The sequence below is a fragment of the Hemicordylus capensis genome, chromosome 2, assembly GCF_027244095.1.
Source record: "Hemicordylus capensis ecotype Gifberg chromosome 2, rHemCap1.1.pri, whole genome shotgun sequence".
NCBI classification, from domain to species: Eukaryota; Metazoa; Chordata; class Lepidosauria; order Squamata; family Cordylidae; genus Hemicordylus; species Hemicordylus capensis.
The window spans coordinates 234,475,922-234,619,050 of NC_069658.1; the positions used below are offsets into that span (position 1 = coordinate 234,475,922).

Genomic DNA, 143,129 nt, shown 5'->3' on the forward strand with positions numbered 1-143,129 from the left:
TATTTTTCCATTTGGAAAAAGAAAGAGTTTTTCTGGAATTTCGCCCACACCAGGGAGGGATTAAGCCCTGTTAAAAAGTGGGCATGGTGGCAGTGATACCAGAGGGACAGTCTTTGTTGAGCAAACATGAAGGGAATTTATCAGCAATTTTCTTTCCCTCACGTGGACTTGCTCTGAGACAAAGGCTGGGCTTAAATCCCAAAGAAAGGTCTATGCCGGATTCTAAATCTTTGGCTGTCAGCATTGTTCCTTTATAACGAATTTGAAGTGAGAAGGGAAAGCAAAATCTATGAGGGATATTAGCTGCTATTAATGCTTCCATTACAGGGAGCATTGTTCTTCTTCATTTTTTTCTGGAGATAGGTCTGGAAAAGTTATAGGTTTTTTGTATAAGTTTATTCAAACATTGAAAGGATCCACATCTTCTGGCTTCTTGCAATATTTTATTTTTTGTATTCAAATCCAGAAATTTAGCAAATTTAACAACTATGTCCCTTGGCAGTTGTGCTGCATTTATTGGTGGAGAACCCATTCAATATGTGTTTATTATAGTCGGGTAGATCCCAGCTTCCAATTACAACTCTTTATTTAGCAACGTATAGATAAAAGAGATAATATCCCTGCCTTCTACCCTTTCTTAAAAACCTCTAAATCAGATTGAGTCCCCTTTAAACTGTTTTCCAAGATTTTCAACGCGAGTAAGATAGTCTACTACATTTTTCTGCATTATGTATATTTCAGCATGTAAGGTTATACTTACTTCCATAGTTGTTTCTGCTGACTGGGCAATACCAGAAGTTTTTTTTTTTTAACTCAAGTTCTCCCATTCCTTGCTGTAGAGGTTGCAGTAATGATTGCATTTGTGATAGAATGTCTGCTTTGATTTTCTGCAACTCATCTGGTAGCAGCTGATTGTCATCTGTTGATTCTGTGTCAACAGAATCTCTCCCAGCGGTTTCATGCAGATGTTAAACAACACTGGAGACATTATGGAGCCCTGGGGAACACCATACGAAAGTTCAGATTTTGAAGAACAATAGTCTCCAAGAGACACCATCTGGAATCTGCCCGTGAGGTAAGAGTGGAACCACTGCAAAGCAGTGTCTCCTACTCCCAATCCCCTCAGACATTCCAGAAGGATACTATGGTCAATGGTATCAAAAGCCACCAAGAGATCCAAACGGACCAACAATGTCACATTCCCTCTGTCAATTCCCAAGTGGAGATCATCCATCACACCGACCAAGGCAGTCTCCACCCCAAAGCCTGCCTGAAAGCCAGTTTGAAATGGGTCTAGATAATCAGTTTCCTCCAAGACCACCTGGAGCTGGGAGGCCACCACCTTCTCAATCACCTTGCCCAGCCATGGGAGTTTGGAAACAGGCCTATAATTGCTCAACTCTGAGGGATCTAATGCAGGCTTCTTTAGAAGGGTCTAATGATTGCCTCCTTAAGACAAGGAGGCATCCTGCCCTCCCTCAGAGAAGCATTTATAATCTCTACCAGGCCCTCTACAACAGCCTCCCTGCCAGATAGTATAAGTCATGTCAGTGAAGGATCAATAGTATGCCACACTATTTCAAGCAACTTGTCCACATCTCAGGAGTCACAAAGTGAAACTGATCCAGGGTCATCATATAAGAGGAGCTGCTGGACACCTCGGCATCAGACTCTGTAACAAATGTGGAGTTTGAATCTAAGTCAGCCCTACTACAAGAGATTTTGTCCACAAGGAACTCATTAAAAATGTCACAGCAAGTAACTGTTGTTTCTAAGTACTGATTCAAGGGGGAAGGGGCACACATTAGCCTCTTCACAAACCTGAACAACTACACCGGACATGAACTTGCAAAAATGATACGGGAGGAAAAGAATCGCTTCTTTGCTGCAAGTATTGCCTGAGCATAGATCTTGAATTACGCTCTATGTAATAATCTGCCGGATTCAAGTTGAGTCTTCCTCCACTTGCGCTCTAGTCATCTACCTTGCCACTTCAGCTCCCATAGTTCTTCCATATACCAAAGCGTATACCAATTTTAAATGTTTGGCATTTATTGGGAGATCTTCCCAGATGTGAGAAGTTACCAAAGTTTGCTTACAAACTGAGAAAGAACATAATAAAGGATTTCTTGGTATATAGCAAAATGAATAATCCATCTGAACTGAGGGCCGGCAATAACCATGGGGATATGCCAGTAGGCCAATTTTGTTATGGGAATAGTAGCATTTGTTAGAACTGTGTCCATTCATTTGAGCATCCATCCAGTGCACAAGAATATAAACTTGGGGAATTTTTCACTTGTCAGACCAAAGGAGTTGTGTATGTGATTAGATGCCCCTTTCCACTGTTTTATGTGGGCAAAACCATCAAAACAAGAATCATAAAGCATAAAAGTTGCATTAGGAGGAAGAACATGCAAGCACCACTAGGAAAACACTTTTGGGCACATGGTCATAGGCCAGATGATATACAGTTCTGGTGTATTGAAAAGGCTGAATTCATGAATAAAATTTTTAACAACTGGCTACTGGTGGCGTGCACAGAACCGGTCTGGCACTGGGGAAGTGGGGTGTTCTTTAAGGGTGGGGGAGGGTGTACTTACCCCTCCCGCCGCTTTCCCCTCTCCAGCACTCCCCGTTTTGTAAGCATTTGGGGCGGCAGGGTACCTTCCTGCCACCCTTACCCCCGCTCCTCATCAAAAGGCTTCAAAAGTCTCACGACGTGTGCGCACGACCAACATGCACACACGCATGCATGCAACACAAGACATGACATGCATGCGTAATGTGTGCACGCGCAGTGAGGCTTTTGAAGCCTTTTGATAAGGGACGGGGAACAGGGGTAGGGGCAGCAGGAAGGTACCGTGCCGCCCCAAATGCTTACAAAACGGGGAGCGCTGGAGGGGGGAAGTGGCGGGAGGGGTAAGTACACACTCCCCTGCTCTTAAAGATCCACCTCCGCCCCCCAGCATTGAACCGCTGAACCGGCCCGAGGTCCAGACCAGTCCAGAGGCTCTTAGAATGGGCTATGGACCGGTCCGTGCACATCCCTACTGGCTATTAAGGAGATAACATTTCTGGATATACACATTAAAAACTTGAGCCCCCTAAGGATTAAATGAAGACAGCAATGGGGGGGGGTTGTTGTTATTATTTTTTAATTTATTTTTTTAAATTTAAAACTTGTTTTAATAACTTTTATTCTATTCTTTTTATTGTTGTGTATTTTAATTTGTGAATTGTAAATATTTTCAGTTTTGTACACCTCCTAGAGAAGTACATATCAGGCGGTACAGAAATATGATGAATAAATAAATTTGCATCTCTTGGTTTTTTTGTTTTTAACAGTATAACATTGATGATTATACTGGGATAGGCTTGTAGAATTCCCCATACAGGTAGTTTGGGATCCATTCTACCCTTGAGTCAAAATACCCATGAGGTGATTAAGTGAAACCAGAATTAGTCCCTAAGAAAAGCATTTCATTGGATGAAGACCTCTGAGCTATAAGAGAGGCTACAACCAACTCCCTAGTATTCAAACCTCTTTCTACCAAGATGGTATTACTCCACTAAGAATAGTCAACACAAGCTAGAACAATTAAGAACATTTTTTTAATACCGCCCTTCCAAAATGGCTCAGGGCAGTTTACAAATAAAACAAAACTGTTAAAATCAACCAACAATTCAAACAAAGATTTTAAAATACCATAAAACAGTTAAACAATAAAAACAGTTTAAAAACTCTGAAAAACCAGGTACATTAAAACCCATTACAACAATTTAAAAACTGTGGAAGGCCAGGCCAAACAAAAGCCAATAAAGAGTTCAGATTGCAGATTTCTGCAGGGAGTGCATTCCACAGTCCAGGAGGGGCTATAAAGAAGGCCCACCTCCGAGTCGCCACCAGATGTACCGGTGGTAACTGGAGACGGACGTCTTCAGATGGCCTTAGCGTGCGGTGGGGATCATACAGAAGAAGGCGCTCTCTAAGGTAATCTGGACCTAAGTCGTTCAGGGACTTAAAGGTAATAACCAGCACTTTGTATTTTGTTGTGTGAGGCTTTAAAGGTCAAAACCAACACTTTAAATCTAGCCCAGAAGCAAACTTGTAGCCAGTAAAGCTGCCGCAGGATAGGTATGATACTCATGAAGTAACTAGTGCCCATGAGCATCCTTGAGGCAGCAAGGATACATAGAAAGTTACGTTCGACTAAGTCAAATCTTTAGTTCATCAAAGCTCAAAACTGCCTATGCACAGGTGTAGCAGCTCTCCAGAGTTTCAGATGGGGGGTCTTTCCTGGAGATACTGCCAGGGATTGAACCAGGGACTTTCTATATGCAAACCAGGCACTCTACCACTGAACTATAATACTTCTCCAATTATCCAGGCTCCTTTTATCTACAAAAAACAGCACACCCTCTGGAACTCCTTGCCACTTGAGTAAATGAGGTGCCTGAAACACTTCTATGACAAGGATTTTCAAACTAGGGCCTCCAGATGTTGTTGTACTACAAGTGTCATCATCCCCAGCCAAAACAGCTTTTGCCCATTTGGCTGGAGATGATGGGAGTTGTAGTCCAAAATCATCAGGGAATCCTAGTTTGAAAACCCATTCTTTGTTATAAAATGCATGGAATGGTGGGATTATTTCAAATGTGGTGGGAAATAATTGAAATAATGCTGATGGGCAGGTTCCAAGATTGGTGAGGTTTCCTTCCTTTACAATGGGAGTTGTACACACATCCTGTTCCCATGGCAGTGGGAACAAACACAGTACTTGGGAGGCACGCTTTTAGTCATTCAAAGCAGGGGTCTCAAACTACATCCCACCAGCACATGTCAGACTACAACTCCCATCATCCATGGCTACTGGCTTTTGTGACTGAGGATGATGGGAGCTGTAGTCTGACAACAGCTGAAGGTGCCAATTTTGAGACTGTGGCAAATTGGTATAGTGGAAAATTTTCCTTTCCTGACTCAGGCTGGGTTAATGATTACTCTCCCTGACCAGTCTAAACCAGTTTACAGCAGTTTCCTCAGTTACCTAGCTCACGAGGGGCTCTTATCAGCTGAGCCATTCGTCAGAGCTCCGAAAAGCTGCTTAGCTGTTAAAAATCTTTAACTTTCCTCAACCCAGAAAGAAAAAAAAATATTCTGGTAAACCCAGAAGTTCTGGTAGGTTCATCTTGCTGCCACCAAGCACTCTAATGCTTTCCGAGGTCCTACTGTTGGACTAGAGTGCTCTAGTCCAGAGTCTCTCTGTAACTGGGTATTGGGCAAATACCAAAATATATCTACTCCCCCTAGCTACCAGGCAAGAATAAAACCAATTGTTCTCCCAGGCATCTGCCTGCACATGGAGTTAATTGTTTATTTGGCCAAGCTGTCTTTGATACGTGTTTGCATCAGTGGTTTTGTTTTCCCCTCCCTGCTCCTACTGGGTTAATAATCAATCCTCTGAGATTTGTAAAAAGAATGGGGGGGGGATCTTTTATTCAGTTACTACAGACTAGTCCCATCTGAGGCTTTTAGCTTTTTAGAACCACTTAAAAATAATTAGTCAGTCACAAGAATACTTCAAAAGTGCCCAAATGATTTTGCTCTGGGGTGGCACACTTTAAAATCTTAGTTACTTAGTTGCAAAGAACAGATATTTAGGAAAATGCAAAGCACACACACAAAAGCAAAATAAATTCCTGACACACAGTCTGATTAAGCAAACTGTTCCCTATGCTGAAATTCCCAAAGCCACAGCCTTGGCTTCTTCCCCTTGAACTCACCAAATTCCCAATCAGAATTAAGACCCCCACAATCCTGTCTCTCAAGGATACACAGTCATCCTGCTGCAGCAAAACTCCATTGCCGCATGACCTCCTCCATGCTCCCAGCACAGACACCAGGCTAGTTCATACTCTCTGTGATGACTTCCTTTCTTTTACCCAGAATCGCTCCCCCCCCCATGAAGCTCACATGTTGCACCCACCTGGTCAACTGATTGGTTGAGCCCTGGAGTTCACCAGCCTGTCAGTCAAGACAAGTGTTCACTTTCTGTTAACCCTATAGAGGGAGGAAAGGCTGGTCACTAAAGAGACCCTTGACTTAACTGATTGGGTGGGAAGCGGGGAGCCAAACTACTTTAGTCAGAGGCTGGCTAAAAAGGATGGCTCCAGCTGAAGTTGCCTGTCAACACTCACTGGTTTTCTTCTCTTTTTTAAAAAAATGTATAGGCTATCTTTGTTTGTGTGTGTGTGGGCGGGGGGGAGACTGGTCCAAAAGCACCTTTCAACAATTAAAGGGTGGCGGAGAGATCAATATAGAAACAATTAAAACACTTGTGTGTTTTATGCATACAAATGCATGTACAGTACAGTTTGCACTTGGTCTTTTTGGAACATTTTGAGTATTTATGTGGTTTCTCCTTTAAGAGGATGCTCTTTGTGTTGTTAAGGACTGACTGGTGAGCAAAATGCCAGTGTAATTCCTTATACTGCACACATGTGAAACACTGATGTGAAGACTTGCAGGATCTGCTCCAAGTTAGTTCCACAATCCAAGCATTTCTATGACTCAGAAGCATCTTCCAGCACATACTCGGATGATTAGCAGTGGGCCACTGTGGGAATCAGGATGCTAGACTGGATGGGCCTTGGGCCTGACCTAGCAGGTCTGTTCTTATTACTAGTATGGTTTATCAGCTGGCTGAAGCTGCTTCCCCAATCTGAGCATTTGCAGAATCATAGAACTGTAGAGCTGGAAGGGACTTTAAAGGTCCTCTAGCCCACCCACTACTCAGTGCAGGCAACTGCTACAGCATCCCTGTCAGTTGGCCACCCAGCCTTTCTTTTGAAATCTTCTAGTGAAAGCGAGCCCACCACTGTCTGAGATAGATTATACCATTGCCGGGCAGCTCTTACAGTTGAGTAGTTCTTCCTAATGGCCAGCCTAAATCTGCTTCCTTGTCATTTCAACCCACTGGCTCTAGTCCAGCCCTCAGAAGCTCTAGAGAACAAGTCTGCTTCTTCTTATGTGTCCTATGAGTCCTCTGCAGTGTGGGTTTGTTGATGTTCATTAAGGTGTGAACTCTGGCTGAAGCTCTTCCCACACTCCATGCACTGGTATAGCTTCTCCCTTGTGTGCACTCGCTGATGCCTAGTAAGGTTTATCTTCTGACTATAGCACTTGCCACACTCTAAGCATTTAAATGGTTTCTCCCCGGTGTGGATTTTTTGATGTTCATTAAGGTTTGAACTCTGGCTGAAGCACTTTCCACACGCTAAGCATTTAAAGGGCTTCTGCCCTCTGTGAATTCTTTGATGATTAGTAAGATGAGTCTTGTGGCCAAAGCTCTTTCCACAATCTAAGCATTTATATGGTTTCTCTCCCATATTGATATTTTTTTGTTGAGAAGGGTCTGTGCTCACACTGAAATGCTTTCCACACCCTAGACGTTTGTGTTGTTCCTGAATTGTGTGGATTCTTTGATGTTCATTCAGGCTTGAACTCCGGGTGAAGTGTTTTCCACACTCAGAGCATTCATAGGGTTTCTCGCCTGTGTGGATTCTTTGATGATCATTAAGGCTCGACCTGTGACTGAAGCTCCTTCCACACTCCAAGCACGTATATGGTTTCTCCCCTGTGTGCACTCTTTGATGCCTGGTAAGGTTTATCTTCTGACTGAAGCTCTTTCCACACTCCAAGCATGTATATGGTTTCTCCCCTGTGTGCACTCTTTGATGGAAACTAAGACTTGAGCTGTGGCTGAAGCTCTTCCCACACTTTGAACACTGATATGGTTTCTCTCCTCTATGTGCTCTTTGATGTCTAGTAAGATTAGTGTTGCGACTGAAGCTCTTTCCACACTCTGAGCAAATGAATGGTTTCTCTCCTTTGTGCATTCTTTGGTGTGTGGCTAGGTTTGATCTACTAAAGATTTTTACACACAGAGGGAACATATTCCCTTTTTTCTCTTTGCAGTATTCTTCATGGATTGCAGCTGCATGGAACTCTGACCCTTCAGACACAGTGGATTTCTTCCTCCATGTCTGTTGTGTTTCAGTTTTTCTTCTCTGCTGTTCACCCTCTTTGTCCTCCCCCACATCACCTGCAGAAGTACAGAGAGAAATAAGTTGAAATCAGACTAACAGAGATCTGGTTGGCGGGGACTAGAAAAGGCATTTTTGGTTGTGGCCCCTCAGCTTCCCGGAAGAGCTTCACCATGCTCCTTCCCCTTCAGTGTTTTTAAAATACAATTAAAAACACATCTTTTAAAATAAGTTTTTAATGTTTCATCTGCTGTGTATATCTGGTAGGTTCTGTAGTTTTCATAGCTCCCAGTTTTTCACTTTTAAAATAACTTAATTTGAATAAGATGGTATATTGGCGATGAAATACACATTCTCCAAAGGAACACAAGCTTTTAAAAAGACTATTAATGTGCCAGTAAAAAAGAATAAAACAGATGTTAAAAATAGCAAATGGTTCAATGTTACACATCCGCTTCAATGCTATGCAGTGGTGGCTGAAACGTGCTCTTAAAAACCCAAAACTCAAAAATCATGACTCAGCAAAGCTTTTAACTTGAATTTTTTTTAAAAAATGTAATTTTAATAGTGGTTTTAGCCTGGTCTTTTTAACTTGTTTAACTTAATTTAGTTAACTTTATTAGTCTAATTTTGCATTGTATCTATTATATTAATGTTGTGAGCTACCCCAAGCAGTAGCGTACTGGACGGGCAGGAAATAAATAAATAAAATAAAATATGAAGAAGTGAAAATTCAAATCATGAAAGAAGCTCAATCAATTAATCGAGTCGGACTAGATTATTCAATTAATCTAGTATGAGGGCTATAGGCCACCTCCAGCCTCAAAGGCAGGATGCCTCTGAGTACCAGTTGCAGAGGAGTGACAGCAAGAGAGAGGGCATGCCCTCAACTCCTGCCTGTGGCTTCTCGGAGGCATCTGGTGGGCCACTGTGTGAAACAGGATGCTGGACTAGATGGGCCATGGGCCTGATCCAGCAGGGCTGTTCTTATGTTCTTAATTGCTGTGTGTATAACAGAAAATGCTTAGTGGGGAGACAGATCCTGCCGCAAGTTAATGAGCTTCTGTGGACTGGCAGCCAATGTGGTGCATAGTCTAGAAAGGGATTCTCAACGTTGGGTCTCCAGATGTTATTGGACTTAAACTTCCATAATCCTCAACCAAAGGCCATTGGGGCCTGGGATTATGGGAGTTTAAGTCCAATAACATCTGGGGACTCATCATTGAGAATCCCTGGTCTAGAGCAGAGGTTCCAAACCTTGAGTCCCAAGATGTTGATGGGCTATATTTCCCATTATCTCCAGCCACAATGGCTGGGGATGATGGGAGCTGTAGTTCAACCAAGGGTCTGAATATTTGGATGATCTGTATGCATCCAGTCCCTGACTCCGTCCTTGGCATCTTGACCTGAAGGAACACTGAGAATTTTTTGCGTGGGGCGGGGGGCTTTGCCATCAGAGCAGATTATACTGGACAAGATGGACCAATGACAGCACTGTAGGTTGGCATGTTTTATGAGACCTGGTTTTGCCCAGACATTTCCCCTGATAATTAAACGTTCCCTTGTTATCATCTCTTCCCCAACCGACGGTCCCTGCAGCTGTTCCCTGGCTGTTTGCCCCAAGAGATTCCTCAAGGGTCCAAAGAGTGAAATAATGAAATCTCAGAGCTGAAAGGGACCTTGAAGCTCTTCTAGTCCAACCCCTTGCCCAGTTTAGGAATCTGCTGCAGCATCCCTGACAGATGGTTAGCCAGTCTCTCTCTCCACCAAAGGAGAGGCCACTATTCCATGAGGCAGACTGTTCCACTGCTGAATGGCTCCTACAGTTTTTTTCTTTGTTCCCCCCCCCCATATTGAATTTTTATTGATTTTAACAGTCATAATATTCATTCATAAGAAACATAATAAACAGAAGTGGACTTCCCGCGCATCTCTCTTCGTGAAACATCAGCTATAAAATTTACCCTTGCTATAATAATAATTCAAAACATAAATTTAAACCCTTACAAACACAATTAGTCTACCCAATCTGCATTTCTTTTCTTTTTTTTCCTTTTTCTTTTCTCTCTAAATTTCAAATCCAGCTGTAAGGTCCATAGTAGGAAAATAGTTTTTTAGATACACCAAAAATGGTTTCCAATCTTCTCTGAAACATTCTAAGTTTTGGTCTCTTATCAGTGTTGTAAGTTTTGCCATCTCCGCATATTCCAAAATTTTTATCAACCAATCTTCTTCTGAAGGCAGTTCATTACTCTTCCATTTTTGTGCGTATATTATTCTGGCCGCCATAGAAGCATACATGAAGAATGTTAAATTATTTGTAGAAATTAAACCTTGTGTTATTCCTAGTAGAAAGGATTCTGGCTTCTTAGGAAATGTCATTTTAAATATTTTCTTTAACTCATTATATATCATATCCCAATAGGCCTTAGCCTTCCCACAGGTCCACCACATATGAAAAAAGGACCTTCAGAATGTCCACACTTCCAACATTTGTTTGAAACATTTTTATACATTAATGCCAGTTTTTTTGGTGTCAAGTACCATCTGTACATCATTTTATAATAATTTTCTTTTAAAACATAGCATGCAGTAAATTTTAAATCAGTTTTCCATAACTTTTCCCAGGCTGCCATTTCTATATTATGCCCCACATCTTGAGCCCACTTTATCATGGTCATTTTAACCACTTCCTCTCTAGTCTCCTCCAGAAGTAACAGTTTATACATTTTAGAAACTAATTTTTCATCATTTTGACATAATTCCTTCTCAAAACTTGAAATCTGATCCTCAAATCCAACATTAAAGTCTTTTTTATATATATCATTTAACTGATGATACTGAAACCAATCTCTAACCAAATTTTGTATTTCAGTTAAACTTTTTAACTTACAATCCTTGTCTTGAAAATGTAACAAATCCGTATAAATGGCTCCTACAGTTAAGAAATTCTTCCTAATGTCTAGTTTGAATCCACTTCCTTCAATTTCCACCCATTGGTTCTAGTCCTGTCCTCAGGAGCAACAGAACACAAGATCAGCCCTGCTGGATCAGGCCCAAGGCCCAACCAGTCCAGCATCATGTTTCACACAGTGGCCCACAAGATGCCCCTGGGAAGCCCAGAGGAAAGAAGAACTGAGGGCATGCCCTCTTTTCTGCTGTTGCTCCTTTCCTGAAACTAGTATTTAGAAGAAGCATCTTGCCTCTGAGGCTGGAGGTGATCTATAGCCACCAGACTAGTAGCCATTGATAGACCTGTCCTCTGTTAATTTATCTAAACCCTTTCTTAAAGCCATCCAGGCTGTTGGCTGTCACCACATGTTGCGGCAGAGAATTCCATAGGTTAATTATGTGTTGTGTGAAGAAGTACTTCCTTTTCTTGGTCTTAAATTTCTTGGCAATCAGTTTCTTGGCATCCCAAATTTCTTGGGATGACCTCTGGTTCTAGTCTTATGACAGAGGGAGAAAAATTTCTCACTATCAACCTTTCTCCACACCGTGCATTATTTTATAGACCTCTATCTGGTCTATCAACAGAGTCTTGAACAGATCTGAAGTCTGCTCCTTCATCTATGGGGCAGCCCACAAGATCCCATATCTCCACGCAGTCTTCTCTTCTCCAAGATAAACATACCCAGCTTCTTCAATTGCTCCTCATGGTTTCCAGATCCCTCACTATCTTTGTAGCCCTCCCCTAGGCTGACGTTTCAGTCAAGTGGGTGACATTTAGCCATAAGAAGCCTCTGCCAGGAAAATTCACAGTGATATGGAAGACAAAGGGTTTCCGCTACAAACGAAGCAGGTACCTGCTGAGCTTTCTTCATCCTCGGAAACCACGATGAATGAATCTTCTTCTTGTTTCAGCCAGCAGGTGAGTTCTGGTTTGGAAACGGGAAAAAAAAATATTTAATTAAAAAAAAATTATTATTTTTTATTTTTATTTTTGAGAAAACCAAGAGACTAGTCACTTCGAACACTTCCAACAGTTAGGGATGTGCATAAATAGGTTCATGCACTCCCGGGAGGTGTGTGTGGGGGTTACCTTTAAGGAGCAGGGAGGGTGCCCATCCCCTCCACCCCTGCCTCTTTCCTTCTGCTGGCGCTGTCTCCAAAAACACTGGTGCAGGGCTGCTGCGTACCTCCTTGCAGCCCCGGTCAGTGTCGTACCGGAAGTGGCCGGTGCGTGTGTGTGTGTCATACTGCCGAACTGGTTCGTACCCATCCCTAACCAACTATAACAAATCGATTGCAAGCCAGCTTGACTGCATTTCCCTTTCCCACCTTCACTCTGAAAAGGTCAAAGGAGGAATGGCAAGGTCTTTTCGTTTCTGCCAGAGGATATGTGGTTGAAAATTTCCCATGGGGAACTTCTCCATACTTAATTCTTCCATTTGTATAGATCAATTGTTGAATAAAGTTCATTAGTGACCACGAATGGATGCCAAAGCAATAGCAGGCAGATGTGGAAATTTCAACCACACATCTTTGGATGTCCGCACCTTCTGGGCTCCAACTGGAATAGCAAAGCCCTCCCCCCGCCTTTTTTTTAAAAAAAGGAAAAATAAGTAGATAGTGAAGGAGTGGTGAAGCAGCATTCCATGATGCATGCAGCTTTTTAGACTTGCAAGTGTGGCTCTCTGGCTGAGACTAACCAAATACTGGAGCGATTCGGATGGTACTTTCCCCCCAGAACTGGCCCACACATTTAAGAAGCAGGATGCATGGAGAGCATGCCTCTTCTGACGTCTTTCCTGGATGACCTGACATCCTCCCAGGACATCCCTTTATTGCATGGAGCAGCAGCTCTACACATGGCCCTTGTATTTGATGTGCTCTAAAGGGAATCATCAAGAGGCTGGGCATGCTCTTGGCACATCCCTTCTAACAGCATTAAGATCAGTCTCTTAAACTCTGCTCTCTGGCCTGCTGCGATCCCATGTTTATTTGGCTTGCGGGGTGGGGGAGTATAATTCGAATTGGCCCTAATCTGGCCTGACACCTCCTTTTCTACTCTCCCTGAACTGAACAATAGCACAAAAAGGAGATATAAACCCTCCTCTGCCGAGACCTGTCCAACCTGTGTCTTCTTCTCCTAACACTGAAAGGCAACACGGTAACCCAAAAGTCTCACAAGTGTGAAATGAGATATTTGCTGAGCCCACAACCCTCAAACGAGACATATGGGGGGAGGTGTGTGTGTGTGTGTGTGTGTGTGTGTGTGTGTGTGTGTGTGCAGCAACCATGCCCCATGTGGCTCTTTCTCACTGCACATTCTTTTTTCTCGGCTCTTGTTCTTTGAAAGGTTGCCATCCCTGAAAAAGAGCACCCACAGCTCTCTGAAGAGAGCTGGTCTTGTGGAAGCAAGCATGACTTGGACCTTAGCTAAGCACAGTCTACCCTGGTTGCCTATAAAAGGGGGACTAGAAATGTGAGCACTGTAAGATATTCCCCTCAGGGGATGAAGCCACTCTGGGAAGAGCATCTAGGTTTCAAGTTCCTTCCCTGGCATCTCCAAGATAGTGCTGAGAGAGACTCCTGCCTGCTACCTTGGAGAAGCCACTGCCAGTCTGTGTAGACAATACTGAGCAAGATGGACCAATGGTCTGACTCAGTAGATGGCAGCTTCCTATATTCCTAACATGGGCCAGCCGGTTATCCCCACAGGGCATTGATATAGCCCAGAGACAGCAATTCCTGCTTTCCACATCCATCAGCCAAAGGAAAGAGGGAGCCTTACCCATTGAGGCCAGATGCCCAGAAGTCTCCTCCATGACTCCCCTGCTCTGTGGTGAAATGCACAACTTGCCTTGCCAGATCCTGAAAGAAATGGAAAAACATTTTCTCCTTGCAAGTGGTATCACAGTCCAAGACGCTAAGAGTGAGGTGGCTGGGAGCCCCCCTGAAGGATCCAAAGCCCAATCTGTTACATGTAGGGTCTTCAGGGAAAGACAAAGGCTCTTTCAGGTCCAGGGGACACAAGAAGCCAAGCTGTCCTCTGTATCTCTCTCCAGTTGGATCAGGTGTTCTTCTCATGCCTGATCCAGCTGGTATGTCTTAGATAGCTTAAGGACTTTCTGCACTCCCATAAGCCTGCTCAGGCATTACGATCAGTCCCTTAAACCCTGCTCTCCAGCCTGCTGCTATCCCATGTTCATTTGGTAGTGATCAGAGACAGGGCATTTCCAGTGGTGGTGTTGCCATTATGGAATGCCCTCTGTGAACAACTCAAAGAGTTGGAAGGGACCTTGGTGATCTTCTAGTACAACTCCCTGATCTGTGTAAGAAATGGCTACTTTTGTAGCAGGAGAGCTGGCCCTGTGGTAGCAAGCATGACTTGTCCCCTTTGCTAAGCAGGGTCTGCCTTAGTTGCATATGAATCCCTTAAATGGGGCTGTTCTGGGAAGAGCACCTGCCTGCTTGCATGCAGAAGGTTCCAAGTTCCTGGTCTGGCATCTCCAAAACAGGGCTGAGAGAGAGAAATCTTGGAGAAGCTGCTGCCAGTCTGTGTAGACAATACTAAGCTAGATGGACCAGTGTTCTGACTCAGTATATGGCAGCTTCCAATGTTCCTATTCCTCACAGATGCCTGTCTAGCCTCTGTTTGAAAACCTCCAGCGAAAGAGAGCCCATCACTGCACAAGGCTCCACCCTCAAACAGCTCTTACAGTGAGGAAGTGCTTCCTAATGTTTAGCCCAAATCTGCTTCCTTGTCATTTCAACTCATTGGTTCAAGTTGAAATTTAAAGGCAGCTGTTGCATATGTATACCAATGCACAGGACAAACACACCCTGTTGATTTGATGTATTTAATTGGCCCCAGAGATTGGATTACTCAGTTAAAGCTTTTTTATTTAACCAGTGTGTTCCAAATTTAATTAGAAATGGCAAGTTTTCAGTGGCTACACCACGAATCTATATGTCCTTATACTACACAGCAACCAACTCAGGATTGCCACCAGGCATACACTCAGCAGGGAACTCTAAATAATCCCAGCTCTGTTTCCTCCCACACAGGTTCAAGAGGAATATTTATGCAGGTTTCAAGCATACCCCAGGGAGGGAGATCAAGTTGAAACACACCCCATTCATTCTTACCCAGTGAGGCGGTACCTCTGTCACCCTCCTGCAGAATGCACCTGAACAGAGGACTCTGCCTGGAATCTGATGGAGTCTTCTCTGCCTCAGGAAAATCAGTGCCAGCTTCTTCTGACTGTCCCTGCACTTGAAGAGTAATGTGGATCTCAGGAAGGAAACAGGGAAAAGCATCAGTGTTCCCTCTTAAGGCGTGAGCATGTGTGCACGCTCACAACTTTTTTGATGTCCACTCAGTTAATTTTAGATCCCGCTCAGGTTTAATCTGGAAGGCCGCATTCTGAATGCATTGTGCACACATACTGTCTTGATGCTGCCACTCAGAACAAAATTCAGTCCACACACAGATGGAAAAAATTAGAGAGAACACTGAAAAGAATGAGGAAATATTTCAAGGACTGTGATAATCTGTAATTTTTCAGTATTGGTTGCTCAGAACGGTATCGATGTATTTTTATGAATATGTAGTCGTGTTATCTTTTTTAATGCAATGGAAGCATGTGCAGGAGGTAAAAGGCTGAAGGAGGTTTGAGTGACAAGGAGAGATTGCAGTAGTGGGACCCCTGCAGGTCGTTGGGGAAACCCTGTATGGAATGGTGGGAAGGAGATGATGGTTGACAGGCTTGTCACGAGAACATAGGAAGAGAACATAGGAAGCTGCCGTATACGGAGTCAGACCATTGGTCCATGTAGCTCAGTATTGTCTACACAGACTAGCTGCGGCCTTTCCAAGGTTACAGGCAGGAATCTCTCTCAGCCCTGTCTTGGAGATGCCAGGGAAGGAACCTGGAACCTAGATGCTCTTCCCAGAGCAGCTCCATCCCCTAAGGGGAATATCTTACAGTGCTCACACATCACGTCTCCCATTCATAGTGCAGCGAGGACAGACCTGCTTAGCTAAGGGGACAAGTCATGCTTGCTACCACAAGACTAGCTCTCCTCTCCCCTACCTTTCATTTCCATCCCACCCTCCACTCCTGCCCCGGCACTCCTTCCACACCAAATAGCCTCACCAGATGGCACATAGGGAAAGCCAAATGCTACCAGTAGGATGGGGGTGGGCAGGAACTTACTGATTTGATGCGCTCCCCATTTTTTTGTTTGTTTTGAACTTCCCCTCCCAGCCTCCCCACTTTCCGCCGCCGGACCCCCGCACCTCACACGCCCTTTCAGCTTACCAGATCTCCAGCCAGAGATACTGCAGATGGAATTTGGAAAAGGCAAAACCACTTTTCCCACGGGAGGAGGAGAGGCCGGAAGTGAGGATTCCCTTTCAAAGTTTTTTTCTGGTTGCCTCTCTAGGAGTCCTCTCCTCCCTCTCTCTTTTTAACCCTTGGACTGAACATTGACAGAAATCTGCCCCGTGTGTCGCTTGCCCTGCAGACGGCAGAGCGCTCGCGCACGCACACACACACACACTCACGCACGCCCCACTACACTGCTGCTGTCATGCAAACCTCAAGGACAAGGTGATCTAACTGGATTACTTTATGGAAGAGACGGAGACGGTCAAATCTAATATTTAAATTATTATTTAAACAGATTCAAAAGTTAAGCCTGGGCATGACAGCAGATACCTTGTGAAATCCCTCATAAGAATCGTGATTAAATAAGCTACCAGAAGCACAGTCAGAGTCAGATTGGGGAGAGTTCTGACATTTGGTTTGGAAGAGGAGTTTTTTGAGGAGGTATTTCAGTACTGCACTACACAATAATATTCTAAAAAAGCTTAGGTGAAATTGAAAAAGCTGTGAACACTCTCTTTTTTTGAATAGGAGCAGAATTCTTCTCTATTCTTAGTATCAAGGATCACACACCACCTTTAGTTTTTATTATTAGGTGTTCCTTTGTGCGCAGATCAGACCTCAATATAATCATGTAGCATTAGGGGATAAAGATGAAATCCAGTAATCCAGCACTGGAGGCCAAAATAGAGAAGACCTGCACAGCTACCATGTATCTTCCCTTCGGAAATCAGTCCTCCTGTCGATTTTTAAGATTTTTTTAAAAAAGCTTTATTTTTCAAAAAAAGTTCATTAAAATCCACAGGTGGGTTAAATATTCTTTAAATATTCACACATTTAATCTTACAACCATGCAGGAACACCATGGGAAATTTTAGAGCTTTCCACACAGCCATTCAGGAGTTATTAATATTTTTTAGTTTCTCAATGGTTACTGTGGGGAAATTATGATTGAAGTTGAAAATTTGGGCACATCACCCCCTAGTGGTAGCCCATGTTCATTGTATACATTTGTTCAATTTTAGATCCACTTTGTTATAGGGCCTGGGCCACAAAATGTCTTCTGGGTTAATGTGAATTTGGTGTCACTTGATGTTCATCTCTTTACTCTCACAATTATTACTTTATGACTGATTGGGGGAAAGTACTCAAAGTCACCTGACAGCTTCCAAATGTCACTCAGTGTCTGTCGGAGGAAGAATTTAAAAACTTCCTCAGGAAAGGGTGAAATTAGAATGGCAGTGAAAACACCAGCATTTAGAAAGTGAAAACATTTGGGATCTCACTTGTGTCTCTGCTCTCCTATGACTTGGAGTCGAGGTACATCTTGTCTGGATTCATTTATTAGTAAAAATATATTAGTAAATAATATTTTCCCCAGACCGCCCCCCCCCCCCCGATGAGATCGTTTTATGGCCAGTAATAATTCTGTGGCTCTGGTACGTATGTCCCTTCTTAGGTATATTTTGCATTAGCATTTGCATTTGAGGGGAGAGCTGGTCTTGTGGTAGCGAGCATGACGTCCCCTTAGCTAAGCAGGGTCCGCTCTGGTGGCATATGAATGGGAGACTTGATGTGGGAGCACTGTAAGATATTCCCCTCAAGGGATGGAGCCGCTCTGAGAAGAACATCTAGTTTCCAAGTTCCCTCCCTGGCAGCATCTCCAAGATAGGGCTGAGAGAGATTCCTGCCTGCAACCTTGGAGAAGCCGCTGCCAGTCTGGGTAGACAATACTGAGCTAGATGGACCAATGGTCTGACTCAGTATATGGCAGCTTCCTGTTCCACTTCCCACAGGAAAACCTGGATGCAGCAGTATCTGCAAGAGTATCATTCCGAGTCTGCCCCAACAGTCACTTCTCTTTGGATTGCTCTCTATAACATAACTAAATCAATTCCCTTTGGATTGCTGTCTATAATATAACTAAATCAGAAAATAGCAAAACCTTCTTGCAATGTCAAGGTGGCAGTGAGTTTTCTAACACAGCTGGAGCTCAGCCAGGGCTTGAGAGCCAAAAGGGACTGTTTTAAACCTCCCACCAGAAGAGTCCCTGCCTGACCTAAATCTCAGCCCAAACTCTCAGTATCTTGGGAGACTTTTACGAACAAACTCCCCCAAGCTTCTTACTTAAGTGCATCAGCTTTCTCTTAATTCTGACCCTTTTGCTATGGGCCTCTTCGGCAACATTGTGGCTGGCGGGGGGTGGGGAATCCCTTGAGCTTTGGAAAGCAGAAATCACCATGGGTCTTGATATAATTATAAGGGGGGGAAACACCTTGACAATGCTATGGACTTGCAGGCTGGGCGGGGACGGCGGAGGGGCTCTGTGCCAAGCTGCACCGCTGCAGAAAAACATGTTTTCGAGAAGTCATGGATCTCCCTGCCCCAGGAGAGCTGCCTTCCCGCCTCCACCATTGAAAACAACTTTTAATCTTCAGCGACGGCCTTGAACTGAGCTATCTCTGTTGTTTTTTCATTCTGTCTTGCTTTCCCACCAGGCTCTGTTTTGCTGCTTGTTGCAATAGCGTGGTTTGGGCTTTCAGTCAATCGCTATCCCCATCCTTAAGCCCAGTCAGAAAAACCGACTATAACTACTTTAAATAAATACATAAATAACAAAAAGGCAGAGGGGAACATGACAAGGCAGCAGAACTTAGCCTGATCTTGGCTGAAGAGACTCCAGGCGCATTCGCACGATGAGAACTGGGGTAGGACCAGCATCCATCCTATCCAAGTTTGGAAGCTGTTGTGTCCTCCCCTTTTGTGATCATGTGTGATGGGAAAAGGTAGGAGGTGCCAGCAGTGATCATCAGCTAGCCACCTGCTGGATAGGAAGGCGCTGGCCTACCCAACAGCTGCGCCTGGCCACTAATAGGAGGAAATCCCCCCTACCTGGCAGGAAGCTAGCTGATGATCACTGCTATCTCCTACCTTCTCCCCCCCCCTCTCGCACACAATCACAAAACAGGAGCACGCACAGCTCCTGAACTTGGGTCAGACCCTTGTCCTACTCATCGTGTGAACGAACCTATTGTCCTACCAGCCAGGACCAAGAAACCTTTCCTCCCATGTGATCGGATCCAGAGTAAAATCCGGGCAACGCATTTGAAATCCATGCAAATCCAGGTGGAATTTAGCAGCTGGGGGGAGGAGCCAAAATCTAGGGGCTACCCTAAATTCTGGGGGACATGGCAACCCTAATCTAACTCTGTATTGTTTATTCTGATTGGCAGTGGCTCTCCAGGGTTTCAGAGAGGGATCTTTCCCACCACTACCTGGAGATGCCAGGGATCAAACCAGTAGCAGCTAGTGCAGTGGTGGTGGTGGGGCGGTGAGAGGCACCTTTAAGAGTAAATTAGTAGGTGCTTACCTCCGCTACCGCTGCCTGAAAGCTGCTCAGAGCAGCGCTGGGCCACCCAGCACCTTCTGTGGCCAGGGATCGGCTCTGCCACTCACCTGTCCTCCGCATATGTGTGGAGGCCATTTGCTGGCCACACAAGTGGCCCCTCATATGCTATAGCAGGGGTTCCCAAGCTGTGGTACTCCAAATGCTGCTGAACTACAATTCCCATCATCCCCAGCTGCAATAAATTGTAGCTGGGGATGATGGGGGTTGTAGTTCAGCAACATCTGGAGTATCACAGCTTGGGAACCCCTGTCCTATGGGAAAATAGGTTCCAAGTTAAGATATTTTAGGAAGCAGCTGCGTTGTAAGAGGCAGCAGCAGTGGGAGCATCTCGGAGAAGCGAGTCACCACTAGTGGTGTGCACAGAACTGGCGACTGCTGGTTCGAAGGTGGAGGGGGGATAGCTTAAGGATGGGGGGGAGTGCTCTTAAACACACACACCCGGCTGTGTTTCCCCCACCAGCGCTGCATGTAAAATCGGTCCTGCAGGGCGGTAGTGCACCTTCTTGCCGCCCCGGGGTGTTGCAGACCAGAAGTGGCCCATTTTATACAGTGCCAGCGGGGGAAACGGTGGGTGGGTAAGAGCACCCTCCCCAGTCCTTAAAGGTACCCCCTCCACCTTCGAATCGGCGGACCGCTGGACTTTCGACCCAGTTCAGAGGTCCGTAAAAGGGCCTCCAAACCGGTTCCGTGCGCATCCCTAGTCACCACCTCCAGTCTCAGAAGCAACAGCAGCTCCTGCCAAAACTGCTGGTCTCCATGACAACGTGGCCCCGAGCTGCCATTGCTGACCTCTAGCCCAGAGGTTCCCAACCTGTGGGACTCCAGATGTTGCCGAACTACAACTCCCATCAGCCCCAGCACGGCAATTTGTTGTAGCTGGGGATCATGGGAGTTGTAGTCCAGCAACATCTGGAGTACCACAGGTCGGGAACCTCTGGGCTAGCCCACACACCAGCACCTGTCGCGCTGAGCCCCTCTTCTGACCAGTGCCCTGAAGTTGAAACCAAGTGGCAGTTTACAAGCAACTTGTGCTATTTGTCTTAACTTGAAGGGCCCTAATTTAAGGACTGCCTGTATTGTAAACACCAGGCAAGAAGTGGGGAGTACACAGCTACCAGAAGCATGGCCCCAAATACGATTTCCATTTCTTGAAGAGAGTTTGGACACAGTGGTGAGGAGTGGGTCATTTTTACCTTTATTGTAAGTTTTGATCGAGATGTCCAAGTTGCTTTCCTACCCATAAAAGGCCCTCAGTGTGAATACAATCATATCAAAAATAAAATTTAAAGCAAAATGACAATACAACTAACAACTAACATTAAATAAGAATACAGCTAAAAAAAGAGAACATTACAAAGTTGACAAAAAATCTTAACGACAGAATACCTTAAAAAAAAAGATATTCTCTTTATTTAACAGGAGAGCAACTGGCCCTATCCATCCTGAGCACAGCATCCCTCCGGTGGCTGTTGCTGGGGTCTATCTTATGTTTCTTTTTTAGATTGTGAGCCCTTTAAGGACAGGGAGTCATTTTTATTTATATCTATGAAAACCGCTTTGGGAACTTTTGTTGAAAAGCAGTATATAAATATCCGTCGTATTAGTAGTGGGGAGACAACTGATACTGAAGACAGGTCAGTTTTCAGATATTGCAAGGCCAATTATTAATTATATATTGAAAATAATAATAATAATAATAATATACAAAAATATTTATGTGCCACATTTTTTAAAAAGTGTTCTCAAAGTGGGTGAAATAGCAAAATGAATGAGAAAGGTGTCAGATGAACCTCCCAGGGAGGAAGTTCTACAGTCCGGAGCCACCACCAAAAGGTCCCTGTTCAACTGTCTTGTGTCCCCAACAGCTGCATCTCTGGGGATGGTTGGTTAGATCAGGGGTTCCCAACCTCAAGGTCCCCAATACTGTTGGACTGCAGCTCCCATTATCACCAGGCACAATGACATTTTGGAGTTGTACTCCAATATCTGGGGTTCCCAAGTTTGAGAACCCCTGGGTTAGACGATAGTGAAACTTCAGTGCCTGGCTTTGCACCAAGCTCGATATGCATGAAATGAACACCACTAATGCACAGACTCAACTATCAGCATGAGCACCCATGAATCAGAATTGATTAAGAAAAAAGGAACGAACACTGTTAACCAAGGACTGTCTTACTTATACTTTATTACGGTCATAGACCAGTTGTGAAGCACTTCCCATGCTCTGAACAATTTCATGGTTTCTTCTTACATGGATACTCTGATGTGGTCCAAGCTGTGAGCGGTGACTGAAGCTCTTTCCACACTCTGGACATTTAAATGGCTTCCATTTTGTGTGGATTCTCTGATGATTCTTAAGGTGATCATGGCGCCGGAAGCTGCTTCCACATTCACAGCAAGTATACGGCTTCTCTCCCGTGTGGAGTCTTTGATGGACAGTAAGGTTACCTTTGCTACGGAAGCTCTTCCCACACTCTGAGCACATATATCGTTTGTCTCCTGTGTGAGTGCTTTGGTGGATAGCAAAGATACATTTGTTATAGAAGCTCTTCCCACACTCTGAGCATGCATATGGTTTCTCTTCCGTGTGGGTTCTTTGACGCCTAGTGAATGGATGGCTTTTACAGACATTCCCCTCATGCTCTAAGCATTTTGGCAGTTTCTCTGCAGTGTAAGCGCTTTGACATATGCCCCAGCTTGACTGATGAGTTAAAATTTTCGCAATCAGAAGGAAGTTGCATGCTCTGTAACATTTGATTGGGATCCTGTGGAAGTTAGTCTCTTTCAAAGCAATAGATTCTCCCTTCCACTTTTGGCTGGCTTCCGTTTTCTCTCTGTGTTGTTCACCCTCTTTCTCGTTCTCCCTCCCATCTTCTGCAAGAATAAAAAGAGACAATTAATGAGGGAGAAATTGAGCTTCAAATTGGGGAACAAACCCAATTGACTGCTGTATGAATGATGAAGCAAAACACTTTAGTGGGGAGGAAGATCCTGCCTGCCACATGCCCACCTTCCCAGTAGTCTTTCCCAACACGGAAAGACCAATGTGTCCTGAGAGGAAGGTGAGAAAGGAGGCGCCCAGGCCAGGAGAGAGCATAACATCGGCCCCCATAGAGACCAGCTCTGGCCTGTGAGGACTGTTGGGGTTACCACATGGTTAGGAGCATAGGAAGCTGCCTTCTACTGAGTCAGATCGTTGGTCCATTTAGCTCAAAATTGTCTGCACAGACTGGCAGTGGTTTCTCCAAAGCTGCCGGCAGGAGTCTCTCTTAGCATTATTTTGGAGATGCCAGGGAGGGGACTTGGGACCCTTTGCACACAAGCATGCAGGTGCTCTTTCCCAGAGCGGCCCCAAAGGGGGATATCTTACAGTGCTCACATTTGTAGTCTCCCCTTCAAATTCAAAGCAGGGCACACCCTGCTTAGCAAAGAGGACAATTCATGCTTGCTCCCACAAGACCAGCTCTCCTCCCATAAATTAAAGGTTAAAATTAAACCTTATCCTAAACATGCGACATCTACACTTGCACTCTCTTAGAAATGAATAAATAGCTCTCGCACACCCCCTGAGTTCTCTAGCGATCAGACAGGGACTTTCATCTCATCTCATGGAAACAGCTCTGGTCTGCGCCCAGCGCTGTCCAGTAAATATCAACCTTTGCTTCTGGAAATTTCTGGGTTTTCCACATCTGCTTCTAAGACGATTAAAATCACATGTGCAAAGACATAGCCTGGACAATAGGATTGTTCTTTGTGTGTGGGGGGTGGGTGGGCCAAAGCAGAGGAGTTATTTAAGTCAGAGGCAATGGGCTTGTCTTCACGACCATATGAGGGTGGGCTGGAGGAACGGCATGCTCTGACCTCGTGCCTCCCAGGCTCCTTTGGACTCTGCCGCTCGCGTATCCACATGAATGCTGCTGCAGCGTTCTCCATTGCTGAAATGTGGAGCTTTCCCACAATAAATTGCTGGGGCAACAGAGAGGCAGCCCTCAGCACTGCAGCAGTTCACCTCTCCCAGGCCCTGCTTTCTACAGATCTCTTTAGTTAAGCAGCCCAGGAACAGTTTAAAATGTGCCGGTTCTGCAGACGACCCCAAGAAAAAGGAAGCATGGCTTTCTTGGTGTCCTACCTCACTTTTAACCTGGGTGGCAGACCTGGGCTACCCAGGTTCAGAATTGCTGGGTTGGGAGGACTCCCAGTGACACAGACGACAACAGATTCCTGGGTTAACCCCTGCCTACACCAGAAACTGGGGTCGTGAGAACAACCCTAGTGGCTCACATGCTGTGCAGGGTAACATGGGCAGTTCCCAACAGCCTGTGCCGCTTCCAGGCTCTCAAACAATGCCCCTGATGTTGCAGAACATAGGAACAAAGGAGGCTGCCATATATTGAGTCAGACCATTGGTCTATCTAGCTCAGTATTGTCTACCCAGACTGGTAGCAGCTTCTCCAAGGTTGCAGGCAGGAGTCTCTCTCAGCCCTATCTTGGATATGCTTCTAGGGAGGGAACTTGGAATCTTCTGCTCTTCCCAGAGAGGCTCCATCCCATGAGGGGAATATTTTACAGTGCTCACACATCATGTCTCCCATTCATATGCCACCAGGGCAGACCCTGCTTAGCTAAGGGGACAAGTCATGCTTGCTACCACAAAACCTGCTCTCCTCAAGAGCAGGGCTGGTGCACTATGGCATCTGCTTGCTTGCATGTAGAAGGTTCCAAGTTCCCTCCCTGGTAGCATCTCCAAGATAGGGCTGAGAGAGACTCCTGCCTGCAGCCTTGGAGAAGCCGCTGCCAGTCTGTGTAGACAATACTGAGCTAGATGGACCAATGGTCTGACTCAGTATAGGGCAGCTTCCCACGTCCCTATGTCTTATAACTGTGCTAGTGCCGTTGGGCAATGTTACGTCCATTATTCCTAACCTTAAGTTAGAACCTACCCTTTATCACAACACTGTGGGCATTGCTTTTGATGCCGAAAGCAGGTTGGGCAGTTCAGAACTGTTGACATTACCTTGCAGACCATGCGAGCCAATACAGGAGAGACAGGAAAGTAGTAACAGTGGAAAGAAAAATGGAAGGCACTACAATGTGAAATACTTGTGTAACATTTTAAGATGATTTAGATTAACAAAATCGTTGCTACTAGCCAACCCCGCACAGAGCATCTGTGCGCTCTTTGGGGCCAACGGTTACCTCTTTCCCCACCACCTTCTCCCCCAGTCTCCGCTTCCAGGCCCAGCTGCCTCTCCTCCCCGCCTCCACTTCTGCCTCTGCACTTTCTTTTCCCCCTCCTGGGCCTTGCCTCCATTGGCGGGCTGGGCCTGCCACCGCCTCTGGCCTTCATGACCAGGCCCGCCACAGCGGCGACCAATACTCCTGGGTGCGCCTCAGCCAATCAGGCACGTCCGCTGCCCAGCCAATCAGCGGGGGGCTGGGACGCACATTCCAAGGCACACCCAGGAGAATTAATATAATAGATTGTGTTTGTGTGATTTACTTCTTGCCACTTCTACTGTCCTGCTACTGCCTTCTACTGCTTGGCACAGATAATTACCTGCTTTTTTAGTGAACCGCTACCCGCACTGCTGGTGGGTGCACGGATGGCTTGTGCACATCCCTAATGAGTATCAATTATCTAAAAAGCCAGGTAGTTTTATGTACTATTTCCTAAGTTAGTAAAAATCAAAATTGTCTAAAACACACACACCCTCCTAGATGTTGTAAACACTCAACTGAGTTGTAAAGTAAAATGTTTCAGTGATCAGATTTGCACCATTGTTTAAGATGTTTTAATTGTGTCATTTTTATAGTCTTGTTCTTAATTTTTGTGTGAACCACCTTGGTATTGTTTTTATGAAAGGAGGTATACAAATTTAACAATAAAGAAATAAAATAAATAAAAATAAATATCTGTGAAAAAGCATCAGTGAAAAACTTGGTTTAAATCACTGGATTCCCACAATCATTTGAATTCAGGTTTAAGGTCAGTAACCAACCTTAGTGTGTCTGTGTGAACCCATGCCAAGATTACTGATGTCAATTTGTGCTGCAAGATGAATCTGAGATTCCCATCTCGGTGTGGGTTTGCATGATCATGCTGATGTCAGTTACCGACTTCAAACCTAGATTCAGTTGATTGTGTGAACCAAAGCCAAAGATTTTAATACTTTTTCTTTCCTCAATCCATCCTGCTGTTACCCCTTGACAGATCTTTATGTCGGTGGCATTTAGCCAGAACAAATGCCTTCCAGAAGAAGTCATGGCTTCGTATGCATGGCAAAAGTTCCCATCACGCAAGTGAGCAGCTACCTGGTGACTTCTCTCCTTCTTCCGAACTTTTTACAAATGGATCTTCAGCTTCTTCCAGCCTGAGGATAAGGTCAGTCTTGGGACCCAAAAGTCCTTCTGTGGAGGGAGGAAACAGGCCTGTTATTTCTAGTGCTTTCAGTTATAGGAAATATTCAGGGACTCCGTCGTCTAAGCCTCTCCATGCCATCTACCAAAAAAGGAAGAGGAGAAAATAGTCCATGAGGCAGGCTCACACATTTTGCCTGTTGGTACCATCTCAAGTTACCATCCCTCCAGGGGCTGTTGCTGGTGTCTTATCTTCTGTTTCTTTTTAGATTGTGAGCCCTTTGGGGACAGGGAGTCATCTTCATTTATTTTTATCTCCCTAGGTAAACTGCTCTGGGAACCTTTGTTGACGTCGTCGTCAAGGGAGGGACACACACTTATAGAGCCCTTTCTCACGATCGGTGAGAAGGGCTCTAAGGGGCAAGGGGAGGAAACCTCAAAAAGCTGACCTCCCCGACAGATGACCCTCTTCTTGTTGCTGGGCAGCTGGATCGGCCGTCTAGACAACTGCCGGCTTCTGCTGGTATCTAGGAGGGTCGGGGTGCCAGAACGGGTCGCCCCGCCCAACGGAACTTCCATAATGCACCGCGTGAGTGTGCAGTGCATTATGGGGATCCCCCCTCCCCTCCCTGAAGCCAGCTGGGAGCCCCACAATCTGCCAGCCGCAGCAAGGGCTAGCAGAGGATCCGTAAAACAGGATTAGGAGAGCGCTCACTCCTGATCCCATTTAAGAGGGTGGGCTTGCTGCTGAGGCACTGCCGAAATCAGGCATGATCCCGGCTTCCTGAGCCTGGTTTTGCCTGCACGTGTGAATAGCTTCATAGTGATTTTTGGCACTGTTTACCCCCCCGAGTTGGACAAAGAGCGCTCACATTATTGCCCTTGCAGTTTTCTCTGTGTGATCACTCCTTCTTTATCCCTGCCCACTAACCATTAAGGGAAAATTGCAGTCGTGTTTACACAGAGGAAAGGGTTAGGGTCAGAGTAACAGTGAACAAATAGTTGCACCCTCTCCATGGAGTAACCTTTGGAGGACATGCCTGCCAATTTTCATTTACATTCCTCTGGCAACATCAATAAAACTTTATAGTAGTATTTGTGTTTTTAAAATGTTTAAAACCGATGGTCAGGGCAAGAAAAGCATGATAACATGTGGAAGCATTGCACTGCGATCATATTTCTCTAAGGGTATAGACCTTGTCCCCTACAAGTGGTCCCAACCATTGAGCTGGCTCATGTACTAAATGGCAACATCTTCTAATTCATGCACTTAGGAATAGAACCAGCAGCATCACTCCCTGGTTAGAATGTGGCAAGTGCCTGCCACCACATGCTTTACATTTGCATTGTTAAGGCATTGTTATTTGCGTTGTACTGCTCAGCAACAATACAGAGAAGGGACACCCCCAACCAACCTAGAGAGAAATCCCCTCTTGTTGAAATTCCCTCAGTTGTTCCCCTCTTGTTGAAATTCCCTCAGTTGTCCCCTGCTAACTGAGCAAAGAGGCACCTTTTAAAAGCGGTGATTTGAGCAGAGGGAGAGCAACTGGCCCTATCCATCCCCAGTACAGCATCCCTTCAGTGCTGGTGTCTATCTTATGTTTCTTTTTTAGATTGTAAGCCCTTTGGGGACAGGGAGCCATTTTATTTGTTTGTTTGATTGTTTATATCTATGTTCTTTGGGAACTTTTGTTGAAAAGCGGTATATAAATATTCGTCATCCTCGTCTCTTGGTCCACAATTCCTCCAAAAGAAAGAGCAGCTTCTGACAACTAAGTTTTGAAGCGGCTTCTTGGTTGTTTGCTTTCTTTCTAGTTATGCAGGCCATGGCTCCCTCTACCTGCATAACTAGAAGTGTCTTGACATCCTTAATAATTGAATAGTTCCATGGTGTCAATGAAGGGAGAGAAGTCCAAAATTGAATCTGAAGAATTGCCTTCGGCATATATGGCTGCTCAAGCTCTGCTTAACCAAGCACACAGTCTCCAGCACAGTGCCAAGCAACCAGAACAATCCCTGGTCTACCTGAGCATCCATTGGGGGTGGGGGATGCAGCACCTAGTCAAAATGGAGAAAAGGGGAGGGGAAAGCAGAGCTTCAAACAGCTCCTCAGGACAGAAGATTGTGATTAATTGGTGCATAAATTGGACCCACTAAGCCCCTCCTCTCTTGCCTTTAAAAGGCTAACAACTTTGGAAAACACACCTGTTTTATCAGGCTTTCCATTTATGATGTCTTAAAAGTTTTATATAAGTATTATTGTTCTATTATCTTTAGGATTTTAGCTATGTCACTTTGTGGACCCTTTGACAGAATTGTGACTAATACATATTCTTAAAAACCAACCAAAGCACCCCAGGAAAAATGGACTGACAATAGCAGCTATTCCTGCTTTCCACACCCATCAGCCAAGGGAAAGAGGGAGCCTTACCTAGCCAGGCCAGATGTGCAGAAGTCTCTGCCACAACTTCCTTGTGCAGAGCCCTTTGGCCTGGATCCAGCAGGGTCCACTCCTCCTCCGAGAAACACACAGCTACCTCCTCCAAGGTCACTGGACTCTGAAAGACAAAGAAAGCATTTTCTCTGCATAGGCATTGTGAGCAAAATGGTGGCAGGATCCGGTGGTGTTCAGAACATTCCTTGTGAGCAGCTTTGACAGAAACAAAAGGAAAGAGGCAGATTAAAGCTTAGGTGGTGAAAACAGGGGATTAGATACATTCTAGTCTCTCAATGGCTACTAGGCATAATGGCTGTTCGCTACCTCAGTTGCATGGGGCAATGGCAGGAGAGGAGGCATGCCTTCCTCTCCTGCTTGTGGGCTTCCCAGAAGCATCTGGTGGGTCATTGAGAGGAAACAGGATGCTGGAGTAGGTAGGCCTTGAGCCTGATCCAGCAGGACTCCTCTTAGGTTCTTACATGCTTATTCTGTTATGCCCAGGAAGATGCTCGGGGGCATTCAAGGATGCCCACGACCCACCTCTCCCATAATTTTCTTACCTGGTCCAATTGTACAGCAACCTCTTCCACTCCACTGTGAAGAGGTGAAGATCTGGGATCCAATACCACTGTCATTTCATCACCTGTTGGGGGACAAGAGTTGGGGAGATGTTTTACTTTTCCAAAAAGGCGTTCAGAATAGGGTTGGAATGTTCCGTCTCGGAATGGGTCGTTCCGTTCCGAGCTCGGAACAGGCCCCCTTCTTTAGGGGTGTTCTGTTCCAATCTCAGTACACTCAAAATGGCTCCTTTTGAGGTGGAACGTTCCAACCTTGCAACATTCTGCACACCCCTAGAAAGAGGAGGTAAAGGCCCCACTCCTTCACACTCTGCATGCAACTGTCAAAAGGGGCAAGTCAAAAGCAGAGAGCTTGAAATCACTGAGCTGGAATTGCTGCAGCATAGGAGAGGCAGAAACTACTTGGTGGTAGTAGTGAAAGAACCTGGCCTTCTGCAAGGGATAGGAGAGTGCTTTGGGAGAAGCTGTCCTTCGCACTACTTTTGAGACAGTTGCTGAACCTAGTTTGTATAGGCTATTGGTCTTGATTGTTCTTTGCTTTTCTTTTACTTTTGCTCTACCCGAAACCTTTTATTTATTTTTACTTAATGTTACTGAACTGTTTTGAAATGAAGATTTTGAACCAAATCAACTTAGAAACATAGGAAACTGCCATATACCGAGTCAGACCATAGGTCCATCAAGCTCAGTATTGTCTACACAGACTGGCAGCGGCTTCTCCAAGGTTGCAGGCAGGAATCTCTCTCAGCCCTCTCTTGGAGATGCCAGAGAGGGAACTTGGAACCTTCTGTTCTTCCCAGAGCAGCTCCATCCCCTGAGGGGAATATCTTGCAGTGCTCACACATCAAGTCACCCATTCATATGCAACCAGGGCAGACCCTGCTTAGCTAAGGGGACAAGTCATGGTTGCTACCACAAGATCAGCTCTCCTCACTTGTTTTTTGAACTCAATTATTTTGTCAACTATTTTCCCCCACCCCACGCCTACTTGTCTAAATTACCACTCTAGCTTTTTGTCAAGCTGATAGACAGAGGGTCCAGTGACTGGATAGGAGAACCAGTGAAAAAAAACCTCTACCTGGTGGCAGCGAGGTGTTTTAAGTGCGGGGCCTGCTAAGGCGGTACCCTCCGCACAGAGAGTCTCAGGGTCATTTCCCCATCTTCCCCAGGCAGGGGTGAGAGAGACTCTTGCCTGTAACCTTGGAAAGCCACTGCCAGTCAGTGCAAACAATACTGAGCTAGATGGATCAATGGTCTGACTCGGTATAAGGCAGCTTCCTATGCTCCTATAATTTTCAGAAAAGTGTTGAGCAACTGGTGGGGATTTTTAGGATAACCTTGTTCACGTTTTCTGCCCTTTGGGAGCTACTGAGAAAGAATCCTCTCACCTGCTGTTCCTGTTTTTTCTCTGGTTAGCTCAGGAGATTCTGCCTGGCTCAGGAGGAAACCTTCTGCCAGGGCCACCGCCTGGGAACTGGTCTCCACTCCACATTCTCTCACCCAGCTCTCCATCTCCGGGGGCAGGATGGTCAGGAACTGCTCCAGGATCACCAAGTCCAGGATCTGAGCTTTTGTGTGTTTTTCGGGCTTCAGCCACTGACAGCAAAGGTTGTGGAGTTGGCTGCAAACCTCTCGGGGCCCCTTGGCCTCCAGGTAGTGGAATTGTTTGAAACGCTGGCACTGTGCATCTGGTCTGGTGGTGTCCTCACCCAGCATCCTTTGCATGGTTCTTTCCCAGAATTCCATGCTGTTCCCAGTTTGGATGGCATCAGGGCCAGCTGCGCATTGGTCCCTCATCTTTGGTCCACACTTGAAGGGACCCTCCAGACAAAAAAACTGGCCAAGCAGGTGTTTCTACTAACTCCTGCAAAGCCAAGATGTTACTCTTGTGGGTGAGGTCTTCAGTTCTGGAGGCAAGAAGATACTTAAAAGCAGAAGGCAATGACTGTCTAGTGACTGTGATTCCTCCCTGTCAGAAAGGCACACAAATGATAAAAATTTCAGGGAGAAACTAGGGTGGAGGAAGGTTCCTTCATGTGAGGGCTGCAGACTGCAACCCTGCATTAGGCTGAGGGTCACACAATTCATTCTTTCTCTAACTGATCTGTCCATAACCACTCCCTCCACCTATATACATTCTGGGAACGCTGTTTCTGTGCTTAGTCGATGCCTGGAAGCTGTTATGGTCTGGATGAATCAAAATAAGCTCATACTGAATCCCACTAAGACTGAACTACTTTTACTCAGCCCTTGTACCGGCCAACAGCTGGATGTGAACCTTGTTTTCGATGGGGTGGCGCTGCCCCCAAAGGAGCTTGTTAGTGATTTGGGGGTCCTTTTGGACTCGCACCTCCTGCTTGAACAGCAGGTGGAGGCTGTGACCAGAAGTGCTTTTGCCCAGGTTCATCTGGTTCACCAATTACGCCTCATTCTTGATCGGCAGGCATGAATGACAGTGACCCATGCCCTTGTTATCTCCTGCTTAGATTATTGTAACACTCTCTATATAGGGTTACCTTTGAGGACGATCGGGAAGCTGCAATGGGTCCAGAATGCAGCGGCTTGCCTACTCATGGGTGCCAGAAAATATGACAGGGTAATACCTCTCCTGCAGTCGTTGTACTGGTTGCCTATTCACTTTCGAGTTCAATTTAAGGTCCTGGTTTTGACCTTCAAAGCCTTGTGGGGTTTGGTACCTGTCTACCTACAGACCCACCTCTCCCATCCAGTTACATCCCATCCGGTCAGATAATCTCAGATGGCCCTTTTGTCAGTCCCTGATTTCCGAGAGGTTCGAGGTGCTAGGACCCGTGAAAGGGCCTTTTCGGTTGCTGCCCCACTTCTCTGGAACTCCCTTCCCCTTCAGATTCGTTTAGCCCCTTCCTTACTGATTTTTAAATCTCTATTGAAGAGTTTTCTTTTTCGCCAGGCTTTTTCCCTGTAGTTTACCTATTTGTTTTTTTTTCTTTTTTGTTGGTTACTTTAGTTTTTAATTTAGAATGTAATTTTAATGTTGTTTTGCTTTGCATGTTTTTGTACACTGCCCAGAGTCTTCGGAGTGGGCAGTATATTAAATGTTTCTAATAAATAAATAAATACACAGATACATACTAGTTCTGTTCACATGTTCTGCTCACCATCTATGCACACATGCTGATTATTTAGAATATTTATTATTATTATTCATAACTTTATTTACATCGTTATACATATGTAACAATAATTAGGGGTGAAGAAATGTTGGCTCAGTTTATCAGCCAGACAAAATATTTTACTCGTCAAGCTATGTTGGTACATTGCTCATCAGGACTTTTTTCACTCGTCAGGCATCATTTTTCACTCATCACAGGCTAGTAGACTAATGGATTTCTGCAGCCCAGACAATAACATTTGTTCACAACTGTGCCACATAACAATTGTTCTCAGGGCAGCTCACAAAGTAAAACAATAAAACAAAAATAGAATAAAACATGCAATTAAAAACATTTTAAAACTAACAAAGGCAACAGTAAAACACAAACAAGAAACCAAAAACATGTTTTAACAATAGCAATAATAATGTTCTCTTTTGGAACTGCTCATTATTATTTCAACTACACATTTTGGGTTTGATTGCACACTAAAAGCGGGAGGGGGGAAGCCCTGCTTCCCTTGAGCCCCTCTCCCACAACTGCCGGGTCCCCCCTTTCTCCTCCTCCTACACTGCGCCTCTCTCCCCCTGAGCTCTCCAAAAGCCCCCTTCTTGGCAGGAATTAGCAAACCTGGTTCCCCAGATGTTGGACTACAACTCCCATCATCTTCAACCACAATGGGGCAAGGCCATTATGGCTAGGGATGATGGGAGTTGTAGTCCAGCCATATCTGGGTCCCAGTTTGAGAATTCCTGACATAGGAAGGTGCCTCATACTGAGTCCACCCCCTGGACAATCTAGCTCAGTCTAGCTCTACTCTTGACTGGCAGCCAGGGGCATAACTATAATAGGGCAAGGGGAGACAGTTGTCTGGGTGCCCACTGCCTTGCCCCCCCTCCCGAGGCAAGTCACATGACTGACTCCCCCAGCCACGCACCCGCCCGGGCTTCCTTCAGTTGTATTCATCCTCCAAAACTGATGTGAGTGTTAAGACCTGGAGCTACCAGAACAGCATGTCTTTCTCTAGTACCATTAAATGACTTGCAGCATCCACAATTTACAAAACCATTTAAAAAAATTTAGAATGATGCTCTATTGTGGTACACACACGCGCACACACACACTTCAGTGAGGAGGGGCCATTTTAAAGTCTTGTCTCTGGGCCCACTCCAACCTTGCTATGCCCCTGCTGGCAGCACCACCTCAGGGTATCATACAGAGGTTGTTCACAGCAATACCTGGGGCTTTAAGGTTACCAATTCTGCTGGAAATGTCCTCTCTCTTTCTCTCTCAATATTTGCCCTAATATTTCCCCCCCCATATGATCAAGTCATCAAAATCTCCAAGATCGCTTCCGAGAGTCTCTTGGAGATGGGTACCAATTCCTGGAGACCCTAGGCCAATCCCAGAGGGTTGGCTGCCCAGCCAGCCTTACATTCCCCCCTCCAGTCTCTGGAACTCTCTGCACCCAGATACGTTTTGCACTCACCAGCTCCCCTGGAGGGCTGCGGATATTCTAAACCACTAACGTTTTGCACGCGGGGAAAGAAAAGGTGGGGGGAATCGAAGGCTCCTTTTCCATTGTTAGGGGGCAGGGGGCGGGAGCTGGACAGGAAGTGGGCGCTCCAATGCACAATGCCACCTCTTCTGAGCCGCTTCTCTAGAAATCTTCACTCTTCTCTCCCTTTAACCCTTAAGCTTCCACCTCCTCACAAACAACACACACACACACAAAACACACACCCCAAACCAAGGGACGTCCGTCCCTCTTCCTCTTTCGTCGCGCAAAAACCAGAGAGGAAGCAGCGCAGGGTGGAGCATCGTGTTTGCTTTGTTTGACAGTAGCAGATGCGAAAGCGGGGCTCTGTGTCCCGGGAGGCTGCAGCTGCGAGAGTGGGCTGCGCATCTGCCTTGAGGATCGCGCGCATCCGATCTGCCTCTGTCTCTGGGTGCTCCCGGCTTCTTCTCCTGCGTCTGGCCCAAGAAGACGCCTCGTCGCTGCCGCTTTTGGAGAAGGTGGCTCTCCACGGGTTAACTCCACATCCTGCCTTCCTAAATAAACCTCTTGGGGGGCGGGGAGAAGAGCTGCGATCTGGGGCAGTCACTTCCTTCTCCCCTCCCATTCATTCCTTGGAAGGATCCGGTGAGTTGGATGTGCAGCTGGGGGTGGGGGCACTTAGGGGGACAAAGGGAGGGTGGGTGGCAAAAAAAAAAAAAAAATCAGGAGCGGCGGAGGAAAGCGCGTGCGTGTGTGGCGTAGTTGTGCGCTTAAGCACATGGCTTGCATTGCCTGCCCAGAAGACTGCCAACTCAGTCTCTGACCGAATCCATCCCTGGAGATTTCGCCGCCCCCCCCCCGCCCCCAGCCCGCGCTGGATATATTGCCCAGTATATTTCCTAAGGTCATGTCATTAGCGTCTCCAGGCTTGCTGTCAATGCTTTCCTGGGGATGAATGCCCATTCCTGGAGACGCCAGGCCGATCTTACGTGATCTTACGTGAAGGAGGTCGGCTGCAAGCCCTGACAGCAAAAAGCATCTCGGGCGCTAGGAGAGATCTCCCTCTCTGCATTTCTGGAGACCCGCTGCCAGACAGAGCAGGCCACACGGAACTAAGCAGGCTAACGGCCTGACGCAGCGTAGTGGCACTTCCTTCCCTATGTTCATATGCAACCGCTGTGTGGACGTTTTGGGGAGGGGCCATAGTGCGGAGGCACAGCACATGTCCGGCGCGCACACAAGGTCCCAGGTTCAGGCTCTGACATCTCCTCTTAGGACGGCCTCAGAAGCTTGCGGGGACCCAGCTCTGCCTGAAACCTTGCCAGCTGAGGTAGACGGCAGATGGGGCTGTCACTCAGTGGCAGAGCATCTGCCTTGCATGCAGGCCTCTGGGTTGGATACTTGGCAGCATCTCCAGGTAGGGCTGGATAGAGATAGAGAGAAATTCTTCTCCCTCTCACATAACACTAGAACCAGGGGTCATCCCATGAAATTGATTGCCGGGAAATTTAGGACCAGCAAACGGAAGTATTTTTTCACACGACGCATAATCAACTTGTGGAATTCTCTGCCACAAGGTGTGGTGACAGCCAACAACCTGGATGGCTTTAAGAGGGGTTTGGATAACTCCATGGAGGAGAGGTCTATCAACGGCTACTAGTCGGAGAGCTGTGGGCCACCTCCAGCCTCAAAGGCAGGATGCCTCTCAGTACCAGTTGCAGGGGAGTAAGAGCAGGAGAGAGGGCCTGCCCTCAACTCCTGTCTGTGGCTTCCAGCGGCATCTGGTGGGCCACTGTGCGAAATAGGATGCTGGACTAGATGGGCCTCCTTGGGTCTGATCCAGCAGGGCTGTTCTTGTGTTCTAATGTTAGGACTGGAAAAGGCTTCTGTCTGAAACCCTGGAGAGCTGCTGCCAGTCAGAGCAGACAATTCTCAGCCAGATTGGCCAAGGGTTTGACTCAGGACTAGGTTGCTGTGTTGGTGCGAACATGTAAAGAGTCCCCTCCCCCCCAATCACTGAGTAATCTCAACTGAGCATCCACACAGGGGTGAGGGCCGCCAGGCAGATTTGTTTCCTAGTTCCTCCTTTTTTAGAAATGTAACCACTGTCTAGCTCTACCAGATCCCCTCAGGTTAGTGTAGCGTCATGGGGAGCATCCATAGCTTGGTGGCAGAGCATCTGCTTTCCATGCAAAAGGCCCCAGGTTCAGTCCCTGGCTGGCAGCAACTCCTGACAGTGCTGGGAAAGACTCCTGTCGAAAACTGTGGAGAGCTGCTGCCAGTCAGAGTAGCCTGGTGTTTCTCAACCCTTTAAGCAGCAATTACCCACTAGCTTCTGGAAAACTTAAGTAGTACTTAAAAATTTCCAGTGGTTTTTATTTTTAAAATAATATGAGCGATGTGTTGGGAAAAGGGCCATGATATGATAGATTTGTGTGTAGGAACATAGGAAGCTGCCATCTACTGAGTCAGACCATTGGTCTATCTAGCTCAGTGTTGTCTTCACAGACTGGCAGCGGCTTCTCCAAGGTTGCAGGCAGGAATCTCTCTCAGCCCTATCTTGGAGAAGCCAGGGAGGGAACTTGAAACCTTCTGCTCTTCCCAGAGCGGCTCCATCCCCTGAGGGAAATATCTTGCAGTGCTCACACATCAAGTCTCCCATTCATATGCAACTAGGGTGGACCCTGCTTAGCTAAGAGGACAAGACATGCTTGCTACCACCTGCTGTCCTCTCTTTTACACCAGGCGTGCACAACTTGCTTATGTAGCATGGGAAGCTGCCTGATATAGAATCAGACCATTGGTCCATCTAGTTCAGCATTGTCTACATCAGGCCTGCTCAACCTAGCCCCCCCCCATCTGTTTTTGGACTACAACTCCCACAATCCCCAGCCACAGTGGCCCATTGACAGGGATTATGGAAGCTGTTGCCCAACATCTTCAGGAGGGCCGAAGTTGAGTAGTCCTGGTGTACACTGACTGGCAGTGGCTATCCAGGCAAGAATCTTTCCCAGCCCTACCTGGAGAGGCCGTCTGGACCTGAACTGGGAGCCATCGGCATGCAAAGCAGATGCTTGACCGCTAAGCTATGGCCCCATCCCCAAGCCTGAAGCACCTGGTATTCCAAGGCTGTCTCCCAACCAAGTAGTAACCAGGCCTGACCCTGCTTAGCTTCCAAGATCGGAGGCGATTCAGGGCAGTGTGGCCATAGAAATCTTACCCTGACATAAACCTGGGCTAGAGGTGATGTTGGCAGAACAAGGATGAATGAAAGATAGAGTGGGGGAGAGAGAATAATTCTAGGCACTAAGCAGCAGCAAAGACCAGGCAGCAAAGGCAAGAAGCCACTCTTCTCTCCATCCTCCCTGCTGAGCATACATAGGAACATAGGAAGCTGCAATCTACTGAGTCAGACCATTGGTCTATCTAGCTCAGTATTGTCTACACAGACTGGCAGCGGCTTCTCCAAGGATGCAGACAGGCAGGAATCTCTCTCTGAGCCCTGTCTTGGAGAAGCCAGGGAGGGAGCTTGAAACCTTCTGCTCTTCCCAGAGCGGCTCCATCCCCTGAGGGGAATATTTTAGAGTGCTCACACATCAAGTCTCCCTTTCATATGCAACCAGGTTGGACCCTGCTTAGCTAAGGGGACAAGTCATGCTTGCTACCACAAGACCAGCTCTCTTCTTTCCAGACCAGCTCTCTTCTTTTCCCTTTCTCCCTCACCTCTTAGCCCCTGCCTGTGTCTCACATACTGAGAAACTATGGAGTAGACAATACTGAGCTAGATGGACCAAAACGGTCTTACTCGGCATAAGGCAGTGTTCCATGTATTATGTACATCACAGGGCCATAGATCAGCGATACATCTCCCAGCATCTCCTTTGCATGCAGAAGGCCTCAGGTGCAGTCCCTGGCATCTCCCAAGTAGGACTGGGAAAGATTCCTGCTTGAAACCGTGGAAAGCTGCTGCCAGTCAGTGTAGGCAATACTGACCTAGATGGACCAATGATCTGACTCAGTATAAGGCAGTGTCCCATATATTATGTACATCAAAGGGGCCATAGCTCAGTGCTGGAGCATCTCCTTTGCATGCACAACGCCCCCGTTTCAATGCCTGGCATCTCCTGGTAGGGCTGGGGAAAATTCCTGCCTGCTGCCAGTCAGAGTTGGCAGTACTGAACCAGATGGACCAATAGCAGCTTTCTATGTCAAGGTGTGCCTATATTATTTATTAATTATTATTTATTTATCATATTTTTACACCGCCCAGAACTTACGTCTCTGGGCGGTTTACAACAAGATTAAAAGTAAAACATTAATTAAAAACAAAAAACAAAAAAATTTAAAAGCAAGAAATTTAATACACAGTTTAAAATTTTAAAACAATATTCTAAAAAAACCATTAAAACAATCAAAACAATATCAGTGAAAAGTCTGGGTGAAGAAATGCGTCTTTAGAGACTTTTAGAAAGATGTCAGAGATGGGGAGGCTCTTATTTCAGCAGGAAGTGTGTTCCAGAGCCTCGGGGCAGCAACGGAGAAGGCCCATCCCCCAGTAGCCACCAGACGAGCCGGTGGCAACTGCAGACAAACCTCTCCAGATGATCTCAATGGGCGGTGTGGTTCATAACGAAGAAGACGTTCTCTTAAAACGTCTTATATTGTCTCTTGGTATCACACAGTTCCCTAGGTTTGTGTGTAATCTGTATTTTAAAAGATATGGGGAGGGGACCATGTTCAGTGGTGGAGCATCAACTATGTGTTCCCAAAGTCCCAGGTTTGATTCCAGGCATTGGGCATCGCCAGTTAAAGGGTCTTGGGTAGCAAGAAAACGACTCTGTTTAGGACCCTAGAAAGTGACTGCCAGTGAGAGAGAGCAAAGAGGCAGCTTTTATAAGTGGTGATTCCCTTTATTTAGCAGGGGGAGAGCAACTGACCCTATCCACCCCCGGCACAGCATCCCTCCAGTGGCTGTTGCTGGTATCTATCTTATGTTTCTTTTTAAGATTGTGAGCCCTTTTGGGGCATTGAGCCATTTTATTTATTTATTTATATCTATGTAAACTGCTTTGGGAACTTTTGTTGAAAAGCAGTATATAAATATTTGACGTATTTGTATTTAGTTCTTTATTTTTTAAAAAAATTCTGTTCTGGTCCTCCAGCACACTGCAGCTCAAAATAGCTTACAATCAAAACAGAATAAAACTATCTATCTATCTATCTATCTATCTATCTATCTATCTATCATAAAAAAGCAGAAAAACAAACCAACAGCATGATAAAATGGCAGATAGGACAAAAACTGATTATAACCAGAAACCCAATTAGAACTAATTTGTAAAATGCTGACTCAGTAAAGGAGGGTTTTCAGATTCTTTTAAAAACTAATCAAGGAGGAAGGAGACAGATGGACTTATAATTTGACTCTGTATAAGGAATCTTTCTCACTTGGGTTCAATGGCTGTCCACAAGGCAATGTGTGAGCTTTTGTCTTATACAGAACTCTTCTTCAGGCTAGTTTTTGGGGTGAGGGAAGAGTGAAGGCATGGGGAAAGTGCTGGTCAGTGTTTCTAAGTGAGGGCATTGGGTGGGTGGGTCATTGTTTCTGAGTTAGGCATGTGGGTGGTGGTTAGTGTTTCTGAGTGAGGGCATGGGAACTGGTGGTCAGTGTTTCTGAGTGAGGGCATGGGGGTTGGTGGTCAGTGTTTCTGAGTGAGGGCATGGAAGGTGATGTTTCCCAGTGAGGGGCACAGGGGACCTTTGTTTTGTGGCACTCATTCTTGTGTGTTTGTTTTTCCTTGACAGGGAGAAGCTCAGATTAATTGCTAGAAAACATTCAGTTTGGCTTATCAAGTATCCAGCTGTCTGGAGACTACAGTAGCTTACAACCACTTTGAGAACTTATTTTGTTATAGCTGGAAAACAGTATATAACGATTTGTAATAATATTAGCATGACAAACAAAGAGTCTGGGCCTGGTGAGGCTGCTAAGCAGTGGTCTCTTCCTACAGTTCTTGCTCAGGAGAAAAACATGGAGCAAGGAGACCCTTTGACCCTGTTGGGATCTGCACTTGAGCATGGGGAGAAAATGGATGCACAAGACCCAGTGGTCAAAGAATCAGGAAATGAAGAAGGAAAGGGCCCTGATGCCATGCAGGCTGAGAGCAGTGTTGGATTCTGGGAAGAAACTGTGCAGAAGATCCTGGATGAAGAAAGCCCTGGTTTGGATGCAAAGCGCCAGTGCTTCAGGCAGTTCTGCTATCAGGAGGCCACGGGGCCCCGTGAGACTTGCAACCAACTTCGTGATCTTTGCCATCAGTGGCTGAAGCCGGAAACACACACAAAGATGCAGATCCTGGACCAGGTGATCCTGGAGCAGTTTCTGACCATCTTGCCCACGGAGATAGAGAACTGGGTGAGAGAATGTGGTCCGGAGACCAGTTCCCAGGCGGTGGCCCTGGCAGAAGGTTTCCTTCTGAGCCAGGTGGAGGAGATGAAGGAGGATGAGCAGGTGAGAGGGTTTTATCCAGAATGTGTGACAAATTTACAGGGGAGCAACAGTAGGAGAGAAGGTTGCCCTCATCCCCTGCCTGTGGGCTTCTCGGAGGCATCTGGTGGGCCACTGTGTGAAACAGTATGCTGGACCAGGTAGGCCTTAGGCCTGATCCAGGAGGGCTTATGTTCTTAAATACCAGCCACAGCCCACCTGGATATTAATCTAGGAGAGGAGGTAGAATCCAGAACAACCACTTCAGTTTCAAACAATTTTTCTCAAAATAAACAAAAGAATAGCAGTAAATTAAAACAACAAAAACCATACCCTGAAACTTTCCCTATAGAGTACAATAGTCATCTTCCCTTCCTTTCCAATATGCCGCAAAAGTCCTGATAGTGGCCACGATGTTGCCCAGGAGGCCCAACGAGTCGACAATCCCATGAAGTACATCAGCGCTGCAGATTGCCGGATCCCCTTCTCCTCACTGCCGTTCTGTCCCACCACTTGCAAGTCCTCTCATAGCATACAAGTTCTCTCAGCCTTAAGAATGTGAAGACAGCCTTGCTGGATGAGGCCTATCTGGTCCAGCACCCTGTTTCACACCGTGGCCCAGCAGATGCCTTGGGAAGCCACACAGCCAGGGGAGAAAGGCATGCTCCCCTCTCCTGCTGTTGTTGCTCTGTAACTGCTATTTGGAGACAAGAGTCAAGAAATGCTGGCTCGGTTCACCAGCCAGGCAACATATTGTACTCGTCAGCTGGTTCCCCGAGCTATGTTTGTCCATTACTTGTTTGGACTTCTTTCACTTGTCCTAGACTAGTAGATTTCCTGAGCCCTGTTTGGAGGCATCCTGTCTCTGAACGTGGAGGTAGCCTACAGCCATCAGGACTAGTAGCCACGGATAGACTTGTCCTCCGTGAATTTGTCTAGGCCCCGCTTAAAGCCATCCAAGCTGGTGACCATCACACTTTATGGCAGAGAATTCTTTCATTTTCATCCTGCCTTCTCCTTGCCTCTCCTGACAATACACAGTGGCCTCCACTTGCCAAGTCTCAATCCCCCCTGTTGCTTCTTCTTCACTCTCTTTTTATCCCCTTTCCTCCTGTCTAACTGTCCTCCCCTCCTCAACTGCTGCTCCCCAACATTCTCATCTCCCTAGCAACCGTTGCCAGGAGCACCTTCCATTCTCTTGACCCCTCCCCTTCCTACCTTGCTCCCACACAACCAAAAATTGGGAGCACACTCAGCTCCCAAAGCTGGGTAGAAAACAGTGAGCCCTTTCTCATGATCATGGAGAAAGGGCTCCGTGCTGTAGGGGAGGAAGCCTTAAAATGCTTACTTCCCCTGCAGACAATCCTGGTCTTCTTGCTGGGTGATTGGATTGCTTGGCCAGATGTTCGTCAGCTGCTACCGACAGCCAGGAGGTTGGAGGGCCGGGAGGCCCCCGAAACTCCCATAATGCACCGCGTGAATGCGGCGTGCCTTATGGGGAGCCTCCCAATGCTGGCCAGAAGCCCCGCAGTCTCCCAAGTGTCATAGAAGGAGTAGGTTAATAGTGAGGCGAGTCTCACAATCAGTGAGACTTGCCGAAATGAGGTCTGCGGGGGGAGAGGGTTTAGCCCGCTCTCCCCACAGATGATTGCCCTGGGTGGCCAGCAGGGGCTGCCGGGATCAGGGGCTGCGTGGCCCCCGGAAGTTCCAGGATGCCAAATGCACGCAGGGCATCCCGGAGAGACCTCCAAGCCTGGGAGGCTGTAAGCAGCCTCCCGGTCAGGGCTCTACTCGTGTGTCACCACGCACCGTGGCAACACACGAACAGAACGCCGAGGTTAACCGAGTGCTCGCTCAGTTAAGCTTGACTAAGGGGAGGGGTAGTATTGGCGGTTTGCTGCCGGGAGCTGTGTGGCTCCCGTGGCAGCACACGATCGCCAAAAAGCGGGCTAGGCTCCCTTAGCCTGCTTTTTGGCGATCGTGAGAACCGCCTCAATGTGTATTGTTAAAGGTGCTCCATTCATGTAAATATTATAAAGCATTAATCTTTTTGGTGTAGCATGAACTAATATTTTAATGTGGACTGAATGTATATAATATAATATAATATAATATAATATAATATAATATAATATAATATAATATAATATAATATAATATAATATATATTGTTGCCAGCCCCAGCAAGCAGACAGGCTGGCAGACAATTGGCAAAATCCTGGAGGCTCTTACTCTCTTAACCTCGTTTAAGAGGGTGGCTGGCTTGGCGGGCTTGCCGCTGAGGCGTCTCCAGGATTGGGCATGATCCTTGGCTTTGTTAGCCTGGTCTTGCCTGTGTGTGAGAACAGCCTCAGTTTTTGATTGTCTGAATGACCTCACTGTATTACTAAATGCCTCTCTAGCAGTCATTTCTAGAAATCGTTCAAGGAGAAGGGTTCACTGCAGTGTTTCCTGTAATTGGGTTTCCCAGACGTTGTTGACTACAACTCCCACCATCCCCAGCTGCAATGGCCTTTGGCTGGGAATTATGGGAGCTGTAGTCAACATCATGAGGGAATTCCTGTTACAGGGAACACTGGCTCCGTGGCTGGCATCCTGACTAAGTTTACGAGAGAAAGTGGTTTTGAAATTTAGTAGTCCTTTAGAGAAACTCCTGAGAAGCACTATTGAGTTATTTAATCAAGATGTCAGCCACAGCTTCTGTTGGAAAATTGTTCCATTGGTCACCTGCTGAATGTGGCATTTGGGTTCATTCCTGTCTCTTCCAGAGAATTATCCAGGATGTGGGGGGATCCTAAGCTTCATTCACACCCTATGAGGAAGGAGTTGTGGGAGAAGGGGACAATCCATCCCTTTGCCAGTTGATTTATTTAATAGATTTATATCACGTCATTCCTGACACATGTCACATCAAGAGGTCATACACACAATCAAAAACTGTGTTCTACCCAGGTTTGGGAGCTGTGTGTGCTTCCAATTTTCGGTTGTGTGGAAGTAAGGTGGGATGGAAACCTGGGTTGAAGTGATTGTTTGGAAGCAAGGCAGGAGGAAAACCTGGGTAGCTTTTCCTCCCACCTTGCTTCCACACAACCGAAAACTGGAATCACACACAGCTCCCATACCTGGGCAGAACACAGTTTTTGATTGTATGAATGAGCTCCGAGGCAGCTTGTAGCATTGTCCTAACTGGAGTGGCCAAGCCGAGACACTCCGGCTGTGATTGGACCACAGTTCTCACCATCCCCAGCATTGCAGCGGAGGATGATGGGAGTTGTAGGCCAACAACAGCGGGAGAGCCCCAGCTTGGCTACCTCTGCTCCAAGACCTATTCCATACACAATATCTTTGCCACTCTTTCAGGTGCCGTGGCCATGTGCGGAGGTGGCTGTTGATTCCCCCAGGTCACAGGAGGCTCCATTAGACACCTCTCAGAAGCTGCTCTTCGGCAGGATACCACAGGAGAGTCGAACTCGGGACACCTCACTTGGTAAGAAAATATTCCTTCTGCCTGAGTTCTGGAGTGCTGTGATGTTCCCAGGAGAAATCCCAAACCTTTCTCCACTCCGTGTGTCCCACACTACCATGTCCCTATGTAGAGGAGAGGCATTTGTGTATAGCATCTCATAGAATGCTAGGGGAGGAGAGCTGGTGAAGCATGGATTGTCCCCTTTGCTAAGCAGGCTCTGCCCTGGTTTGCATTTGAATGGGAGACTACATGTGCGGGCACTGTAAGATCTTCCCCTCAGGGGATGAGGGTACTCTGGGAAGAGCATCTACATGCTTGCATGCAGAAGGTTCCAAGTTCCCTCCCTGAGATCTCCAAGATAGGGCTGAGAGAGACTCCTGCCTGCATCCTTGGAGAAGCTGCTGCCAGTTTGTGTAGACAATACTGAGCTAGATGGACCAATGGTCTGACTCGGTATAAGGTCGCTTCCTATGTTCCTAGAATCATAGCATTTTAGAGCTGGAGAAGACATTAGAGATCTTCTAGTCCAACCCGCTCTGAGACCTTTGGGCATAGGGCGGGCTAGAAATGCAAATAAATAAATAAATAAATAATCCCCCTGCTCAGGGAAACTGCTACAGCATCCCGGAAAGGTGCTTGTCCAGTCCCTGTTTGAAAACCTCCAGCGAAGGAGAGCTCACCACTGCATGAGACAGACAGTATCAGTGTCAAACAGCTCTTAGGAACATAGGAAGCTGCCATATACTGAGTCAGGACATTGGTCCATCTAGCTCAGTATTGTCTACACAGATTGGCAGCGGCTTCTCCAAGGATGCAGGCAGGAGTCTCTCTCATCTGTATCTTGGAGATGCCAGGGAGGGAACTTGGAACTTTCTTGCTCTTCCCAGAGCGGCTCCATCACTTAAGGGGAATATATATTAGGAAGAATGTCCTAACTGCAAGGAGAGCTGGTCTTGTGGTAGCAAGCACGACTTGTCTCCTTGGCTAAGCAGGATCTGCCCTGGTTTGCATCTGAATGGGAGACTACACGTGTGAGCACTGTAAGATATTCCCCTTAAGTGATGGAGCCGCTCTGGGAAGAGCAAGAAAGTTCCAAGTTCCCTCCCTGGCACCTCTGCTTCCTTGCAATTTCAAGGCATTGGTTCTAATCCTGCTCTTAGGGGCAACAGAGCACAAGCCTGATCCTCCATTTGTGTGGCAGCCCTTCAGATCAGTTTTGTTTTGTTTTTTAACTATGGGACCAGACACAGAACGTGTTGTCCCCCCTACCCCGCCACAAAGTGCAGTTCTTCAAAAACATGTGTGCAGTTCAAAACTTCAAGTTCTTGGGAAAGTTGTATTAGGTTAGATCGGGGATTCCCAACCAGTGGTACTCCAGATGTTGCTGATAATCCCCAGGCACAATCTGAACGGGCTAATCATCGCTGGGGGTGATGGGAGTTGTAGTTCAGCAACATCTGGTGTACCACCATTTGGGAACTCCTGTGCGAGATCATGTAAAAGGTGACTGGTAAGAGTGAGAACAATCCAGCGAGTAGTCCAGGCTCATCCAGAGAGCCTAGCCCCTAATCGAGTGTCCCCTTTTCTCTTTGCCCCACCAAAGAGGCTTCCCACAGAATCCATTGCTTCTTCCCACAGAATTTCCCCCACTCTTCTAAAGTGTGCCGTCAAGTCGATTTCGACTCATGGCGCCCACAGAGCCCTGTGGTTGTCTTTGGTAGAATACAGGAGGGGTTTACCATTGCCTCCTCCCGCGCAGTATGAGATGATGCCTTCAGCATCTTCCTATATTGCTGCTGCCCTATATAGTACCAGCGGGGATTCGAACCGGCAGCCTTCTGTTTGTTAGTCAAGCATTTCCCCGCTGCGCCACTTAAGGTGGTTCCACTCTTCTACTACTATGGATATTTATATACCCGCTCTTCAACCAAAGTTCCCAAAGCAGTTCACAGAAAAAAATAAATAATACATAAATAAGATGGTCTCCTGTCCCCAAAGGGCTCACATTCTAAAGAGAAACATAAGGCAGATATGAGCAACAACCACTGGAAGGATGCTGTGCTGGGGCTGGATAGGGCCAGTTGCTCTCCCTTTGCTAAATGTAAGAGAATCACCACTTAGAAAGGTGTCTCTTTGCTCAGTTAGCAGGTCTTCTGCGGTGATCTTCAGGGTGGCAGAAAATCCTCAATGTGGACGCTATTTCCCACTGTGCTGACCTCTGCACAGTACTGTGCTTTCCTCAGTGCTGAAAGGGACCTCTCGGAAAGACGGAGCCCTTTTGTGAGAGCTCTGTGGGGAAAGTGCTGGGAAAGGCTATAACCCGCTGCACCCTGTGCACACCTTCCATGACAGTCCGAGGGCTCCAGGGGGCGCCATTGCCTTTAAAGTAGCCCCATCGGCACTGGGTAAAACACAACAGCACTTCCGTCATGAACCCTTCCACCTATTAAGATCATCTGGGGACAGGGGCATAACTATAATAAGGCAAGGGGAGACAGTTGTTTGGGGGCCCACTACCTGGGGGCCCCGCCTGAGGCAAGTCACATGACTGACTCCCCCAGCCACGCACCCGCCCGGGCTTCCTTCAGTTGTATCCATCCTCCAAAATTGATGTGAGTGTTAAGACCTGGAGCTACCAGAACAGCATGTCTTTCTCTGGTGTGTGTGTTTTACTATGCTGTTTGTTACCACTATTCAGCCTCATTTAAGATTTCTTTACTTCATGAGCTGAGCTTCAGTGAGGGGAGGCCCCATTTTAAAATCTTGTCTCTGGGTCCACTCCAACCTTGCTACGCCCCTATCTGGGGAGGTATGGTTATGGCTACCACTGACTCATTTGGTGGCTACTCGGGACCGGGCCTTCTTTGTGGGTGCCCTGGGGCTTTGGAATTCACTCTCTATTAATATCAGGGTTTTTCCATCTCTGGTTGTTTTTAAAAAGACTCTTAAGGCGCACCTGTTTTCTCAGGCTTTTAATTCATCTTAATTGGTTTTCTATCATAATTGTTTTAATCATTTTATCCTGTGTTTATATATGTTGTATTATGTATACTGCTTAGGGATGGACATGTCAGGCGGTATAGAGATATGATAGATGAATAAACAAGCACTGCACGGTCAAAATGGTTGCCTTGGCTTGGTACATTGGAAGCTGCCGGATACCAAGTCAGACCATTGGTCCATCTAGCTCAATATTGTCTACACAGACTGGCAGCAGCTTCTTCAAGATTGCAGGCAGGAATCTCTCTTTCTCAGCCCTATCTTGGAAATGCCAGGGAGGGAACTTGGAACCTGTTCTGCATGCAAGCATGAAGAAGCTCTTCCCAGAGCAGCCCTATCCCCTGAGGGGAATATCTTATAGTGCTCACATATAGTTTCCCACTCAAATGAAAACCATGGTGGGCCCTGCTTAGCAAGGAGAACAATTCATGCTATTAATTAATTAATGAATTGAAATATTTATACCCTGCCCCTCCAGTACACTTCTGCTTGGGGAAGTTGGCAACATTTTTTTTTGAGCTCAATTTTTATTGATTTTAACAATAGCAATATTATCATTCATTAAAAATACACACACACAAAAGGGGGGTGGACTTCCCGCTCACATTTCTTCGTGAATCAACAACTATAAAATTTACCCTTGCTGGAAGTTGGCAACATTAATAGAATAAATACAGTGTAAAATAAATGACTAATACAGTTAAACAAGTTAAGAGCAGGTTAAAACCACATTTAAAATTACATTTTTTAAAAAAAGAATTCAAATTAAAAATTATTAATAAAAAGCTAAAAGTTGAGAACTATAAAAACCAAAGAACTTATCCGATATAAGCAGCAGGTAGAACTCTTTAAAAAGGTGTGTTTTTAAACACAAAAGACCAGCTCTCTTCCAGTGGGTATCAGGGGGACCGTGCTGAGTATTCATTTTTGGCTGTAACTTCACACAGGCTCAGTAAACAGTTAGGGGGCTGCACTTAGGCTTAATGAGAGCCACCACTGGCGCCTAGGCCTTATAGAGAACACCGTCTCCTGCAAATTTGCTGTCAGAGTCCCAGTTTTGAGGATTTTCTACCACTCCATGTTGGTGCCTAAATATCATGGAATATGACTCTAATAACAAAGTATATGTGCCCAAACAAGGGAGGTGTATGTTGTAGCGGCACATTCTATGTGTGCAAATTATGCTCACATACCATTGTGCATTTCTGAATTTTTCCATTAAAAAGCCCTGTTTCTATCTTCGAAGACACTTATCCTGTGTCCCCTGATCTCCAGGTGTTTATTTACAAAGCCTGTTTTCTCCACCTTCATCTTCCTCACAGGTGGTAAAACGACGTCTCTGCTACCTTTGGAATCTCTGCCTCTTTGTTCTGGAGCAGCCATTGTGCAGCCGTCGCAGGTACGAATGATCATTGTATAAGATGCATGGGGTACCGTTCATGGGCCACAGTCTTTTTAATGTGGCCAAAACGGCCTGTTTCTTCGCTGAACGTGGCCAGATCTAGGTTTAAGTCCTCCCTAAGCCATGAAGCTCATGAGAAGACCTGGGCCAGTCACTTTCTCTTGGCCTAACCTACCTCACAAGGTTGTTGTGAGGATAAAATTGAGGGGGGAGCATATGGTGTGCAGAGCTGCCTGGAAGAAGGATAGGCTGTACATGTGATCAGTATTGAGAAATGTTATGCATGTCTGTTTGGTGAAACGATTCTGTCCTTTTTCTTCTTCTGCCTGAGGCAAATTACTGTAATGTTTAAAATCTGATGGCATCTGAAACAATTAAAACCAGGAATCACTTAAGGCAGGCCTTGACAAATTTTGTTTGGAACTAGGAGTCAGTCCAAAAATTTAGGAGGAAGACAATGGACACTTGACAAAATTGCCAGACTTGGGGACGGTCTGTCTGTCTGTCTATCTGTCTATTATTTGTTATTTATTTATTTACATTATTTTATTTTATTTTTTAATTTTCATTGCTACATTTTTATACCACCTTTCTGCCTTTACAAAAGCACCCAAAGCGGTTTACAATACTAAAGGAAGCAAATTACAGAAGATTAAGAAAACATCTCAGGCTGTTGGTCTTTTCAGGAGCTGAGGACAAGAGCTCTCTGGTCTGAAGGCATCCTATCTATCTATCTATCTATCTATCTATCTATCTATCTATCTATCTATCTATCTATCTATCACATTTCCATACTGCATGCCTTGAGATATGTGCATCTCAAGGTGGTATACAGAGTTAAAACACAACAAATGTAAAACAGAATAAAAACAGTCAAAATGCACAAGATCAATAAAAACAATCTCACGAGACAAAAACACATTAAATAGTTTAAAATTAAATTCTGTTAAAAACCTGAGAAAACAGGTATATCTTGAGGGACTTTCTAAGAGCAAATAGAGAAGGGGATGCTCTTATTTCAACAGGGAGCATATTCCAAAGCCCCAGGGCAGTCACAGAGAAGGCCCAGACATTGGGATGGGGAAGGGGAAGGAAAAATCGGCTTCTCTTCACCCCTTTACAAGTAACATACTTGGAACAGGAACAGGGCTGCCTGGGACGAATAAAGATTTTATTAAAGGACTCTGCCTTCTAATATTCTTGTTTAGGTGTCACAGTTCAATTTCTAGGTGCTATGGCTGCCTAGCTGAAGGGATTGGGCAAGCCCCGACTTAAAGAAACTTTCCCCAAAACATATCATCAAACAGAGGTTCTAATTATTTTCTCACGTGAAGTGTTGCATCCTTTGGGAAGGTGCCCATATATACCCCAACTCTGATTTCTTTTTTTGAATTAATGAATAAAGGAGGAGGATTTTCACATCCCCTATCCCCTGCTAACTGGGCAAATAGGCACCTTTTAAAAGTGGCGATTCTCTTGTATTTAGCAGGGGAGCAGAGCAGAGCAGAGCAGCTTGCCCTATCTAGCCCCAGCACAGCATCCCTCCACTCCGCAAATCTGGTTTTAGGGCAGGGGTAGTTAGGCGGGTTACCCGCCTAGGAACCACCGGGCTCGCAGCTGAGCCAGGTGGTTCACACAATGGGGCAAAATCGGGCTAGCCTCCACTAACCCGATTTCGCCCCATCGTGTGAATAGCCTCAGTATATAAATATTTGTTGTCGTCGTTGTAATGTGCCCCATTAATGTCAGTGGGACTGATGTCAGTGGGATTCATGAGTAATTTAGTCTGGATGGCATCTTCAGCATGTCTGGCTGTGTTCTCACTATGACAAAGAGAGTGGTTAATTGGGATCACCAAGCTCTGCATACTCCTGCAAAGTGTGGTTTGAGAACCGAGTATTTCTGGACAATCGTGGTCAAACCACTGTGGTTAGAAACATTTAACTGGGATCGATCACAATTATTTATTATTTATTTATCTAGTGCATTTTTATACCGCCCTAACCCAAGGTCTCAGGGCGGTTCACAACAAATAAAAACAGTAAAACATTAATTAAAAACAAAAAAACCAGAAAATTTAAAAGCAAGAAATTTAAAACACAGTTTAAAATTTTAAAACAATATTCTAAAAACAACACTAAAACAATCAAACCAATATCAGTTAAAAGCCTGGGTGAACAGATGTGTCTTTAAAGACTTTTTAAAAATCGTCAGAGATGGGGAGGCTCTTATTTCACTAGGGAGCGCATTCCAAAGCCTCAGGGCACCAACGGAGAAGGCCTGTCCAATTAAATGCTGTTTAACACCGTAGTTTGAGTGCAATTGCCCAGAAGTTCCGGTTGCTTATGTCATGCCCTGTGGGAGCAAGTGGGTCTCAGTGATCCCAGTTAACTTATTAATTGCACTCCTCATCACCATGAGAACATGGCCTTCCTTCTCCTGTTAGGGGTGTTGGATTGCTATATTTTGTGTTAGAAGAAAATGTTCCCTTCCTCTTTCAGGATCCGGTCACCTTGGAGGAGGTGGCTGTGTGTTTCTCCGAGGAGGAGTGGGCTCTGCTGGATCCAAGCCAAAGGGCTCTGCACAGGGAAGTCATGGAGGAGAATTCTGGGCATTTGGCCTTGCTGGGTAAGGATCCTAGTTTGCTCTTATGTTACAGTCAGGAATATTTTGGATTCCTTATCTTGTTCTTTGCTGCAGGAAAAGATTTCTACAGGAAGGTGTGTGGCTAGTTGTTGTGGACTGAACAAAGCTGTTATCTCTCAGCAGCTGAGCCTGTTTTTTGCTTGCTTGGAATCTGGTGTGTCTACTCTGGAAGGAAAGCCCTTACAGAGTGGCCTTCTATCAGATACAAATGCAAATATTTTGGTAATGGAATCAGAATTTTTAACTTTGTGATTCTCTTACCAGCATATTTCACACATTTCAGACACGATCTCTAATATTTTAAGAGTTTTGTAAAAATGTGACCTTATAGTAGGAGATGTTTTCTTGCCAATGGGTATCTATAGTATTAACCTGAAAATTTACTTATTCATTCAAAAATTGGTAATATGCCTGATTCTGTTGCCGTAGGAATTGCCCCTAGATGGGTGGTGTTGGTTGCTAGTTGATTACTTGTAATGTGGAATAGTTAGCAGTTACCCCTGCTAACTGAGCAAGAGAAACCCTTGAAAGTGGTGATTTTCTTATATTTAGCAGTGGGAGAGCAGCTGGCCCTATCCAGCCCCAGCACAGCATCCCTCCAGTGGCGGCTGCTGGTGTCTTATGTTTCTTTTTAGATTGTAAGCCCTTGGGGGACAGGGAAGCATCTTATTTATTTATTATTTTTCTATGTAAACTGCTTTGGACACTTCTGTTGAAAACTGGTATATAAATGGTGGTAGTAGTGGTAGTAATAGCTTCAACCGCATAGACTCCATGTGTCTCTTACAGTGAACAGACACATCTGAGACTTATTTCCATCTCTGTGCCACTGAAAGTCATTCAGCTCCAAGGTTGTGGTGAAGCTGGAACTAACTGCAGCATAGGCAGGGGTCAAAAATGTTTACTCATCAAGCTATATTGGTGCATTACTCATTAGGATTTTTTTCACTCATCACAGACAAATAAACTAGTAGATTTCCTGAGCATAGGATACCACAATATGGATATGTGGCCGTGAACAGCCACAGTTTCTCGGCATTTTGGAGCTTGAGTGAACATGTAAAGCACCTAATGCAACATGGAGAGGAGAGCTGGTCTTGTGGTAGCAAGCATGACTTGTCCCCTTAGCTAAGCAGGCTCCACCCTGGTTGCATATGAATGGGAGACTAGATGTGTGCGCACTGTAAGATATTCCCCTTCGGGGATGGAGCCGCTCTGGGAAGAGTAGAAGGTTCCAAGTTCCCTCCCTGGCAGCATCTCCAAGATAGGGCTGAGAGTGATTCCTGCCTGCAGCCTTGGAGAGGCTGCTGCCAGTCTGTGAAGACAATACTGAACTAGATAGACCAATGGTCTGACTCAGTATATGGCAGCGTCCTATGTTCCTATGTTCAACAGAAAGGTCTTTTGTGAATTGAATTCTTTTTATCTTATTTTATGGGTTTGTTTTATTGTTGTATTGTTTGAATTAGTTGAAATTGTAACCATGAGTGTCGTCCATGAGGGGGACAGCAGGGAGTAAGTCCCGCCTCCCCCCACTGTCACGCACCCCCCACACCTGATGACCACTTATGGCTTCAGCTCACAGGATCACCGGCCATCACACTTAACGGTGCTGCCCTGTTCAGACAAACTGTGCTGTAAACGTAGTCGGGCGTGGGGTGTGTGTGAATGACAGCGGGGGTGGGGGGACCTTCCTCCCTGCTTTCCCCCTCACGAGTGGTGCTCACAGTTACAATTTCAAATGTCTGAAGAGGGCTAATGAGGCATGTGCATAAAGGGGAACTGTGGGGGCATGACGGGAGGCCTCCCACTGCTGCCCCGCCCCGTGTGCGCGCTGTTTCTCAAGGGCCCTTAGAGTCCAGAGGTGATCCTCACACTCCGGAAAGGCACTGCAAGGTTGGAAACATGGCACTGATCCTCAGCAACATGTTTCTGATCTTGCAGAGGCTTGCTGGAGCACGGGGGGTGCTGTGGACCCCAAGGGCTTGTGTACAATAGCACACATACAGGGAGAAAGTAGGAGTTGTGTGACAGCTCAACATATGAACATATGAAACTGCCATATACTGCGTCAGACCATTGGTCTATCTAGCTCAGTATTGTCTTCACAGACTGGCAGCGGCTTCTCCAAGGCTGCAGGCAGGAGTCTTTCTCAGCCCTATCTTGGAGATGACGCCAGGGAGGGAACTTGGAACCTTCTGCTCTTCCCAGAGTGGCTCCATCCCCTGAGGGGAATATCTTGCAGTGCTTGCAGTACAATCTCTTGCAGTACATTCAGATGCAACCAGGGCAGACCCTGCTTAGCTAAGGGGACAAGTCATGCTTGCTACCACAAGACCAGCTCTCCTCTCCTAAAATTGGAAGAGAATACACACGAGGCTCCTGTCGCAACCCCCAGAACAGGCAGGTTTTGTTACTGCTTGTAAACAGTAACATGATGTCAGTTTGGGGGATTTTGTGGAAAGTGAGGTAAAATTTCTTAATATTTTCCTTTTGGTTGTGGCCCCTTGACTTTGGAACGCCCTCCTGGAAGAGCTTCGCCATGCTCCCTCCCTCAGTGTATTTTAAAAAAACAATTAAAAATGTTATTGTTAACCGCCCAGAGCTGAAAGTTTGGGGCAGTGTACAAATCTGACAAATGAATGAATGAATAAACATCTTTTTAGAGAGAGGCTTTTAAATGTTTATCCGCTGCTCATACAAACTATTTTTAATTATGTTGTGTCTTTTTTATTAATGTAGTGTGCTGGAGGGGTGGGGTGTAACTATTTTAGATAAATAAATAATAATAATCTCTCCGTCTCAAAGCTGAGAAGACTGTGAGAGAAATCCAAATGGAGAATTTCCCACAGGAAGGCTTGGTATCAGAAGGCACTTTGGAGAGTCTGCTGGGAGGATCCGTTCAGAGTATATTTCTCTTAACTGATGGCATTGAGAGTGAGTATCTTTCACAGACTTATCAGGGAGGGCAGGCAGAGAATACCTAATTAAAATCCTTGTGATACAAAGGAAATGTTATGCTGGTTAAAAAATAAGTGACAGATCAAACTCTGAGGAAAATGTCCCTGTAGAACAATTCCTTAATAGACTTGAGGGAATGTCGGTGAAACACACACCAGAAAGGGGTGTTTTTGTTGAGGATTCCCCCCCCCCGGTTTCTCTATAGTACACTGTGTTAATTAATAATTATGCAGATTGTCTGTCTTGAGATGTCCACCACTTCTGTGTTTGACCATTGAGTCTTTTACATATGGCCAAAGCGAGAGGAAATTCTCTTTTCATCAGGGATGTCGGGTTTGGGGGAAATGTTGTGGGGGCAAATTCAGAACATGTCCCACAAATTTTTCCCATGTGGATTTTTTTCTCATTTGCACAACAATTTTCCTCAGAAAAAATTACTATGAAAACATCAGAGTTAGGCTGTTACTAAGAACATAAGAACAGCCCTGCTGGATCAGGCCGAAGGCCCATCAGGGCTGGGTCGGAGGGAGGTCGAAGAGGGTGAAGAGAGGAAGGGGGGTAGATTCTATCAGCTCCCTGACCGCTCTTGGTGAACAACAGCCGACTCACCCTGCCTGCCCATTCCTGTCTCGGCTGAGGAGGTTTGTTTTTGCAGCCCCAGACCTTCTGAAGAACCAGCTCGTGGCAGCCTGATTGCTGTCCTATTCCACCTCCGTCTTCTACCTGAGTGCTTGACTTGTTCCACCTGTCCCTAAGGACCAGAGATCTCTCCTGGGAGATTTCTGGAGCCCTTGGCAGCATATATTGGAGGAAGCCATGCTGGAGGCATAGCTGATGGTGGAGTTGACTGCCAAAGGGGGCTGGCCTTTGGTGTGGGACTGGGGTCTGGGGGAAAAGTTATATTAAGGTGGAGTTGGAGGTCTGGGTTGAATGTTGTTAGCCCTCCTTTTATTGGGCTGTGCCAGGCCTTTTGTTGTCATGTGTTTGGGTTCTCTTAGGTAGAGTGATGTGGGAGGTGCATCTGGCAGCTATTCCTGTTGTGGTGGGGAATAGAAGAATTGGCATTGGCAGAGCAGCTGGCTGTTACAGGGGAAGGGAAACTAGTAATATAGTAACTGTTTCCACTTCTGGCTGCCCTGTCAGTTTTCTGGCCTTGGGGAGCAGTTCCAACTTCCCACAGAACTTAGCCTTGCTCATTTGCAATGCCAGGTCAGTTCAGAATAAGACCGAAATCATCAACCATGACTTGATCATGGATGAGGGAGCCGACCTGGCTTGTATAACTGAGACCTGGATGAAGGAGGCTAGTGGCCCAGTTTGGGCCCAGCTTCTTCCACCAGGCTACTCTGTTGTGGAGCAGGCTAGGGGAAGTGGGCGGGGGTGGGGTGGCTGTGGTCCATAAGGATACCCTTTCCCTTACCAGGGCCCCTGTGCCAAGTTGACTTATATCGAGTGTGTCTTTCTGAGGCTGGCAGCTAGGGATAGATTGGTGATCCTGTTGGTGTACCATCAACCCCGCTGCCCAACTGACTCCCTAACTGAGCTGACGGAGCTGGTCATGAAGTTGGTGTTGGAGTCACACAGACTTTTAGTTCTGGGGGACTTCAATATCCATTGTGAGGCTGACTTGTCTGGTGTGGTTCAGGTGTTCATAGCAGCCATGACAACTATGGGCCTATCCGAACTAGTTTCAGGACCAACTAATGTTGCCAGCCACACACTCAATTTGGTCTTTTGTTCGGATCGGGGGGGTGTTCCATGGGTACGGGTTCCTTTGGTTTCCCCATTGTCATGGATGGACCACTACATTGTTAAGGTTGGTTTCACAGCCACAACCCAGCCCTGCAGAGGTGGAGGACCTATTAAGATGGTCCGCCTGAGATGGCTGCTGGACCCAATAGGATTACAAAAAGCCCTGGAGGGTTTTAATGATGGTCCTGCTAGTGATTCCGTCAATGCCCTGGTGGGAACCTGGAATAGGGAACTCACTAGGGCAGTAGACACGATCGCTCCTAAGCGTCCCTTCCGATCTGCTTTAAAAGTGGCCCCTTGGTATACAGAGGAGTTGCAGGGTCTGAAGCAGCAAGGAAGACGACTGGAGCGCAAGTGGAGGAGAAGTCGGCTTGAATGTGACAGGACACAGCATAGAGCCCATTTGAAGGTTTATGCAGAGGCGGTGCATGCGGCAAAAAACCAATTCTGGTCTGCATGCATTGCTTCTGCAGGTTGGCATCCAGCAGAGCCTGGTTGTGAGGAGTTTGATTCAGGCTCTTTCCAATTCAAACCAATCCCCGAGGACTTTGTTCTGCTACAATGCTTTTAGTGGTTTCTTTGAAGACAAAATCTCTTGTATTCGAGCAGACTTGTATTCGAGCAGAGTCTATTAAGGTGGTGTCCAGCAATCCCTGTTGCAGTATTAGATTGGATCAGTTTCAGTCTGTGATGCCTGATGACGTGGACAAACTGCTTGGGACGGTGTGGCCTACCACTTGTTCTCTGGATCCTTGCCCGACTTGGGCCACTGTGTGAAACAGGATCCTGGACTGGATTATTATTTATTTATTACATTTATAAACCACCCCATCCAAAGGCTCTGAGCGGTGTACAACAAATTTAAAAAGACATAAAAACATACATCCTTTAAAACACAGTGCTAAAAACAATATAAAAAAAACTTTTAAAAAATTAAAAACCATTTAAAACACTTAAAAAAAACAATTTACAAACCTTGGAAGGCCAGGCCAAACAAATAAGTTTTTAGGGCTCTCTTAAAGGCAGACAGTGAGCCTGAACTGCGGATATCTGCCAGGAGTGCATTGCATAGGCCAGGAGCAGCTACAGAAAAGGCCTGGTTCCATAATCCCTGGCTATTGGCTACTGTGGCTGGGGATTATGGGAGCTGTAGTCCAAAAACAGCTGGTGGGCCTAGGTTGAGCAGGCCTGGCCTAGATGCTCCAGCTATGACTCCATTTTCTTACAAAAAAGCTTACATTCCTTCAATAGTTATGGTTAGGGATGTGCACGGAACCAGCTGGCCCAATTCAGTTCAAGGCCGGACCAGCCTCGAACCCAACTGGGCCAGTTCAATCCGGCACCCCATCGAACCCCTCCCAGTTCGGTCCGGGGGTGGGTGGGTTTGAGGACCACTTTTAGTTTAGTTTTGTTTTCTGTTTTGTTTTTTTAAATTTACTCCCCTTGGGAGAGTTCCTGGAGGCAGCGGGGGTGGGGGGGTCCGCAGAGGTCTCCCCTCCCCCTGCTGGCCTTCTTCATGCCCCCCTCGGCTGGTTCGGCCACTCTTCGGCCAGTTTTCGGCCTTCACCTGGTGGCCATTATGCAGCCTATGTGCCTGCTCACATGGCCTCTGTGTGGCCCGGGGTCGGACTGAACAGGGGTGGTTCGTTCACCCCCGAACTGTCGAACCAAACTAGTTCAACACTGAACATGTTCGACGTCGAACCTGTTTGCACACCCCTAGTTATGGTGTGGTTTTCTCCCTCCCTCTCTCTCTGAAATCAGTTTATCCATGAGCCACATTAGGAACTGGAGTTGTGGGGGCTGTAGCACCGGTTTCCTCTTCACTCTGATGCCTTTTGATTGAGCATGCACAGAGTGTGGGTGGACCCCTGATGGTAGCCCATGGGGGGAGGAGGAAAGTGTGTTGGAAAATTATGGTAGCTGGGCAAATGGAGCAGCAAGGTGTTCTGACAGGGTCTCTGGAGCAGGGCTATTCCTCCCTGGCTTTCCTTTCCAGGAGTGTGTATGCACAACTTTGGCTGGTGATCCAACTGCATCCTTTCCTGGAAATGGCAGATGTGGCCACTGGTTAGCCCAAGACTGAACTATTGTAATGTCATCTCCATGTTGCCCCAGCCTTCTGATCACAGAAAGCACTTCTTCATACTTACAGCGGCTTGTTTCTGCATACAACCATTGAAAGCATGGGAGTGGGGTTTCTCAGTGCATCAGCACCAGTGGGTGGTGGCTTCAGGGCATGATCTTGGGAAACTGTATGCAGGTAATTAAAAAAAAGTCTGAAGAGGGCTTATGCCTCTGTTCATGCAGCCTAAGATTGCATTCACTTTTTAAGCAGCCGCATCACGCTGCTGGCTCATGTGCTTAGACATTGAATCTAGTTGTCTGAATTAATATCGTCTAGGAACAGACCATGTGATTCTGCTGGATGTGCAGAGCAGCTCTAGGCCTTTGAGGAGATGGGGCCATAGCTTAGTGGTAGAGCATCTGCTTTGCATGCAGAAGGCCACAGGTTCGATCCCTGGCAGCAACTACTGGTGGGACTGGGAGAAACTCCTGCCTGAATGTGTGGAATAGAGAGAGTGGACAGAGAGAAAATTTTCTCCCTCTCTCACAACACTAGAACCAGGGGTCATCAACAGAAATGGATGGTCGGGAAATTTAGGACAGACAAAAAGAAGTACTTCCTTGCACAGTGCATAGTTAATCTATGGATATCTCTGCCACAAGATGTGGTGATGGCCACCAGCTTGGATGGCTTTAAAAGGGGCTTAGACAAATTCATGGAGGACAGGTCTATCAATGGCTACTAGTCTATGGGCCACCTCCAGCCTCAGAGGCACAATGCCTCTAAATGCTAGTTGCAAAGGAGAAACAGCAAGAGAAATGGCATGCCCTCTCCTCTTGCCTGTGTGCGTCTCAGAGGCATCTGGCGGGCCACTGTGTGAAACAGGATGCTGGCCTAGATAGGCCTTGGGTCTGATCCAGCTGGACTGTTCTTATGTAATGTTCTCATATTCTTAAATCTTGGAGCGTCGCTGTAGGTAGACAATACTGAGCTAGATGGACCAATAGTCTGACTCAGAATACGGCAGCTTCCTATGTTCCTAAGTTTGGAGGGTGTGTGGAAGCAGAGCAAGATTATTGCTTCACTGCATTGTTGAACAGGTGTCATCCAGGATGAAAATTTCTGCTCTATCCCTGTGCCCTTACTAGATTTCTTTCTCTCTATTCCAGCAGGTGATAGATGGGACAGTGAGAGTGAAGACAGACCACGTGCAATGTCATCAGAAGGGATGGAAGGAAACTTCAGAAATCACGAGAAGGCAAAAAAGCAGAAGGGGAATAAATCCATTGTCTGGCAGGCTGGCAACTTCCATGCAACTCCAGCTCAGCGAGAGAAGCAAACAGGAATGAGGAGGAATGTCTGCCCAGTGTGTGCAAAAAGCTTCAGTCATAAATCAGACCTGAATGTCCATTGGAGAATCCACACAGGTGAAAAGCCATTTAAATGTCCAGAGTGTGGGAAGAATTTCCGGCAACGGGCAAGCCTGACGTCGCATCAGAGAATTCACACAGGGGAGAGGCCATATAAGTGTTTGGAGTGTGGGAAGGGTTTCTTTGAGAAATCACACCTCCTTATACACCAAAGAATCCACACGGGAGAGAAACCATATAAATGTTCGGTATGTGGAAAGAGCTTCCATCGGAGCTTCAGCCTTACTTCCCATCAAAGAATCCATTCAGGAGAGAAGCCCTATACCTGCTCAGAATGTGGAAAGTGCTTTTATGATAACTCACATCTTCTTAGACACCAAAGAATCCACACAGGAGAGAAACCATATAAATGCCTGGAGTGTGGAAAGAACTTCAGTGACAGGAGAAACCTTACTTCCCATCAGAGAATCCACACAGGGGAGAAACCCTACAACTGCTCCGAATGCGGCAAGAGTTTTAATGACAAATCAAACCTTCTTACCCATCAAAGAATCCACACGGGAGAGCGGCCATATAAATGCTCAGAGTGTGAAAGGAGCTTCAGTCAGAGGAAAAACCTGATATCCCATGAAAGAATCCACACAGGAGAGAAACCATATAAATGCCTGGAGTGTGGAAAGAACTTCAGGCAACAGGCAGACCTAACTTCCCATCAAAGAATTCACACAGGAGAGAGACCATACCAGTGCCTGGAGTGTGGGAGGAGCTTTTATAGGAAAGCAGACCTAAATAGACATCAGAGAATTCACACCGAAGTGGGAAATCCAATCATTTCTTGGAGTGTTGAAGTTGCATCAGATGGTGCACCGATCTTATGTCCCATCAGTGAATTTGCAGAGGAAAACCAGTACATAATTCCCAAAACTGAACAAGATCTTGGTTGCTACATCAGCCCTTATTAAACATCAGAGAACTCGTATTGCAGAGACACTTCCTCCCCCACCCTCAAAAAATACTTGAAGTATGGAAAGAGCTTCTGTTACAGCAAATTATATAAACTGTCAGATGTATCAAGATCTCGTTTATAAATCAAACTTTAATGCAGGTATCAACTGCGGCTGAGTATGATCATCCTCCCTTCAGGAAAAAAAAGGAGTACCCTTAATTTCTGGACTCTGGATATGTAATCTCATAACATGCATGCTTTTTCATGAAAGGACTCATTCAAACCTACTAACTGAGCAAAGGGGCACCCTTGAAGTGGTGGTTCTCTAATAATTAGCAGTGGTAGAGCAACAGTCCCTATTCAGTTCAGCATAGCACATCCTCCAGTGGCTGTTGCTGGTACAAAATTATTGTACCATTGCATTTATTTTTTTTAAGGTTATGAAACCCTTTGGAGCAGAAAACCATTCTTTCATTTGCTCGCTATGTCAACGGCCTTGTTGAAAAGCAGTATATAACATTTTCTAAACTAAACAAAAGTGCTTGCCAAAGATCACTAGCCAACCTGCTTGTGAAGGGTTCCTCTCCTCTTTTTTTCTTTGTGCCTTAATTATGTGCCTGTAACTTCTATTTTCTTATTAAACTGTATTCCTGTGGAAATGACTTCTGTTTGTTGCCCTGGGCTCCTAATGGCACCTTGCTGTTCCAAGCGATGCATATAAAACAGCTTAGCTAATTAGAAGTTGCTATAATCTTGTGGTTCACAATTTGGTGGCATGGATTGGAATCCCCCTAGAATTCTCTGTACTTAGGATGAATTGAGATTCACAGAGGAGAGCATCTGCTTTGCCTGCAGAAGGTCCCAGGTTCAGTCCCTGGCAGCATCTCCAGGTAGGGCTGGGAAAGACTCTTGCCTGAAATCTTGGAGAGCTGCTACCAGTTAGTGTAGACCCGTAGTTTCCAAACTGTGCTCCTCCAGATGGTGCTGAACTAGAACTCCCATCATCCTCAACCACAATAAACTGTATCTGGGGATGACGGCTGTTGTAGTTCAGCAACCTCATTCTGAACTACACATGCCGCTTCTTCTTGGGGTCACGCTCCCCCGGAAGGAACAGATACACAGCCTGGGGTGCTTCTGGATCCGAACCTCTCCTTAGTGTCCCAGGTTGAGGCGGTGGCTAGAGGAGCTTTTTATCAGCTTCGGCTGATACACCAGCTCCCTCCATTTCTTGAGATAGATGACCTCAAAACCGTGGTACATATGCTGATAACCTCTAGGCTGGATTACTGCAATGCGCTCGCTGTGGGGCTGCTTTGTACGTAGTCCGGAATTGCAGTTGGTCCAGAATGCGGCAGCCAGGTTGGTCTCTGGTTCATTGTGAGCCCTTTGGGGACAGGGTTCTATCTTATTTGTTTGTTATTTCTCTGTGTAAACCACCCTGAGCCATTTTTGGAAGGGTGGTATGGAAATCAAATTCATCATCATCATCATCATCTTGAAGAGACCATATTATGACTGGGTTGAAAGATCTATACTGGCTGCCGATACATTTCTGGGCAAAATAGAAGGTGCTGGTTATTACCTATAAAGCTCTAAACAGCTTAGGCCCTGGGTATTTAGAAGAACGTCTTCTTTGCCATGAGCCCCATCGCCTGTTAAGATCGTCTGGAGAGGTTCGTCTGAAGTTACTGCCATGTCGTCTGGAGGCTACTTGAGGACAGGCCTTCTCTGTTGCAGCCCCTGGACTTTGGAATGCTCCTTGTTTATATAAGAGCCTCCCCATCTCTGGCAATTTTTGAAAAGGCATTGAAGACACACTTATTTACCCAGGCTTTTAATTAGATTTATAGTTTTAATATTTTTAAAGACGGGTTTTAAATTATTTTAATTGTTTAACTGATTTAATGTTTTAATTTATTGTAATTGTAAACCGCCCAGAGATGCAAGTTTGGGGTGGTATAGAAATAGGTTAGATAAATAAATAAATAAAATTCTTGATGGCCACAGGTTGGGAACCACTGGTGTACACAATACTGAGCTACATGGACCAATGATATGACTTGGTATACTTCCTATGATCTGTTTCCCAGATCCTGAGGTTGTTGGCTAAGGGTGAATTCAGATTTTAAAATGGCCTAAAGAATTGTGGATGCAATCTGGGGCGCTCTCTCTAATGGGAAAGTGTATGCTGTCGCATCTCAATGAAGGAAATGCTGTTATATGCCACAACAGTGGTTCTCAAACCTGGGGGCCTCCGGATGTTGCTGAACTACAACTCCCATCAACCCCAGCTACAATTGTGGGTGGGGACGATGGGAGCCGTAGTTCAGCAACATCTGCAGGCCACCAGGTTGGGAACCACTGTGCTACAGCTAATGGCTGATGATTCTGTTGCTTCCACCTCCTCTTCCCGTCCTCCTCTTGGGAAATGAAGCATTGGTTTCCTGAAGCAGAACGAAGTTGAGCCTCTTCTGTCTCAGACACTTGGCTGTTGGATGCTTTCTTTCCTAGGAGTGGAAAGAGAGTGGCAGCTGAGCCTTTTTTTTTTAACCTTGCCCACTCGCCTGCCCCTGCCCTCCTATTGCCCCCACTGTCTTAAAAGGTAAAGTGTGCCATCAAGTCGATGTTGACTCCTGGCGCCCACAGAGCCCTGTGGTTGTCTTTGGTAGAATACAGGAGTGGTTTACCATTGCCTTCTCCCACGCAGTATGAGATGATGCCTTTCAGCATCTTCCTATAATGCTGCTGCCCAATATAGGTGTTTCCCATAGTCTGGGAAACATAACATCCGGGATTCGAACTGGCAACCTTTGACTTGCTAGTCAAGTCATGTCCCCGCTGCGCCATTATTATTAATTTTTATTTATTTATTTATTTATTTATTATTAGGTGGCTTCCACGGTTTTAAATCTTTACAGAATACTGGAGGCATGATTCTGGTACGCAACCCATTTCCAAACATCCAATTTGACACATGTCCGACAAATGTCCAATTCACACATTATGTTCTATACACATGCAATCTGTGTACCAGATACATATGTACAGATCTGTCCACTTGCAAAATTATTCAGGCAGGGACCAACATCTGAACAAAGCTCTTGGGAAGTATGTTGTGCTAGCTACTTGTGCAAAGTCTGGAGCTTGCGCTCCAGGCTCGAACTGGGCTCCCAAAAGCAAGCTCGCACAAAAGTTGCACAACCTGCAGCATGCCTCATCTGCTTTAAAGGGAGGATCTGTGTGAGAGTGCTGTAGCACAATTCTGCAAATCCCAGGTGTGTAACACTGATCCCATGTCATCTTGTGCTAGTGCAACTTTGTTTATTCAGGTGCTTTGTTTGTCAGTTCACTGGCCATGATGTTCAGTAAAGGTAAAGTGTGCCCTCAAGTTGCTGTTGATTCTTGGTGACCACAGAGCCCTGTGGTGGTCTTTGGTAGAATACAGGAGGGGGTGACCATTGCCATCTCCTACGCAGTATGAAATTATGCCTTTCAGCATCTTCCTATCTTGCTGCTGGCCGATATAAGTGTTTCCCATAGTGTGGGAAACATACCAGCGAGGATTCGAACTGGCAACCTCTAGCTTGCTAGTCAGGTCATACCCAGCTGCACCATTAGGTGGCCTGTGATGTTCAGTAAAGGTGAAGATAAAGGTAAAGTGTGCCATCAAGCCGATTTTGACTCCTGGCGACCTCAGAGCCCTGTGGTTGTCTTTGGTAAAATACAGGAGGGGTTTACCATTGCCTCCTCTCACATAGTATGAGCTGATGCCTTCCAGCATCTTCCTATATCACTGCTGCCTGATATAGTACCAGTGGGGATTCAAACTGCAACCTTCTGCTTGTTAGTCAAGCATTTCCCCGATGTTCGGTACATATGCAGTATTACGCTTCTTATCCGGAGATGAGGAGAGGAGTGGAGAGGTGAGGAGAGCTGGTCTTGTGGTAGCAAGCATGACTTGTCCCCTTAGCTAAGCATATGAAAGGGTGACTAGAAGTTTGAGCACTGTAAGATATCCCCCTCAGGGAATGGAGCCGCTCTGGGAAAAGCAGAAGGCTTCTCCAAGATAGGACAAGATTTTTTTATTGAACCAACAAACTACCAAAGCATATAGTACGTTGCCAAAGCACAATTATATACAAAGTGGTTTGTACATGATATATCTACAAAGATTTACACACAAGGATTTGGAAACCCACAAGGTTATGAAGTATATGCAGGTAGTACTGTAACTCAGGGGTGGGGGATTACAAGGCACATCAGGTAATCGGGGGCGGTTTTATGTCCAACGTCCATTTCCACAATTTGTCCCATTGCTATTTAGAAGAGATACTCTTGTCTTTTTGCACATAACCATACAAACTTTTCCAGAAGAGATTTACTGTCTCATCTGCGTGAACCTCTTGGTCGCATCTTCCCTCCCTATTCCTATGCAGGAGCATTGCATAATAGGGATGTGCAAAAAATTTCGGGCACAGAACGATCTGTGCCCGAAACGAGCAATTTCGGGTGATTTGGGTCCGAACTGAATCACCCCCGATGTCCCCCGATATTTTTCGGGGCCGAGCCGAATCACCCAAATTTCAGGTCCAAAAAATTCGGGTGATTCAGGATGACATCTCTTTGAATTTCCCGCCTTTTTGCATCCATTGATTTGAATGCAAAAAGGTCTGAAGTGATGTCAGCCCGAATTTTGGGACCCAGGGGCAAAATAGTGGTGTGGTGTGGTAGTGCCTAATGGTTGGAGGCTACCACCCAAATTTCAGGGGAATTGGGCAAAGGGCTTATTTTTGGGGAATTTTTGAAGTTTTAGTGTCTTTGGGGAAGTTTGGGGGCATAGAGTGGGATCTGGGCAAAAAGAGTGGGGTGGGGTGGTAGCGCCTAATGGGTGAAGGCTACCACCCCAATTTCAGAGTGATTGGGCAAAGGGCTGGTTTTTGGGGAATTGTTGAAGTTTACGCATCTTTAAGGTTTTCCCCCATAGAGAAGCATTGAGGTGTCAGCAAATGGATAGCTTCACGTGAGGGGCAAAGGGGTGGCCTAGAGCAGTGTGGGGTTGGTGGTAGTGCCAGGTAAGGTCAAGGAAGCTACCTGAATTTTTTCAAAGGATTTGGGCAAAGGGCTGATTTTGGGGGAATTGTTAAAGTTTACACGTCTTTAAGGTTTTCCCCCATAGAGAAGCATTGAGGTGTCAGCAGCCCCATAAGTGCACTTGGGGGGTGCTGGGGTGGCCCAGAGCGAGTGGTAGTGTAGTGCACATAGGGTGCCAACCACCCCCATGGGTTTCTAACCCATGGGGTACAGGGTTCTGTTGTTTCAGAGGTATTCTGTGTGTGGATTCTATGATAGCTAATGAGAAAGGCAAAGAGCTAAGGTGCCTGTTCCCTTTCAGGAAGTCAGTTTACCAGGGAAGAGAGTCATTGCTGGCTAGATACTGATGACCTGGGGAATGGCTACCCAGTTTTAATAGTTAATTTGTTTTAATTGTTTATCATGTTGTGAACCGCCCTGAGCCATTTTGGAAGGGCGGTATATAAATCAAATAAATCAAATAAATAAATAAATAAATAAATAAATAAATAAAATAAAATAAAATAAAATAAAATAAAATAAAATAAAGAGAGACCAGATTGAGGACTGCAAGAATTCAAGCAAGCCATCAGGGAACAGCAGCCAAGCCTGTTTGAAAAATTCAAGGCTGAAGAATCCATCCCAGCTGTCAGAAGGCAGGCCTGGCTTAGAACCGTCCAAGGCCTGTGACATTTAAAGGGATAGCACACCTTTGTCATCAGCTTCTGTGATTGCCACTTGAAAGGACAATTAGGGGGAACTGATGGAAATGTCAGTTACAGATTCAAACTGATACAATAGGAGGAGAGCTGGTCTTGTGCTGGCAAGCATGACTTGTCCCCTTAGCTAAGCGAGCTCCGCCCTGGTTGCATATGAATGGGACACTTGATGTGTGAGCACTGGAAGAGATTCCCCTCAGGGGATGAAGCTGCTCTGGGAAAAGCAGGTTTTCAGTTCCCTCCCTGGCTTCTCCAAATATAGGACAAGATTATTATTTTTTTAAATAGGACAAGATTTTTTTAATTGAACCAACAAACTACTAAAGCATACAGTACGTTGCCAAAGCACAATTACATACAAAGTGGTTGTTTGTACACGATATATCTACAAAGATTTAGAAATATAGGGCTGAGAGAGATTACTGCCTGCATCCTTGGAGAAGCCGCTGCCAGTCTGTGAAGACAATACTGAGCTAGATAGACCAATGGTCGGACTCAGTATATGGCAGCTTCCTATCTTCCTGTGTTCCTACACGCAAATAATGCGCCATGCACAGTGTGGCACACAAAAACATTATATCTCACCTTCAGCCCTTCACCTCTGGCTCTGACTTTACAAGTAGTAAGGTCTCCAGGATAGCTGAGAAGAGATAAGTATCTGCCTCTCAAGCTATATTATTTATGGCATATAGAAGAACAGGTTCATTTCTCATGGGGTTATGAAATTGCATGGCTCCTCTGTCCCTTACAGATTATTATTACATTTATATCCTGCTCTTCCTCCAAGGAGCCCAGAGCGGTGTACTACATACTTAAGTTTCTCTTTCACAACAACCCTGTGAAGTAGGTTAGGCTGAGAGAGAAGTGACTGGCCCCGAGTCACCCTGCTAGTATCATGGCTGAATGGGGATTTGAACTCGGGTCTCCCCAGTCCTAGTCCAGCACTCTAACCACTACACCACGCTGGCTCTGTTACTTATAGGTTACTATAAATACTTCAAATGAAGTATCATTTGTAACTATTAAGAAAGCACAATTCTAGGTGCTAATAAAATAGTTTGGATATATGTATTCCTATGTAGCCAGTTCCTGCAGGATAGTTAGAAACTGAAGTGGATGGCATCTTAATTCACTCTATAAGTCACTTGATAATCTTCCCTTCAGTCCTACAATAGCACTGTTTTAAGTTCTCTCTCCCCACCAGTTTCTATGAGATGCCTCTTCCTCCAAGGAGCCCTGTAAATTCTACTCAATTAACTCAAAACTACATACTTGAGTTTCTCTTTCACAACAACCCTGTGAAGTAGGTTAGGCTGAGAGAGAAGTGACTGGCCTAGAGTCACCCAGCTAGTCTCATGGCTGAATGGGGATTTGACCTCGTGGCTCCCCAGTCCTAGTCCAGCACTCTAACCACTACACCACATTTATACATATGCTACATGGAAGATGCTGAAAGGCACGGGAGATGGCAATGGTAAACCCCTCCTGTATTCTGCCTAAGACAACCACGTGGCTCTGTCCTCTGTGGTCACCAGGAGTAGACACCAACTCAATAGCACATTTTACCTTTACATGTCCAGAACTGAATGAGGAGAGAGAGAGAGAGAGAGAGTGTGTGTGTGTGTGTGTGTGTGTGTGTGTGTGTGAGAGAGAGAGAGAGAGAGAGAGAGAGAGAGAGAGAGAGAGAGAGAGAGATCTGTATGTATATTCTTTAAACTAAGGTGTAAAATATAAGTAAGGTATTCATTTCACAGCAATTCACTGGCCAGCATAAACAACCACCTTCACAAAATCCTTTTTCCTCTCCCCTCTATCTCATCATTGAAACTTACACAAGATCACACACAGGCTTTTTTCTTTGTGCCAATTAATCTCAGTTTTGTGCATACACTGACTCATGATTAAGCAGGCAAGCAAAACACTGAAGTAGTCCTTGCTCCTTATTTTCACCCTTTAAAAAATAGTCCCTACCTATGCCTGTAAATTCTACTCAATTAACTCAAAATAATAATCATACTGAAAATTAAATTGAACATTATACTGCATTAAGCAACTAAAACATACTGCATTTTTGCCCTGGATTCTACAGGCACTGCATGTTTTGCATTCAATACTCTGCCATCCCCAGAATCACACACAGAGTGATTTCATGCCTGGTATCTCCCCATTTCACAAAACATGGCCCATTATATGAACCCCTCCATTTTTGCTTACTGTTTTTAAAATATGAATGATAAAGGATGCTTCCTCTTTGAAATGAGACTGTTCCTGTGGTCTTGCTCCCCATCATGTCTCCTTTCTCTTCACTCTGATCTGAAGAGCCTCCCTCACACATGAGGTGAGGAGTGACTATGTGCATGTACTGAGTGAGAGTCTAGAGCCTAGAGAGCAAACGAGGGGAGGAGAGCCTCTCTTTCTACTGGCTCTGGTCAAGTTTGTTTGAGTCCCTTTGCAAAACAAAGAGAGTCCCTTTGTTTTGACTTGATGACTTGTTGTTAGACTGAGCAGAACAAAGGGAAGCCGAGTCCACCCCCCACCTCTGCTTAGTCTGTCTGTCTTTGCAAACTGCAATCCACTTGTAGTATGCAGATTCCCTGAAAGAGACAGGCAGGCGCTGCGGGACACAAAGGAGAGGGTCGGAGCTTAGGCTGAGGGCACAGCATTTTCTTCAAGTTCCATCGGCAGCAGTACCTTCCCAGCCCAGTAGATGGCGCCCGATGCAATGCTTCTGTTGCTTCCTAAGAAAAGCCGGCCCTGGGCGGGGGGCTAGAGGGCTTCCATTTAATCAGTTTTAAGCTGTTTGGGGCCTTGGGTTGAAGTTGTTGTAATGTGTTTGGGTTTGTCTGGAGATGGGGGGACAGGGGGTGCCTTTGTTGACTATGGGGCAGGTATCCTGGTGGTGGTGGTGGTGGTGGTGGTGGGGAATAGAAGAAGTAACGTTGGCAGGCCATCAGGCCTTTCCAGGGGAAGGGTAGTCAGAAATTTAATAGCTGTCTCCCCTTCCAGCTGTCCTGCCAGCTCTATGACCTTGGGGAGCACTGCCAACAACCCACATAGCCTTACTCTGTTCCTCTGTAATGCCAGGTCAGTCCAAAATAAACCTGAAGTCATATATGATTTGATCATGAATGAAGGGGCCAACCTGGTATGTATTACCAAGACTTGGTTGGGGGAGGCTAGTGGTCCAGTTTGGTCCCAGCTTCTCACTCCAAGATATTCTGTAGAGGAGCAGGTGAGGGGACATGGGCGAGGAGGTGGAGCGGCTGTGGTCTATAAGGATAACATCTCTCTTACTAGGGTCCCTGTTAGGGTATCGGACCACATTGAATGTATGTACTTGAGTTTGGGGACCAGGGATAGATTGGGACTTGGTGGAATGTATGTGGGGAGGGCGTCGGGTTTTGAGCAGAATAGGTAATTAAGGGTGGGAGTTGGGGTGCAGGGGCACCGCACGGGAATATGCCCTGTTGCCCTGTGGGCCAGTCCGAGCCTGCTTCTGTTGGTGTACCGATTGCCCCGCTGCCCAGCGAAATCCCTTACTGAGCTCACTGACTTGGTCGTGGAACTTGCGTTGGAGTCTCCCAGACTCTTGGTGCTGGGGGACTTGAATGTTCATTTTGGGACCAATCTGTCTGGGGTAGCTCAGGAGTTCATAGCGGCCATGACAACTATGGGCCTGTCCCAAGTGGTCTCTGGACCAACGCATGTTGCAGGTCACACGCTTGATTTGGTCTTTTACTCTGATCAGGGTGGTGTTCTGTGGGTAGGGACTCCTGTGATTTCCCCCTTGTCATGGACGGACCACCATCTGGTTAAGGTTGGGCTTACAACCACTTCCCACGTCTGCAGAGGCGAGGGGCCTATAAGAATGGTCTGCCTGAAGAGGTTATTGGATCCAGCAAGATTCAAAGAAGCCTTGGAGGGATTCAATGTTGGCTTTGCCGGTGATCCTGTTGATGCCCTGCTTGAGAATTGGAACAACTGGCTCACCAGGGCAGTAGACACGATTGCTCCCAAGCGTCCCGTCTGACCTGCTTCAAAATTGGCCCCTTGGTATATGGAAGACCTACGGGGGCTGAAGTGGCAAGGTAGGCGACTGGAGCGCAAGTGGAGAAAGACTCGACTCAAATCTGACAGATTGTGACATAGAGCACATTTAAAGATCTGTGCTCAGGCAATACAGGTGGCAAGGAAGCGGTTCTTTTCTGCCCGTATTGCCTCTGCGAGTTCATGTCTAGCGGAGTTGTTCAGGGTTGTGAGGGGGCTAGTACATGCCCCCCTTCCTTGAATCAGAATTTGGAGCCATCAGTTACCCGCTGTGATGTGTTTAATACATTTTTTGCAGATAAAATCTCTCGTATTTGGGCCAACTTAGATGAAGACTCCACAATTACTTCAGTATCTGAATTGAAGGTGTCCAGCAACTCCTCTTACGTGGTTCGACTAGATCAATTTCAGTTCGTGACTCCTGAGGATGTTGACAAGCTGCTTGGAGCGATGAGGCCTACCACTTGTCCTCTTGACCCTTGTCCAACATAGCTTGTTCTATCTAGTAGGGAGGCTGTTGTAGGAAGCCTGGTAGAAATTATAAATGCTTCTCTGAGGGAGGGCAGGATGCCTCCTTATCTTAAGGAGGCAATCATTAGACCTCTTCTAAAGAAGCCTGCATTAGATCCCTCAGACTTGAGTCACTATAGGCCTGTCTCCAACATCCCATGGCTGGGCAAGGTAATTGAGAGGGTGGTAGCCTCTCAGCTCCAGGCAGTCTTGGAGAAAACGGATTATCTAGACCCATTTCAAACCGGTTTTCGGGCAGGCTATGGGGTGGAGACTGCCTTGGTCGGCCTGATGGATGATCTCCCATTGGGAATTGACAGACGAAGTGTGACTCTGTTGGCCTTTTTGGATCTCTCAGCGGCTTTCGATACTATCAACTATAGTATCCTTCTGGAACGTCTGAGGGTGTTGGGGGTGGGAGGCATAGCTTTACAGTGGTTCTGCTCCTACCTCTCGGATAGTTTGCAGATGGTGTCAATTGGAGATTGTTGCTCTTTGAAATCTGAGCTTAAGTATGGTGTCCCTCAAGCCTCCGTTTTTTCTCCATTTTTTAAAAACATCTACATGAAACCACTGGGAGAGATCATCAGGGGATTTGGAGCTGGGTGTTACCAGTATGCTGATGACACCCAGATCTACTTCTCCATGTCAACTTCTTCAGGAGCTGGCATATCCTCCCTAAATGCTTGCCTGGAAGCAGTAATGGGCTGGATTCCCCTGCTAACTGGGCAAAGAGGCACCTTTTACCATGGTGATTCTCTTTATTGAGCAGGGGGAGAGTAACTGGCCCTATCCACCCCCAGCACAGTACCTCCAGTGACTGTTGCTGGTGTCTATCTTGTGGGTTTTTGTTTTTGTTTTAGAATGTGAGCCCTTTGGGGACAGGGAGCCATCTTCATTTATTATTTCTCTGTGTAAACCACCCTGAGCCATTTTTGGAAGGGCGGTACAGAAATCGAATTAACAACAACAACAACAACAACGGAGAATAAACTGAAGCTAAATCCAGAAAAGATGGAGGGACTTATTGTGTGGGGTCAGAACTCTAGAGATGATTTTGATCTACCTGTTCTAGATGTGGTCACACTTCCCCAAAAGGAACAGGTTCACTGGCTGGGAGTACTTCTGGATTCACACGTCTCCCTGGTTTCTCAGGTTGAGGTGGTGGCCAGGAATGTTTTCTATCAGCTCCGGCAGATACGCCAGCTGCACCCATTTCTCTAGATCAATGACCTCAAAACAGAGGTACCTCTCTTGGTAACCTCCAGACTTGACTTCTGTAATGTGTTCTACGTGGGGCTGCCTTTGTATGTAGTCCGGAAACTTCAATTGGTTCAGAATGTGGCATCCAGGTTGGTCTCTGGGTCATTTCAGAGAGACCACGTTACTCCTTTACTGATGGAGCTACACTGGCTGCCAATAGGTTTCCAGAAAAAATACAAAGTGCTAGTTATAAAGCCCTAAATGGCTTAGGTCCTGGGTATTTAAGAGAGCGTCTTCTTCACTACGAGACCCACCACCCATTGAGGTCATCTGAGGAGGTCCGTCTCCAGTTACCACCAACTTGTTTGGTGGCTACACAGAGTTGAGACTTCTCAGTCGCTGCCCCGAGATTGTGGAATGCGCTCCATGCTGAGATACGATCCTTCCCATCTCTGGCAATTTAAAAAAACAACACCTGAAACCCCATCTTTTTGCCCAAGCTTTCTCAGCTTTCTAAATTTTTTAGGTTTTAATCTGTGGTTTATTTTTAAATTGTTAAATTGTTTTAAGTTTTTTGTATACGTTTTAAACTTGTTTAATGCTATTGTTAACCACCCAGAGACGGAAGTTTGGGGCGGTGTACAAATTTGACAAATAAATACAGTAGAGCTTTGAGGAGCTGATATGAGGTGCTTTGGCCTTGGCTCTTCTTCATCTTTTAATAAAGTTGTTGCATGTTTTAATGGTATTTATTAGGTTTTTAAAATAATTTATTATTTTCTTCTGTCCAGAAAATAGTATATTTTAAAAGCTGTACACAAGTGATGTAGCCTCTGAGCATAGATGGAGTAGATTTCTTCCCTTTAAGCCTCTACATAATGGCTAATGGCTGACTGGATAATGGTTTACTCAAAGTAGTCTCATTTAAAGTCTCATCTCTCTATATAATTCTCTATGGTTTACTCATGGCTAATCCCGTGTGTGGCAGCTCTCACGAGAGTTCAAGAGCAGAAGCACCTGATTGGGCAGTGGGAATTCCATATGTGGATAGGGAGGAGGAGCCTTTGAGAGCAGAAGCACCATGGTGATTAGGCAATGGGGATTCCATATGCAGATAGGGAGGAGGAGCCTGTGATGGTTAAGGTCAGTTGGAATGCAACTGTTACTGGTTGGAAGATGTACTTGATAGCAGAGGAGAGGAATCTATATATATAAAAGGATAGTGGGCAGGAGACTGAGAAGAGAGGGTTTGTGAGGGAGGAAAGAGCCTCTTTAGGAGAAGGAGGCTGCCATTGTGTGAATTAGATGAGGAAACAAGATGAACAAGATCTGTTAACTCAGGAAGGGAGAGAGAGAACGAGAGAGAAAGAGAGAAAGAAAAAAGAAAGGAGGAGAAGACAGACAGGAGAAGAGCAAGTGGAGGAAAGAGAAAGAGAGAAAAAGATGGGATAGGAAGAGAGAAAGAAGCAAGGGCAAGGGATAGGCCCAGGCCTGTCAGCGGCCTGAGGGGAATGAGCGGCTATGTCGGTAGCAGCAGTAAGGAAGTGCCTAGTCAACCACTGCTGCTGTTTGGGGCTACCGAGGCCATTGGCAGTGGTAGGCAGGCAGGCAAAGGACGGGCCCGGGCCTGTCAGCGGCCTGAGGGGAATGAGCAGCCATGGCAGTGGTGACAGAGAGGAAAGGCCCAGTCAACCACTGCTGGCGGTGGTGACAGAGAGGAAAGGCCCAGTCAACCACTGCTGCTCCTGTGGGGAGGAGCAGGAGTGGGGCTTGGGTGAGGGTGGGGAGGTTTCTGGGGCTACAACTTGGCCAATAGGTGCCAGCAACGCTGTAGCCACCACCAAGAGGGGTGAGGAGGATGGAGTAAAAGGATGGAGGAGTGACCAAGAGGGGTGAGGGGGATGGAAGCAACCGGATGAGGAGGAGGAGCAGGAATGTGGCTCAGGTGAGGGTGGAGAGATCTCTGAGGTGAGTGGGGCTGTTGCAGGGGGTGAGGAAAGACAATCAAGAACTAGCACGCAGATGCTCCGCATGGGTTACGTTAGTTTATTTATATTTATTGTTAGGTTTATATACCACCTTTCATTAATATAATGTCAAGACAGTTTGCAATACATTTTAAAACAATAAAAAACAATTAAACAATTTAAACAATACAAATATTAAACTGGAATATAAAAATATGAATCTAATTAAACATTTTTAAAAACATACACAGTAAAACCATGGTAGTTTTACTGTGTATGTTCTGCTCCTGCTCCAACACAGAGCAGGAGCAACAACAAAAAACAACACTCATATAAAAAGCCTGGGTAAAGAGTCATGATATCACTTGCTTTTCAAATCCTGTAATGGAGACAGAGGAGTGGATGCCCATGGAGGGAGCATTCCAAAGCTTGAGGGTAATAAACCCTAACCACCCAGAGACCCAAGTTTTGTGCAGTATAGAAATATGTGGTTTTTTTTAAAACCAGCTGAGAAGGCCCTGCCCCTTCAACAACAGCTGAGACTCCCAACTGGCAACATGAGGAGCAGAGCTCCCTCTGACCTTGGTAAGTTGGCAGCAACCCTGGGGAGCAGATGGTCCCTCAGATATCCAGGGCCCAAACTGGTAAGATCTTAAAGCCTTGTTGTAAGAGGAGAGTTAAAATGGTTTACATTTCCACTTGTAAAAAACATTTTCACATTTTCACTCTAAAAAGCATGGAAACGACACGTTAATGTGCCCATCTTAACTTCTGCACCATATAAGCTGTAAAGACATAGTGATGCCAGCTTTAGAAATGAGGCTCCATGCACCCACACTTTGCCTTGGTCTTTCAGCTGGACATCGGGCTAGAGAGGGGTGCATCCAGGCAGATGCAGCTCCCCCAATCACATGCTTGAGATGTCTGTGAAGAATTTCTGCCTGATGCATCTCTACAAGGCACAGTGCTTACACAAAGTGAAACACTTTGTTGCAAAGCAGTATATAAAGATCCTTAGTAGTAACAGTGGCAGTAGATTGTAGGGTTGCCACACACCCCTAAAGCCCAGCAGACGCTTCCCAGCAGAAGCACAGGTCAACCAAGACGCCAAGCTCATAATGCCCCTTCCCTTTTGTCCTTTAAGAAGCTTCTGAAAACTTATCTATTCTGCCAAGCTTTTAGTTATTAGTGTGTAAGGCGGGTTTCACGATCAGAGAGACCCGCCATAACAGGGTTTGAGGGGAGAGCGGGCTTAGCCTGCTCTCCCCACAGACGATCCCTGCTGCAGCTCTGGGCGGCCAGATCACAGAGCCAGCTGGGGCTGCGGGGATCAGGACCTGCATGGCCCCCAGAAGTTCCAACATGCTTTGCGTGAGTGCACAGAGCATGCTGGAGAGACCCCCGAGTTGGGAGGCTGCTTTTTAGCCTTCCGGTCGGGGGGTCTCCTCGTGAATTGCCGCAGGGCAGAGCCGCGCTGTGGCAACACATGATCCGACAGCCCGGGTTAGCAGAGCGCTTGATCTGCTAATCTGGGCTAGGGGGAGGGCTCTGTAAGTGGGTTACCCACTTGTAAACCACTGGGTCCGCCTGCGAGCCTGGTGGTTTATCCGACCAGCAAAAACAAGGCTAGGCTCTCCTAGCCCGATTTTTGCTGGTTGTGAGAATAGCCTCTGTGTGTGTGTGTTTCTTTTCCTTTCCTTTCTCCCCGCTGTTGTTTTCTTCATTCATGTAAACCGCCTCGAGTTTAAGGAAGTCAGGCGGTCCATACATTTGGTAAATAAATAAAAATAAATAAAACCTCCCTGCTGACCCATCTCAGAGTTGGTGAGTTCTCACAAACAGGTTTTCTCCAGCTCTGCACCTGTGCCTGGAGTCATGCAGAGAGTCAGGGAAGGTGCAGAGTGTTGGAAAGTTAAAGGACTTTGCGCTGTCTCTTGTCTCAGACAGTGGAGGACAGACTAGTAAGTCAGAGGGCTAGAAGGTCAAGACATTTGTCATCACTTCTCCACTGCTCTGATGCTATCCCTTTGAAATGTAGATTGCTAATCTCAGGGATTCAAACTTCCTTCCTCCTTCTCTCTCTCGCTACCTGCCCGCCTACCTTGCAACATGGCAAGTTCCTCTCCTTGCACCATATGTGCAGAGAGGATGCAGAATCCATCTGCATCCAGCTAGATAGATAGATTAGAGATCCTAAATCCTCACTTTCCTATCTAGAATGGAGTTCCTTAATAAATGCCTTTTATATCGATTTGAAACTATGAGTTGGCTCCAAGTTACTTTACTCTCAGCACACACGCATGCCTAACTAATCTACCGCTGTGTTTGTGCCTCTGTGCACTCTGCTATAATGAGAAAGGGATTCTCTCACCACAGAGAATTTCCAACACAGAGGGGATGCTTCCCCACCATTACCCAAATTATAGTCATTTCTTCTTCATCTTCTTGCCATTGCTCTGGGGACTTTTCCAAAGTTCCCTTGTAGTTGATAACACAAACATGACAATCAAGGCCAAACTGAGGCAACTTCTTACAATGTGCCTGTAGGGAATGGCACACAAATCCCTCATGTGCTGATGTGCACCTGAGCGGTGATACTGGAAAGGTGGGTGCTCTGCTACCCTATAAGCTATAGCTTCACTCCATCTGCATGATAGAGTCAGTGCTGCCTGGGTCTTGGAAGAGGGTTTTCACTTCTTCCAACTAGCTGGGGATGCAACTGGGGCCATTCACAAGGGAGGTGTTTATGCATAGCCAGTATGAGTCTCCTGCTGCTCTTACTCCTACTGCTTCTGCTGCTGTCTAAAACAGCTTGTGGGATGCTGAAGGGGAAATGCCCCCTGAATCTGATAAGGGATGTCTATAAAATCAGCAGTTACTACAGGCCAGGCAACCATCTCATTGGCGGACTCATAGTTCCCAGAGATGTCATATTTGCACCATACATTTTCTCTGAACCTCCACAAGTCAGAATTTTTCAGTAAGTGGTTCTCTCTTGATGTTTTATTCTTTTCATCATTTGATGATTGTATCCAAATTATGCCATTTTGTTTTCAGGGGTTTTAAAATATTTTCCATTTGACTGGCTGACCAATCAATACACTTATTGTGAAGGAATGAGGCCTGAACCTCCTCTTTTGGTATATAAGACTTCTGTCTTGCAATTGCTTTGCTTTCCCCCTATGCTGAAAAGCTGCGCAGGGGTCAAAGGTTCGCAGCTCCTGTTCTACAGTTTTGATGTGAATACCCGGCTCGACTTGGGTCCGCTTTTAGCCAATCAAACAGACTCAAGTTAATCAATCAGAGGCTTTAATTGCTTTGCGATAGCAAGGTAATTCAATGGGCTATTGCTCTGCATTGAATACAAATTGGTTATAGGTGCATCTTACATTTATACAAACAATCTGAATGATGCTGACACCCCAGACATAGCATACGTGGCAACAAAATGGTGGACTAAGTATCTAGTACGCATGCGAATGATTCATTGTTCATCTGGTGATCACTCCTTATTTGGTTATTTCCTGTTTTCTAAACTGTCCTGTGAGAACCAAGTTTCTTTAGATACATTTTAGTGGAGAGAGATAATGACGTTGATCATGAGAGGCCTTGCTGGGCTGGGCTGGGGTTACTTTAAGTTAGGTTTTCTAAGTAAAATGGAGTTGCTTTGGTTTTCTAAAACACATCAGTTTGGTTCTGGAGGGAGAAGATTTGTACTGGTTCAGTTTTGGAGGGGTTTGATTTGATTGGGAATGTTTTTAAAAATGGAGGGAACTTGAGTTGTGTCGATTGGTTTGTTTGCAAACATGTAGAGGGGAAACGACAATATTATGCTGCCTTCAGGAGAGTTTTAGAGTGCAGTACAAGTTGGAGAGCTGAAGAGTCCAAGAGAAGGAGTTGCTGTCACGGTCTGAGAATTGGAGCTGGGGCTGGAACGAGCTGAGAAATCACGGAGAGAGTTGTGACTTTCTGGAGGACTCAATCTCTCCTAAAGTGGCTGGGACTAAACCCCCAGAACTGGGAAGGAAGAGCAGGATCTGAGGCTTGCTGCAGAAGCTGGTTAAGGGGGGTTGCAAGAGGACTCTTGGTAAGGACTCTGACTGAGGTTCCGGTATTAATGCAGAGTAGATTGGATGCATTTTGCTCCTATTTTATTTCTTCCTTGTGCTCATTTGGTTGCTGTTTTGTCCAAGAACCCTTGATTTTTGAATGGAAATTTTTCAGTCTAAAGTTTATTTGTTTCGAAGCTAAAAATGCATAGCTGTTCTCCATTTCTCCACCCCGTGCTTAGAAGAAGCCTTTCCACCCTACCTAACTTTGTATAAGACAGAGGTTTGGGAAGGCTGTTTTGATAGACCCAGCTGTGGGGTGGGGTCTACTTTGTGGCAGTGATGACACTTAGGATCACGGGGCTGGTGGAGACCAGGCCATGACATGTGGCAGCAGTATGGTGAGCTCTGTGACACTTATACATTCTCAAAAAATGTCTTGTTTCCTTTTGTAGCTCTGATTTCATACCTTAATGGTTCATTTTTACAAGGGACAATGGCTATATTCTGTTGCTTGTCTCTGGTAAGTCACTCACCCTCCTTCTGACCCTCTTTGGTCTTCTGAAAGCGATTCCAAGGCTTCATGGAGCAGCACCTAGTGCTCAGCCCCCATTTCAGATGCTGCAGCTCGCAAGGTCTATTTCCAGCTGATAAATGGGATAACATGTTATTGGACACTCAGGTATTTTTAGCACAGTTTATCCAAAATGGGGGGGGGGGCTTAAAAAACAAACCAACCTTTAATTTGGTTATTACCTATAAAGGTAATAACCTTTATAAGCTGGTTATTACCTATAAAACCCCAAACAGCTTAGGCCCTGGGTATTTAAGAGAACATCTTTTTCGCCATGAGCCTCACTGCCTGTTAAGATCATTTTGAGAAGTTTTGTCTGTGGTTGTCACCAACTCATCGGGTAGCTACTCGGGAACAGGACTTCTCCATTGCTGCCCTTGGACTTGGAATGCACTCTCTGTTGAAATAAGAGCTTCCCCATCTCTGGCAACTTTTTAAGAGGCACTGAAGACACATTTATTCATTCACCCAGGCTTTTAATTAGATTTATAGCTTTAAAATTTTAAATACTGGGTTTTAAATGTTTTAAATGTTTTTAATTATTTTAATTCTTAATTGGTTTGATCTTTTAAATGATTTTAATTTTAAAATGCCCAGAGTTTTGGGTGGTACAGAAATATTTTAAACAAACAAATGGATGAACGAACTAATTAAATAATTAGACACATGACTCTGCAGGGGGGGAAAGGCTGCACAGGACCTACCCCCAACTCAACAATCTAGTAGGGATGTGCCTGGAAATGCTCCTCCATGTTTCAGAGGCGGCGGGGGTGCTACCTTAAGGGCAGGGGAGGGTGCACTTACCCCTCCCACCGCATTACCCCTGCTGGCACTCCATTCTATCAAAGCCCCTTGGGGCAGCAGCGTACCTCTCTGCTGCCCCGTTGCCATCCTTGGCTGGAAGTGGCTGGAAGTACTGGGCACGTGTGTGCCCATTTGCTGTGCATGCGATGGGCACCCATGCGCCTGGTACTTCCAGCCACTTCCGGCCGAGGACGGCAATGGGGCAGCAGGGAGGTACGCTGCTGCCCCAAGGGGCTTTGATAGAATGGAGCGCCAGCAGGGGAAATGCGGTGGGAAGGGTAAGTGCACCCTCCCCCATCCTTAAGGAAGCACCCCCAGTGCCTCCGAAATCCGAAACGGCCTCAGTGGCTGAAACATTTAAGAGGCTTCTATAATGGCCTCCAAAACATTTTGGGCACATCCTTACAATCTAGCACATGTTTCTGGGAGTGCAGACAGTGTTCCCAGATGTTCCATACTGTGCCAAACAGCATGGCTCTCTGGTGGTTGGGAAGCATTGGGAATCCCACAGTACATCACACAAAGATGTACTGGGAGGATTCCCACAGGAGACACATGATCCTGGCAGCCGGTTTAAGGATGCGTTGATAGACCTCTCCTCCATTAAGTTATCCAAACCCCTTTTAAAGCCATCCAGGTTGTTGGCTGTCACCACATCTTGTGGCTGAGAATTCCACAAGTTGATTATGCGTTGTGTGAAAAAGTATTTCGTTTGTTGGTCCTAGATTTCCCAGCAATCAATTCCATGGGATGACCCCTGGTTCTAGTGTTATGTGAGAGGGAGAAGAATTTCTCTCTAGCCACTTTCTCCACACCATGCATGATTTTATAGACCTCTATTATGTCTCCCCGCAGTTGTCTTTTTTTCTAAACTAAATAGCCCCAGGTGTTGTAGCTTTGCCTCATAAGAAAAGTGCTCTAGGCCCCTGATCATCTTGGTTGCCCTCTTCTGCACTTTTTCCAGTTCTACAATGCCCCTTTTTAGATGTGGTGACCAGAATTGTACACAGTACTCCAGGTGTGGCCGCACCATAGTTTTGTATAAGGGCATTATAATACTAGCAGTTTTATTTTCAATCCACTTCCTAATGATCCCTAGCATGGAATTGGCGATTACTTCTTCTCTGGCTCCCAGGAAAGTCTCAGCTCTCCAAATATTTCCTTGTTTTTGTGCACCTCTGATGATTTCAGTTGCAGAGTGAGACATGGGCAGAGGCACAAGAAGTCCTTGTGGTATCCTCCTGATTGTTCCACTGATGCAGTCTGTGGATTGGATTGCGCAGAACTTGTCAGGCTGAAAAGTGTTGACCCTGTTACACAGTTTTGTTTAATAACTTATTCCCTTACTTGTATAGAGGATGAGCACTCAGTTTCAGCACGGGACCATTATTCCATCCACCTTGTACTGAGGTAGCCAAGGCCATCAAAACTTTTGCTGCAATTCCCCAACATTTCACGAACCTTTTAAAAAGGTATTTGAGTTGGTTCCTTGAAGGTGGTAAACAGAACAGGAGACCATACAAAGAGTCTTCCTGGATCGCACTCAAGGCCTATCTTGTCCACCATCCTGTTTCCCACAGTGACTCACCTAACCTTCAGGGAAACCAAGATGCTAGACATAAAGGAAACCCCTCTCTCACAGTTGTTCCCCAGGAGTATCAGAATGTGGGCTCCTCTCAATATATCTGATCCCAGAGGTAGCATAGAAAGAAACTCCTGCCTGTGGGATCTGGTGGGCCACTGTGCAAAACAGCATGCTAAACTAGATGGGCCTTCTTGGGCCTGATCCAGCAGGGCTGTTTTTATGTTCTTATGACTAGTGGCCACTGATACAGTTTTTCTTCCTTGATTTCTCTAATCTCTTTTAAAAGTCATATAAAGTAGTGGCCATCACATCTCTTGTGCCAGTAAATTCTATTGATCATCATATGAATGAATGAATGAAAGAACGAATGAATGAATATCTACCTGATTCCAAGACTAGGGTTTTCCCCAGTTCTTTGATGTTAGAAATTGAGTGGTCATCTTAATTACGAGTCCTGTTCCTTTGGGGTAAATACAGCTATAATAAAATGAATATTACTGTATTTAGCCTCTGTTTTTAAGGGGCTTGTCTTAAATTCAGAGTTCTATTCCAGTACGGTAATTACATGTGATGTATGAAAGGGGTCCTAAATTTTCTGCCAGTCAGTTTCTCTGGATGACTCTTGGTAGTCATGTTGTAAGACATGGAGACAATTTTGTCTGTCTACTTCCTCCACACCATGCATAATTTTATGAGTCATGCAGTGGGGCATGATTTCTCCTTTTCTCTAAACTAAAAAAACAAACCCAAACCCTGTACTCATAAAGAGGCAGTTCAGCCTCTTTATCATTTTCATTGCCCTCTTCTGTAGCTTATGCAGCTCTATAATATCCCTTTGAAAAGTGGTGACCAAGTACGTACACAGTGGCCAACATGACAGGCAGCCCCTCGTCAGTGTCTTTGTAGTGTGACGGGCTTCTGTGGAATGACTTTTAAAAACAAACAAACCCTTCTTGCAGCATTCCTTCCATTGGAAACATTGGATGTGGGGCTGCCCCGAAGCAGTTTCAAGTCACTCCACAGCAGCCCATTACACTACATCACTGATCTTTGGAATGTGATCCCTAACAAAATTAGCTTCACTTTCAATGGATGTTTTAAAGAAAAATCTGAAGACATCCCTGTTTAATCAGGCTTTTAAACTGTAGTTTTCGAGATTTAGGTTTTTGAGTTTCATCTATAATTTAAATTGGTTTAATTATGTTTATGTGTTTTATAGATGTGTTTTAAATTGTAAACCACCTGGATATTTTATATGGAGCGGTGGGGGGGGTAGGGGAGAGGGAGAGGGGGATCAGTGTGGTAGCAGTGTCAGGAGCAGCAGGAGAGAGCATGTTGGGCAGCAGAAAGAGGAGGGGAGCAAGAGAGAGAGAGAATGCAGGCCAGTGCAGTGGCCTCAACAGCAATGGGTGGTAGAGAGAGACAAAGAGCTTACGTGAGACAGAAGGAGGGGGTAAGCAAGAGATAAATCATGCGTGATAGCCAAGGGACTATAGGTGGCGGGGAGGGAGAGCAAGCCATTGGCTGCCAGTGGGGTCTGTGTGGGCTGCCAGTGGCTTACAGGCCACACAATGAAGAACAGTGCGCTACATTGTCAGGATGTTTCCAAGTTGTGCAGTAGCCCCAGTGGGTGCTTAATGTTGACAAAGGGCTGGTCTTCATCATGTCAGCAAATATTCCAGATGTAGCTGCACTGTAGTGTTGTATAAGAGTGTTATGATGTTCCCATTTTTTTAAAAAAATAAAATTTTATTAGAATTTCCCCCTTCAAAATACAATGACATGTAGGTATCATTTTATGGAATGAAAGATATTTATAACATCAATTCCTCCTGCATCGTTCAATTAAATAACCAGTTTTGAACATACAGACTCGAATCAGCTCGTTTCTACAAATGAACATTCACTTTCACCAAGAGTAAATGTAGTTTAGAGGATTAGGGTCTTGTATTGGTCCTTATCCTCTTCTATATATTTCCAGAAGGGCTCCCACCTGGCATAATGTAGTGCACTTATGTTTTGATCAGTATCATTTTTCAGCAGTAAAGAAATTTTATCCATAACCATTGTGGACCATATTTTGTTGAGGTAAAGGTAAAGTGTGCTGTCAAGTCGATTTCAACTCCTGGCGCCCACAGAGCCCTGTGGTTTTCTTTAGTAGAATACAGGAAGGGTTTTCCATTGCCTCCTCCCACTCAATGTGAGATGATGCCTTTCAGCATCTTCCTATATCACTGCTCTAATTGAAATGCACCCTTTTTTCTTCTATTGTGAGGTGATGACAAATTTTGCTGATATAGTTAGGAGGCTAACGAGTTCTTTGCTTGAAGTGGTGAGTTGAGACTGTAGCAGTAAGTCCAGTAAATAATTCATTGGGCTTAACTCTAGGTCTGTGTTTAATATTGCTTTAATATGTTTGTGTACTTGTAGCCAAAATTTGTATATAAATGAACAAGACCACTATTGGTGGTAGAGAGAACCATTTTTTCTTCAGCCTTTCCAACACAAGTGGAGTGGAGAAAGTGCATAGAGAGAAATTCTTCTCCCTCTCACATAACACTAGAACCAGGGGTCATCCCATGAAATTGATTGCTGGGAAATTTAGGACCAGCAAATGGAAGTATTTTTTCACACAACATAAAATCAACTTGTGGAATTCTCTGCCACAAGATGTGGTGAGAGCCAACAACCTGGATGGTTTTAAGAGGGGCTTGGATACCTTTATGGCTACTAGTCGGAAGGCCACCTCCCGCCTCAGGCAGGATGCCTCTGAGTACAGTTGCAGGGGAGTAACAGCGGGAGAGAGGGCATGCGCTCAACTCCTGCTGTAGGCTTCCAGCAGCATCTGGTGGGCTACTGTGTGAAACAGGATGCTGGACTAGATGGGCCTTGGGCCCAGTCCAGGAGGGCTGTTCTTATGTTCTTAAAGGCTTTTTCTCCTGGCCCGCAAGAAGTGGGGAGGAAATCTGTTATCAAAACTCACCCACAGTATGGCAGGGGAGATAGGCCACTGGCTCACCCCTTGGTCTTGTTTTAGTATCGCTCTTTGATTTTTGGTTTTTTAAATAACGCCAGATAAATTTGTCCAGTATCTGCTGCCATTGTGAGATCTGGGCTTTAGAATAGGACATGGAATAATCTGAAATAAGAAGAGGATTTTTGGCAAGATTATCTTTTTTATTAAATGAATTCGTTGTAGCCATGATAACCTTAAAGAATTCCAATTACCGAGATCTTATTCAATCTTTTGAAAAAGTGGTACATGGTTAATCCCAATGAGTGAGGCGCTATCAATAGGTATCCAAATACCCAGTGACTTCCACTTCTCTTTTGACCATTTGAGTTGTGACTCATTTTGTAGCCGTAAATTTTCTTCCACTGAAGAATTATAATGAACAATTATGGATTTACTGATATTGATGCTAAAACCTGATGCCTTCTTGAAGTCTTCTAAGATACTTTTTATATTCAAGATTGCTTGGTATGAATTGGTCAGGTATAGAGTGATGTCATCTGCATAGAGACTGATCTTATGTTTGATGTCCTTAATTTTAAGTTATTAATTTTTACTGATGATCTCATTGCATTCTCCAAGGGTTTGATAGAAAGAGCAAATAGAAGTGGGAATAATGGGCAGCCTTGTCTAGTCCCCCACTGAATTTTGAAGTCCTCTGAGTATAGACCATTAGCCAATACCTTGGCTGTTGGAGTATCATATAAAGAATTTATTATTTTTAAAAAATTTGGTCCAAATTCAAGTTTGTACAGTAGGTGCTGTAGGTAATTAGGTTCTAGCTTGTCAAAAGCTTTTTCAGCATCCAAAGCTATTATAGTGAGAGGAATTTTGTTCCTTTTAGCATAGTGTATAATATTAAGGGTTCTTCTTGTGTTTTCCGCTATATTTTCTTTTATGGATTAATACAGATTGGTCAGGATGTATATAATGACCAATACAGTTGTATAGTCTTTTAGCTAATATTGTTGTAAATAGTTTAGCCTCTTGATTTAACAGTGATATTGGCCTATAAGATCCAGGATTTGTAAGATCCTTATCTGGCTTGGGAATTACCACTATATGGGCTTCTTTCCAGGTCTGTGGAATTTTGCCATTATTTAAGGCATCATTAAATAGTATAGTAAGAGACTTGGTGAGTTTGTCTTTAAATGTTTTGTAAAAGTCTATTGGGAAGCCATCTTGTCCAGGACATTTGTCCAGTTTAGTGGAGGACTGTTATAGCTTGAGCAATTTCTTTTTCAGAGATCGGATCCTCCATTATTTTAGCATGAGAAGATGTTATTTTAGTCTGAAGATGCATATTTACAAATTTGAGAATACTGTCTAGTTGTGGAAATTCCCAAATATATATTTTCATAAAATTTAGTTAGTTCCTCCAAGATGTCTGTAGTTTTTGTTAAATTCCTATGGTCTTTGGATGTAAGTTGTCTGATTGTTTTGGACTGAATTTTATTATTTATTCTTCTAGCTAGTTATTTACTTGCTCTAACACCTTTTTCATAATAGTTTTGTCTTAAAAATAATAGCTGTTTCTGAATTACATGAGAGTCTAACAAGTCCAGTTTGATCTAGCTTTTTGGAGTTTAGTTTATATTTTTTTACTCCCTGTCTTCTTGTGTTCAGATTCTAGATTTTTAATAATTTGTATAAGTTTTTCTCTTTCAGAGTTCCTGCATTTTGAAGCCTGTGATGCTTCTTGGTTTATACATTCACCTTGAAGTGAGGCTTTAAACACTTCCCAGATTGTTTGTTGATTTATTGTTTGTGGATTTATTCCACAATCTGCATTAAATTCAAAGAATTCTTGGATTTTGTTTTCTAATTCTTTTACAATATGTTTGTTTAATAAAGATGTGTTTAATTTCCATAAGTTTCTTTTCCTCAAATTGTAGCCACCCTGTGATCGAGTTATGATCTGACCAATTTTTTATCTCCAATTAAGGCTTTTTGTATACATATCCACAGAGGGGCTGAGATACAAATATAATGTTTGATGTCTGTTTGAATAAAATGTATAGTTTCATTCCAGTGGATGTAGTTCTCTCCATGTGTCCAATAAATCGAACTTTTCAGTCAATTGCATTAACATAGTTTTACCTTGGTGTTGAGTATATTGTCTTTCTTTGTTGGAGGTGTCCAGAACTGGGTTCATTAATGTGTTAAAATCTCCTCCTATAATCCAGTTCTCAATTTTTGTTTTTTGTAATTTTTAAAAAAGTGGTTTGAGGAAAGAGTGTTGTTTGATATTAGGGGCATAAATTGAGCCCAGTATCACACGTTTATCAAATAATACTCCCTCTATAAAGATGTAATGTCCTGCTGGGTCAGCATGCATCTTAGCAGGTTTAAAATGACAGTCTTTAGAGATTAATATGGCTACCCCTCTTGATTTAGATGTTCCTGATGCAATATATTGTTGTGGGAAACTAGAATAACTGAATAGTTTTAAAGTTGTTTTCTTTGTGTGCATTTCTTGCAGGAATACAACATTGGTTTGTTGTCTGTGCAGAGTTTTTAATACTTTGAAGCATTTGACACATGACCCCAAGCCATTACAATTAATAGAAAGGATTTTTAAAGCGTCCACCATTGTGCATTATCAAAAATGTATTCACTATCCCATTCAGGGAAGGCTTGTGTAATTTCTTGTTTGTGAAATTTGAGCCAGCTGATGATAATTTTTTTAACTAGTCCCTCCCCCCATTCCTCAAACAATCAAACAGATATATCAACAATTTAACAAGAATTAAACATGAACAAGATTGGTGGTGAGATTTCATTTCACCTTTCTTTCTGAGGAAAACTGAGAGCATCTTTTCATCCCAGGTTTCCTACAATGGTTAATTTACCTTTTGTCTATCTTGGTGGCTCCATTTTTACTATTTTTAGAGTACTGCAACTTAGATTGTCATCCATAAACAATGTATAATACTGAGAAGTATATACTGTGATAAACATAAAGCAGGAGGATAGGAAGGATTAAGTATGTGTGTGTGTGTGTGTGTGTGTGTATTCGTAGCATTTAGCTATTTCCTTCTTTCCTTCCTTGATTTCAAATAATTATCACACAAACACATATATACACACACATACACATGTACATTCATACATACACATACACATACAATTGGCCCAAATAGAGTTTGCCAGTATAAAATTATTATTTAGCCCCATAACAATACATTTAAGGAGGTTCCTATGACCTGATTGCTTACGATTACTTATTTTTCGTATCATAACCCCTTCTCCTCCCTCCAGCATTCAAAGGATATATTTTTAGTCCACATGCATTTGTTTCATTTTTTTCTGGAACTGTTTTTATGAAGACTGCGGATTCCCAGTTTGCATTGCATTGGAATTCAGTCTGGAGAAAGTGAAAGATGGTGTTAGGTAATTATTGTTTTTTCCATTTTAGCTTATTATTTTGAGGGGATTCTTTTATTTCATCCTTCTATTTCATCTGCAGGCCCAAAGAAGAAAGAAAATCTATACCAGCTTCTAAATCTTTGGCTGTCAAGCATTGTTCCCTTATAACAAATTTGAAGTGAAAAAGGGAAGCCACATCTATAAGGGATATTTGCTGCTATTAATGCTTCAGTTATAGGGCACATTGTTCTTCTTCATTTCAAGGTTTCTGGAGATAGGTCTGGAAAAACCTGTATAGGTTTATTCAAATATTGAAAGGATCCATGTCTTCTTGCAATTTTTTTTTTTTTTTGGTATGCATATCCAGAAACTTTTCAACTATGTCCCTTGGTAGTTGCACTGCATTTATGGGTGGAGAACCCATTCTATATGCGTTTATTATAGTTGGGTATATATCCCAGCTTCCAATTTCTGTTGGAAGTGAAGGACTATATGCTGTCTCTTGTCTCAATGACATGGGAGGACAGACTAGTGAGTCTGAGGGCTAGAGGGTCAAGACCTTGGTCATCCCTTCTCTACTGCTCTGACACTATCCCATTGATATGTAGATTGCTAATTTTAGGGACTTCCTTCCTTCCAACCACTTCCTTCCTCTCTCTCTCTTCTTTTTCCTGTTCCTTCTACCTTGCAACATGCAAGCTCCTCTCCCCTGCACCATGTGTGCAGAGATGCAGAATCCATCTGCATCCAGCTAGCTAGCTAGATTAGAGATCCTAACTCCTTACTTTCCTATCTAGAATGGAGTTCTCTAATAAATACCACTTATATTGATTTGAAACTATGAACTGGCTCCAAGTTACTTTACTCTCAGCATACACACATGCCTAACTAAATTCTGCTGTGTTGTGCCTCTGTGCACTCTGCTATAATGAAAAAGGGTTTCTCTTACCAGAGAGAATTCCAACAATTTCAACTCTTTATTTAGCCACATAGAGATAAAAGAAATAATATCCCCACCTTCTACCCTCTCTTCAAAGCCTCTAAATTGATTTGAGTCCCTTTTTCATTGGTTTTCAAGGTTTTCAATACAGGTAAGATAGCCTAATTCATTTTCCTGCATTATTTGTACATCACTTTGTAAGATTGTACTCACTTCCATAGCTTTTTCTGCTGTCTGGGCGATGTCTGAGGTTTTTTGCTCAAGTTCTCCTATTCTTTGCTGCAGAGGTTGCAATCATGATTGCATTTGTGTTAGAACATCTGCTTTGACTTTCTGCGGTTCATTTAGCAGAAGCTGAGTGTTGTTCGTTTGTTGATTCTGAATCAACATGAGGCTTGGAGCTTCCCCTTTGGCCATTTCTTTGCTGTGTTGATAAGTATTTCAACTTATCATAGATAAGTTGACAGAAATGATAGAGGTGAGTTTAAAATGCAATGTTTTCAAATTTAATGTCGAATTTTATTCACAGGAGTGAGGACTTGTTATGGGCAATCACCTTGCCCCATTATTAGCTATCAGCTATATGGACAAACTAGAAAGGAAATGTGTAAAACAGGATGTACTATATAAAAGATATATTGATACCCGTGTTTCCCCCAAAATAAGACAGTGTCTTATATTAATTTTAGCCCCAAAAAATGCACTAGGGCAATTAGCGGTACATCAGAAATTACTGCTAGGTCTTACTTTCGGGATAGGTCTTACTTTCGGGGAAACAGGGTAATATAATCATCATAACTAGGTCTAAAAAACAAGCTGATGAGATTTTTGAGAGGTTGAATACAGTAGGAAGCATAAGGTTAACTAGAGAGAGTCCCAAAGAATTGGGTTGGTTACAGTATTTGGAAGTGGAAATTCATCTTGGGGGGGTAGTAGTCCCAAGACTAAGTGGTATAGGAAACCAGCAAAGAAAGACTTGATTATTAATAACACATCAGCACATCCACAGATTATTAAAACTCACACTATGGAGAATATAATTAAAAGAGCAGTAACAGTCTCATCAGAAGAAAAGAAAGAGCGATAGCACTGGGACAAAGTAATGGCTACAGGTTTCCTTTAAGAAGAGGAATTAAATTTGTACTTGGCTTACCTGTTTTGAAAATTCCCTTTGTATCTGAAAGTTTTGTTAGACAATCCCAGAGAACATTACATAGGTATGACATTAAGGCCAATGTGGTGGTTCAGTCAGCTAGGACACTGAAACAACAACTGCTGAGAATGAGGTTATACAATCGGAGATGCGACAAGACAGATTGTCCAGTATGTGAAATGGGGGAGGGGAGTTGTGGATTGAAAGGAATAGTGTATAGAATAACTTGTAAAGAGTGTGGGGAGTTTTACATTGGATAAACAGGAAGAGAGTTAATAAAAGATCATTTGGCAGATACAAAATATGTGAAGAAAGAGAGGCCATGGTCAGCACATGTGATGAAATATCATGAGGGAATAACAACGCCTATTAAGGTGGCTGTATTGGAGGTGGAGCATTACTTAGTACTAGTGATGTGCATGGAACCATGGAGTGCGGTTTGACACTGGATGTGTGTGTGTGTGTGTGCCTCTTTAAGGGTGGGGTAGGGTGCACTTACCCCTCCCACTGCTTTTCCCCGCCACTTTCCCCCCGCCGGCGCTCCATTTTTAGCAAAATCCATGGGTCGGCAGCATACGTCCCTACCGCCCCTTCCCCTGTTCTTGGCTGGAAGTATTGGCTGTACGTGCACCCATTGCCGCCTTCGAACCATCTCAGAGGCTTTTAGAATGGCCTCCGGACCGATTTGTGCACATCCGTACTTAGTACAAAGAAAGATTAGAGAGGCTATATATAGAGATATACTCAAACCCAGTATGGATGGTAGGGAAGAGCTAAAGGAGACCGTGAAGTATATTGGATACTAAGGAGTATGTGGTGTAGGAACACAGACACACAGCTGTGTGAACTTGGCTCTCTTTATCCCTTTTCTCCCCCCACCCTGTTAACCTCATTTGTTGATTGAAATTACTGCCAGAGTGTATGTAATTAAAACTGGCATTTGATGCCAAAATGTCTGCTTTTATTATGCTTTTAACAACATTTTAAACAATGTTTTAAAAAGTTTTATCATCTGGTTTTTATGCAATAAATTTGAAGGCCTTAAAGAAATACCTGGGAGTCCTTTTAAATATGCACATTGCATCACCAACTTCCCAATTTATATGTGTTGATAAGGCCTTTCTTTGTTTTGTTGATTAGGACTTGATGAGGGCTTCGAATAGAGAGGAAATCTTTCAGGTCTTTTTTCCTTTTGTTTTGATCCTTAGCTGTTGCAGTCATTTTTGTTATGGTAATAGGTAAATTAAAGCCTTTAAAAGCTTCTAATAAAACTTGGGATGAGGAGCTCAAGAATTAGGTATCCGTAGTGGGTATGATGTCACTTCCTCCCTCCCATTTTTATTTTTGATCCCTTTGCTCATGAAGTTCAGCTGTAATGTACTTCTCTCCAACAATGAATCATCCACATCTTGCTTAGTTTCATTTTTAAGTGGAAAATTGATCTTCACCTTGCAACTATTTTCATCTCACCTCATCTCTGAGATTCTCGTAACAAAATCCAGAGATGTGTAAGGCCTTGGAAAGATCCAGAGATGTGTAAGGCCTCGGAAAGGAAGTTAGAAATAATGTGATATTTTTATTGTACTGAGTAGAAGATAACCACATAACACATCTATTGCATTGCAGCTCAGAAACAGTGAGACACTGGCACATTTTGTCTTACATGTTTGCCACTCAGAAGATCAATCAGGATCCCACGATCTTACCCAACATCACCCTGGGCTACAACTTATACGAGACGGTTTTTGATGGAAGAATTACTTCTGATGCCATGATAGACCTACTAGCTGGTGGGGGAAACAATATTCCCAACTACAGCTGTGGAAGGCAGAATCGCCTGTTGGTCTTTCTTGAAGGATCTGGAACTGATGTCTCCATCCAAATTTCAGCCATCTCAGGCATCTATAAGGTCCCACAGGTATGAAAGGAGGAAGATGAGAGAGTAGAGAGAAAGCAAGCTACATCTAATTCCACTTTGTAGTCTCTCCAGGGAAGTCAAAAAGACTTTGACAGTGAGGGCAGAAATCAAAGTGATTTTGTTTCCAGTGAAACAAACTCACTTTGCCCCACTGTCCTCTCGGGGGCTCTTCCAGATCCTGATATATCCCAACATCAGCTCATATGATTACAGGGCGGGTGGGGGGGCGGGAACCGGGAAGCCACACTAGGAAGAAAGAGGTTGCATTATATTCTTAGTGAAACAACCATCTTTTCTTATGCTCTTTGTATTCTAACTTGAAAAAGGGTTGTAGATTCATTGGTTTTGCACTGATTGCTGCAGATTGCCTACACATGGTGCTAAGACTATAACACAACCTCTTTTTTCTTAGTGTGGTTTCCTTATTCCCCTTGCCCTCTTGGTAATCTGAGCTGATTCTGAAATATAGACAAGAGCCCCTGGTCAAGCAATTTTATGGTGTTAGGTGCATGGATGCATCTGTTAAGTGCCTTAGTGCTTCCCTTAAACCAAATCCTCGATCTTAAGGAAGAGAGCTGGTCTTGGGTAGTGAGCATGAATTGTCCCCTTTGCCAAGCAGAACCTGCTCTCATTTACATTTGGATGGGATACTATGTGTGAGCACTGTCTGCTGTAAGATATCTGTGCCATAGCTCAGTGGAAGAGCATCCACATGATTGGTTGCAGAAGGTCCAAGGCTCACTCCCTGGTCAGTCTTGGATCAGGCTTGGAGAGACTCCTGCCAGAAACCTTGGAGAGCTGTTTCCAGTTATTGTAGAGTACAGTACTGAGATAGGTGGACCTGTAGTGTGACATGGTATAAAGTGGCTCCTTATGTGCCCATGACATATAGACTGCTCACTGTGCACAGTATGTTCAATTATATGGTAACTAAATATCAAGGCAGTTCATACGATGGGAAACCAGTCAGGACAAGCATCCTACCCATCTTCAGGAGCTGTGTGTGCTCCTGATTTCTGGCCCTCTGTCAGCAAAAACCAGAGGAGGAGGAGGAGGAAGAAGTGATTATGTGGGGAGTGGGCACAGGCTCTGATGGTATTTCCTCCACCTTCAATAATATATTGGGTCTGTGCTTGGTAGGATGGCACCTTTGGAGCCTGCACTCGCTCCCCCCCACACTACATGATCACGGCTCTCTCTTCATACCTAGGTATTTGCTGACAGATGACCAAACCTCAGGAAGGTGCATGCACAACTCCTGAAGATGGATAGGGCTCCTTGGAGGAAGAGTGGGATATAAATGTAAAATTAATAATAATAATAATAATAATAATAATAATAATAATAATAATAATATAATATAATTAATATGACACTTACCCTACTCAGTTTCCCATTGCGAGAACCAGCCTACAATGAATTAATGTTACAGAGTCAGGCTATCTGCAAAACAATCAGTGCCATTTTATTTAATTTATATATTTCTATTTCTCATGTCCCGCTTTTCAGCACAAAGTTCTCAAAGTGGTTTGCTGAGCAAAGAAGAATGAGAATAGAATGGCTCCCAGTCCCCAAAGGACTCACAGTGTGAAAGGAAACACAAGGGAGACGCCAACAGCAGCCACTGGAGGGATGCTGTGCTGGGGTTGAATAGGACCCAGTTGCTCTCCCTTACTTAATAGAAAGAGAATCTCAACTTTGAAAGGTGCCTCTTTGCCGAATCAGTACGATTTTGCCATCTGATGTCTTGACACCACTTGTCCTCCTGGCTCACCTTACAGTAATGCTCCACTATCCAGATCAGTGGTCCTAGTTATACATGATGCTCTATTTAATTTGGCTAAATATGCAAGAACCTGAATCAGTTCTACCAGATGGATTACTACCTGTCCACTGGGATGTTGCTTGGGGCTGCAGAGAGAACAGGTTCCCTTTGCATCAGATATATTCCTCCAGATTGTCACTATTCTTGAGGGACATTCTATCAGGATACAAAATCTATCAGGATACAAGTGAGAACTGAAGTCAGGAGTTCCACAAGGCTCCATACTGTCTCCAATGCTCTTTAACATCTACATGAAACCACTGGGAGAGATCATCAGGAGGTTTCGTGCTGGTTGTTATTAGGGATGTGGAAACCGGTTTGAATTTGAACCGGTCCAAATTCGAACCGGTCTGGTTTGATGGTTCGAATTCGAACCGAACCAGCCATCAGGTTCGAGCTGCAGGTTTGAATTAGAACCAAATTTGGGGGGGGGGTGTCGATTCAAACTGGTTTGAACCAGTTTGAACTGGTCCAAACCTCCAAAGGTGGGTGGGGTGGTAGCTGGCAGCAATTGGTACCTACCACCCAATCCCCAAAGCAATTGGACACCCGTATGATTTTTTAAAATGAATTTTAGATTTAGATTTTTATTTTTTTCTCATAGGGCATAATGGGACTCGAACCAGACCGTTATTCCCTATTGTGGAGGACCCATGGGTGCCAACCACCACCCAAAGCACTCAGACACTCCTGATTGTCTATAAGGTTTTTCTCCATAGAGAAGAATGGAGGTTTCAGCAGCCCCATAACTGCATTTGGGGGGTGCTGGGGTGGCCCAGAGGGAGTGCTGGAGTAGTGCACAGAGGCTGCCAACCACCCCCATGGGTTGCTAACCCATAGAGTACTGGTTTTTGTTGTTTCTGAGGTGATCTGAGTGTAGATTCTCTGGTAGCAAATGAGAGTGGATTCATGGTTTGTCATTGAAAATCTCATATGCTACCCTTAAAGACGCTTAAACTTCAAAAATCACTCAAAAACCAGCCCTTTGCCCAATTCCTTTCAAATAATTCTGGTAGCTTCCTTGCCCCCCTTGAGAACTACCACCCACCACACTCCACTCTAGGCCACCCCTTTCCCCCCAATGTGAAGCTACACATTTGCTGAAATCCTCATTATTCCCTATGAGGAATTCAAAAATACTTTAAAAATTCACCAATAATTGGAGGAGTGTCCGATTGCCTTGGGGTTTTGTGGGCGGTAGACACCGCTGGATGCCTACCACCCACCCCACTTTTGTGCCCCTAGGTGCTCCACAATAGGGGATAATGGGCTGGTCCAAGTCCCATTATACCCTATAAGAAAAATAATTTAAAATATTTCAAATATTCATAAAAAATCATAGGAGTGTCTGATTGCTTTGGGGTTTGGGTGGTTGTTGGCAACCATGGATGCTCCACAATACAGAATAATGGGCTGGTTCGAATCTATGAGGGAAAAAAAATTATTTTATTATTATTATTATTATTAAAACTTTTATACCACCCTTCCAAAAGGCTCAGGGCGGTTTACATTAAAACACCATTAAAATCAGTCAATAATTAAACAAAAATTATAAAGCATAAAACAATGATTAACTATTAAAAACATCATAAAACAACAATTAAATAGTCAGAACCATTTAAAAACAAGTTTTAAAAAGCTGAGAAAGCCTGGTTGAAGAGATGTGTTTTCAGGTATTTTCTGAAAATTGCCAGAGATGGGGAGGATTGTATCTCAGCAGGGAGTGCATTCCACAATCTCGGGGCAGCAGCCGAGAAGGCCTGTCTCTGTGTGGCCACCAAACGAGTTGGCAGCAACTGGAGACGGACCTCCTCAAGTGACCTCAGCGGCCGGTGGGGCTCATAGCGAAGAAGAAGCTCTCTTAAATACCCAGGGCCTAAGCCGTTTAGGGCTTTATAAGTTATAACTAGCACTTTGTATTTTGCCCGGAAACCTATTGGCAGCCAGTGTAACTCCATCAACAAAGGAGTAATGTGGTCTCTCTGAGATGACCCAGAGACCAACTTGGCTGCCGCATTCTGAACCAACTGAAGTTTCCGGACTACGTACAAAGGCAGCCCCACATAGAGCACATTACAGAAGTCCAGTCTGGAGCCTACCAACAAATGTACCACTGTTCTGAGGTCATTGATCTCAAGAAACGGGCGCAGCTGGCGTATCAGCCGGAGCTGATAGAAAGAACCCCTGGCCACCGCCTCAACCTGAGAACCAAGGAGAGACATTGATCCAGAAGTACTCCCAGATTGCGAACCTGTTCCTTTTGGGGAAGTTTGACCCTGTCTAGAACAGGCAGATCAAAATCATCTCTAGAGTTCCGACCCCACACAATAAGTACCTCCGTCTTATCTGGATTCAGCTTCAGTTTATTCTCCCTCATCCAGCCCATAACTGCTTCCAGGAAAGCATTTAGGGAGGATATGCCAACTCCTGAAGAAGTTGACATGGAGAAGTAGATCTGGGTGTCATCAGCATACTGGTAACACCCAGCTCCAAATCCCCTGATGATCTCTCCCAGTGGTTTCATGTAGATGTTAAAAAGCATTGGAGAGAGTATGGAGCCTTGAGGAACACCATACTTAAGCTCAGATTTTGAAGAGCAACAATCTCCAATCGACACCATCTGGAATCTGTCTGAGAGGTAGGAGTGGAACCACTGTAAAACAGTGCCTCCCAGCCCCAACCCCCTCAGACATTCCAGAAGGATACTATGGTTGATAGTATCGAAAGCCGCCGAGAGATCCAAGAGGACCAACAGAGTCACACGTCCTCTGTCAATTCCCAATGGGAGATCATCCATCAGGCCGACCAAGGCAGTCTCCACCCCATAGCCTGCCCGAAAACCAGTTTGAAACGGGTCTAGATAATCAGTTTCCTCCAAGACCACCTGGAGCTGAGAGGCCACCACCCACTCAATTACCTTGCCCAGCCATGGGAGATTGGAAACTGGCCTATAATTGCTCAACTCTGAGGGATCTAATGCAGGCTTCTTTAGAAGAGGTCTAATAATTGCCTCCTTAAGACAAGGAGGCATCCTGCCCTCCCTCAGAGAAGCATTTATGATTTCTACCAGGCCACCTACAACAGCCTTCCTGCTAGATAGAACAAGCCATGTTGGACAAGGATCAAGAGGACAAGTGGTAGGCTTCACCGCTCCAAGCAGCTTTTCCACAAAATAAAAATAAAACATTCATAAAAAATCGTACGAGTGTCCGATTGCTTTGGGGGTTGGGTGGTAGGTACCCATGGGTGCCAGCTACCACCCCACCCAACTTTGGAGGTTTGAACCGGTTCAAAACAGTTCAAATTCAAACCGAACCAGGCGGGGGGTTCGAGCAAAACCAAAACTGAACCTCCCCCTCCTGGTTCGAACCTGGTTCGAATTCCAACCAAACTGGGCTACACTCCCCCTGAAAGATCAGGTACATTGCTTGGGAGTGCTCCTGGACCCAAAGCTCTCCCTAGTTTCTCAGGTTGAGGAGATGGCCAGGAGCGCTTTTTATCAGCTTCAGCTGATACGTCAGCTAGATGTATCCGCTGTTTCTAGAGGTGAATGACTTTAAAACAAGGTTACATATGCTGATAACCTCTAGGCTTGACTGCTGTGATGTGCTCCACATGGTGCTGCCTTTGTACGTAGGCTGGAAACTACAATTGGTACAGAATGTGGCAGCCAGATTGGCCACAGGGACAACACAAAGGGACCACATAACACCAGTTTTGAAAGAACTGCACTGGCTGCCGATATGTTTCCGGATGAAATTCAAAGTGCTGGTTCTTCCGTATAAAGCCCTTAACTGCTTGGGTCCAGACTATTTAAGAGAGCACCTCCTTTGTCATAAACCCTGCTGGATGTTGTGATCCTCTGGAGAGGTCCAGTTACAGATGCCACCAGCTTGTTTGGTGGCGACCTTTGACTCGGCTTTCTCTGTGGCTGCCCCAGGGTTTTGAAATATGCACCCTACTGAAATAAGAGCATCTCGTTCTCTCTTTGTTTACAGGAAGAACCTCAAGACTCTCCTGTTTTTGCAGGCTTTTAATTAGAATTTAATTTTAATAATCTTGAAACTTGTTTTAATACCTATTTTATTCTATTGTTTTTATTATGTATTTTAATTTGTAACTTTTACATAAATATTAAATTTTATACACCACCTAGAGATGTGCATATCAAGTGGTATAGAAATATGATAAATAAACAAGATGTGGTGACAGCCAACAACCTGGATGGCTTTAAGAGGGGTTTGGATAACTTCATGGAGGAGAGGTCTATCATTGGCTACTTGTCGGAGGGCTATAGGCCACCTTCAGCCTCCAAGGCAGGATGCCTCTGAGTACCAGTTGCAGGGGAGTAACAGCAGGAGAGAGGACATGCCCACAACTCCTGCCTATGGCTTCCAGTGGCATCTGGTGGGTCACTGTGTGAAACAGGATGTTGGACTAGATGGGCCTTGAGCCTGATCCAGGAGGCCTGTTCTTATATTCAAGTGTGTTTGACACACTTGTCACGATAAAGCATGGTAACAGTCACGATTAACAGACTCACCAAAAAAATATGTAAACATTACTGTAAGCAGAGCAAACAAATAACCACAAAGTTTCCTTGACAAGTATTGGCACCCAGCTCCCCCAGAAACATATACCTAATCCACCATCATGCCCCAGCATGTTTGGCTACCTTGGTATTTGGCGAAGATCTGGTATTTATTTATCTCGAAAGCCATGCAAATTCTCTTCCGTTCCTTCCTATGTCAGTTATGGCTTTGCTGCTGATGTTCTCAGTGATAAAATTCAGTTCCCTTATGGAGCTTGGGGCTGGAGGGAGAACAGGTTCCCTTTGCATCTGGCATATTCCTCCAGATTGTCACTCTTCTTGAGGGATGTTCTACCAGAACACAAAATCTTAATGTGTATAATAAGAAGATGAAATGCATCTCTGTAAGCAGAACAAAGATTCCTTGACAAGTATTGGCACCCCCTCCCCAGCAAACATATACCCTGTCCACCATCATGCCGGGTGTTGGGCTACCTTAGTGTCTGGTATTTGGCAAAGATCTGATCTTTATCCTGAAAGCAATGCAAATTCTCTTCCTTTCCTTTCTAGTTCAGTTATGGCTTTGCTGCTGATGTTCTCAGTGATAAAACTCAGTTCCCTTTTCTCTACCGGATGGTCCCCAAAGAAGAAACCCAGGTCATGGGCATCGTTAAGCTGCTTCTGTATTTCAGATGGACGTGGATTGGCCTCTTTGCTGCAGACAATGAGAATGGAGGACGGTTCTTGAGTGCCCTGACACTTATGATGACCAGGAATGGAATTTGTGTTGCCTTCGCAGAAAGAATATCAGCACTACAGAGTGTCCCTGTTGACAGAGCTGTTCTATGGAGCCCAGTCAATGTCTTTGTTTACTATGTGGATGCTGAACTGCAATTTCTTTTCATCATCATACAACATCACATACTTAAAAAGCACATTGAAACAATTTCAGGAAATGTCTGGATCACAGCAGCTTTCCAGGACATTAACCTGATCTCAGTTGATTACTTTAGTGATGTATCTGGTGCCCTTCCCTTTATAATAAACAAAAAACCAAAATATGAGTACTATAAATCAGGCACATCGGTTGCCATTAACCAGTTTTTGGGGACAGCATTTCACTGTTCCTATTCAAAGCACTTGTTGTCTGTGAAAGGTTGGACAAGATGCAGAGAGGAGGAGAACCTGAAGACCCTGCCCACGGAGGAGCTCAAAAGAATCCTGTCTCAACACAGCTACAGTGTTTACAACAGTATCCAGGCTGTGGCACATGCATTAAATGAGGCATATTCCTCTAGATCCAGGTGGACTGTGATTGTGGATGGAAACAGATTGGGATGTCATGGGGTACAATCATGGCAGGTACTGCTTTTCTCTCCCAGGTATCAGCAATAGAAATTGCAGCTCATTGTTATTAACATCCACATTTCTTAAGTGGAGGTTTTTCTGAAGCTGTGGTGATGGCTACCAGCTTGGATGGCTTTAAGAGGGACTTAAACAAATTAATGGGAGACAGGTTGGCTTCCCAGAGATTCCACAGCTGCATCTGGCAGGCTCATCTTCTGTTCTTTACCCAATTTGTGACACTTCTGGTGGTGATTCCCCCTTTTGCCCTCCATAAATACTTCAGAAGCCTCTTCCTAATCAATAGTTGCTCCAAACTGCCTGACAGAGGCTCATCATTCTTCGGTGAAGTCATGAGCCCTTTTCAGGCATCCAAAAGAATGCCTCTGGACATGGTTACAAGTGTTGAAAGCGGGTTAGACGTCCAGCCCCAGCACGTCACTGACCTAATGGTGCTGCTCAGGGAAATGGCAGCGTTTGTTGGTAGCAGGAAGTGCCATAACCGTGATAGGCAGCAGATGCTTCTGTGATCCCCACCCTGGGAAGATCCAGGCTGCTGATCCTGGAAGCAGCTGCTCTCACGCCGATGGCATTTCCCTCTGCAGAGAAATGCTGCCATTTCCGTGATCGGTGCCACTGCATAGTGAGCGATGCTCTGGGGTGGGACTTCTGACCCACTTCTGGCACTCGCAACTGTGGTCAGAGAAATTTCAGAACTATGCTTTCCTTATGGGCAGGGTAGAACTTCTGTTTCTCTCTCAGGCATTTCATGGCTTGTATTCAAAGCATTTTTTAATATGGTGCTGAATTTATTTCTATTTCTTCCATTTTCACTTGTTCTCCAATGCTGTTTGAGTACAAGTCATTTTGCCTTTGTTAGCTGAGGTGGGAGGGTTTGACCTGAAGGCTCATATACAAAAGCAATATTCATAAATTCATTTAAAAATGAATCTAGATGAGTCCTCATCTCAAATTATAGGTGAATGGAGCTCAAACTGAGCAGGGCTGAGAGATCCAAACTGGAACATAAAGAATTTGCCTTATACTGAATCAGACCATTGGTCCATCTAGCTCAGTATTGTCTACAATGATTGACAGTGGCTCTCTAAGGTTTCATTCAGGAGTCTTACCCAGCCCAGCCGGTAGATGCATAAGACTGAACCTGGGATCTTCAGCATGCAAGCAGGTGCTCTATCACTCAGCTATGGCCCTATCTCCTAAAGGGAAAATCTTACAGCAGACAGTGCTCACATGTAGTCACCCATCCAAATGAAAACCAAGGTGAATCATGCTTAGCAAAGAAAACGATTCATGCTCACTACCACAAGACTGGCTCTCCATCCCCTATGATTTCATGTCTCCTATATGCTGGTGTTTTCTCTCTCATTCTAGCTTCACACTTTCCTCAGAAAGTTTTATAACACATCTTCAGACAGACTACATTTGGGTGAAAATGGGGAAATGACAGACTTTGATATTTTAAATTGGGTGTTTTCTCCCAACTGGTCTCAAGATGCAGTGAAAATTGGGAGTCTCAACGGGCAGGCATCCCCTGACATAATGTTGACCATTAATTCAGAAGCCATTGTGTGGCCCCAGGAGTTTAACAAGGTAGGGGAAATGATTGGTTTAATTTCATTTTCTGTGAACCTGTTCAGTTCCAATAGTTTGGGTACAATATATAGATTATAAAAAGGATGAAATTCCTGCCCACTGCCATAAGCCAATACCACTGACAAGTTCAATATGAATGCAGCCACATCAACTTGGCAACAGGGGACACATGTAGAGATGCGCAGGCAAGGCTAGTTATGAAACAGACTATGTAGCAAGTTGCCTGCTACTGAGTCAGACCATTGGTCCATCTAGCTCAGTATTGTCCACACTGACTGCCTGTGGTCCTCCAAGATTTCAGATTGATATTTCCCAGACCTATCTGGAGATGCTAGGGATTTAGCCTGGGCCCTGCTGCATGCAAAGCAGAAACTCTTCCACTGAGTTACTGTCCTTGCTCTGAAAGATCCCATCAGAGTCGGGGCCAGACCTGCTGGTCTTGATTTAGTCAGTTCTCTCCTGGCTGGTTATATGTAGTCCTAATGTCGTTGTTAAAAGATCAACTCTGCCATCTAGAACAGAAGGTCTAAACAAAACTAAATATGGAAAGCATTGTTTATGATTCAACTTGCCTTTCAGGACACTGCAAAGGAAGATGACAAAATGGACAAGTTTAATACATTGATTTTATTTACTCAATTTTGAATTAATATCATGCATGACAATAGCAGCTCGCTCTCCCTCCCCCCGCGCTTCGCTCGCTCTCCCTCCCCCCGCGCCTCGCTCGCTCTCCCTCCCCCCGCGCCTCGCTCGCTCTCCCTCCCCCCGCGCCTCGCTCGCTCTCCCTCCCCCGCGCCTCGCTCGCTCTCCCTCCCCCCGTGGCTGGCTCGCTCGCCCTCCCCCCCACGGCTTTCCCCATTGGGCAGACCAGGACCAGGCCATCCCACCACCACCTCCCACCTTCTTCTCCCAGCTGGTAGGGCTTTGCCCGCTGTCTGCCTATCTCCTCACCGCCACCATCATTTCTCCCCACCACCATAAGAACATAAGAACAGCCCTGCTGGATCAGGCTCAAGGCCCATCTAGTCCAGCATCCTGTTTCTCACAGTGGCCCACCAGATGCCACTGGAAGCCATAGGCAGGAGTTGAGGGCGTGCCCTCTCTCCTGCCATTGCTCCCCTGCAACTGGTACTCAGAGGCACACCCTTGAGGCTGGAGGTGGCCCACAGCCCTCTGACTAGTAGCCATTGATAGACCTCTCCTCCATGAAGTGATCCAAACCCCTCTTAAAGCCATCCAGGTTGTTGGCCATCACCACATCCTGTGGCAGAGAGTTCCACAAGTGGATCACGCATTGTGTGAAAAAGTACTTCCGTTTGTTGGTCCTAGACCTCCTGGCAATCAATTTCATGGAGTGACCGCTGGTTCTAGGGTTGTGTGAGAGGGAAAAGAATCTCTCTCTTTCCACTTTCTCCATGCCATGCATGATTTTATAGACCTCTATCATGTCTCCCCACAGTCGTCTTTTTTCTAAACTAAAAAGCCCCAGGTGTTGTAGTCTTGCCTCGTAAGAAAGGTGCTCTGGGCCCCTGATCATCTTGGTTGCCCTCTTCTGTACCTTCTCCAGTTCAACAATGTCCTTTTTAAGATGTGGTGACCAGAATTCTACGCAGTACTCCAAGTGTGGTTGCACCATAGTTTTGTATAAGGGCATTATAATGTTAGCCGTTTTATGTTCAATCCCCTTCCTAATGATCCCTAGGATGGAATTTGCCTTTTTCACAGCTGCCGCACATTGAATAGACACTTTCAACGAGCTGTCAACCACAACCCCAAGATCCCTTTCCTGGTCCGTCACCGACAGCTCAGATCCCATCAGCATATACTTGAAGTTGGGGTTTTTCGTCCCAATGTGCATCACTTTACACTTGCTAACATTGAACCGCATTTGCCATTTTGTCGCCCACTCCCCTAGTTTGGAGAGATCCTTTTGGAGCTGCTCACAATCCGTTTTGGATTTCACTACCCGGAAGAGTTTGGTATCATCTGCAAATTTGGCCACATCGCTGCTTACCCCTACTTCTAGATCATTTATGAATAAATTAAAAAGCACCGGTCCCAGTACAGATCCCTGGGGGACCTCACTTCTTACTTCCCTCCATTGTGAAAACTCTCCATTTATACCTACCCTCTGTTTTCTGTCTTTCAACCAGTTAGCAATCCACACATGTACTTGTCCCTTTATTCCATGACAGCTAAGTTTCCTCAGGAGTCTTTGATGAGGAACTTTGTCAAAAGCTTTTTGGAAGTCCAGGTAGACTATGTCAGCTGGATCACCTTTATCCACATACTTGTTGACACTCTCAAAGAACGCCAAAAGGTTGGTGAGGCAAGATTTACCTTTGCGGAAGCCATGCTGGCTCACTCCCAGCAGGGCCTGTTCTTCTAGGTGCTTTACAATTTTATCCTTGAGGATGCTTTCCATCAATTTGCCTGTAACGGACGTTAGGCTAACCGGCCTGTAATTTCCCGGATCGCCCCTGGATCCTTTTTTGAAAATCGGTGTTACATTTGCTACTCTCCAGTCCTCTGGTACAGAGCCCGATTTCAGGGATAAGTTAAATATTTTAGCAAGGAGGTCGGCAATTTCACATTTGAGTTCTTTGAGGACTCTTGGATGGATGCCATCCGGCCCTGGTGATTTGTTAACTTTCAGTTTTACAAGACAGTTTAGAACATCATCCCTTGTCACTTCTATCTGACTCAGCTCTCTAGTCTCCATCCCTAAAAAGCCTGGTTCAGGAACAGGTATATGCTCAGTATCCTCTGCCGTGAAGACAGACGCAAAGAACTCATTCAGTTTCTCTGCAACCTCCATATCCTCCTTAATAATCCCTTTCACTCCCTCATTGTCTAATGGCCCAACCGCCTCCCTGGCAGGTTTCCTGCTTCTGATGTACTTAAAGAAGTTTTTGTTATTCCCCTTGATACTTTTGGCTAAATGTTCCTCAAACTCTCTTTTTGCCTCCCTTATTGTCACCTTGCATTTCTTTTGCCAGAGTTTCTGTTCCTTTCTGTTCTTTTCGTTTGGACAGGCCTTCCAATTTCGGAAGGAAGTCTTCTTCCCTTTTACGGCTTCCTTGATGGTACCCGTTAGCCATGCTGGCATCCTCCTGGACTTAGTGGTACCTTTCCTCCTTTTGGGTATACAGTCTAACTGGGCTTCTAGTATTGTGGTTTTGAGTAAACGCCATGCACTCTGGAGTGAAGTGACTCTCCTGATTTCCCCCCTCAGCTTTCTTTTCACCATACTCCTCATTTTGGAGAAGTTTCCTTTTTTGAAATTTAAAATGTCTGTGTTTGATATCCTTGGTGATTCTCTCCCCGCATGTATGCTGAATTTGATGGCACTGTGGTCACTGTTCCCTAAAGGGTCGATGACACTGACATCACGCACCAGGTCCTGGGTGTCACTCAGAATTAGATCCAAGGTCGCCTTCTCTCTGTTCAGTTCCATGACCAACTGTTCTAAGGCACAGTCATTTAGTGTATCTAGAAATTTGACCTCTTTTTCCTGACTTGAATGTGAATTTACCCAGTCTATGTGTGGGTAGTTGAAATCACCCATAATTACAGCCCTGCATCTCCTTGACGCCTCCCTGATTTCCTCCTGCAACTCCCAGTCACTGTCGGCATTTTGATCCAGAGGGCGATAGCATGTCCCCAGTAGCACGATTCCTTTCTGGCCTTGTATAGTCACCCACAGGGTTTCTCTGGAGGACTCCAGTCCACCTAGGTTTTCTAGCTTGTTAGATTCTATCCCTTCTTTAACATACAGTGCTACCCCTCCTCCAAGGCACCCTTCCCTGTCCTTCCTATAGAGTTTATACCCAGAGATAACAGTGTCCCACCGGTTCTCACTGTTCCACCATGTTTCTGTTATGCCCACTATGTCTATTTCTGCATTAGCAACCAAGCACTCCAGCTCACCCATCTTGGCTCAGAGGCTTCTGGCATTGGCATAGAAGCACCTATACACTGAATCTTTCCCCTGATGTATGCTATTCCTTTGACTCTTTGACCTGCTGGCACAGCCTCCCGTCTGCTCTTTATGCAGTTCTGCTCCGTCCCCATCTGTTTTATTTGAATTCTTTGCATCCTCACACTTTAAAGGATGGCTTTTGCCAAACAGGATACTGCCCAGCTCCCATCGGCTGTTCCCCAGCTGTCATTTTAAAAGCTGCTCTGCAACCTTTTTGATTTTAAGCTCCAGCAGTCTGGTTCCATCTTGGTTCAAGTGCAGCCCGTCCCTTTTGTACTGGCCTTGCTTGCCCCAAAATGTGTCCCAGTGCCTAACAAATCTAAACCCCTCCTCTTGGCACCAACGTCTCATCCACGCATTGAAACCCCTCAGCTCTGCCTGTCTCACTGTACTTGCGCGTGGAACAGGTAGCATTTCTGAGAATGCTACCTTGGGGGTCCTGGATTTCAAAATGCTACCTATCAGCCTAAATTTGGCTTCCAGGACCTCCCGACTGCATTTCCCCACATCGTTGGTGCCGACGTGCACCACGACAGCTGTCTCCTCCCCAGCACTGCCTAGGAGCCTGTCTAGATGCTGCGTAATGTCCGCAACCTTCGCACCAGGCAGGCAAGTCACCGTGCGGTCAACACGCGGGTCACAAACCCATCTCTCTATCCCCCTAATGATCAAATCACCAACTACAAGGAGGCCCCCACCCCCCAGAGGAGTATCCCCTGTGCGAGAGGATATGGGCTCATCTTCCAAGGAAGGGGTCCCTTCTAAAGGAGCATTTCCCTCTTACTCAGACCGATGTCCTCCTCGCCCAAGACCTACATTCTCCCTGACAGCAGAGGAGCTACCAGCCCTGGAGTGGGATGCCTCTATCACATCCCTGAAGGTCTCATCCACATGCCTCTCTGTCTTCCTGAGCTTCTCCAGATCCGCCACCTTGGTCTTGAGGGAACGGATTTGTTCCCTGAGAGCCAGGAGCTCCTTGCACCGAGCACACACCCACGACTTCTGCCCATGGGGCAAATAGTCGTACATGTGGCACTCTGTGCAATACACTGGGAAGTGCCCCTTCCCCTGCTGACCTTCTATCTTCATACCGCTTTAGTTGGCTGTTTACAGTATTTAGGGAGCTTATTGTCCGTTTATTAGATAGTTTATTAGGATAGGTCTCAGCTGTAATGGTCAGCTATTTAACTGTCCAAACAGCCTTTCCCAAGAATATGAGGGATACGAGGGAGGGATATGTACTTACGTTCTCTTCTCCACCAGGCTCCTTGTGATCCTTGTGATCGCGGGGGCTTGTTCCAGGCTCCCCCGCACACTTCCCGCCTAACTTCTGCAAAACTCCTATGCTCTGTTCGCTATGCTCTGTTCGCTATGCTCTCGGGCCTACACCTCATATGTAAAGTAGGCTTCCAACTGTCACACAGGATGTGAGTCAAAGGAAGGAATGTGGGGCCCCTCCCAGCCCTAGCTGACTCCACCCCCACTACTAAGTAACACTGCCTTTAGGTAACCCTAAGAACTCCTAGCCCTGTTATATGTTAACCCTAACAAGTAACCCTAACAAGTAACACACAGAGAGATAGAGAGACTAAGACCTACCCCTTAGAGAGAAACAGCCCCTGCAAAATTCCCCTCTTGGTTTGTTTGAAGTGGAAAAGGCTAGATGTTTAGAAGGGCTTGCTCAGCTTCTCAGCTGTGTCTGCTCTTCCCAGAGTTGCCTTCCAACTGTCACACTGGATGGGAGGCGAAGCCCCACCGCCTCCTCTTCCTGGCCGGTGGGGCTTCGCCCACTGTCCACCCACCTCTTTTAGCCGGAGGGGCTTCTCCTGCAGGCCCTCCACCTCTGCATCCTGACCGCTGCCATTATTTCTCTCCGCTTCAATGCTGGAACTCTTGCACGCTCGAGAGCATCTGCGCGTTAGTACTTGATTGCTCCCCTCACCTCAGAGATCTCCCCACCCTCACCTAAGCCGCACTCCTGCTCCTCCTCCTGCATCCTGTTACTTCCATTCTCCTCACCCTTCTTGGTCATGGCTGCAGCATTGCTGCTGCCTATTGGTCAAACTGCAGGCCCCTATCCCCAGATACCTCCCCACCCTCACCCGATCCCCACTCCTGCTCCTCCCTTCAGGAGCAGCAGCAGTGGTTGACCGGGCCATTCCTCGCTGCTGCCACCACCATGGCCGCTTGTTCCTCTCAGGCTGCTGACAGGCCCAGGCCCAGGCCCATCCCTTGCCTGACTGCCTCCCTCTGACAATGGCCTCAGTAGCCCTAAACAGCAGCAGTGGTTGCCTGGACCCTTCCTTGCTGCCAGTGCCTCCATGGCCGCTCATTCCCCTGTCAGGCTGCTGACAGGCTCAGGCCCGTCCCTTGCCCTTCCTTCTTTCTCTCTTTCCCCTCCCTTCTTTTTCTCTTTCTCTCTCCTCCACTCACTCTTCTCCACTCTTTCTTCCTCTTCCCTTCATGTTTTTTCTTACTCCCTCCCTGAGTTAACAGATTTTGTTCATTTACACAACAGCATCCTCCCTCTCCTGAAGGGGCTCTTTCCTCCCTCATGACCTGTCTTTTTGCAGACCTCTGCCTGCTATCCTTTTATATCCAGAACATCTTCCGACCAGTAACAGCTGCATTCCAACTGACCTGAACCATCACAGGCCCCTCCTCCCTATCTGCATAGGGAATCCCCACTGCCCAATCACCATGGTGCTTCTGCTCTCACAGGCTCCTTCTCCCTATCTGCACATGGAATCCCCACTGCCCAATCAGGTGCTTCTGCTTGCAGACTCAGCCAATCGCCTCCTTCCTACCACGTCGCCACGCATGGCCCGTCTACAAGAAATAAGTATATAGATGCTCAGGCAATACAAGCGGCAAATAAACGGTTCTTTTCTGCCTGTATTGCATCTGCGAGTTCACATCCAGTGGAATTGTTCAGGGTTGTGAGGGGGCTAGTACATGCCCCCTTCCTTGAATAAGAATTTGGAGCCATCAGTTATCTGCTGTGATGTGTTTAATGTGTTTTTTGCAGATAGAATCTCTTGTATTTGAGCCGACTTAGATGGAGACTCCACAATTACTTCAGTGTCTGAATTGAAGGTGTCCAGCAACTCTTTTTATGTGGTTCGACTAGATCAGTTTCAGTTTGTGACTCCTGAGGATGTGGACAAGCTGTTTGGAGCATTGAGGCTTACCACTTTTTCTCTTGACCCTAGCCTAACATAGCTTGTTCTATCTAGCAGGAAGGGAGGCTGTTGTAGGAGGCCTGGTAGAAATTATAAATGCTTCTCTGTGGGAGGGTGGGGTTCCTCCCTGTCTTAAGGAGGCAATTATTAGACCTCTTCTAAAGAAGCCTGCATTAGATCCCTCAGAAAGACTTGAGCAACTATAGGCCTGTCTCCAACCTCCCATGACTGGGCAAGGTAATTGAGAGGGTGATGGCCTCTCAGCTCATCTCCAGATGGTCTTGGAGGAAATTGAAACTGGCTTTTGGGCAGACTGTGGGGTAGAGACTGCCTTGGTTGGCCTGATGGATGATCTCCAATTGGGAATTGGCAGAGGAAGTGTGACTCTTTGGGTCCTTTTGGATCTCTCAGTGGCTTTCAATACTATCGACCATAGTATCCTTCTGGAACGTCTGAGAGTGTTGGGGGTGGGAGGCCCTGTGTTACAGTGGTTCCACTCCTACCTCTCGGACAGATTTCAGATGGTGTCGATTGGAGACTGTTGCTTTTCGAAATCTGAGCTTATGTATGGCATCCCTCAGGGCTCCATACTTTCTCCAATGCTCTTTAACATCTACATGAAATCGCTGGCAGAGATTGTAAGGGGATTTGATGCGGGGTGTTATCAGTATGCTGATGACATCCAGATCTACTTCTCCATGTCAGCATCATCAGGATATGGCATAACCTCCCTAAATGCCTGCCTGGAAACAGTAATGTGCTAGATGAGGGAGAATAAAATGAGACTGAATCCAGATAAGACGGAGGTACTTACTGTGCGGCGTCAGAACTCCAGAGATGATTTTGATCTACCTGTTCTAGATGGGGTCACACTTCCCCAAAAGGAACATGTATGCAGTCTGGGAGTATTTCTGGATCCACACCTCTCTCTGGTATCTCAGGTTGAGGTGGTGGCCAGAGGTGCTTTCTGTCAGCTTTGGCTGATAGGCCAGCTGCATCAATTTCTTGAGATGTACCACTGAAAGTGGTACATATGTTGGTAACCTCCAGACTTGACTTCTGTAATGCGCTCTATGTGGGGCTGCCTTTCTACATAGTCCGGAAACTTCAGTTGGTACAGAATGAGGTGGTCATGTTGGTCTCTGGGTTATCTTGGAAAGACCACATCACTGCTTTGATGATAGAGCTACACTGGCTGCCAACAGGTTTCTGGGCAAAATACAAAGTGCTGGTTATAACTTATAAAGCCCTAAACAGCTTAGGCCCTGGGTATTTAAGAGAACGTCTTCTTCATTATGACCCCCACCGCCCACTGAGGTCATCCAGAGAGGTCCATCTCCAGTTGTTGCCAGCTCAGCCGGTGGCCACACGAGGATGGGCCTTCTCAGTTGCTGCCCCGAGACTGTGGAATGCGCTTCCTACTGAAATACGATCCTCCCCAACTTTGACAACTTTTCAGAAGCATTTGAAAACCCACCTCTTTACCCAAGCTTTTTAAATCTTGGGGTTTTAATCTGTTTTGAATTTTTAAATCATCTAAATTGTTTTAAGTTTTTGTGTATGTTTTAAACTTGTGTTATGTTATTGTTAACCTCCCAGTGACGAAAGTTTGGGGCGGTGTACAAATTTGATAAATAAATAAATAAAATTAATGAGTGACTGTGGTCAGGTCTGACTTCTCCAAGTAGGGTTGCAGCTGGCACACCAACAGTAACTGGTAAAAGTCACTTCTGCACACCACCTCCACCTGTGCCTCCAAGGACAGCATTGGGTCCAGAAGCACCCTCAAGCTGCGGACTTTGTCTTTCAGAGGGAGTGTTACACTGTCCAAGACCAGATTTACCTCATTACTTGGATAATCAGTTTTACCAACCCAGAGCACTTCCGTCTTCTTTGGATTAAGTTTCAGTTTGTTTGCCCCCATCAAGTCCAGAACAGTCTCCAAGCCATGGTTCAGAGCATCCACTGTCTCCCTGGTGTCTCCTGACTTAAAAGATAGGTAGCGCTGGGTATCATCAGCATACTGATGGCACCACAGCCCACTCCTATGGATGACCTCTCCTAGAAGATTCATGTAGATGTTAAACACCATTGGGGACAGAATAGATCCCTGTGGCACCCCATAATCCATACCCAACTTGGATATGGGACAGAAACTGCCTTGGTTACCCTCCTGGATGACCTACACTGGGAGATAGACAGAGATTGTGTGACCTCCTGGACCTCTCAGCTGCTTTTGATACAATCAACCATGGTATCCTTCTGGGATGTCTCTCTAGGTTGGAACTTGGGGGCAGGCATATACAGTGGCTCTGCTCCTACCTCGAGGATCATCTTTCCATTTAGAATATGTGATCACTCCAGGAATGAATGAAACTATTAGCACAGTGAAGAGCATATTCCACCCTTCTAGCCATCTCTATAACTTTATCCAAGGTAACTGTCTGCTCCAATAGTACTTTTTCCACAGCTTGGAGCAGTTTGTTTTCATAAGAATCTGATCACTGATAATTTCATCAGTAAAGCTGGAAAAAAACAGGTTACAATTAAGGCACGCTGTGCTGTGATATCCTGATCGATAGATTCAACGGGCAGTTGAGATCTAGAATAAAACAAAGTAGGGTTGCAATGATCATCCAAGGTTTGAAGAGCAGATCCATAAGAACTGGCATCCCCTTCCAAGTCAGCAGGAAAGGGCAAATGATTGTTGTGCAGAGGTTGAAGCTGGAGGTTGAAGCTGAAGCTCTGTTGTGCAGAGGTTGTGCAGGTTGAAGTTGGAGAAACAATCAGCAGCAGCGATAGTAGAAAGCAGTTCAGTAATGTAGGCCCCGTTATGCAATGAAATGCATCATAATGCTGGCCATGCATTTATAGGCCTATATGGACTAGGACAGGGCCGGCCCAAGGATTCCCGGCCCCCTGTTCTATTCCATCCAATGATATTTTGTATTTTGTTGTTTGGACATTTGTCCCAGTGGGGATTCTATAGAGAGTGTGGGGGAGGAGTCAGAAAGGAAAAGGGAGGGAAAGGAAAGGAGGAAATGGAGTTGTTGCTTCAGTTAAATCTACACAAGAAAGGAGGAAATGGAGTTGTTGCTTCAGTTAAATCTACACAAGATTTCATTGTATCTATGAGGGAAGCTGCTATAACACATTCAGCCATGAGACTTTGAACCTTCTAAGCGGGTGAGCCTACAAAGCTTGTGAATGTTCCAAGAACCTCATTTCCAGTGACAAAAATACATCTGCACTTTTCATTGTTGTGTCTTTTCTCTGTTCCTAGACAGGGCCTCATGGCAAGTGTACCAAAAGCTGCCGCCCTGGATACGTCAAGGCCATTCAGGAAGAAAAGCCCATTTGCTGCTATGCTTGTTCTCCATGCGCAGAAGGGACAATCTCCACACAGGAAGGTAAGTGACTCCCACTCACTGGACAAATCTACTGGAAGAGGGCAAAGATTCTCTTTCATACTTTCTAGGAAATGTTCAGGCATACCTGAACTTAGATTCTTCTTCTTGCCTCAGTATTTTTCAGCTCCATAATTAATTCCATAAAGTGAACTGAAAGACATGACCTTGAGAGATAAACTTTGGGAGAGATGACTAAGTGTATAGCAGAAGTGGGGCGTGTAGAGAGGCCTTAGCACATGATGTTTGTGAACTCCTTTGGTAGTGTAAATTGAACGCGCCATGCTTTCCTTTATCCATGATTGCAGGTGAAGCCTTGTTAACATGGCCCTGTCTCCTTTATGTGTAGTCAAAGTCAAAAGAAAATGTTAAAAGATAACATGTCAAGTAAAATACAGTCATGACACTTTTTAAAAAAACTTTTCCATAACTGTAATTTTTTAAAAGCCTGTTTATGGTTTTGTGAGGAGTTTGTTTAGTAGATTTTCTACATCTGTCAGATTTTTTTCCTGGTTTTGACAGCTGTTACAAAATAATAATGACTAGCTTAACCCACAGAGAGCATCTGCACACTAGTACTTGATTACTCCCTTCACTCCTGCCACAGCCCCCCTCACCTCAGAGATCTCTCCACCCTTACCTAGGTGGTTTTGAAGGAAAATCCAGGTGGTTTTGGAGGAAACTGATTATCTAGACCCATTTCAAACTGGCTCCTCCTTCTCCATGCCCATTGCTTCCATCCTCCTCACTCTTCTTGGTCACTTCTCCATTCCTTTACTCCACCCCCCTCACCCCTCTTGGTTGCAGCTGCAGCTTTGCTGGTATCTATTGGACAAGCTGAAGGCCCCTATCCCCAGAGACCTCCCCACCCTCACCTGAGCCCCACTCCTGCTTCTCCCCACAGGAGCAGCAGCAGAGGCGGTTGACCAGGCCCTTCCTCACTGCCGCCACCACTATGGCCACTTGTTCCACTCAGGCCGCTGACAGGCTTGGACCTGTCCCTTGCTCTTCCTTCTTTCTTTCTTCCCCTCTCTTCTTTCCCTCTCTTTCTCTCTCCTCCACTCGCTCTTCCCCTCTGACTTTCTTCCCCTCCCTTTCCCCTCCTCCCTTCATTAATAGATCTTGTTCATCATTACCTCATTTAATTCACACAACGGCAGCCTCCTGAAGGGGCTCTTTCCTCCCTCATGGCCCCTCTCTTCGCAGACCCCTGCCCACTGTCCTTTTATATAGAGAGAGTCCTCTCCTCTGCAATCAAGAACATCTTCTGACCAGTAACATTTGCATTCCAACTGACCTTAACCATCACAGGCTCCTCCTCCCTATCTGCATATGGAATCCCCACTGCCCAATCACCATAGTCGCTAAATCTCATAAGAGCTGCCACACAAGGGATTAGCCACGGATATGCCTTAGAGAATTTTATAGAGAATTTTATAGAGAAATTAGAGAATTTTATAGAGAGATAATAAAAAATGTTCAGCCTGCTCCAAAGCAACCTAAAACACATGAGACAATTTCAAAACCTGAAAGAGATAAAGAAAAGTCTTTGCTTGCTGCTGAAAAAGTAACAAGCCACCCTGGGGAGAGGTCCCACCAACTGAAAGCAAGAACTGAAAATTCCTTCCACAAAACCTTTCACAAATGGGTAAAGGCTGCATGTCTGATTCCACCTTTTGGCTTGAAATTGGAATTTACAGCTCATGGATTCTCTTGTAACCTGTGGTGAAGGAGCTGGACTGATGGGCTTGGATTGGGGAGCCCCAAGTTCAAATCCTTGCTCCGACGTGGGGCTTCCTGCCTTTGACCATTTGTTTCCACTCACATTAGCCAAACTCACAGGATTGCTCTGAAGTTAAAAACAGGATTGCTACCCAAATGGTGCCTTGAGGTCTTTTCAGGAAGGACAGTAGGATTCACATTTTATGGGTTCTGATGTCCCTGTGTGATGTCACTCCATATCTGGACAACATAGGAAATAGTCCTATACTGAAGCAGTCAGCCCAGTGCTTACCCCAATGGAAAAAGCCCTCCATGGGTCCAGGAAGATGGGGCAGCATCCTAGTCCCTTTGCCTTAGAGACTGGTGGTGAGGCCAAGGATCAAACCTGTGGTACTCTGCATATAAACTGCTACCATTTCTACCCCTGCATCTTACCCCCTTCCCATCCCTACTACACATTGATAGTTCCTGACGTTTCCCTGATCCCTATCCTGGCTGACTATGGTGGTGTGTCAGTCCTCCCAGCCAAAGATAGGATTTATGGAATGTACTACCACACAGAAAATTATGGATATTAGATAGACAGTGATTCCAATCTGTTTTTCAGATGCAAATGATTGCAAGAAGTGTCCAGACGACCAGTATCCAAACAAGAACCGAGATCAATGTATCCCAAAGGTTATCGGCTTCCTTGCTCAAGAGGAAACTCTGGGGATCAGCCTGACTGCCTCTGCTCTCTTCTTGACTCTCACTACATCTTTTGTGTTTGGAGTCTTTATCAAACACCACAAAACTCCATTGGTCAAAGCCAACAACCGCGACCTCTCCTACATTCTCCTTGTCTCCCTCCTGCTTTCCTTTCTGTCCTCCTTACTATTCATTGGCCAGCCTGGGAAGGTGATCTGCCTTCTCCAACAAACCACATTTAGCCTCATCTTCTCAGTTGCCGTCTCTTCTGTGCTGGCCAAAACCATCACTGTGGTGGTTGCCTTCATGGCCACCAAGCCAGGGAACAAGATGAGGAGATGGCTCGGGAAGAGTTTGGCCTACACCATGGTCATTTCTTGTTCTGGTGTTCAAATGATCATCTGCATTCTTTGGCTGGGGATCTCTCCACCTTTCCCAGACTCCAACATGCACTCCCAGCCTGGACAGATCATCCTTCAGTGTAACGAAGGATCTCTGACCATGTTTTATGGGGCCCTTGGCTACATGGGGTTCCTGGCTGTCATCTGTTTCCTGGTGGCTTTCTTAGCCAGGAAGCTGCCTGGGGCATTCAATGAAGCCAAGCTGATCACCTTCAGCATGTTGGTCTTTTGCAGTGTTTGGGTGTCCTTTGTGCCCGCCTACCTGAGCACGAAGGGGAAATACATGGTGGCTGTCCAAATCTTTTCTATCTTGACTTCCGCTGCTGGGTTGCTGGGCTGCATCTTTCTTCCCAAATGCTTCATTATTTTATTGAGGTCTGATTTGAATAGAAAGGAGCATCTAGTGATGAAAACAAGAGACAATCTTTAGGAAAATGAAGAATTGTTTTTCCTCCAGAATTGGAACAAAACAGAATCAAAAACAGGAACCACAGCTTTTGGGGGCAGAAGAACATAGTGGAAGTAAAAATGGCTGCCAGGAGTGGCAGACCAAGTGCTGGGGAAAGCGAGGCCAGGGTGAGGAGCCCTGTTGCACTAACACAGTCTGCCTCTTGGCTGCCCACACAGTGCATTTTGGGATACAAGAGGACTTCCTCTTTCCAATCACACTTTGGGAGTCTGCTGCCATGCTGGTTTTATAAGATGGCGTAACCCTACTCTTGTGGACCAAGACTGATGCAAAAACGTTGTTAAGCAGTTCTGCCTTTTCCCATTGCTTGTTACTCTTTCATCATCTTCTCCAAGTAACAGACTTACACTTGACCTTCCTCTTGTTTTGGACATGTCTGGTGGTGGTGGAGGGAAAGACCCACCTTTTAATGTGTTTGAAAGCCCCATCACTTTTTAAATCTTTGATTTCTTGATAATGGCTGACATGATGTGCAGGCTCCTGCCTCTTACATGGTCCTTCCTGGAGCTGCTGCAGACTTCAAAGGCAGCCCCAAACCTCCTTTGGAGCAGTGATTGTGGAGGCTGCATTTTCCCCATTCATGACAATGGAGAAACCTGTGGAAATGCAACTTCCTCAATCAGTGCTTCAAACCACTTTCACAGCAGCCCTGGGGCAGACCATTATGCATCGTAGGCTGCTTATCATGTCAGCCACCATTCCTATGGGACTGGCCCAGGGACATTCTGCTACCAATATTTTGGAGGGTTATTCAAAAGCAACCTTTTCTTGCATCACTGAACTATGGGTGCTTCCAATTAATAGATGACCAGGCCTTCTCTGTGGCTCCCCAAGACTTTGGAATGCACACCCTGTCAAAAACAAGAGCTTCTCCATCTCTGGCTGCCTGTTAAATAGAAAAGCTAAGATGCACTGGTTCTTTCAGACTTTTAGTTAAAAACATTTTAATGGTGTTTTGTTCTTATTGTCTTCTTGCTGTATGTTTTTTAAAATGCACACCACCTAGAGATGAATACATTAGGTGACTTGCAAAAGTTACAAATCATGAAGACTTTTAATCCTGTTAGATCATTTTCCCACCTGCTTCCTTATTGTCTGCTTCAGGGCCTCACATATAAGGATCTTTTCCAACCCTGATTCTCAGAGATCAAAGCGCAGACCTCCTGCCTGCAAAGGCTCTCTGCCTCTGCGCTGCAATCTCTCTCTGACATTATTACATATCGGTGTTGACACAGAATGCTGCCTTATATTGCTTCACACTGTTGGTCCATCTTCGGATATATGATTTTGTCTATCTGGAGAGGCTGCCAGCACCCAAAGAAGGGGCTGTGCCACTAAACCAGTCCCCCCCCCCACCATATATATATATATGGCACCAAAGTTAATGGGAGCTTCACGTGCAATTTCCATTCTTTTTAGAGTAGAAGTGAAAATGCATCTTAACTTTCATCTTAAAATGAAGGTTCAGTAATCCTAAGACCTTCAGTTTAAGATGAAAGTTAAGATGCATTTTCACTTATACTCTAAAAAGAATGGAAATTGCACGTGAAGCTCCCATTAACTTTGGTGCCATATAAGCTACAAAGACTTTGGGAGTCTGGTATATGATGCTGGCTTTAGAAATGAGGCTGCATGCACCCACACTTTGCCTTGGTCTTTCAACTGGACATTGGGCTGGGGAGGGATGTATTCAGGTAGACATTTAACAGGTGCAGCTTCCCTAATCACTTGCTAGAGATGCCCCTGATGAATTTCTGCCTGATACATACAAAATTGAATATGATGAATATTTCTATATCACTTTTCAATAAAAGTTCCCAAAGCAGTTTACATGGATATAAAAAAATAAATCTCTGATCAAGGCAAAGTGTGGGTGCATGGAGCCTTATTTCTAAAGCCATAATCATATACCAGACTGTACAAAGTGTTCTAAGCTCTTATGGTATGGAAGTTAAGTTGGGCACCTTTACTTTCAATTTCAATTCTTTTTAGAGCAGGGATGAAAATATAAAGCATCTTAACTCTCATCTTAAACCGAAGGTTTTTGGATTGCTGAATTTTGCGGTGTTTTAAAATAGGAAAATTTCATGTATGTATCTCTTCAGCCATGAGCTACATTGGAAATAAGCTGAGGGCTCTTTCACTTTTGTTTGAAACCTTTTCTTTTAATAAATCCTCGTAGTTCTTCAATACTAAAGGACTGTCTCAAGACCTCTTGCTTTGTTGCTTTCTCGCCCACTGGTTTTGCTCTGCTCTTTGAAGACTGAACTGCCATTCTTCCCCTACAGTTTGATGTTGTTTAATTAATTAATTAATTAATTAATTAAGTTGTTTTACCATTGTTAGCTGAGGTGGGAGGGTTTGACCTCCCATGTATTAAGCAATGAATGAATCTAAACAGCATAAGTCCTGACCCCAAATCACAGGTGATTAAAGCTGAAAGTGAGCAGGGCTGAGAGATCCCAAATGGAACAAGGCAATATTAAATGCCTTACACCAAGTCAGACTATTGGTACATCTAGCTCAGTATTGTCAACACTGACTGGCAGTGGCTTGCTTAACAAGGGGATACTTTGCTGAAGGGGATACACCCGCTGAAAAGAACAGATGGGCTGTATGTTGGAACAGCCACCTGCTCAGTTAAGGTGTGCGATGAACATGCATTTATGAAAGCAAGTTTGCATGTACTATGAGCCACCATGTAGGTCGACTGTGAAAGTCTTGGCAACGCTTTCTGTACAGCTCCATTAATGAGGGATGGTGCTTCCTAACTGGCAGACCCACTGCCTCCCTCCCACCCAAGACATTCTGATCCCTCTGAACTTGATTTCTGCCTTCCAAAAATGCCCCAGCATGGCAGCATTGTGTGTGCACTCCATTGGAACACCCCCATCAGCATGGGCTGATCAGCTGGCAATTGCCTCCTTATTCCTTTTAAGGAAATTTAAGGGTAAAATTTACCCTCATTGGCCAGTGGGGCAGTGTGCATTTACCCTCATTGGCCAGTGGGGAAGTGTGCACACTGTGTGGGGCAGTGTGCATTTCATTGTTGTTGTTTCACACTGTTGTGTGTAGATCAATTGCATTTCTCGGTGGGATGTGCATGTGCATGACCTTAGGGAACCTGCCTGGTTCTTTGCAAAGCTCTGCTGTTGTTGTTGATTATGTGTGATGTTGATGTTATTTGGGGTGGATTTGGGGCAGAAAGGGGGCTTTGGGGGCAGAAGAGTGGGCCAGGTGTTAGTGCCCCAATGAGTGCCTGCTGCTACCCAGATTCCAAAGGAATTGGGAAAAGGGCTGATTTTTAAAGAATGTCTGAAGTTTACATGTTTTGGGGGCAAATTTGGGGCAGAAAGGGGGCCTGAGAGGCAAAACAGTGGGTTAGTTGGCAGTGCCCCAAGGGGTGCCTGCCACAACCCAGATTCCAAAGGAATAAGGCAAAGGGTTGATTTCTAGGGATGTGCAGACCGGTCCGAGTTCGAACCAGTTCAGGTTTGAACCAGCTCAGTTCGAAGGTTCGAACTCAGACCAGACAGGGCTATGGATTCGCCCTTCTAGTCCGATTTCAAACCAAACTCGAGCTGGTTGGTGGGGGGAGTGCAAAGGTGGGGACTCCCATAGGAAGGAGTTTCAAACCTATTTAAGCCAAGCCTCTGGCCTGGAAAATTCTCTTTGGCTGCAGTTGTGGGATCATCTGGACCATGCTCCTGAGCTGGTGTCTGTGTGTGAGTCCTTGACTGTGTCTGTCCTCCTGCTCTTTCTTTTGTCCATTGCCTCCTCTGTGCCTGCCTGGTGGCTTTGGATTTTGGTTTATTTAAAAAAAATTAATCACTGCTGTGCTGCTGCTGGGTTGGATTTGCTTGAGTTCTCATTACTGAAGAGTTAGTTTGCTCTGGTGCACTTAGTTTATTGCTGTTGTTCAACTTCATTCCTGGTTTGTTGTTGATTTTGTGCCCCTTGGCCCTGCCTGGTGCCCCCTTCCGCCTGCCTGCCATATGCCCCTCCCATCCAGATTCCCCTCCACTCACCCCCCTCTCTCTGTGCCCCTTGGGCCTGCTGCCCCCTTCCTCCTGCCATCCTCCCTCCCAGCTAGATTGCCCCCACTCACCCCCCACTGCCCTCCCCCTGGCTGCCTGGCTTCATTTGTTTCGATTTTGGTTTAAAAAAAAATAATAATCTGTGCTGCTGGTTCTGCTTGATTTCTTCTTCTTCTTCTTCTTCTTCTTCTTTTCTCATTTCTTTCCCCTTTCTCATTCATGTTTAATTCAGACTCTGTCAGGGTGTTCCGTGAATCATTTATCTGCATGCATGCATGCTGGAAGGTGCTGTTTGTGCCTCCATCCACAGCTGTGGGTAATCTATTCCACACAGATAAAAATAAGGGAGGTTTCTGTAGATACTAATGCCGGAGAGGACTGCTAGGCTGTGTCCAGCTTAAGAAATTAGATACCGGTATTTATGTCATTTTGGAGGTTTGAATGATATTCTGCATTACAGCGTTTTCTTCATTATATATTCATTGGAGGGTTTTACTCCTGGCTGTACTTATGTTTTATTTTGTATTGTATACTGCTTTATTTTATATTGTATACTGCTTATTCATTGTATAGGCTGATGAAGCTTTGGTGGGCGAAACGGCTTTTATCCGGAAGAGCCGTCAATGTTGATTTATGAACGACACCGATTCATCAAGTTTGCTTTTCTTTGCAAGTGCATGCATAGGGTGGTATTGAACAATTGGTGTTGAACATTTTGCCACTGAGGATATTTTTATCTCCTCTTGGGACCACATCTGACTCAGCGCATTTTTCATCTACAACCCATTCTGTTACATGACTCTGCCCTCTCCATCGTGCTGCCCTATTTTTGGCCGGACCCAATCATAATCTCTTCCCCAATTGATGACTATCTTTGTATATGTTATCACTGATGCATTTAGCAATGTGAGAAGGCTTTTTGTGTACCATGTATTACTGACTGGTTTTCATTATGTATTATTAGTGTGTAATTATCCAGTTTAGTTTTATAACGCTTGTTTATTCATGTTATTGGTCATTTATCACTGGCTTGTGATTTTTGTACATGTGTATTGGTTATTCATTATTGACTTTTCATTTTCGAATATACTTTTTTCATGTTGAACTACATCTTTCATGTTTGGTTTTTCATTACATGAATTTTTTTGTTTTCCATAGTCACGGTAGGAATTTTTTCCTTCTTTATTGCTGGTTTCACTTCGTAACTGCTCCTGTTCTTTGTTTTGGGAGCTTGTGTCAGCCAGGCTGTGTGCCCTGGCTGGCACCAGCGTGCATTTCACAGCTGACCTCTGGACCAGTGCCAGTGAGATGCACGCTGCTTTCCTGGCCCTCACTGTCCACTGGTGGGGCCCGGAGAGAGAGGGGACCTCCGTGGGCTCTGCCTCTGGCTCCAGCGCGTCTCCCACTGTGCTACAGCACAGGTGGGATGTTCTGCATGTGGAGATGATGGACACGAGGCACACCATGAAGGAGGTGGCGGCCATACTCAGCCGCCAGATAGAGGAGTGGATTGTCCACACCCCTCCCGGGGCTTTATTGTCACATACAATGGGTCCAACGTTACCGCCTCTGTTGAGACAGTCCTGGGCTGTGTGAACATATGGTGTATGGCACACACGCTCCATCTGGCTGTCAGGGATGCCCTCGGCCTTAGGGAGCTGAAGGTTTCCAAGGATCCGTCCTGCCCCCCCACAAGTGCTGCTGCTGCTGCCACGGCCACGCTTGTCAAGAAGGCTCGCAATCTGGCCTGCCATATCCACCGCAGCAAGAAGTCCAGGCACTTGCTTCATGAGAAGCAGGCCGACCTTGGGCTTCCTCGTCATCTTATCCCAACGGATGTAGAGACGCAGTGGAACTCCACCTTCCTCCTTTTCCAGCGCCTGCTGAAGCAGGAGAGAGCCTTTGGTGCCCTGGCAAGGAGCGAGTCCTTGGCTGTCTGCGACCTCTTGAATGCAGAGTGGAAGCAGATGTCTGAGGTGGTGTCGGCACTCGAGCCCTTCCAGTTTGCCATGAAGGGCTTGTGTGACGACACCACTCCCTTGAGCCAGGCGCTGCCCACAGCTCTGAGTCTGGAGAAGCTGATGGGCGAACTCCAGACTTCTCTGACCATGCCAGAGGGTTGTGCTCTGGCTAGAAGGCTGAAGTCTGGGGTGGTCAAGAGGCTTGTTGGTGAGTTGGGTAGCAGGGAGGAGTATGTCCTCGCTTGTCTCTGTGACCCAACCATCAAGGGCAGTGTCGTGAGTGCTGGTGACTTGCCCGGGTTGAGGGACCTCCTGGTCCAGAAAGGTAGGGGGGAGGAGGTCACTAGGACCAGGAGAGACCAGGAGGGTGGCAGTGGTGCGGGTGCGCCTCCACCTGAGCAACCCGCATCCAGCAGCAATGTGGTGGCGTCAGCATCCCCTTCCTCTTCCCAGTCCAGCAGCGTGGCATCCCAGGCAGCGGCGCCAACGCAGCAGGAACTTGCTCCCGCCACGAAATCTGCCCAGTGGTTTCAGCGGGTGTGCCTTGGTGCCTTGTCTGGTGTGTGGGAGGCTCAACCTGCCATGCCCTCCAGTGCTGAGCAATGCCTTGCCGAGTACTGGGAGGAGCCTGTTGAGGAAGACAGCTCGATGGACCGCGCACAGTTCTGAGCAACCCGCCGCCAAGTCTGGCTGGACCTGGCGGTGGTTGCTGTGCGCCTCCTCTCCTGCCCGCCAACCAGTGTCCAGAGCACGCGGGTGTTTTCACATGCCGGGGATGTGGTAACACCCTCTTAGTCCCGGTTGGACGCTGGTCTGTTGGAGCAGTTGGTCTTCCTTAAGGTCAACATCCCCTTGCTGGGCTACCCCGAGCTGCAGGTTGAGCTGGGTGAGTGATTACTGTCGTTGCCCCGTGGTTGGTCACCTGCCTGACTCATCCTCTGCTCATCCCTCCCCTCCCCGCTTCCACCTGTAGCTGAGCTGACATGACTGAGCCATGCCAGCCAAGCTGCAGCATGCCCACTACAAGTGCTGCAACTGGCCAAACGTTGATACACTCCGCCCGTGCCCACTTAAGAAACCCGATGCTGACCACAAGCCTCTATCTCTTCCCACCTGTCAGTATTCGGGGGCCTGGCATGGGCACGGCACACACACCCAAAAGTAACACAGCCCCATAATAATACTAGACTAGCACTGCCGGTGGCGGGTACACGTTCTGTAAATATGTAAATAATAATTTCAAAAAATGTTAATCAACCCTCTAAACATATTAAAAATCATACTTGAAAATGAATGATTACTCACAAAAGTATTGATTTTGAAAGATATGTACACCAAGAAATCATGTGTGGAGTTGGTTTTCATTAAAAATGTTTAATATCTTTTTAAAGCTGAATGAATTCTCATGTTTTTGATTATGGTTTTACTGTTGATGTTGACTGATGAAAAAAAATTATAATAATAGAACTTGTCAACACAACATATTGATTGATTGTCTGAAAATGGTTCTTTGGGGGGAGGGGAGGGAATTGGGTCTGTGTCACTGTGCTTGTACTTGTCTTGAGAGAAAGGTGTGTGTGTGTGTGGAGGCTGTTTCTGTTGTGTGTGTGGCTGTGTGGATGGATGCTAGTACTGTCTGTGTGTGTGGATGGATGCGTGCTGCTGTAGTGTAGTGTCTGTCTATGTCTGCATGTTTTTCATCTCCTTCCAACCCCCCCTCCCTCCCTCCCCTCATCCCTCCCTCCCTCCTCGTCATCACTCTTCCATCCTCCCCTCCACACCCACCTGCCCCTGGTCTGGCAAGCTGATGAGAACTGGTCTCCCACCGAAGCACACATCATGTGTGCATATATGTGGCATACGATCTACTCTGAGCTGGACCTCCTCTCCCTTCAATCCCTTCTGAAACATCGCCCTCCCCGCCTTATTATTTAATTAGATATTATTTAATGCCTTAGAAAATCATTTTAAAAAAAACCCACAATCACTCCTATCAATCTGGGGATATCTGGGAGGGATTGAGGCAATTTCTGCCATGGCCCCAGACACACTTTTGAGTGCTGCCACCCCACAGAGGCGGGGTTTGGGGCAGCCCCAAATCTCCATTATATCATATGGGAAATTCCCCCCCCAAAAAAAATTCACCATTAATACTAGGAGCAACCAATTGTCTTGGGAATTTGTGGGTGGGGGACACCCATGGGTGCCTAACCCCCCCCCAGCTTTTTGCCCCTAAGTACTCTACAGAGGGAGTTATGGGCAACAATGGCAAATATTTTAAAAATTCATAGAAAATCATAGGAATGTCCAATTGCTTTGAGGTTTGGGTGGTAGTTGGCACCCAAGGGTGCCTACCACCCTACCTACTTTTTGAGGTTTGCACCAGTTCGAACTGGTTCAAAAATGGTTCAAATTTGAACCAAACTGGGAGGTAGTTTGAGCAAAACCAAAACTGAACCACCCCCCCCCCCGTTTCAAACCCAGTTTGAATTCAAACCAAACCAGGAGAACCAGTTTTGTGCACATCTCTACTGATTTGTTAGGAATTGTTGAAGTTTACACGACTTTAAATCCCCCCCCCCCAATAATGGAGGTTTCAGCAGACTCATAACTCCACAGGGGGGGCACTGGGGTGGCCCGGAGCGAGTGGTGGTGTAATGCACATAGGGTGTCAACCACCCCCATGGGTTGCTAACCCATGGGGTGCTGGGTTCTGTTGTTTCTGAGGTGTTCTAAATGTAGATTCTCTGGTAGCATATGAGATCTTCAACGACAAACCATGAATCCACTCTCATATGCTACCAGAGAATCTACACTCAAAACATCTCAGAAACAACAGAACTTAGTACCCCATGGATTAGCAACCCATGGGGGCGGTTGGCACCCTATGTGCTCTACACCACCACTCGTTCTGGGCTACCCCGGTGCCCCCCAAGTGTAGTTACACTGCTGCTGGAACCTCCATCATTCCCTATGGGGAAGAACTTTAAAGATGCGTGAACTCCATTATCTTTAAAAATCTTCCATCTGCCCAATTCTTTTGAAATAATTCTGGCAGCTTCCTTGCCCCCACTGGGCACTACCACCCACCCTTCTCTGATCTGGGCCATCCCTTTCCCCCCGACGTGAAGCTATACTTTTGCTGGAACCTCCATTATTCCCTATGGGAAAAATCTTAAACTTCAAAAATTCACAAAACATCAGCCCTTTGCCCAATTCCTCTGAAATTTGGGTGGTAGCTTCCACCCATTGGGCACTACCACCCCTACCCACTAGTTTTGCCACAGGGGTATTTTAAAAAATCCAACACATTTCAGATTCGGATTTTGCAATTTTGAACAAAGAACAACTTGGAGGTGTTTTGGATTCAGGCCAAAAACAAAACAGGAAAAACAAACAAAATGTACTACCCTACTAGCATATTCTACTATCTGTCCAGTTCCAGAGTGCTTTCTTGCCTCTCTCCCTTCCCTTGATGTCTCCTGGCTTGATGAATAGGCAGTAGAGTTGCTTGCTTCCTGGTAGTGCTGCCACCAGGATGGCAGGAAGGGGTTAACCTCACTGCTGTCAGAGAACAGCATGAAAGACTCCCAGAGAATGTGGTAGACATGTCCCCCCGCCCCCACCCTGCTCCTATCTCACAACACTAGAACCAGGGGTCATCCCATGAAACAGATTGCCAGGAAGTTTAGAACTGAGAAAAGGAAGCACTTCTTCACTCACGGCATCATTAACCTATGGATTCTCTGCAACATGATGTGGTGACAACCAACAGTCTGGATGGCTTTAAGAAGGGCTTAAATAATTTCATGGAGGTCAGGTCTATCAATGGCTTCTGGCAGCTATAGGCCACCTTCACCTGCATGGGCAAGATGCCTCTAAATACCAGTTGCACTGGAGCAACAGAAAAAGTGAGGGCTTGCCTTCATCTCTTGCCTGTGGGCTTCCCAGGCATAGCTGGTGGGCCACTGTGGCAAAGAAGATGCTGGACTAGATAGGGTTTGGGCTTGATCCAGAAAGGCTACTTATGGAAGAATTGGCACTTGAGTAACACCTCCACCTCCCTGGGCTAGCTGAGAACTTACAGAGACCTCCCAAAGGAGGTGGTAAGAGTCAAGGGTGATTGTTGCCAGTGTTCAAGTCCCCTTTGTCATTGGGGCTTGAACATTGGGGCTAGAACATTGAACAATGGTTGGGAGGTAGCTGAAAAGCAGCCTCCCGGCTTGGGGGTCTCTCCAGCATGCCTTGCGCACTCACACAGGGCATGCTGGAGCTTCCGGGGGCAGCACAGCTCCTGAACTCCTCAGGCCCTGCCAGCTCCGTGACGGCTTAGCCCGCTTTCCTCACAAACTCCATCCAGCCTCGTCTCACTAATCGTGAGAAGAGCCTCAGTATATGAAGATCCTTAGTAGTGGTAGATGATAGGGATGCTACCCACCCCTATAGCCCAGCAGTTGCTTCTTGAGTCAAGCACAGGTCTAGGAAGCAGGGCTGGATTAAAATAGTAGCAAATGTAGCATTTGCTACGGGCCCCGTGTTTTCTAGGGCCCCACACGCCTGGCTTGAACATCTGCCCCTTCTTTCTGCTCTCTATTTGGTGTTCTCTGCTGACTCTCCTCATTGCCTGCTGCTGCCCATTTTCATCTCTGGCATCGCTCACCTGCCTCGCTTGAGGGCATTTAAGCAAGGTCTTCCTGGCACCATGGTGTTGATTGGGTTATCTATTATGTTAAGCAGCATGGGAGGGGAGTAGTAAGAACAACAATAGGAACAGATAGCTTGCAAAGGGGTCTCAAAGATAACTTAATCGCCAGGGAGTTGGTCCTTATTTGTTTAAACTGTAAAAGTTTTTAAAAACATACACACAGAGAGTAAAAGAAATAAAAGCAGTTTAGATTTTAAAAACAACAAACTATTAATGCCAGGAGGAAGAAAGGAAGCTAAAGAAGATGCTATTTGAATGTTGCCAGCATTTTCCGACTGCCTGGGAGAGGGTAAAGATAAACAATGAGAATGTGTACCTTTAAGAGGAAAAAGAAAGCTGGAAGTAACTCAGATGCACAGCAAGAGGAGTCTCAAAGTTTAGTGGATCAATTGAGGGGAGCTTGAAGGGAGATTATATTATGGTCTTGTTGGGTAAGGTCACTTATATCCTCCTTTAGTATCTAGTGCTGTTGGGAGGGAATTTGTGATCATTGCTTTTCAAGGAACTGCCAAATTTAAGGTGTGCTCCTTTCCTCTCCTCTAGAACTGAAATAACTACTGCTGCGTTGCCAACTTCATTAGCTTTACATTGGGATGCCCGTTGAAATTGTCCAAAGATAAACGGAAGCTGCAAACCTAAACACACTTACTAGAGAGTTAAGTGGGACTTACTTCTGAGTAAACATGCTTAGGGTTGCACTGAATGATTTGTGCATTTCCTCCTTTTAATATTAAGCATGCTAGTGTAATTTAGATTGAAAGAGGCTGTGCCTCCTGCCAAAAGATTGTCTTTTGGATACTTCTGTTTTCATGGAAGTTGCTAATGCACCTCATCATAATCACATTCATTTGCAATGCATCAACTATTTTAAATATACATCTGCTTTCCTGTCAGGCTTGCACAAGAGATTAAACATATATTCTTAATATTGTCAAATGGCCCTTTTAATGTGATGGCTGCTGGGATCCAATATGTTCTGCACACATTGGAATCAAACATCCACTGTTGTGTGCCAAAATTGCTAATAGGTTCAGATTTCTCAAAGTACAGAATTCCTGAGAACCTTTTAATTTAAACATTCAGAGTTTTGTTCCCCACCCCCTTTCTCTTTGTGAAAAGAACTCCAAAGGAAAACCCATGGTCAGGAGTCACAAAAGTGTGTTTGTGTGTGTGTGTGTGTGTGTGGGTGTTTTGCAAAGTTTGTTGACTGGCTGGTTCAGCTGAGTGGAGGCATGGGGTGGTTGGTGGGGGGACACTAGGCAAATGAAAAAATTGAATTAATTTACTATGCAAGTAAATAATTTATGTTTCAATATTTATGTGCATTTTTAAAATTTGGGGCCCCTTCATAACATATGCTACAGGCCCAACACTAGCTTAATCTGGCCCTGCTAGGAAGTTCAATATCCTCACTGACCCATCTCAGAGTAGGGGAGTTCTCATAAACATGTTTCTCCAGCTCTGCTCTTGTGCCTGGAGCCATGCAGCGGGGATGCTTCCACTGATCATTACACAAATCATAGTGATTTCTTCTTCATCTTCTTGCCAAAGCTCCAGGGAGTTTTCCAAAGTTTCCTTGTAGACAAAAACATGCCACACATGGTCCAACTGAGGCAACCTCTTGCAAATGTGACTGTAAGGGATGGTACATAAATATCTCATGTGCTGGTGATCACCTGGGCTGTGATACTGGGCAGGTGATACTGTGATACTGGTGGTCCTGCTGGAGGGAGGTTTGGTACCAACCATTTAAGCTGTAGCTTCACTCCATTTGCATTATAGAGTCAGTGCTGCTTGGGCATTGCAAGAGGGTTTTCACTTCTAAATAGCTGAGTATCCCTTTGGGAGCATCCACAAAGGAGGTGTTTATGCATAGGCAGCATGAGTTTCCTGCTGATTTTACTCCTACTACTTCTGTTGCTTTCTAAAGCTGCCTGTGGGGTCCTGAAGGGAAAATGTCCCTTGAATTTAATAAGGAGTGATCATGAAGCCAGGAATTACTACAGGCCAGGAGACCTCCTCATTGGTGGACTCATAGTTCCCAGAGTGGTTGAATTTGCACCATACATTTTCTATGAACCTCCACAATCCCGATTTAATGAGTAAGTGGTTCTCTCTTGATGTTTTATTCTTTGTGTCATTTTATGATTGTATGCAAATTATGCCATTTTATTTTCATGGGGTTTAAAGTATGTTTAATATGGTCGGCTGACTAATCAATACACATACTGTGAAGGAATGAGGCCTGAATCTCCTCTTTTTGTATATGAGATTTCTGTATTGCAATTGATTCGCTTTCCCCCTATGTTAAAAAGCTATGCAGGGGTCAAAAGTTCACAGCTCCTGTTCTACAGTTTGGTTCCAGAGGGAGATGATTTGTACCGGTTCAGTTTGGAAGGGAAGACAGGGTTTGGTTTGATTGGGTATGTTTTTAAAAATGGAGGGAACTTGAGTTGTGTTTGGTTTGTTTGCAAAAATGTAGAGGGGAAATGAGAATATTATGCTGCCTTCAGGAGAGTTTTAGAGTGCAGTACAACAGGGGCGTAGCAAGGTTGGAGTGGGCCCAGAGACAAGATTTTAAAATGCCCACCCCACCAGCTCAGCTCATGAAGTAAAGAAATCTTAAATGAGGCTGAATAGTGGTAACAATAGAACATCATCCTAAATTATTTTTTAAAAAGGTTTTGTAAATTTTGGATGATGCAAGTCATTTAATGGTACTAGAGAAAGACATGCTGTTCTGGTAGCTCCAGGTCTTAACACTCACATCAGTTTCGGAGGATGAATACAACTGAAGGAAGCCCGGGCGGGTGCATGGCTGGGGGAGTCAGTCATGTGACTTGCCTCTGGGGCCCCCCAAGGCAGTTGGCCCCCAGACAACTGTCTCCCCTCGCCCTATTATAGTTATGCCCCTGAAGTACAAGTTGGAGAGCTGAAGAGTCCAAGTGTGTTGGGCTGCTGTGGAATGACTAAAAAACCCTGCCTTCTTGCAGCATTCCTTCCATTGGAAACATTGGCTGTGGGGCTGCCCAGAAGCTGTTTCAAGTTGCTCCACAGAAGCCCATCACACTACATCACTGATCTTTGGAATGTGCTCCCTAACAAATGTAGAGCTTCCCCTTCACTGGATATTTTAAGAAAAATCTGAAGACATACCTGTTTAATCAGGTATTTATTTATTTAATTTATTTATTACATTTCTCTACTGCCCTATCCATCCTAGTCGTGTACAACAACCAAAAAGGAACAAACAACCATCAAAACGCATCAGCTTAAAACAATATTTAAAATGGTTTTAAAACCATCAGCTTAAAACAATATAAAAACAAATCTAAAACCAGTTAAACAACATTTAAGAACAATTTAAAAACCTTGGAAGGTGAGGTGAAACAAATAGGTTTTCGGGGATCTCTTGAAGGCCAACACTGAGCCCAAACCATGGATTTCTGCCGGGAGTGCATTCCACAGCCCAGGAGCAGCTGCAGGGAAGGCTCAGTTCCAAGTCGCCACCAGACTTTCTGGTAGTAACCAGAGACAAACCTCTGAAGCTAACCGCAACGTGCGGTGGAGATCAACCAGAAAAAGGTGCTCTCTAAGGTAACCCAGACCTAAGCCTTTTATGGCTTTTAAAGGTAATAATCAGCACTTTGTATTTTGGCTGGAAACATATTGGCAGCCAATGCAACTATTTTAAAACAGCCATAATATGGTCTTTATGGAATACCCCAGAGACCAGTCTGGCTGCCACATTTTGAACCAACGGACATTTCCAAACTATGTACAAAGGCAGACCCACGTAGAGCACATTGCAATAGTCAAGCCTGGAGGTTACCAGCTGATGCACCAGTGTTTTGAGATCGTTCTCTTCAAGGAATGAAAATGGGTCTAGATAATCACTTTCCTTCAAAACTGCCTGGAGCTGGTTGGCCACCACTCTCTCAATCACATTGCCCAACCAAGGGAGGTTGGAGACAGCCTATAACTATCCATAGCTGAGGAATCTAGGGAAGGCTTCTTTAAAAACAGTCTAATCATTGCCCCTTTCAAACAAGGAAGCATCCTACACTCCTTCAGCAATGATACTAACAAGGCCACCTCCAACCATTTCCCTGCTAGATAACAGCAGACAAGTCGGGCAAGAATCCAGAAAAGAAGTGGTAAGCCACACCGCTCCAAGTAGCTTGTCCACGTCCTCAGGCGTCACAGATTTAACTGATCCATTCTAATACTGCAAGAGGGACTGGTGGACACCCACTTAATAGACTCTGCAGAAATAGTGGAGATCATGTCAGCCCAAATACAAGAGATTTTATTCTCAAAGAACCCATTAAAAGCATTACAGCAGAGCATAGTCTCCACGGACTGATTTGAAAAAGACAGAGCTTGAATTAAACTCCTCACAATCTGGGATACCTGCTGAATGCGAACCTGGAGATGCAGTGCCCACAGACCAAAGTTGTTTTTACTGCATGCACTGCCGCCACAGAAACCTTCAAATGGGCTCTATGCTGTGTCCTGTCAGATTTGAGCTGAGTTCTCCTCCATTTGTGTTCCAGTTGCCTACCTTGCTGCTTCAGGCCCTGCAACAACTCCGTATACCAAAGGGCCACTTTTAAAGCAAGTTGGAAGGGATGCTTAGGAGCGATTGTGTCTGCTGCCCTGGTGAGTTCCATATTCCAAGTTCCCACCAGGGCATTGACAGAATAACTAGCAGGACCAACATTAAAACCCTCCAAGGCGTTTTGGAATCCTACAGTTCCAGCAGCCTTCTTGAGTGGACCATCCTAACAGGTCCACCACCACTGCAGGGGTGATTTGTGACTGTGAAACCAACCTTAATCAGGTAGAGGTTTGCCCATGACAATGGGGAAACCACATGATGCCCACCCATGGAACCCCTCCCCCACCGATCCAAACAAAAGACCAAATTGAGTGTGTGGCCGGCAACATGAGTTGGTCCTGAAACTAATTTGGATAGGCCCATATTTGTCATGGCCACTTTCAAATTGTGCAGGAGCCCGAGCATATCAATAATATTGACAAAGGGCTGGTCTTCATCATGTCAGCAAGTATTCCAAATGTGGCTGCACTGATGTGTTGTATAAGAGTGTTCCCTAGTTTCATTTTAAAGTGGGAAATTGATCATCCCCTGCTAACTGAGCAAAGAGGCACCTTTTAATGTGGTGATTCTCTTTATTTAGCAGTGGGAGAGTAACTGGCCCTATCCACCCCCAGCACAGTACTTCCAGTGACTGGTGCTAGTGTGTGTCTTATGTTTCTTTTTAGAATGTGAGCCCTTTGGGGACAGGGAGCCATCTTATTTGTTTGTTATTTCTCTTTGTAAACTGCCCTGAGCCATTTTTGGAAGGGCGGTATAGAAATCAAATTAATAATAATAACTGTTTTCACCTCATCTCTGAGGTTCTTATAATAAAATCTAGAGATGGGCAAAGCCTTGGAAAAGAACTTCTAAATAATATGATTTTTATTGTACTGAGTGGAAGATGACCACATAACACATCTATTGTGTTGCAGGTCACAAAGAGTGAAGAACTGGCACATTTTGTCCTACTTGTTTGCTGTTCAAAAGATCAATCAGGACCCCACAATCCTACCCAACATCACCCTGGGCTACAACATCTATGAGTCATTTTTTGATGGAAGAATTACTTCTGATGCCATGACAGACCTGCAAGCTGGTGGGGAAAACAATATTCCCAACTACAGCTGTGGAAGGCGGAATCGCCCATTGGCTGTTCTCGAAGGATCTGAAACTGACATCTCCATCCAAATTTCAGCCATCTCAGGAATCTACAAGACCCCACAGGTATGAAATGGGGAAGACCAGGGAGAAGAGAGAAAGCAAGCTACATCTAATTGTTCTTTGCTTTCTCTCCAGTGAAGTCAAAAGGACCCCAAAAGTGAGGCCAGAAGTAAAAGTGGTTTTCCAACATCCACTCAAATTATCCCTGAAGAAACAAATTGTTCTAGTGAACAATTTGGAAGAACTGATCTTCCTACTTTGCTTTCACCATCCCTACTATCTAATGGTGCACTGGGGAAACTCACTGTCTAGAGAGCAGGAGGCTGTTGGCTTGAATCCTAGCTGGTATGTTTCCCAGACTATGGGAAACACCTATATCAGGCAGCAGCAATATAGGAAGGTGCTGAAAAGGCATCATCTCATACTGCATGGGAGATGGCAATAGTAAACCCCTCCTGTATTCTACTAAGAAAACCATATGACCCACTGTCCCCTCAGGTACTCTTCCAGAAACTGACATATTCCAATATCAGCTCAAATTACCACAGAACAAAAAATGGGAGATCCACACTAGGAAGAAAGAGGTTGCATTATATTCTTAGTGAAACAACCACCTTTTAAATGCTCTTTCTATTCAAACATGAAAAGGGGCTGTAGTTTCATGGCTGTTTCACTTATTGCTGCATATGTGTGTGTGTGTGTGTGTGTGTGTGTATTTATTTATTTATTTATTTATTTATTTATTTATTTACATTTTATATCCCATTATTCCTCCAAGGAGTTCACTAACCACTAACTAACCTCACTAACCACTATACTCACTAACCACTACACCACGCTGGCTCTCTATTGCCAGAGGCATGGTGCTAAGACTATAACATGACCACTTCTTTCTTAGGGTGGGTGCCCAGCCAGGCTCCCCCTTCTCCCCACAGACTGACCTGAACAGGCGTAGCAGTTTCGGCCTTAAAGTAAGGAAAGGGGAGGGGGTTGAGCTTCATCCTGGTCCTCCTCCTCCTTCCCCAGCTGGTCAGTCCTAGTGTCTGCCTCTCTCCAGAGGCCAGAGACACTCCCAACAAGCCAGCCTCTCATTCCTGGCCAGCCCCTTATATGCCTCTTCACAGACAACATATCTACCACCCTCCTGCTTCAGGCCAATGCCCTCCTTTATTCCCCTTAAGCACTCATCCCATACACCTGGCTTCACAATATTCCCTGGACTGCCCTCCTCCCTCTGTCCCCCTCCCTTTGGGAGGCACACTGCTGATGCCATGCACATGAACCTCCTTCAGAACCCTTCCTGGCGGCCTCCTGCCCGTCGTTGGGTCCAGGGCCGGAGCTCCTGGTTGCTCTGACCCGTTCCAGGCTTTGGGAACTTGGTTCCCACCTGTCGGGAGGGTGTTCTCCCTCTCTCCCTGGCTGTCACTCATCCCTGCCTCCGTGGAGTGCCTTGTGGACCCTTCCCCAGAGGTAAGGATGGCCAGCTGCACCAGACAGTGGGTTCCCCATTTTATTCTGTGATAATTTGAGCTGATGTTGAAATATATATAAAAGCTCCTGGTCAAGCAGGTTCCTATGCTGTTGGGCACATGAATGACTTTGTCCTTGGGGAATGTCCTTGGGGAAGAGAGCTGGTCTCGTGGTAGTGAGCATGAATTGCCCCCTTTGCTATGCAGAGTCTGCCCTCGTTTGCATTTGGATGGGAAGCTACCTGTGAGCACTGTCTACTGTAAGAGATTTGGACCATCGCTCACTGGAAGGGCATCCACATGATTGTCTGCAGAAGGACCCAGGCTCACTCCCTGGCATCTCCAGTTAGGGCTGGGAAAGATTGCAGCCTGAAACCTTGGAAAGCCACTGCCAGTCAGTGATAGACCAATGGTGTCAGGCAGCTTCTTATGTTCCTGTGACATATGGAGAGCTCACTGTGCACGTTCGCACAATGGGAGACTGGGTGGGACAAGTATCCTACCCAACATTGGGAACTGTGCACATTCCTGATTTTTGGTCATCTGTCAGCAAAAGCCTAAGTTAGAAAGAAGAGCTGATCTTGTGGTAGCAAGCATGACTTGTCCCCTTAGCTAAGCAGGTAGCAAGCATGACTTGTCCCCTTAGCTAACCAGGTCCGCCCTGGTTGCATATGAAAGGGAGACTTGATTTGAGCACTGTAAGATATTCCCCTCAGGGGATGGAGCTGCTCTGGGAAGAACAGAAGGTTCCCAGTTCCCTCCCTGGCATTTCCAAGATAGGGCTGAGAGAGATTCCTGCCTGCAACCTTGGAGAAGCCACCGCCAGTCTGTGTAGACAATACTGAGCTAGATAGACTCAGTATATTGCAGCTTCCTATGTGTCTTCCTTCCTAGGAGGAGGGAGAAATGATTGGGTTGGGGGGAGGCACAGGCTCTGTGGGTGTTTTCTCCACCCTCAATAATAGGCTGGGTCTGTGCTGGGTAGGATGGCACCATCAGAGCCTGTATTACCCCCCGCCCCTTCATGTCTCCCTCCTCCTACCTAGGCTTTTGCCCAGGAGGGTGCAAAACTCCCAAAGCTGAGTAAGACACTTATCCTACTCAGTTTCCCATTGTGAAAACCATCCTACCATCTATTCATGTTACAAGGAGAGTCAGAGTCAGGCTACCTGCAAAACAGACAGGGTCCTTTTATTTGTTTATTTCTGTTATTCATATGCCACTTTTCCACAAAAAGTTCTCAAAATGGTTTACGTTGAAGAAGGAGAAGAAAATGGTTCCGAGTTCCCAAAGGACTTTCAATGTGAAATTAAACACAAGAGAGACACCACTAGCAGCCACTGGAGGGATGCTGTACTGGAGTTGAAAAGGACCAGTTGCTCTCCCCTACTTAATATAAAGAGAATCACCGCTTTGAAAGATATTTCTTTGCTTAGTTAGAGTTTTTCCATCTGATTTCTTGACACCATTTGTCCTCCTGGCTGACCTTACAGTAATGTTCCACCATCAAGAACAGTTATGCATTCTGCTCCTGTTAATTTGACTAAATATGCTAGCATTGCATATCAGCTATACAAGATGGATTTTTGCCTGTTCTTAATTGGAATTGAACTTGGGGCTGGAGAGAGAACAGGTTCCCTTTCCATCAGACATATTCCTCCAGATTGTCGCTCTTCTTTATTTTTATTTATTTTTATTTTTACATTTTATATCTCGCTCTTCCTCCAAGGAGCCAAGAGCGGTGTACTACATACTTAAGTTTCTCCTCACAACAACCCTGTGAAGTAGGTTAGGCTGAGAGAGAAGTGACTGGACAAGAGTCACCCAGCTAGTCTCATGGCTGAATGGGGATTTGAATTCATGTCTCCCTGGTCCTAGTCCAGCACTCTAACCACTACATCACACTGGCTCTCAAGAAGAACATCTTCTTGAGGGATGTTCTACCAGAATACAAAATCTTAATGTGTATAAAACACCAAAGAAGATGAAATCCATCTCTGTATGCAGAACAAAGATTCCTTGACAAGTATTGGCACCCCCTCCCCAGCAAACATATACCCTGTCCACCATCATGCCGGTTGTTGGGCTACCTTAGTGTCTGGTATTTGGCAAAGCTCTGATCTTTATCCTGAAAGCAATGCAAATTCTCTTCCTTTCCTTTCTAGTTCAGTTATGGCTTTGCTGCTGATGTTCTCAGTGATAAAACTCAGTTCCCTTTTCTCTACCGGATGGTCCCCAAAGAAGAAACCCAGGTCATGGGCATCGTTAAGCTGCTTCTGTATTTCAGATGGACGTGGATTGGCCTCTTTGCTGCAGACAATGAGAATGGAGGAAGGTTCTTGAGTGCCCTGACACTTATGATGACCAGGAATGGAATTTGTGTTGCCTTCGCAGAAAGAATATCAGCACTGCAGAGTGTCCCTGTTGACAGAGCTGTTCTATGGAGCCCAGTCAATGTCTTTGTTTACTATGGGGATGCTGAACAGCAATTTCTTTTCATCATCGTACAACATCACATACTTAAAAAGCACATTGAAACAATTTCAGGAAATGTCTGGATCACAGCAGCTTTCCAGGACATTAACCTGATCTCAGTTGATTACTTTAGTGATTTACCTGGTGCCCTTTCCTTTATAATAAACAAAAAAACAACATATGACTACTATAAACAAGCATCATCCACCATGATTCAGCAGTTTTGGGAGACAGCATTTCACTGTTCCTATTCAAAGCATGTATTGTCTGTGAAAGGCTGGACAAGATGCAGAGAGGAGGAGAACTTGGAGACCCTGCCCACAGAGAAGATGGAAAGAGTCCTGTCTCAACACAGCTACAGTGTTTACAACAGTATTCAGGCTGTGGCACATTCCATAAATGTGGCATATTCCTCTAGAACCAGGTGGACTGTGATTGCGGGTGGAGACAGCCTGGGACGTCAAGGGCTACAGCCATGGCAGGTATTGCTTTTCTCTCCCAGGCAGCACCAATAAAAGTTGCAGTCGATTGGTCAATTCTGGAATTGTCATCTTGGGTTCCATCTCAGAGAGGGTTTCAAATAGTGTTCAGGATACATTTGTCCACATTTGTTAAGCAGAGGCTTTTCCTGAAGCTGTGTTGATGGCCCCCAGGTTGGATGGCTTCATGCAAGACTTAAACAAATTCATGGGAGACAGGTCTATCAGTGGCTACTAGTCCTGATGGCTATGGGCGATCTCCAGGATTAGAGGCAGGATGCCTCTGAATCCCAATTGCAAGGGAGTAAGAGCAGGAGAGAGGGTATGCCTCTTTTACCTGTGGGTTTCTCAGAGATCCCACAGTGGCATTTGGTGGAATACTGTGGGAAAGAGGATGCTGGACCAGATGGGCCTTGAGCCTGATCCAGCAGGGCTCTTCTTTTGTTCTTAACCCAGTTTGGGACACTCTTGGTAGTGATTCACCTCTTGGCCCCTCCATAATCATGTCAGAAGACTTTCCCTAACCAATAGTTGCTCCCAACTGCCTGAGAGAGGCCCCTCCTTCTAAGGGGAAGTCATGAGTACATTTCTGGCATTCAAAAGAATGCCTATGAACATGGTTATAAGTGGAGAAAGCGGGTTAGACATCCAGCCCCAGCACATCACTGACCTCCTAATGGTATTGGTTGGGGAAATGGCAGCTTTTATCAGCAGAGGGAAGTACTGTAACTGTGAGGGCAGATGCTTCTGTGGTCCCCACCCCAGGGTGATCCATGCTGCCAGTCCTGGAAGCAGCTGCTGTCACATTTATGGCATTTCTTGCTGCAGAGAGATGCTGCAGTTTCAGTGAGCAGCACCACTGCACAGTGAGTGACGCTCTGGGGTGGTATTTCTGATTCACTTTCAACATTTGTAACTGTTCAGTGGCATTTTAGGACTATGCTTTCTTCATGACTGGAGTAGAACTTCTGGTTTTGATAGGTCTCTCTCAGGCATTTCCTGGTTTGTGTTCAGAGCATTTGTTTATATGGTGCTGAGCTTATTTCTGTTTCTTCCATCTTCTCTTGTTTTCCAATGTTTTCTGAGTATAAGTTGTTTTACCTTTGTTAGGTGATGTGGGAGGGTTTGACCTGAAGGCTCAAATACAAAAGCGATACAGAAATGAATGAGTCTAGACAGGATGAGTAATCACCCCAAGTCCTGAGTATTCACCCCAAGTCAAAGTGACCCGGGCTGAGAGATCCAAAATGGAACATAAAAAGTTGCCTTCTGCCGAGTCAGATCATTGGTCTATCTAGTTCAGTATTGTCTAAACTGATAGACAGCAGCTCTCCAAGGTTTCAGGCAGGAGTCTTTTTCAGCCCTGCCTGGAGATGCATAGGACAGAACCTAGGACCTTCAGCATGGAAGCAGGTGCTCTACCCCTCAGCTATAGCATTGTCCCTAAAGGGAATATCTTAAAGCAGACAGTGCTTACATGTAGACAGCCATCCAAATGTGAGCCAAGGTGGACCATGCTCAGCAAAGGGGATGGATGATTCATGCTCTCTTCCACAAGACAGGCTCTTCATCCCCAATGAGTTCATGTCTTCTAAATATTGGTGTTTTCTCTGTCATTCTAGCTTCATGCTTTCCTCAGAAAGGTTTATAACACATCCTCAGACAGACCGCATTTGGATGAAAATGACGAAGTTACATTTGACTTTGCTATTATAAATTGGGTGTTGTCTCCCAACTGGTCTCATGATGCAGTGAAAATTGGGAGTATCAGTGGCCAGACATCCCTTAACATGAAGTTGACCATTAATCCAGAAGCCATTGTGTGGCCCCAGGAGTTGAACAAGGTAGGGAAAATGTCTGGTTGAATTTCATTCTCTGTGGACCTGTTCAGTTCCAACAGTTTATGTACAATATATAGATTTTTTAAAGGGTGCAATTCCTGAGCGCTGCCAGAAGGTAATTAGGCATGTGCACAGAACTGGCCAGCCGGGTTTGGTTTGAATCTGGATCTGACTTGAGCCACCATTTTGGCTCGATGAACATAATTTTAGAGGGGAATCTGGCAAGGATTCCACTATCCTCATCCTGGTTCATGAGCTTGGCCGTCCAGCCGGCTGAGCTGGCTCGCGGGCCAGCTTGGGAGGTGTACTTGTAAAGGGAAATCCAGCTAGGATTCCTCTTTACCAGTAAAGCAGATTCTCTATCATAAGGGGGGCAGGGGGGAAAGAGGAATCCTTTGCCTCTAAAATGAAGGCCCTGGGGATGGTGGAGGTGGCAGGAGTGGTGGGAACAGAGTCATTGGAGGTGGTGGTGGGGGCTTCTCCAACACCTCCCCTCCCATTGGTCTTCCAAATGACAGTACAGGCTGGCTGGTTTGGAGAGGCCCTTTGAATGGCCTCTGCACGTGCAGAGAGGCTTGAACTGGGCTGCAGCCGACCCGGACTGTCATTTGGGAGACTGGCAGGTGGGGTTGGGGGAGCCCCCGCAGCCAACTCTGATGTCTCCGTGGCCACTTCCACAACCAGGCCTTCATTTTAAAGGTAAAGGATTCCCCTTTTGTTCACCCTCCCCCACTTTAGGCTAGAGAATCCTGCTTTACTTCTAATCTTAGCCAGATCCCCCTTGACAAGAAAACCCCCGAGTTGGTCTGCAATCTGGCTCTTTGAACTGGGGGTTGGTTGGTTAGAACTTGGATGGCACCCCCCAAACACACACCTTTGGGAACTGGTCTGGTTTGAAATTGGACTGCCTGAGCTGGGCTGGCTTGATGTCGAGCCTGGTTCAAAGCAAGCCAGCTCGCACATCCCTTTGGGTAGATTCTCCTTTCTTGTACCGCCACTTTCTGGGATGGTGCCAAATGATAAGCTTGGAATTGAAAAGATTTTGACTGAATAGCCTGGATTTCAGGAGGTGGGTTTGGGGGAACCAAAGGGAGTAGTTTGGCACAGTGAAGAGCATTTTCCACCCTCCTAGCCATCTCTATAACACTCAGAACACTTCAGAAACAACAGAACCCAGCACCCCATGGGTTAGCAACCCACGGGGGCGGCTGGCACCCTATGTGCACTACACCACCACTCACTCCTGGCCACCCCAGTGCCCCCCAGGTGGAGTTATAGGTCTGCTGAAACCTCCATTATTCCCTGGGGGGGGGGAACCTTAAAGAAGTGTAAACTTCCAACAATTCCTAAGAAATCAGCCCTTTGCCCTATTCCTTTGGAATCTGGGTTGTGGCAGGCACCCCTTGGGGCACTGCCACCCAACCCACTGTTTTGCCCCTCAGGCCCCCTTTCTGCCCCGAATCTGCCCCAAAGACATTTCAACTTCAGAAATTCTTTAAAAATCAGCCCTTTTCCCAATTCCTTTGGAATCTGGATGGCAGCAGGCACCCATTGGGGCACTACCACCTAAACCACTGTTCTGCCCCTAAAGCCCCCTTTCTGCCCCCAATCCACCCCAAATAACATCAGCATCACACATTAACAGCAGAGCTTTGGAAAAAATCAGGCAGATTTCCAAAGGTCATGCACATCCACATCCCCCACCCCCGCTCAAAATGCAATTGATCTACACACAACAGTGTGAAACAACAACAATGAAATGCACACTACCCCACTGGCCAATGAGGGTAAAATTTACCCTTAAATTTGTTTAAAAGGAATAAGGAGGCAATTGCCAGCAGATCAGCCCATGCTTTCGCTGGCCAATCTGCGGGCTGGAAGGGCTGGAAATACAAACAGATGTCAAAACTCAAAATGGAGACTGAAGGAGAAAGACTTTCTGCGATTGCAAAATGGAGTTCCAAAACAGCCGAAACAACAAAACATTTTGTATACGAAACAGGGACGTTTTGTTTTGGCTACAAAATTTTCTGCTTTGAGCACTGAGTGTTTTGTTTTGGCTACAAAACAGCCGAAATGGCCTGTTTTGTGCACAAAACATTTTGTATCCGAAATGAAATGCACATCCCTACAATCTGATCCCTGATCATCAGTAAAGCTGGCAAAAACACAGGTTACACTTAAGGCATGCTGTGCTGTGATATACTGATCGATAGATTCAACGGGCAGTTGAGATCTAGAATAAAACAAAGTAGGGTTGCAATGATCATCCAAGGTTTGAAGAGCAGATCCATAAGAACTGGCATCCCCCTCCAAGTTGGCAGGAAAGGGCAGATGACTGCATATTCATTTATGTAATGAATTTACGTTATGAAATGCCCTGGCCTTCAGGGCCCAGGCAGTGAAGCAATATAGCTTTCTGCTTTGCTAGAGTAAAACCAGGGCTCTGTAGGGTGAGGAGGTAATAATAGTAATAGTAATAATTTTATTTACAGTCATTGACCAAACAGAAAATGGAAACTAGCAAGCATTAAAATGTGTGTGTATATATATATACAATTTAAAATTGGGATGAAGAGGTAATTGCAGAAATAGGACCTCCATTGTTTCCAAGGAACAGCATGTTCTTCTGGGGTGGACAAGAAAAAGGTTGGTGGTGGGATCTGAAACATGCTGCAGTGGGCATCCAATGAACAACAGAGTACAGTGTTGATAGGGGCAAAAGTACCACCAGGGATTGCGCAGGTCGAAGCTGGAGATATAATCAGCAGCAGCGCTCGTAGAAAGCAGTTCAGGAATGTAGGCCCAGTAATGCAATGAAATGAGGTTGCTGGAACATTCACAAGCTTTGCAGGCTCACAGACATAGAAGATTCAAAGTCTCGTGGTCAAACGTTTTATAGCAGCTTCCCTCATAGACACAATGAAATCTTATGTAGATTTAACTGAAGGTTTATTTAGCAACAATTCCATTTTCTCCTTCTTTTTCCCTCCCTTTTCCTTTCTGACTCCTAACCCACACTCTCTACAGGATCCCCACGGGGACAAAAGTCCAAACAATAAAATACAAAATATCACTGGATGGAATACAACAGGGGCCAAAGCCAGGCTTTGCCCTGGGTGCCGGGAATCCTTCTGCTGGCCCTATACTAGTACATATATGCCTATAAATGCATGACTAGCATTATAATACATTTCCAGTGACAAAGACCAAAAGCAAGCAAGCAAACAAACAAAGCATATCTAGCACTTTTCAGTGTTGTGCCTTTTCTCTGTTCCTAGACAGGGCCTCATGGCAAGTGTACCAAAAGCTGCCACCCTGGATACGTTAAGGCCATTCAGGAAGAAAAGCCCATTTGCTGCTATGCTTGTTGTCCATGTGCAGAAGGAACAATCTCTACCCAGGAAGGTTGGTGACTCCCACTCAATTGACAAATCTACTGGAAGAGGGCAAAGATTCCCTCGCACACTTCCTAGGAAGTGTTTAGGCACATTTGAACATAGATTCTTCTTCTTGCTTCAGTATTTTTCACCTCCATAATTAAGTTAGTTATAAGTTTATTCGGTCATTGACCAGCAAACATTTACAATAAACAAGTACGTATTTTACAAATAATATAACAAAACCTGGCCATAACAGAAATAATATCAGTGTCCTCATTAGTTAAAAGATCATTTAAATAAAATTCATCAGACCGGCCAGGCAAATTGTCTAACATAGGAGATAAAAGTCTTAAATGGGGTTCCCTATAAAAATCACAATAAAGAATAACGTGCGAGGTGGATTCTATAACCCCTTTGCCACATGGGCAAAGTCATAAAAATAGCGGAACTCCCTTGAACCTGCCATCCAATACTGCTGTAGGAAGAACATTTAAAAGTGTAAAGTAAGGGCTCATCTAAATTTAGGGACAAGCACCACATCAAAATATTTAGCTGGTTTAAGATTAATAGCTTGACTTCCTAAGTATAAACCCTGCTTGAGCCATGCACCTTCTTTTTGAACTTCTATATCCAGGACACGTTGCTTAACTAACTTCCTGGCTTGCTCAATTCCTACAGTATGCAAATCCTCTATGGAGAGGCCAAAAGAGGAAAATTTGCTCAACACAGCTCGTTTCCAGCTCGAATTAAAACCATCATTCATAGCCAAAGAGGCTAAACCCGCCTGTCCAAAACTCAATTATAACCAAAATTGAAAAATACAGCACCAGTATAAGGATTCCAACCTAATAAGACCAACTTCTCTTCTGATGACAGCATTCGGAGCACAAGATGGGACTTGCAAAATGCATCTAATAAACTTAGTCTGGATAGCCTCCAGTAAGGCAAAATTACTTGCAGGTCCCAATTGGACTCCATATAAGAGCAAAGGCAGTACTTTGACTGTATAAAGTCTCACTGTCGCAGGTATAAAAGCGGCACCATGTGTAAAATGATAAGATTTGATCTTATTTACAACCATTTGAGCAGACTGTCTGATGGAGTTAAAATGGGCATTTCTAGAGCCAACAGAGTGAAACGTAATTCCTAGATATTAAAAGGAATTAACCTGCTCAATCTTGTTTCCTTGTATGGACCAATTATAATGCCTAGCTCGCTTGGCGAACACTAAGACTTTAGTCTTACTATAATTTATTTCAATAGACTCTTGTTTACAAAATGATGAGAAGAGTCTTAGGGCAAGCTTAAGGCCTACAGGTGTCTGCGACATAATAGCCATGTCATCCGCATATAATAATATGGAGACGTGCCTATCGGCTAACTTTGGTGGATGAATAGAGAGGGTGGACAAACAAGTAACCACAGAATTAACATAGATTTTGAACAAAATAGGAGCAAGTATACAGCCCTAACGTACTCCTCTAAAAGTTGGAATTTCCAATGTTAACTGTCCAGTTGAGCCATAACGAACTTTCAAATGAGTATGCTTATGCAGACTAACAATAAGTTTGAGTAATCTTTTATCTATTCCAAGGACTTCCAGTTTAGACCACAGTCTCTCTCTAGAAACTGAATCAAATGCAGCTTTAAGATCAATGAATGCTACATAAAGTGCTGAACCTGGGAACCTAGAATACTTCTCTGCCAGAAATTGAAGGGTAAAAGCATGTTCCATGGTGGAATGACCCTCCCGAAAGCATGCCTGCTCGATAGCTAAAATGTTATTTGCCTCAATCCAGTCTAGAAGTTTTATCAAAAGATGCCTCGCATAAATTTTACTAATAACATTAAGTAAGCTAATGGGACGATAGTTGGCTGGGTCCTCACGTCTACCTTTTTTATAAAGAGGAATTATTATAGCAAGGCCCCAATCACTGGGTATGTTAGCAGTTGGATCTATATAGGTAAATAGCGAGGCTAAAATGGGGACCCACCACCAATCAAGATTCGCTCTGATAGCCTCAATAGAAATGTTATCACTACCAGGAGCTTTACCATTACTAAATTTCTGAATAAGTTTTTCAACCTCTGAACAGGAGACTGGGTTCCACCTAAGAGTATCTCCATTTAGTTGTTCAGCATTATAAACCATACTAGCTGACCCCGCACAAAGCATCTGTGCGGCAGTACACTCTCCCCACCTTCAGGCCCAGTTTGTTCTCCCCCCAACCTTCTGCCTCAGTTAGTCCCCCCCCCCACTCTTAAGGCCCAGTTAGTTCTCAACCTTCTGCCCCAGTCTCTTCCGCTGCCCCCACCTTCTGCCCCAGTCTCCTTCCCCACCCCCCACCTTCTGCCCCAGTCTCTCCCGCTACCCCCACCTTCTGCCCCAGTCTCTTCCTCTACCTCCACCTTCTGCCCCAGTCTCCTTCCCCACCCCCACCTTCTGCCCCAGTCTCCTCCACCGCCCCCACCTTCTGCCCAGTTTCCTTCCCCACCCCCCACCTTTTGCCCCAGTCTCCTCCGCTGCCCCCACCTTCTATCCCAGTCTCCTCCGCTGCCCCACCTTCTGCCCCAGTCTCCTTCCCCATCCCCACCTTCTGCCCCAGTCTCCTTCCCCACCCCCCACCTTCTGCCCCGTTCTCCTCCACTGCCCCACCATCTGCCCAGTTTCCTTCCCCACCCCCACCTTCTGCCCCAGTCTCCTCCGCTGCCCCACCTTCTGCCCCAGTCTCCTCTGCTGCCCCCACCTTCTGTCCCAGTCTCCTTCCCCACCCCCCACCTTCTGCCCCAGTCTCCTTCCCCACCCCCACCTTCTGCCCCAGTCTCCTCCGCTGCCCCCACCTTCTGTCCCAGTCTCCTCCGCTGCCCCCACCTTCTGCCCCAGTCTCCTCCGCTGCCCCCACCTTCTGCCCCAGTCTCCTTCCCCACCCCCACCTTCTGCCCCAGTCTCCTTCCCCACCCCCACCTTCTGCCCCAGTCTCCTTCCCCGCCCCCACCTTCTGCCCCAGTCTCCTCCGCTGCCCCCACCTTCTGCCCC

General features: G+C 45.5%; 4 protein-coding genes across 9 annotated transcripts in view; 2 read left to right on the forward strand and 2 right to left on the reverse strand.

The window, feature by feature from the left end:
- Positions 1 to 3,596: 3,596 nt before the first annotated feature.
- LOC128343376 (zinc finger protein 239-like) lies at positions 3,597 to 16,369 on the reverse strand. The gene is made up of 4 exons (XM_053292358.1): positions 16,317 to 16,369; positions 13,784 to 13,863; positions 11,853 to 11,924; positions 3,597 to 8,105 (listed from the first exon to the last, which is right to left on the reverse strand). Exons 2-4 carry the CDS (start codon positions 13,815 to 13,817, stop codon positions 7,036 to 7,038), a joined length of 1,176 nt encoding a protein of 391 aa, XP_053148333.1. The 5' UTR covers positions 13,818 to 13,863; positions 16,317 to 16,369; the 3' UTR covers positions 3,597 to 7,035.
- A 5,587-nt stretch (positions 16,370 to 21,956) lies between these two features.
- On the reverse strand, positions 21,957 to 34,157 carry LOC128343371 (zinc finger protein with KRAB and SCAN domains 7-like). Of its 3 annotated transcripts, none has more exons than XM_053292347.1 (6): positions 34,038 to 34,157; positions 30,552 to 31,132; positions 29,146 to 29,228; positions 28,580 to 28,706; positions 26,104 to 26,199; positions 21,957 to 22,665 (listed from the first exon to the last, which is right to left on the reverse strand). In XM_053292347.1, the coding sequence occupies exons 2-6, from the start codon at positions 30,958 to 30,960 to the stop codon at positions 21,968 to 21,970; spliced, it is 1,413 nt and encodes a 470-aa protein (XP_053148322.1). In that variant the 5' UTR covers positions 30,961 to 31,132; positions 34,038 to 34,157; the 3' UTR covers positions 21,957 to 21,967. The 3 variants fall into 3 exon arrangements, with proteins under 3 accessions (XP_053148322.1, XP_053148323.1, XP_053148321.1); XM_053292348.1 differs by lacking the exon at positions 34,038 to 34,157 and adding an exon at positions 33,784 to 33,981 and having other exon boundaries at positions 30,552 to 31,027; XM_053292346.1 differs by lacking the exon at positions 34,038 to 34,157 and adding an exon at positions 33,784 to 33,981.
- A 169-nt stretch (positions 34,158 to 34,326) lies between these two features.
- On the forward strand, positions 34,327 to 60,552 carry LOC128343364 (zinc finger protein 154-like). 4 transcript variants are annotated; one of them, XM_053292309.1, is made up of 7 exons: positions 34,327 to 34,437; positions 39,598 to 40,303; positions 43,640 to 43,766; positions 48,068 to 48,144; positions 50,649 to 50,775; positions 53,602 to 53,730; positions 58,744 to 60,552. In XM_053292309.1, the coding sequence occupies exons 2-7, from the start codon at positions 39,746 to 39,748 to the stop codon at positions 59,904 to 59,906; spliced, it is 2,181 nt and encodes a 726-aa protein (XP_053148284.1). In that variant the 5' UTR covers positions 34,327 to 34,437; positions 39,598 to 39,745; the 3' UTR covers positions 59,907 to 60,552. The 4 variants fall into 4 exon arrangements, with proteins under 4 accessions (XP_053148284.1, XP_053148286.1, XP_053148285.1 ...); XM_053292311.1 differs by having other exon boundaries at positions 58,747 to 60,552; XM_053292310.1 differs by lacking the exon at positions 34,327 to 34,437 and adding an exon at positions 38,353 to 38,482.
- Positions 60,553 to 130,455: 69,903 nt separating this feature from the next.
- The window catches only part of LOC128343379 (vomeronasal type-2 receptor 26-like), a 16,631-nt gene continuing 3,957 nt past the window's right edge, over positions 130,456 to 143,129 (forward strand). The window contains exons 1-3 of the mRNA XM_053292361.1: positions 130,456 to 130,508; positions 136,491 to 136,712; positions 139,991 to 140,117. Coding sequence (XP_053148336.1) covers positions 136,659 to 136,712; positions 139,991 to 140,117 — 181 coding nt within the window. The 5' untranslated portion in view covers positions 130,456 to 130,508; positions 136,491 to 136,658. The remainder of the gene's footprint in view (positions 130,509 to 136,490; positions 136,713 to 139,990; positions 140,118 to 143,129) is intronic.

Bases quoted from the DNA above. Each gene is read 5' to 3' on its own strand.
- LOC128343376 (XM_053292358.1), bottom strand. From the start codon at position 13,817: ATGGAGGAGACTTCTGGGCATCTGGCCTCAATGG. The intron at 11,925-13,783 runs GTAAGGCTCCCT...TTTCCAAACCAG, and splicing joins TGGGCATCTGGCCTCAATGG to AACTCACCTGCTGGCTGAAA. The intron at 8,106-11,852 runs GTACCTGCTTCG...GTACTTCTGCAG, and splicing joins GGATGAAGAAAGCTCAGCAG to GTGATGTGGGGGAGGACAAA.
- LOC128343371 (XM_053292347.1), bottom strand. From the start codon at position 30,960: ATGAGGGACCAATGCGCAGCTGGCCCTGATGCCATCCAAACTGGGAAC. The intron at 28,707-29,145 runs GTAAGAAAATTA...TTTGTCTTTCAG, and splicing joins TTGCTGTACAATTGGACCAG to AGTCCAGTGACCTTGGAGGA. The intron at 26,200-28,579 runs GTAAGGCTCCCT...CTCCCTCCACAG, and splicing joins TGCACATCTGGCCTGGCTAG to AAGGACTTTTGGGTCCCAAG.
- LOC128343364 (XM_053292309.1), top strand. From the start codon at position 39,746: ATGACAAACAAAGAGTCTGGGCCTGGTGAGGCTGCTAAGCAGTGGTCT. The intron at 43,767-48,067 runs GTAAGAAAATAT...TCTTCCTCACAG, and splicing joins AACTCGGGACACCTCACTTG to GTGGTAAAACGACGTCTCTG. The intron at 50,776-53,601 runs GTAAGGATCCTA...TCCGTCTCAAAG, and splicing joins TGGGCATTTGGCCTTGCTGG to CTGAGAAGACTGTGAGAGAA.